This window comes from Lethenteron reissneri, chromosome 61 (assembly GCF_015708825.2).
Source record: "Lethenteron reissneri isolate LAM-NWPU_2019-01 chromosome 61, ASM1570882v1, whole genome shotgun sequence".
NCBI classification, from domain to species: Eukaryota; Metazoa; Chordata; class Hyperoartia; order Petromyzontiformes; family Petromyzontidae; genus Lethenteron; species Lethenteron reissneri.
The window spans coordinates 1,772,622-1,900,434 of NC_083839.1; the positions used below are offsets into that span (position 1 = coordinate 1,772,622).

Sequence of the window (127,813 nt, forward strand, 5' to 3'; positions counted from 1 at the left end):
TAAACTACCGTATTACAACTCAAATCACTGCTACTCCTACTTGTTAAACTACCGTATTACAACTCAAATCACTACTACTCCTACTTGTTAAACTACCGTATTACTAATCAAATCCCTACTACTCCTACTTATTAATCTACCGTATTACAACTCAAATCACTACTACTCCTACTTGTTAAACTACCGTATTACAACTCAAATCACTACTACTATTACTTGTTAAACTACCGTATTACAACTCAAATCCCTACTACTCCTACTTATTAAACTACCGTATTACAACTCAAATCACTACTACTCCTACTTGTTAAACTACCGTATTACAACTCAAATCCCTACTACTCCTACTTGTTAATCTATCGTGTTACAACTCAATAAATTCTACAACACCACCCGCCCCTCCCCCCCAGCTGTGGTTTGTGACGTCACCGCGGTTGTGTGGTGGCACGTGGAGGGGAGCAGCGAACGATGAGTGGAGGCAGCAGCTTCTGAATTGGTGAATTCGCCCAAACTTTAAACCACTGCCACGCTGCTGCTGCTGCTACTGCTGCTGCCGAAGGCTTACGGAGGCTACTATCCCGACGAGAAGAGGCTCGTGGCGACCTCGTGCACGGGCAGAAGCTCCAAGATCCGTCGCTCGCTCGACTCGGCGAGGTGCATTGTACGCGATCGGCTCCAAGTTTGTATCTCTCACCGATTATATTGGAAGCTGATTGTGAATATCGCGTAATGTTACTCCGCGTTCCTGTGCGTGACACTGGGTGCATGCGTTTGATGTTGTGGGGAGCGGTCGTGTCGTGGTTAGCGCGCTGTACTACGAACTCAGCAAACCGGGTTTCGATTCCCGCTCACGGCCAACATCGGTGACGAATATCTGAACCGGTCCTGAGCCTCCCCTAGGTCGACTCAGCCTCAAATGAGTAGCTGGTGCGGTGTGTAAACATCGCCACTGGGGAGACAAAGGCGGCCGGGCGTGGTGCTGGCCACCCACTCCCTCGTGTACCGTGCCTGCCTTCATAGGTTGCTCGCTAACAGCACTCTGTTAAGGCTATCCGGGGGATCTTTGTCTTTGTGTCTGACCGCCCTAACGAGGTGCCCGCTAACAACGCGGCCGTGTGCGCGCGTGTTGTTGTTGTTGTTGCAGGCGTGGTGGTGGTGGTGCTGAACGAGGACGACCGGGTCCCCCGCTATGGTGAGTGACGCCAAAATCGTGCACATCGCGCTGAGTGAACGCCGAGGGTGGGCGAGGGGGGTGGGGGGGGGGTCAAAGGCGCAGGCCTGCAACTTCTCACTCACGCCACTGGCGGTGGAAGAAGCCTCCTCCACTCCTGGGGGGCTCGCTCAACCCCAGAGCCCCCCTCTCACGAGAGGCAACTTTGGCCTACTCTTCCACGCTGGCCTCCTCTAGGGGGCCAGCGTGGCTTGGAGGAGGTGAGAGTTACCCACGTTTTACCCCACCACGCACACGATCGAACGGTAACGACGTTTTGCTATTGGTGATTAAATGAATGATTTAAAAAAAAACACAATAAATTGGCAGCAATTGTTTCAAACTGCCGCGTCAAGGAGATCGAACCGAACGGGCAATGGTGATGGTGCATTCACCATCACTATTAAGATCACCATTACCATCACCATTACCATCACTATTAACATCACTATTAAGATCACCATTACCATCACCATTACCATCACTATTAACATCACTATTAACATCACCATTACCATCACCATTACCATCACCATCACAACCATCCACGGAATTTCTATCGCTGCATCGAGACTGCGTCCTTTGTTTCACCACCACGCGCGTGACGACAGCCGATTGCCCGCACCTCCGATTGGCGCGGTCGGCTACGTACGGTGCGAAAGAAGTTCAACGCGCGTGCGTGCGTCGCGTTATCCGCGGTGTTTATGCTACCCCCAAAACCACGCAGGAAAGCACGTACATACAAAGACAAAGATCCCCTGTATAGCCTGAACAGGCTGTTGGGGTAAGTGCTGTTAGCGAGCACCTATGAAGACCGGCACGGCACACGAGGGGGTGGGTGGCCAATACCAGGCCCGGCCGCCTTTGTCTCCTCGATTGGCGGTGTTTACACACCGCACCGGGTACTCATTTGAGGCTGAGTCGACCTCTATGAACGCGCGTACACAATAACACTGGTTTTAGACTAATTTCAGGGTGCTGATTCCAAATCTGATCTCAGATTTGCTCTATCACATCTTATTTTTATGCTATCGGCATACCCCATTTTCATTGATTTTACCAGAAATTAACTCTGTCACTTATAATTGCAAGTTGTTGCGAGTCAGTGACTGCTTTAGGGTTGAAATATGGTGCTGTATTTTTAGGATAGTGTGTTTATAATATCATTTTATGTAGATATCCACATTTATTTAATATTTTTCTTCTGCAGTTTTTATTGAAAATGCAATATTCGATATCTCAAAAACCTGATGTGATAGACAAAAACTGATGCCAGATTTGGAATCAGCACCCCAAAATTACCTTAAACCCGTTGGAATACCTTATGCCAGAAAAAGTGTGGTGACCAGTGTAATTTAGCGGTGATTGTGGATACACTTAAGTGAGAGAGCTCACACGTAACCTGATCTATTGACGCCTCCTTCACAAATGTGTCGCTCCAAAATACCGAAATAAAATACAGAACCCGATTATGTAATTATGCTGAAGGAATCCGATGAGCTATAAAGTTCCCAATGTCCCGTGGGTGCAGATGTGAAATACACATCCCATCGGCCACACGAAACTCTCTCTGTCTCTCTCTCTCTGTGAGTGCTTCTCTGATTGATTCGTTCTAGAAGTGCGTCTGAGCTCACTGAAGGCGCCTTTGCTACCAGTACAACACAAGCATCACTTAACGATGAAATCGGCTTTGACATTCGGTCTCTCATCAGCGGCGTCGCGTGAACCGATGTCGTGGAAGGAACTAAGCCCAGAATTTTGACCGCCAAAAAAAACTGCATAACACACACACACCATAAAACTCTTAGCTCTTCGTCGCGTTCACGTCGTTATAATCGTGATTCATTTGCGATGATAATGAATTTACAATTGTAAGTGATGGTCATTGATTATATTGTGTTGCTTGTATTTGCCAGCAGGGCTCTTAGTGATCGTTTTTCGTCGTGTGCGAATAACGAGTGGCATTGGATGATTAGAGAAGGCGACTGCAAATTTGAATATTTTATTTGGAGGGAACAGAGTTCATGGATGTGAGCATTTTCACGTTGTTGGTAGAATTATATTTGTATCATCATTTATTTAAGTTGTATTACGAGATTTGTCCATTAATTAAAATTCATTTATATTATTATTATTATGAGATCAAACGACTACGTAGTTGTATATTTTATACGGAAGAACAGAGCTAATGGCTGTGAGCATTTACATGTTCTTGGTTTGAATTATATATAATTTATTACCACTTATAGAAGCATTATTTAGGGATTAGTCCATTAATTAAAATGCATTTTATTATTATGTTGTCTATTTTATATAGAGGGACAGAGTTAACGGATGCGAGCATTTAATATCCTTTGTAGAATTATTTTTATTCGCAATTATTGAAGCTTTATTGCGGGATAAGTCCATTCATTAAAATGCATTTGTATTATTAAAGGTTAAGCAAAGCAGCCCACCCTTGATATTTCACATAAAAAAAATGTGGTGCACGAACTACAACAACCAACCCACACACACGTGCCGTGTCGGCGCGCAGCCTTTACAATACAAACAAGATCGATGCAGCGGGCAACGTTTCAGGCAACGGTCCTTTCTCAGTAACGATGACAAAGAACACGTCCCGATGTATAACGCGCGCAGGACACAAACCGTAGCGGGCCACAAAGTGATCACAACCAACGTGTTCATAATGCCAACAACAACAACACGAATTTAACTATTGTCCGTTGACAACTTTGACGGTCGATTTAAAGCTTTCGTGACTGCAGACTCTGTCTTCTCGACAGACCTGTTGTTCACCCGAGAACGGCTGCTTGCGTTGTGGCCGAAACGTCGTGATAATTATTTTATTATGTTTTATTTTTATTATTTTATTATTTCCATTCTACGTGCTGTTTATTGCTCACCACTCGGCGTTTTGGGGTAATTTGCTACCACTACCATTTGATATTTGACCAGGTACGGTCCCACTGAGCTGCTATGTAGCTCTTATTCAGAAGCGACCCTGGCCACCACAAATGATAGCTCAACGAGGTGGGCTCATCGTCATCATAATAATAATAGTACAATTTGTAACGCGCGCAAATTTGCAGACGTAGTGGCCGCAACTCATCATCGTCATCATCGTCATCATCATCGTCGTCATAATCGTTATCATCATCGTCATTATCATCGTCATCATCGTCCAGGCGAGGTAGTTAACATCCCCTAGCCACCGTGATGATGACGAGAGAGAGAGAGACTGCAAACTCCAAATATACAGCAGGCGTCAGGGTCGGGATCGAACCCACGACCTCCTGCATACCAGGCGAGGTTGTTAACATCTCCTAGCCACCGTGATGATGATGATGAGAGAGAGATGCCAACTCCAAATATACAGCAGGCGTCAGAATCGGAATCGGACCGATGACCTCCTGTAAACCAGGCGAGGTAGTTAACATCTCCTAGCCACCGTGATGATGATGATGGGAGAGAGAGACGCAAACTCCAAATATACAGCTGGTGTCAGGGTCAGGATCGGACCCACGACCTCTTGTATACCAGGCGAGGTAGTTAACATCTCCTAGCCACCGTGATGATGATGATGAGAGAGAGAGACGGCAACTCCAAATATACAGCAGCAGGCGTCATAATCAGAATCGAACCCACGACCTCCTGTAAACCAGGCGAGGTAGTTAACGCTCGCCCGCTCTAGACGGCGCAGAGCCTCGTCAGTGACTCTGAGCGCGACATCCGTGCAGGAGAGGAGGGCGCTGAGAGAGATATCACGTGTGCGGCTTTCACCACCAATGTTATGGTTCATAATTGATGGGGTGGTAGTGGGGGGGGGTGAGTGAAGGGGCTGATCGGGAGACGCTAAGTGCCCCCCCCCCTCCTCCTCTGCCGTGGCTCTACACAGAACGTAGTCGGGGCCACAACTGCACAACATCGGCCACGCGAATTAGAGAAATTTATTTGCGAAATTCACGACGAAATAAACGCGGTGGTTCTTCTTATTCTTCTTCACCTGGGGCTGCACGCTGCACCCCCAGGGGGTGCGAGATGTCCCTTTCTGGGGGCTGGCGAGACGTGGCCAGATTTTGTTTTTTAGGTCAATCATCGCAAATACTAATTGAGCGCGGCGCATGTAAGTTGCAAATTCACTTTGTTTCATCAAACCCCTACGTAGTTTCAATTTAAAGCTTTCGTGACTGCAGAGATTTATATTCTTGGTTCTTTCGGTAAAGTCACGTAGAAGGGAAATAATAAAATAATAATAAAATTACTTTTTTTAATTATTTCCCTTCTACGTGACTTTACCGAAAGAACCAAGAATATGAATCTCTACGTAGTTCATCTTCTTGGTTCTTTCGGTAAAGTCACGTAGAAGGGAATAATAAAATAATAAAAATACAACATTATAAAATAATATATAATGTTTTATTATATTATTTTATTATTTCCCTTCTACGTGACTTTACCGAAAGAACCAAGAAGATGAATCCCTGCAGTCACGAAGCTTTAAATGGAAATTTACCCTACGTAGTTATGAATATCGTAAAATGTTGTACCGACTGAGAACGAAAGACTGCGGTGAAGGTTAAGAAGCACTGATGTAGATTGTTGTTGTTGTTGCCTCTGTTAATGTTTTGTGGGGTGGGTGTTGTGGGGTGGATGGGCGAGTGGGGGGCGGCAGATGGGTGGAAACGTTTTGTTGATTTGTTTTAGCTGCGCGTGTGTTTGCTCCGACAAAAACAACAACAAAAATGTAAAACCGCGTGAAAACAAAGCAAAGTAAACACGACGCAACCAAAATAGATTTTAAAAAATTTCCAGCGGAAATAAAAACAATCTTACCAGAGATTTTTTTTCCCCTGAACTAAATTCCACGTAAATCTGGATGTAATATTCAAAGTTTCGCTTTAATCATTACAGCCAATTCTGCGGCCGTCTGGAACGCTCTGCCTTTGGATATCAGGAAGCCCACTGGGAGCGATACACTTGTTAAACATCTATATTGACATGATAATTGTTTTTTTACCCTTCTATCAGGGAACAAAACTGACACCTTTTTTTACAAGGAGTCATGTTTACATAGATCACAATACCTGCAGTCATAATGCAAACAAAAAACATAACTCTGATAATGTGCACTGTCCTTGAAGTTGATTGGTCCACACCCGAGACAGCTTTCCTTAGAGCCTAGTCTCACATGGGTTAGACCAGATGACTGCAGGTATTGTGGTCTATGTAAACATGACTCCTTGTAAAAAGGTGTCAGTTTTGTTGCCAGATAGAAGGGTAAAAAAAACAATTATCATATTTTTACTGGAAAATGAGGTTCCAATGATCTATATTGACAAACACATTTTTTTAGAACTGCTTTTGGTGCGTTTATTTTGTTGTACTTGCGCCACGCACCTCCGATTCAGCACGGTTGGCTGCGTACGGTGCGAAAGAGGTTCAACGCGCACACACTACACTATACACTACAATTCAGCACCCTAGGCTTTCGTGACCAACGTTATGATTAAAAAAAAATGTTCTAGGTCAGATCGCGTCAATGAAATGTCTGTCGTTAAAAACCCTCCTTCGCCCGACACTGCCAATTAATAAAGCTGTCACGTGGTGAACAAACGTGCTAATTTATTAATGTGCTGTATCGGGTGGTGGAGGGTGAAACGACACACAAGGTGTGATCTTACCCCCCCCTCTCCCCGCCCAAAAATAATTTTACTTCTAAATCGTAAACAAATATTCATGATTCGTAATTAGATTTGGAATGGGATTTCATTTTAAAATCTCGCTCGCTTTTCAACTGTAACCGGTTCTGGCGAAAAAACCCGAGCTAGTGGGCCTTACTTGGTAAACTAAAACATAGTTTAGTTTAGACTTGACAAGCTTGACGAACTTTAAACCGACTGGACTGGATGAGACGAAGCGGCCAGTCTCGAGAAGTCGAAAGGCAATCAGACACATTCGAGCTTTGAAGCTTTCGTGACTGCAAGGAATCATACTCTTGGGTGTTTTCGGTAAAGTCACGTAGGAAAAAAATAAAAAAAAATCCTCTCTCTTTACTTGATACAGCAATCGTGCTGTGACGGTTCCACCTGAAGACGGAAGCTTGTGTTTCCTCCGAAACGTCGTGATTTTTATTTTACTTTATTTATTTTTTTTTTACCTACGTGACTTTACCGAAAAAACCTAAGAGTATGAATCAGACACATTTCAGAAAAATCTGTAGAGAAAGGCAAAACATCCACACTCACCACCAGACCTGGCTCCCAGTTCCTTCCACGTGTCTCGCAGTTCCAGCACGTGTCACAGCAGCAGAACGTGTCTCGCCGTGTCTCTCAGCAGCTCAGAGACTAGCTCGCTCACTCGCTCGCTGGAGACACAGCGACAAAAGCTTCAGAGCGTCGAGTGGAGGTGTCCCAATGAGGCGATGATGGCGATTCTGATGCTGACGATGACGATGATCACGGTGCTGACGATGATGCTGATGAATTGAAATCTGATTACGGTGACGACGTCGATGATGATAACGGCAACGATTCCAGCCTCGCCGCTGTATCGTGACGACGATCCCCGCAAGAAAGGTGGCGACGATGACGACGACGATGATGACGACGACGATGGTGACGACGACGACGATGACAGAGAACCGAGTGCCTTGGAGTCCGTGGCGGAGGGACAGAACTCAGACTCAGCGGCTCCCTCTCCCCTTCTCTATCTTTTTTTAAAAACACATTTTTAAAAATAATGCTAATATTTAAAATAAAGATATTTTTATCACTCTCTCTACCAATCTCTTTCTCCCTCTCTATCTTTTTTGTTTTTTTTACACATTTTTTTTCAATAATGGTAATACTATTTAAAACAAATAGATTTTGTATCACTCTCTCCCCCCCTCTCTCTTCCTCCCTCTCCCCCTCTCTCTCTATCTCTCTAGTTTTTTAAAACATTTTTTTAAAAATAATAGTAATAATATTTGAAACAAATAGATTTTGTATCACTCTCTCCCCCCTCTCTCTTCCTCTCTCTCCCCCTCTCTCTCTAGTTTTTTTAAAACAATTTTTTAAAAATAATAGTAATAATATTTGAAACAAATAGATTTTGTATCACTCTCTCCCCCCTCTCTCTTCCTCTCTCTCTCCCGACGACTGAAACGGCCGCTGCTTAATGGCAAAGGGGCCTTCCGAACCAAAGGAGGTCGTTCCCACGACCCACAGCGACTCACGGCGCCGGGTTAATTACGTTTTATTCCCACGGCTGGTGACTCCGTCGTTCCAACGAAAGCGGGCCGAGTGATACGGGGAATCCGGGACGCGCCGCGGTCAGATTTCGCCGATTTCACAGAACTCGGTTCAACGACACAAAACTGGTTTCGACCATTACGCGGCGCACACCTACTTACCTGCCTTTCCCACACACACACACACACCCACCGTGTTCACACGAGCACACATATTTACATGAACAGGGGCTACTGGCGTAAATTTCCGACGATTTCAAATCGATTAATCGCAATTTTAAACAATGCGATTAGCAAATCTCAAAGATGTTTTTGCGATTTGAAAAGTCCATTTACTTTCTTATTGGGATTGCTTTATTTTTTATTCTTATTATAACTTTATGTATTTAACTTAACAACTGTTCTATGTTTGATTATTCAATTTCAATTAAACATTTAATAAATACATGTTGGAAGCAATTCATATATGTTAATTTCTCACCCTTGCATTAGAATCAGACGTCGCAATCGGATACCCGATACCCGTACCCTACCCGATACCCGGCTACCCGTACCCGTCTGGGTACGGGTACCCGTTTGCGACCCTGGTGCGGCCGGGTACGGGTAGGCCGTGAGTCACTGGTGAGTAACCGTTTGTCACTCATTTCCCAACGTCTTGTCTCTTCTCACAATTCAAGTTCCTGGAATCAACCCACCCGCGCCTGCAACATGGCTTCATCCCAGAGGTCGCAATCAGGTACCCGATACCCGTGCCCTACCCAGCTGGGTACGGGTAGGGCACGGGTATCGGGTACCTGATTGCGACCCTGGTGCGGCCGGGTACGGGTACGGGTAAGGAATCAAAACCCGTTTACGACCTCTGATGAGAATGTCTAGAGCAGTTCGTATCTTGATGGTATAACGTGGTAATGCTCCATCACGTGTTTTAAATCTAATACACAGCGAATCAAATCTCAGTAAGTGTCAAGAAAAATCGCAATTTAGATAATGTACCCCAAATTGTTTGATTGTTCTATTTCAATTAAAACATTTTAATAAATCCACGTTGGAAGCAATTCATATATTTTAAGTTAGCACCCTTGCATTAGAATATATAGAGCGGTTCATACGTTGATGGTGTCACGTGGTAATGCTCCATCGCGTGTTTGAAATCTATGATACAGCGAATATTGAACTGAAACACCGCAAATGAAATCGCAAAAAGTGTCAAGAAAAATCTCAACTAGATCATATCCCCAACTAGATCATGTCCCCAAAATCGTTCATCCCTAACCCCACCCCACCCCCACCCCCTATCTCTGAATCAAGGCGGACGACGACGAATTCGACCCCAACTACTCATACGACGACGACGACAACTCCACAGAGTTACCGAACAACCTCCTGGCCGCAATCATCGACGTCCCGGCGTGCACGGGCTGGCTTCAAGACTCGGCCATGAGCCTCGTTCCCATCGTGTACGCGGCCGTGGCGCTCGCCGGGATCGCGGGCCACCTCCCGCTGCTGCTGGTGCTCGCACGAGGACCACGCACCAGCACGCGTCTGCACCTGCTGCACCTCGCCGCTTGCGATGTCCTCTTCCTCGCCATGCTGCCCGTGCAGGCGGCGATGCGCGGCGCGGAGCGGTGGAGCCACGGGGAGGTTTGCTGCAGGTGAGGAAGGGTCGGTCGGTCGGTTGGCACGGTCGGATACATACGGTGCGAAAGAAGTTCGGCGCACGTGCGTTGCGTGATGCGCGGGTGTTTCTGCCGGCCTTCATAGGTGCCGCTCGCTAACAGCACTTGCCCCAACAGGCTATGCGGGCGATCTGTGTCTTTGTACCCTCCTTGGCTCGCGTGATGCAGCGGAGGGGGGGGGTACGTTGAACTTCTTCCGCACCGTACGTAGCCAAATTGGGTGTGGACCGCTAACCTGGCCGTAGTCACCCTGAGTCAACCCTCCTCCTCCCTCCCCCCTCCCTCCTCCCTCCCTCCTCCACCCTCCTACCCGCTCCCTCCTCCTCCCTCCTCCTTTCCTCCTCCTCCACCCTCCCTCCCTCTTCCATCCCTTCCCCCTCCCTCCCTCCCTCTACGCCCCCTCCTCCCTCTACCTCCCCCCTCCCTCCATCCCTCCCCCCTCCCTCCATCCCCCCTCCTCCCTCCCCCCTCCCTCTACCTCCCTCCCCCCTCCCTCTACCTCCCCCCCTCCCTCCCCCCTCCCTACCCCCTCCCTCCATCCCTCCTCCCTCCCCCCTCCCTCTACCTCCCCCTCCCTCCCACCCCCTCCCTCCACCCCCTCCTCCCTCCTACCCCCTCCTCCCTCCCCCCTCCCCCTCCTCCTCCCCCGCCCCCCCCCGCCCCTCCCCCCGGTGCAGTCTCCTGGGCGGCCTCTTCAGCACCAACCTGTGCGGCGCCTCCCTCATGCTCGCCGCGCTCGGGGTCGACCGCTACCTGGCCGTGGTGCGCGCGCGCGGCTGGGCGCGCGCGCCGCGAGCCGCCGCGCGGCGCGTGCACGCCACGTGCGCGTGCGCGTGGCTCGCCGCGCTGCTGATGAGCGCGCCCAGCTTCGCCAACTACCGCGTGCTCGCGGCCGAGTGCGTGTACGGCAACGGGAGTGGCAAGGCGACTGTGCGGCTGTTGCAGGTGAGCTGTGTGTGTGTGTGTTTGTGTGTGTGTGTTTGTGTGTGACTGTGTGTGTGACTGTGTGTGTGTTTGTGTGTGTGTGTCTGTGTGTGTGTGTGTGTCTGTGTGTGTGTGTTTGTGTGTTTGTGTGTGTGTGTCTGTGTGTGTGTGTCTGTGTGTGTTTGTTTGTTTGTGTCTGTGTGTGTGTTTGTGTGTGTTTGTGTGTGTGTCTGTGTGTGTTTGTGTGTGTGTCTGTGTGTGTGTCTGTGTGTGTCTGTGTGTGTGTGTTTGTGTGTGTGTGACTGTGTGTGTGTGACTGTGTGTGTGTGTCTGTGTGTTTTTGTGTGTCTGTGTGTGTGTGTTTGTCTGTGTGTGTCTGTGTGTGTTTGTGTGTGTGTGTTTGTGTGTCTGTGTGTGTTTGTGTGTGTGTGTTTGTGTGTGTTTGTGTGTGTGTTTGTGTATGTGTGTGACTGTGTGTGTGTGTGACTGTGTGTGTGTTTGTGTGTCTGTGTGTTTGTGTGTGTCTGTGTGTGTTTGTATGTGTGTTTGTGTGTGTGTCTGTGTCTGTGTGTGTCTGTGTGTGTGTGTCTGTGTGTGTGTTTGTGTGTGTGTGTTTGTGTGTGTGTGACTGTGTGTGTGTGTGACTGTGTGTGTGTCTGTGTGTTTTTGTGTGTCTGTGTGTGTGTTTGTCTGTGTGTGTCTGTGTGTGTTTGTGTGTGTGTGTCTGTGTGTGTGTGACTGTGTGTGTGTCTTTGTGTGTGTTTGTGTGTTTGTGTGTGTTTGTCTGTGTGTGTCTGTGTGTGTGTGTTTGTGTGTGTGTCTGTGTGTGTGTTTGTTTGTGTGTGTGTCTGTTCGTGTGTGTCTGTGTGTGTGTTTGTTTGTGTGTTTGTGTGTGTGTCTGTCTGTGTCTGCGTGTGTCTGTCTCGCTAACAGCACTTGCCCCAACAGTCTTAAGGCTACACGGGTGATCTTTGTCTATCGTTGTCCATTCTACCCCTCCCCCCACCCTCTCTGCTCTCCCACTCCCCCCCACCCCCACCCTCTCTGTTGTTCCCCCACTCCCCCCACCCCCACCCTCTCTGTTGTCCCACTCCCCCCACCCCCACCCTCTCTGCTGTCCCACTCCCCCCACCCCCACCCTCTCTGCTGTCCCCCCCCACCCTCTCTGTTGTCCCACTCCCCCCACCCCCACCCTCTCTGTTGTCCCACTCCCCCCACCCCCACCCTCTCTGCTGTTCCACTCCCCCCACCCCCACCCTCTCTGTTGTCCCACTCCCCCCCACCCCCACCCTCTCTGCTGTTCCACTCCCCCCACCCTCTCTGTTGTCCCACTCCCCCCCACCCCCACCCTCTCTGTTGTCCCACTCCCCCCCCACCCCCACCCTCTCTGCTGTCCCACTCCCCCCCACCCCCACCCTCTCTGCTGTTCCACTCCCCCCACCCCCACCCTCTCTGCTCTCCCCCCACCCCCACCCTCTCTGTTGTCCAACTCACCCCCCACCCTCACCCTCTCTGCTGTCCCACTCCCCCCCTCACCCCCCCTCACTCCCCCCCCTCTCCCCCCACCCTCTGCACTCCCCCCCCACCCGCCCCGCTCTGCAGGTGCTGGGCTCGTGCGTGCTCCCTGGAGCCATCATGAGCTTCTGCTACGGCAGCATCGCGTGGCGGCTGCTGCGGCTGAGAGACGCGAGGCGTCAACGCGCCCTGCGCATCGTCTACGCCGCGGTGGTCGCCTTCGTGAGCTGCACGCTGCCCTACAACGCCGTGGCCCTGGTGGACGTCTACGCCTGGTCCTCCATCCCGCCCGGCAACTGCCAAGAGCAGACGCTCAGGCGAGCTACTTGGACGTGTCTGTGTGTGTCTGTGTGTGTGTCTGTGTGTGGGTGTGTGTGTGTCTGTGTGTGTGTGTCTGTGTGTACCGGGGGAATTTCCATTTGGTACAGATATAATGGGAGGCTGATCGACGCCCGGGTGCGATCAAGGGATGGCTCCCTATTGGTCAACCACGTTATGTATGCCGATGATTTGGTAATAGCTGCTCATTCAGAAGAGGAGTTGGAGACGCTGCTGCTGAGACTGGAGCGTGCCACTAAGAGGTGGGGCCTTACCATCAGCCCCACCAAAACTAAGCACCTGCCTGGGTATTTTGTACCATCGGACACTCCACCCCCACAACTCCCAATTGGTGATGGGGCAGTTGTGGAGAGAGTGGAGAGTTTCCCATACCTGGGCAGTGTGCTTATGACCGGTTCCAGTTTATCAGCAGAGGTCTCACTCCGAATCAGTCGAGCGGCAATATCTTTTCATCGGTTGCGTAACGCTGTGTGGAAGCTACCTGGTCTGTCGCTCCGCACGAAGCTTCAGGTCTTCTCGGCCACGGTCATTCCCTCCCTTCTCTACGCTTGCGAGACGTGGACCCCCCTGGTGGAGCATCTTCGCCGGTTGGAAACATTTAGGCTGGCCTGCCTACGATCCATCCTGGGTTTAACCAGGCTGGATTGTGTGAGGAGCTCACAAATCCTTGAAAGATCTGGGCAAAGTCCCATCAGTGAGCTCCTCCTGAAGGCAAGGCTGCGTTGGCTGGGTCATGTAGCCCGCATGCCCAGCCACCGCATGCCTAAACAGCTTTTGTTCGGCCGGATCGAGGGGGCTAGACGGGCGCGGCACGGGCTGGAGAAGAGATGGAGTGATGTGGTACAGGAGGACGTGGAGCTGAGTGGACTTGCCGATGACTGGTACCAGCGGTGTCAAGATCGGCCTCAGTGGAGGAGGCTCGTGAAGGACGCTACTGGGCAGTTGGAGGCAGTCGCCCTCCAACAACAACGGAGGGCGGAGGAGCGACGCTCACAACAACGAGCGGAGCGCCGGGTGGCTAAAGCACAGCAAGTTGGTACAGTAGGGGGCACAGGTGGTGCATCAGCCAGTCATCTCGGTCATCTCGGTTAGTCGACCCGTGGCACCTGCTGGGTCTGCCCCGTGACCTCCTGTCAGCGGGCGTTCGACACTTCACGTGGCCTCAAGGTGCACTTGGCCTGGCACAAGCGTCGTGGTGACGTTACCGCCACTTAGTGACTTCCATGGTAAACTGGATTCCCATGGTGAACTGAATTCCAACGGTAAATTGGACTTCCGTGGTAAACTGGACTTCCGTGGTAAACTGGACTTCCGTGGTAAACTGAATTCCCATGGTAAATTGGACTTCCGTGGTAAACTGGACTTCCGTGGTAAACTGGACTTCCGTGGTAAACTGAATTCCCATGGTAAATTGGACTTCCGTGGTAAACTGGACTTCCGTGGTAAATTGGACTTCCGTGGTAAACTGGACTTCCGTGGTAAACTGAATTCCCATGGTAAATTGGACTTCCGTGGTAAACTGGATTCCCATGATGAATTGGACTTCCATGGTAAACTGGACTCCCATACTAAACTGCATTTCCATGGTAAATTGGACTCCCATAGTAAACTGGACTCCCATCAACATTCAAAGAACCTCAATGCAGTCCTTAAAGAGCCGCGTGCGGTTTCCAGAGCCGCATTCTCTGCCGACCCCTCATCATGACGACGACGATGATGATTTCGATTTAAAGCTTTCGTGACTGCAGGGATTCATCTTCTTGGTTCTTTCGGTAATGTCACGTAGAAGGGAAGTAATAAAATAATAAAAATAAAACATATAATATAATAATATATACAATAATAAAAATAAAGAATATAAAAAATAATATAATAATATATATATTTTTTATATATTATTTTTATTATTTTATTACTTCTCTTCTACGTGACTTTACCGAAAGAACCAAGAAGATGACGACGATGATGTTCATTGTAGTGAGACACTCAGATGACGTTGATGATGATGATTACACTGGTCAACAAAAAAAACATTTTTTTCTGGCCTGGACTTTTGCAGCTGTTTTAGACTAATTTCAGGGTGCTGATTCCAAATCTGATCTCAGATTTGCTCTATCACATCTCATTTTTATGCTATCTGCATACCCCATTTTCATTGATTTTACCAGAAATTAACTCTGTCACTTGTGATTGCAAGTTGTTGCGAGTCAGTGACTACTTTAGTGTTAAAATATGGTGCTGTATTTTTAGGATAGTGTGTTTATAATATCATCTTATGTAGATATCCACATTTATTTAATACTTTTCTTCCGCAGTTTTTATTGAAAATGCAATATTTGATATCTCAAAAAAACCTGACGTGATAGACAAAAATGATGCCAGATTTGGAATCAGCACCCCAAAATTACCTTACACCCGTTGGAATACCTTGTGCCAGAAAAAGTGTGTTGACCAGTGTTATCAAGCAACACATTTCGCTCAAGGACGCAGACACGTGACAGTAACCGGCCACCGGTTAGGATCGACCAGTGTTATCATCACCACAGATCATCGTCGGGCAAGACAGACCTGTCATCACCACCGCCGCCACCACAACAACTCGTCCGCTTGTATCTGACCCCGCAGATTCACGGCCAATCTGGTCACGGAGGTGCTCGCGTACAGCCACTGCGCCATCCACCCCGTGCTGCACGCGTGCCTGAGCCGCGCCTTCCGCCAGCAGCTGCTGGCCATGCTGCTGCGGCCACCGGCGACGTGGGGACGACGGCCACGGGGCCACAGGGCCACGGCCGCCGGGCCCGCGTCCGAGGGGGGGTCGTCGGGCAAGACGGAGCTGTCCCTGTCTGCTCGGGACACCGTGCTGGTGCACACTGTGATCTGAGTGTGTGTGTGTCTCTCTCACTGCTGTGATCTGGGTTTGTGTGTGTGTGTGTCTCTCTCTCGCTGCTGTGATCTGAGTGTGTGTGTGTGTCTCTCTCTCGCTGCTGTGATCTGAGTGTGTGTGTGTGTCTCTCTCGCTGCTGTGATCTGGGTGTCAATGTCACAGTGATCTGAGTGTGTGTGTCTCTCTCTCGCTGCTGTGATCTGGGTGTCAATGTCACAGTGATCTGAGTGTGTGTGTGTCTCTCTCTCGCTGCTGTGATCTGGGTGTGTGTGTGTGTCTCTCTCACTGCTGTGATCTGGGTGTCAATGTCACAGTGATCTGTGTGTGTGTGTCTCTCTCTCGCTGCTGTGATCTGGGTGTGAGTGTGTGTGTCTCTCTCACTGCTGTGATCTGGGTGTCAATGTCACAGTGATCTGTGTGTGTGTGTCTCTCACTGTTGTGATCTGAGTATGTGTGTGTGTCTCTCTCGCTGCTGTGATCTGAGTGCGTGTGTGTGTGTCTCTCTCACTGCTGTGATCTGGGTGTCAATGTCACTGTGATCTGAGTGTGTGTGTGTGTGTCTCTCTCTCTCACTGCTGTGATCTGAGTGTGTGTGTGTGTCTCTCACTGCTGTGATCTGGGTGTCAATGTCAATGTGATCTGAGTGTGTGTGTGTCTCTCTCTCTCTCACTGCTGTGATCTGAGTGTGTGTGTGTCTCTCACTGCTGTGATCTGAGTGTGTGTGTGTCTCTCACTGCTGTGATCTGAGTGTGTGCGTGTGTCTCTCACTGCTGTGATCTGAGTGTGTGTGTGTCTCTCACTGCTGTGATCTGAGTGTGTGTGTGTCTCTCACTGCTGTGATCTGAGTGTGTGCGTGTGTCTCTCACTGCTGTGATCTGAGTGTGTGTGTGTCTCTCACTGCTGTGATCTGAGTGTGTGTGTGTCTCTCACTGCTGTGATCTGAGTGTGTGTGTGTCTCTCACTGCTGTGATCTGAGTGTGTGTGTGTCTCTCACTGCTGTGATCTGAGTGTGTGTGTGTCTCTCACTGCTGTGATCTGAGTGTGTGTGTGTCTCTCACTGCTGTGATCTGGGTGTGTGTGTGTTTCTCTCTCTCTCACTCACTGCTGTGATCTGTGTGTGTCTCTCTCTCTCACTGTTGTGATCTGAGTGTGCGTGTGTCTCTCTCTCTCTGTGATCTGGGTGTCAATGTCACTGTAATCTGAGTGTGTGTGTGTCTCTCTCTCTCTGTGATCTGGGTGTCAATGTCACTGTAATCTGAGTGTGTGTGTGTCTCTCTCTCTCTGTGATCTGGGTGTCAATGTCACTGTAATCTGAGTGTGTGTGTGTGTCTCTCTCTGTGATCTGGGTGTCAATGTCACTGTAATCTGAGTGTGTGTGTGTCTCTCTCTCTCTCTGTGATCTGGGTGTCAATGTCACTGTAATCTGAGTTTGTGTGTGTCTCTCTCTCTCTGTGATCTGGGTGTCAATGTTCCTGTAATCTGAGTGTGTGTGTCTCTCTCTCTCTGTGATCTGGGTGTCAATGTCACTGTAATCTGAGTTTGTGTGTGTCTCTCTCTGCTGTGATCTGGGTGTCAATGTCACTGTAATCTGAGTGTGTGTGTGTCTCTCTCTCTCTGTGATCTGGGTGTCAATGTTCCTGTAATCTGAGTGTGTGTGTGTCTCTCTCTGCTGTGATCAGGGAGTCAATGTTCCTGTAATCTGAGTGTGTGTGTGTCTTTTACAAGGAATCATGTCTGCCTAGTCTCAACACTGAAAGCTGTCTCTGGTGTGGACCAATCAGTTTCAAAGACAATGCAGATATTATCAGAGTATGTTTTTGTTTGCATTCTGACCACAAGTATTGTGGTTAACGCAGACATGATACCTTGTAAAAGTTTTCAGTTTAGTGTTTTAACATCTTAACACAACTGTTTTGTTGCCATAAAAAAGGGGAAAACCTATTCTCATATTTTGTTACTGGCAAAGGGGAGGTCCGGTGTTCCAGATATGAGAATTAAAATGTAGATTTGCGTCTGTCTTGCGACAATCTCATGGCATGTGGGCACAGTGGTAATTCGCGTGCGTCACACCTCACAACAACAAGGGGCCTGGGTTTGATTCCTGACTTGGGTAACGTTCTGTGGTGTGGAGTTTGCATGCACTCCCCCCCCCCCCTGTTTTGCACGGATGTTCCCCGGGCTCTCTGGTTTCCTCGCATAGCTAAACAAAAACAACACCCTCCTCCCGAACATAAAGTGAATCTGATATTAGCCAAAAAACATCTCAAGTGCTGACAAAAAAAACAACCTCCAAATTACGTTAAACTTCTTTCGCGCCGTACGTAGCCGCCCATGCTAATCGGAGGTGCTAATCATAATAAAGGTTTTTGGGTTCGATCGCGTAAGTAGAAATGTGTCCTGACCCTGCACCACCTATGATCACTGTTTCATTGGTTTAATGGCTTTACTTTGGTGATTTAAAAAAGTGTATTGGTTTAGCCATGTTTGTTTGTTGTAGTACAGAGTTAGACTGGTGGCCTTAATCTAAGTTGTCTTGTGGTTGTTGTTGGTTGTTTGACTTGCATCCCACTGGGATTTTTGCACACAGCGTTGGTGTACGGTGTTTTTTTTCTGCAATATTTTGCTGTATATTCATGGATTTTCTGTTTGCACTCAGTCACATATTCACTTTAAGATGTTTTTTTGTTCATGTTTTTGTTTTTTGTTTGTTGCGGTTGCACCCGATTCAAGAGCCGAATGGCTCACAGGGCTACACCTAATCAATGAACTTGAACCACCCGACACAGCCAATAAGGTTTTGTCACGCAAACTAAATGCGTCAATTCGTTACTACTTTAGCCCACCGGTGTGTCGGAGAGTAAATACACAACATTTACCATGTGAGTACGACGTTTCGCTGGTAATTACATCCAGCATCGGGCGCTGTAAAATGATTAAATGAATCCGACGACAGAATGAGTGATAAATTATGTTGTTAATATATTATGTTTTTTATGCAAAATGTGTCCAATCTGTGTCAAGGGACGGTCTCATTTGGGGTTTTCCGATCCACAAATCGTCTCTTTAGATCCAGAAATCACGTGACAGGAATAACTTTATTCTAAATATCACAGCTCCGTGTTCGAGCATGGATCAAGCATGGATCAACCTTTGTATCCTTAAACATCGCCGATTCCTATTCCAGGATCCCTTATATGGGCAAAGTCACACCCGATTATTCCATGTATGGGCCTAAAACGTCAACAAAATGTATCATTCATTCTGTCGCGGATTCATTGAATCAGTTTCAGTTTTTCAGTTTAATTTATTCGGTATAGCCCAGTGAGCCATGAGGCTCTTGACTCGGGTGCAACCGCAACAAACAAAAACATGAACACAGAACATCTTAAAGTGACGACGCACAACAGAGACATCCAGGAAAAGCCAGTAAACATCTTTCAGAAAAAGGCACCGCACATCAACGCTGCGTGCAAATAATCCCAATGGGATGCAAGTCTAACAATAACAACCATAAGACAATTGAGATAAAGTTCCGATTTAAAGCTTTCGTGACTGCAGGGATTCATCTTCTTGGTTCTTTCGGTAAAGTCACGTAGAATGGAAATAATAAAATAATAAAAGATATTATATTATTTTATTATGTTTTATTATTTTTATTTTATTATTTCCATTCTACGTGACTTTACCGAAAGAACCAAGAAGATGAATTGTTTAATTTTATTATGTTTTATTTTTATTAGTTTATTAATTTTATCATGTTTTCTTTTTGTAATTTAATTATGTTTTATTTTTATTGTTTTATTATTTCCCTTCTATGTGACTTCACCGAAAGAACCAAGAAGTTAGATAAAGTGATCAGGCCAACTGTTATGGCAGCGCCACTGCTCTCAGAAGATTTCCGAAATGACTTTGTCATCGCACGGCATGGCAGCACGGTTAGAATTGGCGAACATTTGTAAAGTATGACCTGAACTATTTTGTTGTTGTTGTTGTGAACAGATGGCTAATTGTCATTTATATGTGCAGAATTTAACTTTGTATGTTGCCCATCCTTATGAAAACGAATGTACGCCGAATACTGTGCTATTTTGAAAAGCTGACTGCTCTACCATTACTGTAATAATATCAGTTTATAGATTTCGAAAGTCTTACGTTGATGGTTAGCAATTCCCTGTGTGACTGATCATTATGAGTACGCATTAACACTGGACTCTGGCGTGTCTGTATGTGAACATTTAATACCGCATTGTTTAAAAAAACGCATTAAATACTCTAATCAAGTTGGCTTCATACTTAAAACAAGAACGCGTGTGTGAGTTGTCTTGGCCGTGGCTAGAATGTGTGTCCCTCCACGTAAAAAAAAATAAGAGATGTATTCTGTACTATTTGGATATTTCGGCAAAGTCACGTCGGTAGAATCAAAAAATATATCACGACGTTTCGATCACAACACAAGCGGTCGTCCTCAGGTGGAAACAAAAATAATCCAGCAGTGGAACTCCTGAACCAACGCGCTTTTGTTGCGATCGAAACGTCGTGATATAGTATTTATTTTATTACCTACGTGACTTTACCGAAAGAACCAAAGAGTATGGATTCCTGCAGTCACGAAAGCTTCAAATCAAGATTGTATCATGTACCGTGTTTGAAAGTGTTTTCTACACATCCCATTAGCCGCACTGCCTCCTGCATATTTGCGGGAGCGTTTGTTTAATACGTAAAATAATCCTCCTGCTTCAAATTCGTCATTCATTGTCTTGTCGGCAATGTCAGCTTTGAATATTGTGAGTGCTCTCCATGAGTTCATTTCCCCTGGCTCTGAACGGGTAAGCTGCATTATCATCATAGTCATCACCATCATGCAACACCATCACCTCTATCACCACCACACACTCATCACCACCAATTATTCACCACCACCACCACGATCATGATTTTCCAACACCGTCATTATATCACCAACACCGTCATGCCACGATCATTAATTACATCATTATCACTTCACCATCAACAACCATTATGCATTGATATTATTTAGATTATACTGGTAGGAACCTCCTGGTTATACCAGCCCACAGGGGATTATTGTGTCCGTCGTGCAGGGACGGACACAATAGGGAGGGGCTGGGTGGGGAGGGGAGGGTGGGGAGGGGCTGGGTGGGGAGGGTGGGGCTGGGTGGGGAGGGTGGGGAGGGGCTGGGTGGGGAGGGTGGGGAGGGGCTGGGTGGGGAGGGGTGGGGCTGGGTGGGGAGGGAGGGGCTGGTCACCCCGTGGTGCCCTTATAAAACTCAACGTTTAACCTACTCACGCCGGCTTGTGCCCGCCCTCACAGTCAGGCATACTTGCGGAATACACCACGCCGCCGTTGACCCTGGCCATTGACCGAGCAACCCGACGTTCCTACCAGCTCCCTCCGCAGGACAATGTGTTTTTGGTGCTACACATGTCCAAACCACGGGCCACTTTGCTAAGTTGGTGGCCAGGTCGATTCTGAAAAGTAAGTTAAGACCTCAGTGGGCTTCGCCTGGTAGGATGGGGATGGTTTAGCGTTGTTTTTGTTTGCGTTTGGGCGATTTGTTTACCTTTCTTACCAAGTTGGCACAGTAGGGGGGGGCACAGGCGGTGCATCGGCCGGTCATCTCAGTCAGTCGACCCGTGGCACCTGCTGGGTCTGTCCCGTGACCTCCTTCCTGCCGGCGGGCGTTCGACACTTTCACGTGTCCATTAAAGTGCACCTAGCCTGGCACGGGCGCCTTTGTGGCGACACTGCCACTTTAGTGGCGAATGGCGGCAGTTGTTGTTGGTGTTGTTTAGCTTTATTGTACTGACGGCTCCTATCATTGTTTTTGCATCGTTTGTTGTTGCGACGTTCTTACCCCTGTCGGACATCTGTGAAGAAAAGAGCTTTATAGATTAATCGGATTTCTACTCCAGAAGTATGAATAGAGATTCCGATTGTGACCATCAATCACCATCACCACCGTCAACCACTACCACCATCATCACCACCATCAACCACCATCACCACCATAAACCACCATCATCACCATCACCACCATCACCATCATCACCACCATCAACCACCATAAACTACCACCATCATCACCATCACCACCATCATCACCATCATCACAACCATCAACCACCATAAACTACCACCATCATCACCATCACCACCATCACCACCATCATCACCATCACCATCATCACCATCACCACCATCAACCACCATCACCACCATCAACCACCATCACCACCATCAACCACCATCACCACCATCACCACCATCAACCACCATCATCACCACCATCATCACCACCATCAACCACCATCACCACCATAAACCACCATCATCACCACCATCAACCACCATAAACTACCACCATCACCACCATCATCACCATAACCACCATCATCACCATCACCACCATCATCACCATCACCACCATAACCACAATCACCATCATCACCACCATCATCACCATCACCACCATCATCAACCACCATCATCAACCACCATCACCACCATCAACCACCATCACCACCATCAACCACCATCACCACCATCACCACCATCATCAACCACCATCATCAACCACCATCACCACCATCAACCACCATCACCACCATCAACCACCATCATCATCATCATCAACCACCATCACCACCATCGACCACCATCACCACCATCAACCACCATCAACCACCATCAACCACCATCATCATCATCAACCACCATCATCAACCACCATCACCATCATCAACCACCACCATCAACCACCATCATCATCATCAACCACCATCATCAACCACCATCACCATCATCAACCACCATGAATCACCACCATCACCACCATCATCATCGTCACTCACCCATCACTGACAGTTGCCAGGGGCAACGCCTCGTGACGTCGCGCCGCTCTCGTCCAATCGCGTGGCTCCACGCTGCCCCCACCACTCGGCCCCCCTAGAAGCCCGGCCGAGGCCTCCACTCGACACAGCCCAACTCACGCCGCCGCCTTCAAAGCTCGCCAGCCTCCTCCTCCTCCCTCCTCATCGACCTCCTCATCACCCTCACGCGTCTCTCGCGTCTCCTCTCGTCCGTCACAAGGCAACGCACGACCCCCCCCCCCAAGCTCACGCCCTCGCTTTGACGGCCACTGTTGACCGCTGCGGCCTGTAGTTTTACCGGTCTCGGATAGAATCCTCAGCCGGGGTTACCCCACCCTCGGCCCGCCTTCGCGCTCCGCCGCGGCCGGGGCCGCATGAGCGCTTCGGGGTCTCCGCACGTGGCGTTCGAGGTTCCCGTGGAGGTGGCGGCCGCTGCGGCCACGTCGGCGGCGGGGATGCTGCGTAACGAGAGGCTGCGGCTCGGGGTGTGCTTCGTGGGAGTGTTCGTCTGCTACTTCTACTACGGCATCCTGCAGGAGAGCATGTGAGTGGGTGGGCACGGTGGGTGCGTGGGGAGATGTGGGGAGATGTGTGTGTACGTGGGGAGATGTGTGTGTACGTGGGGAGATGTGGGGGTACGTGGGGAGATGTGTGTGTACGTGGGGAGATGTGTGTGTACGTGGGGAGATGTGGGGGTGCGTGGGGAGATGTGTGTGTACGTGGGGAGATGTGTGTGTACGTGGGGAGATGTGAGTGGGTGGGCACGGTGGGGTGCGTAGGGAGATGTGGGGGTACGTAGGGAGATGTGGGTGGGCACGGTGGGGTGCGTGGGGAGATGTGTGTGTGTACGTGGGGAGAAGTGAGGGGCACGAGGGGAGATGTGAGTGGGTGGGCACGGTGGGGAGATGTGGGGGTACGTGGGGAGATGGGGGGTACGTGGGGAGAAGTGTGTGTACGTGGTGAGATGTGAGTGGGTGGGCACGGTGGGGTGCGTAGGGAGATGTGGGTACGTGGGAAGATGTGTGTGTGTACGTGGGGAGAAGTGTGTGTGTACGTTGGGGAGATGTGGGTACGTGGGGAGATGTGTGTGTGTACATGGGGAGATGTGTGTGTACGTGGGGAGATGTGGGGGTACGTGGGGAGATGGGGGGGGGCACGGTGGGGTGCGTAGGGAGATGTGGGTACGTGGGAAGATGTGTGTGTGTGTACGTGGGGAGATGTGTGTGTGTGTGTACGTGGGGAGATGTGTGTGTGTGTGTACGTGGGGAGATGTGTGTGTGTGTGTACGTGGGGAGATGTGTGTGTGGGTACGTGGGGAGATGTGTACGTGGGGAGATGTGTGTGGGGTACGTGGGGAGATGCATGGGGAGACGAGGGGGTAAATAGCAGCCACAGTAGCTAGGAGATGTTTACTACCTCGCCAGGTCTACAGGAGGTCGTTGGTTCGAACCCGACCCGGTCACCTGCTGCTGTATATTTGGAGTTTGCGTGTCTCTCTCTCTCCGTGGTCGCGTGGATTTTCCTCCCTGGTCCTCAAGGTTTTTCCCCTCCACATTTAAAATCAACATCACGCGTTTCGAGTATTTGGCTGCTATGAATGTGATCGTTTTAGTTTACATGAGTAGACATTGGGGTGGGGGGGGGTGCATGGCGAGATGAGAGTGTACATGGGTTTAGGGGTGGTACGTGGAGGATAAATGGTGAATGAATGGGGTGAAAGAGGGGGACGGGTAAACCAAGGATCGGCTCTGATGCCACTCGCCACTGATGTTAGCCGTGGCCAGGGGAATCGGCATCCGGCAGAGGTCGCAAACGGGTTTTGATTCTATTTCAATTTAAAGCTTTCGTGACTGCAGGGATTCATCTTCTTGGTTCTTTCGGTAAAGTCACGTAGAAGGGAAGTAATAATAATATTTTATTTTATTATATTATTTTATTATGTTTTATTTTTATTGTTTTATTACTTCCCTTCTACGTGACTTTACCGAAAGAACCAAGAAGAGGGTTTTGATTCCTTACCCGTACCCGTATCCGGCCGCACCAGGGTCGCAAACGGCTACCCGTACCCGGCCGGGTACGGGTAGCCGGGTATCGGGTAGGGTACGGGTATCGGGTACCCGGTTGCGACCTCTGGCATCCGGTCACCGGGTTCAGAGAGTGCAGTGCTAACCAACGTGCCGTTACTCTCTCTCTATGGGGGTATAATGGGGACGCAAGGGGGTATGTGGGAGGGGGGGGCACGCATGAAGGATAATGTGGTGAACCGGTGGATACACATGGGAAACGAGAGAATGGTGGATACGGAAACGCGGCAGACAGCGGGATGTATGGGAGACACGGTGGGGGGTGGTGGTGGGAGGGGGGGACAACTGGAGGACACGTGGACAATAAGAGACGTGGGCGATAATGACACGGGGAAATGTGAGACGTGGTGGTGCTTTGTAGTAGGGCTGAACGATTAATCGATTTCAAATCGAAATCGTAATTTGAAACAATGCAATTTTTTGCGATTTGAAAAGTCCTATTACTTTCTTATTGGAATTGTTTTATTTGTTATTATTATAACTTTATTTAACTTAACTATTGTTCTATGTTTCATTGTTCTATTGCATTTTTTAAAATAAATACATGTTGGAAGCAATTCATATCTTTTAAGTGCTCATCCTTGCATTAGAATACATAGCTCAGTTAATATTTTGATGGTATCATGTGGTAATGCTCCATCACATGTTTTAAATCTATTACACAGTGAATATTGAACTGAAGCTTGACTTTAAAAAAATGTAATTGCAAATCAAATCGCAATGAGATATTTTCAATCTTGATTCGAAGCTTTAGTGACTGCAGGAATCCATACTCTTTGATATTTTCCCCAAATCGTTCAGCCCTATTTTCTTGGAGCGTCCTTCTTGCTACTTGGAACTGCTGAACCGCTTTAGGACGGCGCGAGACGAGGCGACGGAGACATCGGAGAGAATTTCACCGGGGCCGTCCCAATCCAGACAAATATGTTATGACATCTTAATTTGACCACATTTGTGTTTGGTTTGTTGTCCTTAGCCCGCACCTCCGATTCGCACGGTCGGCTACGTACGGTGCGAACGAAGGTGAACAAACATTTCCACATCATATACTTTGCATCGATTTTACCTTGTAAATCGTAAATGCATTGGCCTCACGAAAGTTTTGGCAGCTTAGTCCTGCGTATCCAGTTGGCAGTGTGGGCAATGGCTTAGTTCCAAGTACAGTAGTTCTGACGTGGCATGGTTTACCTCGTGCTGTTGTGTATTTGACAGTGGTTAGACGCACTGAACCCGGGCCACCGGGGTTCGATTCCCAGCCAAGGCCAACACCGTTTGGAGAGTGGTATCTGAACCGGTCCTGGTACCCAACAACCTTTGCTTCCCCAATCCAGCTCCGTCCCTCCGCCTTGCCTTCTACCATCCCACAAGGCCAGCCTGGTGAAGTATGGTCAAACAACAGCCGTGACCGATATGGCGTGTGGGAGACCTTCATGCAGTCGTAGACTCAACCGAGATGTGAATGTCACCTTGGTTATGAATGAATGAATAACTATTTAGCTTTTTAAATTTTTTTTTTATTTTACCAGGTAAGGCCCACTGAGCTATATCGCTATTTTTCAGAAGCGACCTGGCCACAAATGGTAGCGCAAAGAAGTGGCTTATCATGTGGACATTTATAGCAGCCAAAGAAACTAAACGCACGTTGATTGTAAATGTGGAGGGAAAAACCGGAGGACCCGGAGAAAAATTCAACACGAGACCACGGGGAGAGAGTGAGACACGCAAACTCCAAATATACAGCAGGCATCAGGGTCGCTATTGAACCCATGACTTATTTCATACCAGGCGAGGTAGTTAACATCTAGCCACCGCGATGATGATGAGAGAGAGAGAGAGACACGCAAACTCCAAATATACAGCAGCAGGCGTCAGGGTCGGGATCGAACCCAAGACCTCCTGCATACCAGGCGAGGTAGTGAACATCTCGACGCTGCGGCAATCTAATAAGTTGGTTGCCTCATCCACATTGGTGGTGCCCAGCTAGTGGTGTCAATTCCACGGTTATATGGTGGGCGACGGTGTATCCTTAGTTAACTCTGAAGCAAGCACACGACGGTAATTGCCACGTTTCGGTGGTGAGAATGATTGTTCTTCAGCGGACCAGCGTGAGCGGAAGCAATCGTAACGGGCGCGGTTATTTTGTACTCTACACGTGAGAATTTTTCTTGGGCTTAATGATAGATTAGCACAGTTGGACAGACGTTCAACACACGTACATACACCGCACTTCCGATTAGCACGGTTGGCTACGTACAGTGTGAAAGAAGTTCAACATACGTACGTACGGATCGTTTACGAGGCCTAATCTAATTATCAATGATGAATCGGCAAGCACTGATGTTGTCTGTCGTGGTGACTAAGTGGTACCGCTTTATCGACCTCGGACGGAAGGATTGATGTTTGAGGGTGACGCAGGGGAAGGATGTACTGTGTATGTAATGTTGGGAGCCGATGATGTTATGTTGTCTCTGAGTGTGACACGTTTTATTTGGGTTTTGCGTGTTGTTTGTCTGTGTGTGTCATGCCTTTCTGTTTCCCCAAAATGTACTCTGCCTTAAATGAGTACCTGGTGAGGTGTGTAAAAATGGGCTACGGGGAGACAAAGGCGGCCGGGCATGGCGCTGGCCACCCACCCCCTCGTGTTCTGTGCTGGCCTTCATAGGTGCTCGCTAACAAAAGTCTGTACATGGGGTATATCTATCACGTGTATGTTGCCTGGGTTCGTCGTGTTGCATGTGTGTTGTGTTGATGCGCATCTCGTGTGTGACGGTCTATGTGCGGCGTGTTCCGTGTACGTCTGGCGTGTCTGTCTGTACATGCGACACGTATGGGCGCGCGTTTAAGTGCTTCCACGTGCGCACACGCACGTCATACCTGAAAGTGCGGCTTGCCCGTTTACACGCGCGTGTCGTATCGTCACGCTTGTGTGGTTGAGTGTGCTAACAGCGCTTGGGGGGATCTTTGTGCGCGTGTGTTTGTGCGAGCGAGCAGCACGCGAGGACAGTACGGCTCGGGAGATGTGGAGGAGCGCTTCCGGTTCGCCATGTCGCTCGTCTTCGTGCAGTGCGTGATCAGCGCGCTCTTCGCCAAGCTCGGTACGGCGAGCACCGACCGCCCTGAGCAACGGCAGTGAAGCCAATTGCCTCCCTGAACACCAGTCGCTCGCAGCCGGTGCGGTGGCTATGCGCGTGAACACGGAGGCATTGAGGTTTTGGTGGATCGCCGCACCAAATGTTGTGAAACTCCCTATTCCCGCGGGTGTCGAGGAGGTAATCCGCGGTGTTCCTGTGCTCTGTCCTCCGTCACCGTGATCATTGTTGCGATTATCGTCGTCGTCATCTGGCTGGTGCGGTGCGTGCGCGCAGTGATGAAGTACGTGACGAAGCCGGCGCCCGACCGCACGGCGGGCTGGCTGTCCGCGGCCTGCGCCGTCTCCTACCTCGGCGCCATGGTCTCCAGCAACTCGGCGCTGCAGTACGTCAACTACCCCACGCAGGTGCGTGCCGTCACACCCCCACGTCACACCCCACGTCGACCACGCGTCACACCCCCCACGTCACACCCCCACGTCACACCCCCACGTCACACCCCACGTCGACCACGTGTCACACCCCCCACGTCACACCCCCACGTCACACCCCACGTCGACCACGTGTCACACCCCCCACGTCACACCCCCCATGTCGCACCCCCCTCGTCGCGCCCCCCTCGTCGCCCCCCGCGTCACACCCCCGCGTCACACCCCCGCGTCGCACCCCCGCGTCGCACCCCCGCGTCGCACCCCCGCGTCGCACCCCCGCGTCGCACCCCCGCGTCGCACCCCGCGTCGCACCCCCGCGTCGCACCCCCGCGTCGCACCCCCGCGTCGCACCCCGCGTCGCACCCCCGCGTCGCACCCCGCGTCGCACCCCCGCGTCGCACCCCCGCGTCGCACCCCCGCGTCGCACCCCCGCGTCGCACCCCCGCGTCGCACCCCCGCACCCCGCGTCGCACCCCCGCGTCGCACCCCCGCGTCGCAACCCCCGCGTCGCACCCCCGCGTCGTACCCAACCCCGCTGCACTGCGATGTTGCCCTGAAGTGGGAGTACAGCAAGTGGGTCCGCGAATAGTTCTCTCAAGAGCTCTTTGGTTTCTGCCTTTTTTTTATTTACAAAAGGAAATTCGCCAAACTTCCCAAATGCAGCAACGTTCATGAAAACGATTGAGAGACTCGGCGAGTCTTTCTGGGGTAAATAAATGTTCTAGATTTGAAGCTTTCGTGACTGCAAGGATTCATACTGTTAGGTTTTTTTCGGTAGTCATGTAGGTAAAAAATAACAATATTATTTATTATTTTACTTCTATTATTTATTATTTTACTTTTATTATTTATTTTTTACCTACGTGACTTTACCGAAAAAACCTAAGAGTACAAACAAATGTTGTTGTTGTTATTATTATTATTGCACGTGGTTTGTAACTTGCCTTCACCGTTTCAGGTGCTGGGCAAGTCCTGCAAGCCTATCCCAGGTGAGACACGGCGCTGTCAAACGTATCTATGTTGAACTTCTTTCGCACCGTACGTAGCCAACCGTGCTCATCGACACGTTTTACATTACACGTTGGCAGTGACTTTAATGCCGGTGTTCATGCCGGAGCTGTCGAAAGTTGCACGACTTAATTATGGCCTGCAACTGCTTTGTCTGCATCCGTAGAGAGAGAGTAGTTGCTCAACCAGGGCATGTTTCTTGACATATGGCCACCCACTTCCCTCCCACCCACGTGACGTGGCATGGCAGAGCGTGCATGTTGCACGTCGAGGTGTAGTGTAGCGGGCGGCATGGTCCGCCGTTCCTCGTGAATGACGGACCCTCTGGAGGTGCAAGCATTTGGATCGGGGGGGGGGGATCGTTTACAATCCAAGACGACCACATTGGCTGTTACAGGGCGTGCAAGGACGATGACGCGTCACATAGTAGGTTTTTACCCTATTAAACTGGTACAAAACTTACACCTTTATACATGCATCATGTTTGCAATAACCGCAACACAAGCAGTCAAAATGCAAACAAAAAGAAACAACTCTGATAATGGTAATGATATGCACTGTCCTTGAAGTTGATTGGTCCACACCCGAGACAGCTTTCCTGAGAGCCTAGTCTCCATTGGTGTTGGACCAGATGACGCCAAAAGGCCTTGTATAAAGGTGTCAGTTTTGTACCAGTTTAAAGGGTAAAACCTACTACTATATTTTGCCACTGGTAAAGGTCTCGTAGTGATGACGCGTCCATTAACCGTTTTTAAAATAGATTGCGCTCGTGTCTGCGCGCAGCGAACATTGCACGAAGGCGATGAGCCTGGCTTTTAAGTGCCGGCTTCAAGTGTTGCTTGCAGCTGCTGGCACCGTCAGATGCCGGGAGAGCTCTAGGGATGTGACCTCTTAATTTCAAGCGCTCTCGATGAAATGTCCGGGTGGTTCAGCGGTTAATACGCGCGTTTGCGCACCGATGTATATGGAACGTGTTGCCCGCCGCGCTCATCGTGGGTCTGCGAGTTCAAATCCTGGCTGTGGCTTGGCACGTCCATCCCCTCGGGGTGGATAACAATGCCGAGCTCCGTGATGGAGAGAGAAAGAAAACTGAGTGATGCGATCCGGATTCGATTGGTTTTCACTTGCTTGTGACTTTAGCAATGTATCTAGTTTAGATTTAAAGCTTTCGTGACTGCAGGGATTCATATTCTGGGTTCTTTCGGTAAAATCACGTAGAAGGGAAATAACATTTTGTTTAATTTTTATTATTTTGTTATTTCCCTTCTACGTGACTTTATCGAAAGAACCAAGAATATAATATATCTAGTGTCCGGAGACTTTGGCCCCAGTGGCAGTGGCGATGGCTACGCACGTGTCCTGTAATCCAGCACTGGGGCGCGCCAAGTGAGGTCTGGGTGGGGGAGGGAGGCAGGCAGTTTTACAGGTAGGAACAACAGTTCCACACTGCCTACCAGGGATTCTGTCTGTCGTGCATAGCCACGCCCTCGATTTGTATTTCATAGAGCGCTTCGGGCGGGCTCGGCACCACGTGACGCGCCGCCCCACGCAGCTTGCGCCGCGTGACACGGATCGCACGAATGCGCCGTCCAACCAAGTTCCTACCGGCCCACTCCGAAGGAACGTGTTGTGGATGCAGTTTCTAGAAATCCTCTCCGCCTCTGTCCACCCAGCGGTATAAACGGGGACGCCGCAGGAGATCGGCGGGTAGCGTGTGGTGTTGCTTCAAGACGTCCCGCCCAGCGTGGAAGAGAAGGCCAAAGGCCGTCTGGAGAGGGCACTCGAGCTCTGTCGAGTGGAGGCGCTTGCAGCAGCAGCAGTGGAGCGAGCAAGAAATTGCAGGGCTGCACCTTTGCCCGCCTCGATTGAAGTGTCATTTCGATTAATTCCAAAAGAGGACCAGGGAAAGGGAAGCTCTTACGCACGCACTGCCCCCCCTTAGACCGCGTCATGCCACACACGACACACGGATGCGTAACCGTCGGACCACAACGAACCACGTTCAGGGAGGCGCCACGCAGCACACCCAAGTTGCTCACCCTGCCGCCCCCCCCCCCCTCCCCGCCCTGCCACCCCCCCCCCCTCCTCCTCGCCCTGCAGTGATGATCCTGGGGGTGCTGCTGGCGCGCAAGCGGTACCCGCTCATCAAGTACCTGTGCGTGCTGCTCATCGTCGTCGGCGTCGCCATGTTCCTCTACAAGGGGAAGGGCGGCGCCAAGGGTGGCGGCGGGGGCGGCCCTGAGCAGGGCTACCTGGGCTACGGCGAAATTCTGCTGGTGAGGACTGCACAGCACGAAGACCCCCCCCCCCTCCCTCCCCGCTGGGGCGATCCCCCCCCAGCATTGGTGTCGTCGTTGTCGCCGTGGTCATTCACGGTTTATTATTCACTAATACTGGTAGGAACCTCCTGGTTACACCGGCCCACAGGGGATTATTGTGGCCGTCCATCCGTCGTGCATCCAAAAATGGGAGGGGTGGGGCTGGGTGGAGAGGGGAGGGGCTTGGTGTGAGGGGCTTGGTGTGGAGGGGCTTGGTGTGGAGGGGCTTGGTGTGGAGGGGCTTGGTGTGGAGGGGCTGGGTGGGGAGGGGTGGGGAGGGGCTGGGTGGGGAGGGGAGGGGCTTGGTGATGGGCTGGGTGGAGAGGGGAGGGGCTGTTGAGTGGGGAGGGGCTGGGTGGGGCGAGGGGCTGGGTGGGGGGTGGGAGGGGTGGGGAGGGGCTGGTCACCCCGTGGTGCCCTTATAAAACTCAACGTTTAACCTACTCACGCCGGCTTGTGCTCGCCCTCACAGTCAGCCATATTTGCGGAATACACCACGCCGCCGTTGACCCTACAGGCCATTGACCGAGCAACCCAACGTTCCTACCAGCTCCCTCCGCAGGACAATGTGTTTTAACGATGCGCGCGGTTTGTACAACCTCGGCCTGTAAGCCGAGGGAGAGGCTTTGTTGCTGCACCTCGCCCCTGGTGCCTCACTGCTTGCGTCTCGGTGGGCGGCGGGGGTCCAGTTGGTGTCCCTGACGCTGGACGGGCTGACGGGCGTCACCCAGGACAAGATGAAGTCTCGCCACCAGACGGGGTCGCACCACATGATGCTCAACGTGAACCTGTGGTCGTCGCTGCTGCTGGGAGTGGGTACGTGCCCGTGTGTGTGTGTGTGGCGTGGTAGTCCAGTGGCTACGTGCATTGTGCTGCGTACCCGGCGACCCGAGGTCAACATCGGCGACGATTATCCGAACCGGTCCCGAGCCGCCTACTCTAGGTTGAGCGTGTACGTTGAACTTCTTTCGCACCGTACGTAGCCAACCGTGCGAGTCGGAGGTGCGAATACCTGGTGCGGTGGCTAAACGTCAGCACTGGGAAGACAAAGGTGGCCGGGAGTGGGTGCTCGCCCATCCACTCCATCTCGTGGCGGCCTTCATTAGATGCTTCCTCGCTGCATTGGTCCCAACAGCCTGTTTAAGGCGATACGGGAGATCTTTGTGCGCACGGGAGTCCTGGAATGGTCCGGTGTAAGACTCGCAGCAGGGCGACCCGTGTCCTCGTGTGTTGTGTCGACGTCCTCCTCCGCGTTGTTACGCGAAAAGCCACGGCCACGTTCTGCTCGTCACCAGGTCGCGCCGTTGAGGGGTCGAGGGGTCACGGTGTGACGAGGTCGCGGCCTTACCAGGGTCGCGGCGTCACGAGGTCGCGTCCTTGAGGTTACGAGGGGTCACGGTGTGACGAGGTCGCGGCCTTACCAGAGTCGCGGCGTAACGAGATCGCGTCACGAGGTATCGTCGTCGAGTGGTTTCATCCTTAGGAGGTCGCGTCATTAAGAGGCCGCGCGCGGCGCGTTGCGTTGTCCCCGTTGTCCCCGTTGTCGTGCTCGCAGGCGTGCTGGCGACGGGGGAGATCTTCGAGTTTGTGAGCTTCACTGAGCGATACCCGGCCATCCTCTACAAAATCCTGCTCTTCAGCATCACCAGCGCCCTCGGACAGGCACGTCCAACAGACTCGCTTGCAAAGACACACGCACGCACACAGACACGCGCACAAACTACCGCTTGCTCGCGCCACTGCTGGCGCGAGGGCCCTCACTAATGGGAGCTCAAGATAACCCCTCCGGAGAGGGTATTTGGCCGGTTCTTCCAGACTAACCCGACGACAACTGCCGGGTGGTTGTTGTTGTTGTCGTCTCCGCCGTAGAATTTCATCTTCATGACGGTGGTGTCGTTCGGGCCGCTCACGTGCTCCATCATCACGACGACGCGAAAGTTCTTCACCATCCTCGCCTCCGTGCTGCTCTTCTCCAACCCCATGTCCAGCTTCCAGTGGGCGGGAACCGTCCTCGTATTCATGGGTGCGTGGGGCGCACGGGGACACGCGGGTGGGGGAGTGGTGTGGCGTGGAGACAGGGCGACGCAACATCGACAGGAACACGGAGGGGTTGGTTTGAAGCTTTCGTGACTGCAAGGATTCATATTCTTATGTTTCTTCGGTAAAGTCACGTAGGTAAAAAAATTAAAAATTAATTAAAGTAAAATAAAAATAAAATAATCACGACGTTTCGGAGGCAACACAAGCTTCCGTCTTCAGGTGGAACCGTCACAACACGACTGCTGCATCAAGTAAGAGAAATTCCAAGAAAACAGTCCTTGTATATATACTGGGTGAGGGTGGGAGGAGCCATTGTGAGGTTCGGTGCGGCTGAAGCACGCTGCAAGGAATGAGCCTCTGTTGTGTAGACTGGTTGAAATGGGAGGTTCCAAGAGTTGTTAAGGTGCGGCTGATGTAAAGGTGCGGTTGCTGTAAATGGGACTGAGCCTTTGTTATGTCGAGGTGGTGCGGCTGAAACCTCTGTTAGGAATGATGGGTTGGTGGGGACACACGAGGAATGGTGACATGAGGGAGGGAGGGTTTGATGGGGACACGAGAGAGAGGGGCGGATACTGAGGGACAGACGAGAGAACCCCGGGACTTGGGGCTAACGAACGCAGGGACGTTAAATGGCGTCTGCGACAAAGGGCTTCGTAGCGCATCGGATTCCTCCAGTTTAAATAAAGATTATGAAAGGTATGGTGAGAAAAGGGGGGGGGGGTATGGTGACATGGGAGACACCAGGACAAGGTGGTGGGGGGGGGAGACAAGAGACAGGGCATGAAACGCAGGGATGAGAGGCATGGAACAACAACGGCACGCTGCGCAAGCAAGCGACGCTGGCTCTGACGTACCAGCGGAAGAAACGAGTGAGGACCGCGTGGGGAGCGGTAGTGCAGCGCTTGGCGCTACAAACCTGGCGACTCGAGTTCGATTACCGCTCACGGCTAACACCCGTGGTGAATACCTGGGTTGACACGGCCTCAAATGAGTACTTGGTTTTGTGTGTAAACGTCGCCACCGGGGAGACAAAGACGGCCGGGCGTGGTGTCGGCCACCCACCCCCTCGCGTGCCGTGCCGGCCTTCGCAGCCGCTCGCGAACAGCACTTGCCCCAACAGTCTGTTCAGGCTATACAGGCGGGGGATGGATCTTTGTGTGTTTCCGCAGGCCTCGGCATGGACTCGTTATACGGAAAGGTCCCCAAGAAAGTTTGAGGCCACCGACAGCGCAAGCCATCGAGCACGGCTCTCTGCTGGGACCAAGTCTCACCCCTGCTCCTGCTGATCTGCACGCCCCCCCCTCAACCCCTCAACCTGCGCCTCTTATCTCTCCTTTGCACTCCTCCGTCAACTGCGCCCCGCTCTCTAATTACATGCCTTGTTTTATCCCAGCAAAGCCTCGGCACTCATATTTTATTTATTTTTTTGCGTACGAGAAGGGACCCTCTTGCCATACTGGGATGTTTGGACAATTCCGTTTGGCTTCGTGCGGTCAGAACGAAACCGGTGGACAACCCCGGAGAAAACCTCGCACCCGTCCCAAGAGGGGTGGGTCAAGGGTGACACTTGGCGTCACGTGCAGATAAAACTGAAGGATCCGTTGGTGCCATCTCGTGGTCGCTGCCTCGCAGCCCGAGTCTACACCACGTGGTATCCCCAGGCAGTTTCCCATCCACACACTCGCCAGGCTCAAGTCTGCTTAGCTTCTAAGTTGCCCTCCTTGACACTTAGTGCCTATACCGGTCGACCGCTTACTCCTCTGCTGGCTCGTCTCCACTGACCACCGTCAATGCCGCTCTCTCCCGATCCCCGCTCCATCCACCTTACCCTTCCACCCGTTACTTACCCCCACACAACAACCCTTCAAAGTTTCTCTTTCCCAACCAGTTTATTTCACTATTTATTTGTTTCCCTATTTCACATCAACCCTGTCGTCCTCGCTGGGCGTTCCTGCGCGAGGTGGAAACGGCGACTTGGTGAAGCCGGTGGGGGACGTTGGCGCCCCCCTCTCTCCCCGGCGTCCCTCCGACCAAGCGGCGGTGCGGCACGCACGTAAGGAGGCACGCGGAGAGAACCACCGCGCAAGTCTCTCTCTCTCTCGCGCGCGTGCCGTCCAACGGACTCCACCAACGGAGCACTTTCGTCTGGGGTGGGGGGAGGCTGGGGGGAAAAGGAATCACTTTCTCCATCGGACTGACTTTATTTAAAAATACCGTCAAGTAATTTTAATATTGCCGCGTGGCGGGTGTCTTGAGTTTTTGTTTTTAATTGTCGTTGCGTGCGTGTAAAATGATCGTACGGGCGTCGCTACTCCGGAGACTTTTGCGCGCGCTTTGATAATCATGAAGATGATCGTTTCCCATCACTTGGTTCCCTTTATGCTAGGAGCACCGAACATCTCATCTCGATGCACTTGAAAAGGGATTTCATCTGCAGGAAAGGGGTAGTACAAAACAATTATGGATTCTTGCCAGCGAGGCCCCAGGCAGATCTTCACCGTTCACCAGCAGATGACCTGTCGTCTCGTGGTTAATACGCCTGCAGGATTAACCAGGGCGGCCACACCACTTGAACTGTGAACCTCCTAACTAGCAGCAGCTACTGCTGGCCTGTGTGTGGCAGCTGAGACCGGCACAGCTTTGCATCTCGTGCCCCCCTCCAAGCCACCTGTGGGCCAGTTGGATTGAAACATTTGATGTGGAACTTCCCCCTTTGTTCGTGGTGCGATTCCAAGCGATCAAAGGAAAAGCCTCACGGGAAGCACTGCCAGCCCTCTGCAGCTGCCCAATCACTGTTAGGCCCTGGTCAAGAGGTGGGAGAAAATTATAGCTGAGAGCCAGAGACTGTGAACGAGTGCTTTTGTTGTCCATTGTGAAATAAACCCCCCCCCCTCCTCCCATTATCACTTTCTCCCTGCTGGTGGCGCGTGTACATTTCTGCGCGCGGCGCTTTCGCGTTCATGGTGGAGTGGGTGATTTTACTGGTAGGAACGAAGTGAACCAGCCTACAATAGATTATATCGTCCGTCCGATGTCCGATTAGATGTAGCAACATCGCCCCCTACTGCAAACACTTGGCAGGACCCTACAAAAAACCTTTAGACTTAGTGAGGCTGTCCTGGCTAAACAAGTGTAACATTCCCTTATAATTCCCTCAGATAGGTTTTAATTAAATGTTCGTATCGTCCGATTAGGTGTAGCAACATCGCCCCCTACTGCAAACACTTGGTAGGACCCTACAAAAACCTTTCGACTCTGAGGCTTTCCTGGCTAAATAAGTGTAATAATACATTATTTATATTCTTTGGTTATTCGTTCCTACCAGCCCACCCCGCAGGGACCTGTTTGCAAGTGCGCCACCTGCTGGTGCAGTTTGACACGTGGTAGGCTTTTGAGACGAATATTCATAATGAAGGTTGTTGGGTTACAGTGTGTAAGTATAAATGTTCGTCTGCCACCAACCAAAACAGCCAACCAGTAAGGTTTGTCATGCAAACAAAACGTGCCAATTAGTTTATGGTTTAGACGACCGCTGTATTGGAGAGTAAATCCACAACATTAAGCGTTTCGTTATGACGTTTCGCTGGTAATTGCATCCAGCATCATGGGTCAATGTACTTACCAGCGAAACGTCACAGGTACTCAATTGTAAATGTGGATTTTACTCTCCCACACACCAGTGAGCTGAACTAGTAACTAATTGGCTGTGTCGGGTGGTGGTGGGTGACCTAACCCTAAAAAAACCCTTTATGAATCACAAGTGTTTAGCTTTACATTCAAATTGCTATGGTGGCTTCCTGGAATTTCTCCTGCCTGGTTTGAGAAGGCAGCATCTTTAGGCAAGAGGGGAGGGGTGGGGGGCCTCTTTGCTGGGTGTGTTAAGAGGATACTCGAGAAATCCACTCTGTCACTGCGTGCAACTCCCTCTGCACCACAGAGGCGACAGTTTAACACAATTTCGTAATTTTAATGAAACTTTTGCGCAACATTTTTCCGATACAAAGTTACATGCAATGAAGACGCACACGTTCAACTTCAGATTTAGTTCATAGTCTTGGTACAAAGGGAAAACATCACTCGACAGTTTTTTTTTTTAAATCCCCAAAACGGCCCAAAAGTTCACCTCCAGTGCGCTCACCTCCGTAAGAAAGAACCCACCACCCCTCTGGTTCTATCCAACAAATGAACACTCGGACACAATATTTTCCACTCCCGATTTGGGAAAGAATAAAAAGCCAGCGATTCCCTGCTCCCAATGAGTAACGTTAGAGGGCATTGGTGCAAAAAAAAAGATCTGCTTCACAGCTCTGCAGAAGCCAGTGGTGGACATTCCACCTGACTATGACGGGGCCGGATTGACAGGCGGCCACAGAGGGAGGGAGAGAAGAGCCTGTGACAACTGGAGTTTGAAAAGCAACGACTTAAGAAAATATCATTCGCAATTCCCAGCCCTGGTGGGCCATAAATTCATAGTTGAGACGCCCCCCACCCACCCACCAGTTGAAAAAGGGATTCATTCATTCATTCCGTCGCATTGTAAACTTGTACGTGTATTTTCCAGGAACGCCAACGAATGCACATTTGTGGGGAGCGTACGCACGCTCACGCACGCTCACACAAGCAACCAACGTGCATGGGTGCCGAAACAGAATTATTCGCGAGCACCCGTTGATGTTAACCATGGCGGAGGAAGTAACACCTTTTCTTCAGAAGTTCCAACAAGGGGTCGCGCACCAAAGACGTCAACATTGAACGATTAGATGCATGCTATGTTCTTAATTAAAATCAAGAATCATAACCCAAGATGTCTAAAACTAAAAGGAAAGTAAAGAGTTGGGCCTTGTGGAATTGTAAGACCGTTGAGGTTATTGTAGTGGGTTAAGGTAATATCGTTGAGGCGTAACAATGCAACTCTTCTCGGCTCACAATGAATTCCCACCATCCGTCGAATCGATTTACTTCGTGGTGGCGAATGCAAGCGTTCTTGTAGCAGCTGGTGCAACATGACCCCACAGCCACACAACATGACCCCACAGACACACAACATGACCCCACAACAGACACACATGACCCCACAGACACACAACATGACCCCACAACAGACACAGACACACAACATGACCCCACAGACACACATGACCCCACAACAGACACACAACATGATCCCACAACAGACACACATGACCCCGTGACAACATACATTCCACTCAAACCTTCCACTCAAGGCCTTCCCTTCCCTCAAGTCACATCGGTCGTTGAAAAGGGCCAGGATCAGTTCGGATACTCGTCACGGAGTTTGCCGCGGCCGGGAATCTAACCCCAGGGGTCGGCAGATTCACAGCGCGGGCGAGCTAAGCCACCGGCGGAGTCACCGCTCCACCCCATGTACAACAGACGAATCGAGAAACATGGAGAGCTATATAAAGACGCACGCGATTCGTGCATCACAAGGCAGCGAACGTGAGACCCCCCCTAATCAGACTGCAGCACTCTCCCACCACCCACCTCGTCACACGAGGGCTTGTGGCAAGCTTTTGCATCAACTCCCAACTCGAGCGGGAACCAAAGCTCCCCCGTATAGCCTCTAACAGACTTGGGGCAAGTCCTGTTCGCGAGCACCTATGAAGGCCGGCACGGCACAAGAGGGGGGGTGGGTGGTCGGCACCACGCCCGGCCGCCTGTCTCCCCAGTGGCAGTGTTTACACACCGCACCAGGTACTCATTCGATGCCGAGTCTACCTATGGGAGGAGGCCCAGGACATGGTTTAGACAATCGTCACTGGTGTCAAACCTGGCTCGCTGGGGTTCGTAGCACTGTGCTAACCGCTGCGCCACCGCTCACACACACACACTGGCCTCTTGTTCGTCATGAAGGCGGTTGGGGGCGGTGGGGGCACGGCACACACAGTTACCTCCATTAACAGAAATGACCTAAAGGCAAGCGGGGGGGGGGGGGGGGGTTGGCAACCAAAATAAACAACTCAACGTCTCAAAAAGGAGTTGCAATGCACGCGCTAGTACGTCCGTACATTACTTCACAAAGCAGTTCCTTTTTGTTAAAGCTCCACACGCGGCTCCGGAAAGCCACCGCGGGTGGGGGGGGGGAGTTGCCAACGCCCCTGAGAGCTCGGGTAAGAAGTCTCAAAAAGAGTGGTGGTCAGGACGCAGCAGCGGTCCCCGGTTTGGCCGCATGTTGCGGCAGAGAGCAGAGGGGGTGAATGAAGATCAAGGCCTGGGCCCGTAGCTCGAACACGGATTTAAAAAAAACTACTTCAGTGGAGCTAGAATCAGGGGTATAAGAATGGTTATAAGGCTGAAACTTTAGGCCCGTCTTGGTTTGTTCCTTGTGTTGGGGGAGTCAAGGCTACAAAGCCACAGGTCCTACTCTCCTTGTAAATGCCCTCTGTGGCACAATGAAGCGCTGTAGAAAACAAAAGGCCAAACTCAACGCCCGACTGCGCGCAGAGGAGGAATGCTGTAAACGTGAATTCAAGACGAGTCGCTACAGTCGCGGGTCCGGTCTCTTGCTTCAAGGGCCAGGGGCGTGCAAACCAGAGCCATCCGGTATGCGAATCAAACAGTTGTCGAAGTCACGCAACAGAAAAAAAAGAAAAACGGCCTCATTATTACGCGTTGAAGTCTCCGGTTGCAGAGACGTCCGTGCAACCAAAAGGCGAAGTTGCATGCAACACAGTTGCGCGCAAATCGATCGTCCGGCAGCGCAAGCCGACTTTAGGCGTGGGTTCACACTGGGTCGTTCGACTTCACAGGGTTGGTGGTGGTGGCGGTGGTGGCTCTTCCTCTGGCAATGGGGACCGTCAAGACACACACAGCCGCCTCGCTCGGTGGACAAGCAGCCTGGCTGCGTTTCCACCCCTCACCCTCGAAACGGCTGCCGGTTCACCCAACTTTTACCCGTGCCTTCTGAAGTTCAACCGAGCGAACGGATCGCATTTCGCGGCACATCAGGTGTACAACCAACGCGCTACATCGCTTGAGCGACGCTTCGGCGACTCGTGAAGTTGAACCGGGTGTTGCGAGTGAACCCACGAGAAGGTCGACAGGAGCGACCGTCAGAAGTGGCACGGGGCCCCCCTCACCTCAACACGCTCGCCCTCCCTCAACCCACACCCAAACGATACCTCTCATCCACATTGCACCTGCAGGTTATTCAGCAGCACAACGCCGAGCAAAACCTTAAAAAGCAAACTCCCCGGGTGTCGCTTCTGCCGTCAAAAGGGGATGGGGGGGGGAGCCGGGAAGAAGGGCAGGCGTGCGAGCCGCCCGCTTCGTAGGACGCAGGGCAGCGAGCGTTTGACCTGTTGCCATTCGCGAGCCGCGACGGTCGCCGCTGTTGTCCTCAATTCGCGTGTGGCCACCCAGCCGACCCCCCCACAAGCGGGAAAAACTTCTTCGCTCGTAGGCGAGCCCGAGACAAACAAACGAAAAACAAACGAAAATAAAAAACAACAGCGTCCGGCTTCTCGCTGTTGCCCAACACGGCTTCTCGCTGCTGCCCAGCACCTGCCGATTAGCGCGCTCGGCTACGCACGGCGCGAGAGAATGCTCAACGGGATCACGCGCGCAACATTCGGCGCGAGTCCGGTTTGCATTTTCCACGGCAGGTCGGTCTCGTCGACAGACTGCGGGAAGAATCGGCCAAGGCTTGGGGCGTGCGGATTTCGTGCAGCCATTCGCCACAATCAGGTCAAGCAAGTCAGCTAAATATTTGTCTACGCGAAGTCATTCAGCACACGGTTTGATCTTCCTCCGTACCGCTGCAGTCTCTAACAACGTTAACTAAATTATCTTCGCCTCCCGTCTTCATTGAACGTCGTTATAACTTGCGTCTCGTCAGGTCAAGCTTTGGTCTCTTGTTTTTTTTGTGTTTGCCGTCCACAATCGCCGACGAAAATAAACGCTCCCGACGAACGGTTTTCGCCGCCGATCCCGGTTGACGCACGTCACCGCCGGCGTCATCGCACCGTGCAACCGCAGAGCATCAACTCCCCGAGCTGGCGCTTATAACTCGTTCGCAAGCCCCCCCCCCCTCCACCACCCCACCATCATTGGGACACTCCAGAAAACACTTTTCATAATCCACGACCGCGGGGTAGTGCGCGGCAAACTTGGCAACGACTGCGATGATCGCGTCAGGCTCTCCCGACGCGATCATCGCTTTCGTCGTGTCGTCGTCATGCTCGGGGCTGCGGCTTTCGTTTTGGTCACGGCGTCGGGGACTCGCGTTTCGGCAGATGGACGGTGCCGAGTGGCGGCGCGGGCGGACGGGCGGGCGACACCGAACCCCTGGGAGGTTCCGATTCTCCACGACCCTCGGGCGGCCCCAGCGAAGGGCGACGGGAAACGCGTGGGGCCGGGGAGCGGTCTCACTGCGCCAACCAACAGGGTCCGACCCCCCGACCCCCCCCCTACCCCCAACGTACAAGGTGGCACGGAGCGACAGGCAGATGTCACGGGGTGATCATTGAACTAAAAGGCGAGGAAGTTGAGAAGGGTCGGGGGGACGGAGCACACCAGGACAATTAGCGACGAGGACTCCCCCCCCCCCCCCCCAATGCGTCCACTAAACGAGCGAACCCGACCAACGACACGAGCCACGACCCTCAACTCCGACCACATCACCGGACGAGAGCCTCCTCCCAAACCCAAACGAACCAGCCAATCAGATCCCAGCGATCTCACGAACCGCAAACCAAACTTGTCACGGCCTAACCAGCCACCATCCCCGCTCCTAGTCCTAACGAACCAAAACGGCGAGCAGTAGCACTGTGGCGAGCTCGCCTCACCCCCGCCGCCCATCTCGACGCTTACCGCTGCCGGCCACTTTGCGCGTTCCAGCTCGCTTCCTACTGGAGGTGTTCACACCGCTCGTGAAACGGCACGTCGGCTTGCGCGTTGTTGTTGTTTTTGGGTCGACAGGCAACGGCAGCAGAAATTAGAACGCAATTTCACTCGGCAACTCCCCCCTCCGTCCGGGAGGGGAGGTCCCCAACTTTATTGTGAGCTCGGCGCGCAGTCGCCGACAGTAACCAGGGTCGCTCTCCAACCGTGACGGTGACTCCGCCAGTTGGCACGAAACGCAACAACAACCACCACCATCACTACCACCACCACTACCACCATCACTGGCACTAACCAGTGTAAACGGGGGGGGGGGGGGGGGGGTGCAGAAATTTAATTTGGTCGACCCAAAATACAACATCCACCCTTCATTTTATCGAATTTCGACGCGTATCGTCGGCTACTTTAATGCACGAGCATCAAGTCCATGAGGAACGATAATCACGAGCTCATCCACGGTCCTCGCGCTGAATAACAGTCCCCCCCTCCCTCCCCTCACTCCCTCTCCCCTCACTCCTCTCTCCCCTCACTCCCCTCTCCCCTCACTCCCTCTCCCCTCACTCCCTCTCCCCTCACTCCCTCTCCCCTCACTCCCTCTCCCCTCACTCCCTCTCCCCTCCTCCCTCTCCCCTCACTCCCTCTCCCCTCACTCCCTCTCCCCTCACTCCCTCTCCCCTCACCTCCTCTCCCCTCACTCCCTCTCCCCTCACTCCCTCTCCCCTCACTCCCTCATCCCCTCACTCCCTCTCCCCTCACTCCCTCTCCCCTCACTCCCTCTCCCCTCACTCCCTCTCCCCTCACTCCCTCTCCCCTCACTCCCTCTCCCCTCACTCCCTCTCTCCCTCACTCCCTCTCCCCTCACTCCCCTCTCCCCTCACTCCCTCTCCCTCACTCCCTCTCCCCTCACTCCCTCTCCCCTCACTCCCTCTCCCCACTCCCTCTCCCCTCACTCCCTCTCCCCTCACTCCCTCTCCCCTCACTCCCCTCTCCCCTCACTCCCTCTCCCCTCACTCCCTCTCCCCTCACTCCCTCTCCCCTCACTCCCTCTCCCCTCACTCCCTCTCCTCACTCCCCTCCCTCCCCTCACTCCCTCTCCCCTCACTCCCTCTCTCCTCACTCCCTCTCCCCTCACTCCCTCTCCCCTCACTCCCTCTCCTCACTCCCTCTCCCCTCACTCCTCTCTCCTCCTCCCTCTCCCCTCACTCCCTCTCCCCTCACTCCCTCTCTCCTCACTCCCTCTCCCCTCACTCCCTCTCTCCTCACTCCCTCTCCCCTCACTCCCTCTCCCTCACTCTCCCTCTCCCCTCACTCCTCTCCCCTCTCCCTCTTCCCCTCACTCCCTCTCCCCTCACTTCCCTCTCCCCTCACTCCCTCTCCCTCCACTCCCTCCTCCCCTCACTCCCTCTCCCCTCACTCCCCCTCTCCCCTCACTCCCTCTCCCCCACTCCTCTCCCCTCCTCCTCTCTCCCTCACTCCTCTGCCTCATCACTCCCCCTCACTCCCTCTCCCATCAACTCCCTCTCCCCTCACTCCCTCTCACTCACTCCCATCTCCCCTCACTCTCCCTCTCCCCTCACTCCCTCTCCCCCTCACTCCCTTATCCATCACCCCTCTCCCCCTCACGCCCTCTCCCCCTCACTCACTCTCCCCTCACTTCCTTCCCCGCACTCCTCTCCCCTCACTCCCTCACCTCACTCCCCTCTCCCCCCTCACTCCCTCTCCCCACTAACCTCTCCCACTAACCTCTCCCCCTTCACCTCTCCTCACTCTCCGTCTCGTCCATCCCTTGCTCCGAGCTCACGTTCCTTTCATCCTCATCCCCAGAGTTCCAAGATCCTCGTCCCCCGGTGTCTGTCTCCCCATAATCTCCTTGTGTCTCCCAGCCACCCACCTCGTCTCTGCATCACCCTGTCCTAATACACCCCCCCCTCCACCCGTTCCGATCTCTCGGTCTTCCGCCAACGCCACCCCGTCTGCCCCCCCCGACCGCGACGCGAGTCGCCGTCGCCGTCCTCACGTCCCCGGGTTCCCCTCCGTCCCGAACGCCGAATAAACCGAACGCCTCCCCCCCCTCCCCACTGCCGTGTCCCTTGAATCCCGGCGGCGGGCCTCAGACCGCCGGCCGCATGCCGCGCAGCCTCTTGCGCAGGTTTTCGGCGAAGTCGAGCATGACGCCCGCCAGACTCTGCTGCACCAGGTAGCCGGGCAGCTTGCCCTGCGGAGAGCGCAGCACACACAGCGCGCACGCCGCAACGTCACGAGCCGTCGCAGCCGCTCGCGCGCCCGACTGACGGCGGGGGTTCGGTTACGCAGAGGTGTCGCGGTGGTTAGGAGATGTTAACTACCTCGCCTGGTCTACAGGAGGTCGTGGGTTTGATCCCGACCCTGACGCCTGCTGCTGTATATTTGGAGTTTGCGTGTCTCTCTCTCATCATCATCACGATGGATAGATGTTAACTACCTCGCCTGGTCTACAGGAGGTCGTGGGTTTGATCCTGACCCTGACGCCTGCTGTATATCTGCGTGTTCTTCCTGTGGTAGCGTGGATTTTTCTCTGGGTCCTTCCGGTTTTTACCTCCACATTTGGAATCAACGTGCGTTTTAGAGTATTTGGCTGCGATAAATGTCCACGTGATCATAAGCCACTTTTGGCTGGTAGCCAGGTAGCTTCTGAAAAAAAAAGAGCTATATAGCTCAATGGGCCTTACCTGGTAAAATCATCGTTTAGCTCGCAAACTCTTCTTCGTTTATAACCGCAAAACCCAAGAGCGCGGCCGTTGCAGGACCACGCCGCCAGACGGCCCAGCGGGAGGAGGGAGAACAACTCGCGAGCGCGAGAGAACTGCTCTTGGGCTGTCCGGCAACACAGACTGGAAGCTCGCGGAGCGGCTGATTCGTGTGCTGCTGCTGCTGCCGCCCCGTAGAGGGCGAGGAGGAGGAGGTGGTGGTGGTGGCGGTGGCTTACCTTGAGGTCGGTGTTGAGGATCCAGTGCAGGACGCTCTGCTCGTGGTTGTGCCGATTGCGATCGACGACAAAACCGCCGACCCCGTTCTCTCCACTGCGGGAGACAAAGACACAGATCCCCCCGTGTAGCCTTAGACTGTTGGGGCAAGTGCTGTTAGCGAGCACCTATGAAGGCCGGCATGGCACACGAAGCGGTGGGTGGCCAACAGCACACCCAGCCGCCTTTGTCTCTCCAGTGGCGATCTTGACACGCCACACCAGGTACTCATTTTGTTTAGTCGATCTAGGGGAGGTCCACGACCGGCTCAGATAACCGCGCACACACACGCACGTAAATGTATGTCGTGAAGAATATATGAAGCAGTGTGTATACATCGCAGGAGGCTCGTGAAGGACGCTACCTGGTCAGTATGAGGCAGTCGCCCTCTAACAAATGGGAGGGCAGAGGAGCGACGCTCACAACAACGAGCGGAGCAATGGGCAGCTAAAATGCAGCAAGTTGGCACAGTAGGGGGCACAGGTGGTGCTTCTGCCAGTCATCTCAGTCGGTCAACCCATGGGCACCTGTTGGATCTGTCCCGTGACCTCCTGCGAGCGAGCCTTCGACACTTCACCTGGCCTCAAAGTGCTCCTGGCCTGGCACAGGCGCCGTGGTGATGTCACCGCCATTTAGGTCACGAAATGCGGGTGTTGTTGTTGCCAGTGGGTTGTTGTGACCTGCGGTATGGTGAGTGAGTGGGAGAGCGAGTGGGTGAGTGAGTGGGTTAGCGAGCACATGGGTTATTGTAATCTGCAGTGTGGTGCGTGAACACGGTATGGATGAGACGAAACAGTCAATGTCGGGTAGACCGAGCGAGTGCTCAACTTGGGGGGAGGAATTATCGAAGTCCACGGGAACAGTGATCAGACGGCAGTAGCAATAGCAGTGAAACGCATGCGACTGACCGCCGGTGACTAAACGAGCAGGTGAGCGCGACAGGAGTGAATCTGCGAGTTCTGGATCATCAACCGCCCTATGGTTGGACGCCATCATCAAGTGCACCGAGGTAGGCAAGCAATGTGCTCAATCTCGCTTGCCTACCCTATCTCAGATACAACGACAGCGGTGAAACTTCGGCCGAAGACTGGTTGTGCGCGAACCCCGTGTGCGGGTTTGTGGCGCAGTGGTTATCGTGCCGCGCTACCAACCCTGCAACCCGAGTTGCGATACCCGCTCACGGCCAACACTAAACTGGCGACGATCATCTCAAACGGTCCCGGGCCTCCCCTAGGTCGACCTCGGCCTCCGGCCCGAAAGATTGCAGCCACGATCACGGCGAGTGCAGCGATCGTCACCGATGCCGTCGACCGCGGCGCGTAGCGTACCGTACGATGCCGTCGTGGACCGGCCGGGCGTCGTGAGTCGTCGACATCCCCGAGGATATGAAGCGATCCGGCCGCCTCTCCACTCTCCGCACGGTCACAAAATCCCTGCAGTGGCGGCGACGCACGGTTCAGCACAAACACAATCATACGCAACACTGCATCGGCTACGACAGCCTACACGTTTTAAGTTATCGGAGTTGGTCTTTAAGGGCAAGTGGGGGGAGGATGAAGAGGAGTACGAGGAGGAGGATGAGGAGGCCGACCTGGGAGAGATGAGGCCCCGCGCGGCGCTGGCAGCCACCTCGTAAGTGACGAAGGTGTGATCCTCAACCCGCTGCAGCACCTGCACACAAAGACAGAGACCCCCCCCCACGGAAAACCTTAACAGACTGCTGGGGGCAAGTGGCACTACACCCGGCCGCCTTTGTCTCCCCAGGGCTGATGTTTGTTACACGGCGGGACGGGTACCTGTCCGTTCAAGGGGGACCCGGACCTACGGGGGAGAGCCCTCCCCCTTCCTCCCAGGACTGGTTCAGATGGTAGTCGCCCCATGTTGGTCGTGAGCGAGAAACGAACTCGCGTTCCCGGAAATGCACAAACGCTAATGCTCCCCCCCCACTACACTACCGCTGCCCGCAACCTCCACACACGCAGAGGACTGCGTTACCCGCCGACCGGCTGACCGACAAGAATGTACGAATGGCTTCAGTGAACGGCTCGATTTCCTGTCTGGCCGAATAATTGACTGTAACGAGGGAATGGATGACCGAATGAACACGTGAACGACTGGTACGGCGGGACTTCACGACTACTGGATGAGCAAACGACCGAGCGAACACGCAGAACGACGACTGAGATCATCGAGCGGATGACCGAAATAGCGACTCGCTTGAGCAAAATACCGACCGGCGGAAATAACGGGAAAGACGCCCGAGTCCGTGGACTCGGGACGACCGTGCGGACGAAACGAACTGCTCGCCCCTGCCGTCCCCCCCCTATCCACCACCCCATGTGCGCACGCACGCACGTGTAGTGACATAAGAGGGGAGGGGCTGCTGGGGGCTCTGGGACCCTAGGCAACCCAGACGCTTAAGCCCCTTGGCGCTAGGCGCTGGGATCCCAGACAACCCAGCCAGTTAAGCCCCTTGGCACCACCAACGGGGGGGGGGGGCTGTATGTGCTCTGTGGGATATCTGGGGGCGCACACAACCCCACCCCTCGTTGGGGACGAGGCATAAAAGGGCAGCTCCCTGGCCGATCAGGGCCAGTTGTAGCTCAAGACCCAAGACCAGCCATCTCAGGACCCTGGGACGCTATGAGGGCCAGTGGTGGGACTGGAACTCCCGGCTCTACGTCCTTGTGAGGGTGAGTTCCAGAGCATAGCCAGAGTAGTGTATCTAGGCTGCGTGTCTAGGCTGTAACAGAGTATCAGGACTGTTGGAGTATTGGATTGTAATAAAGAAGTTACCTCTCCAAGTGTCTCCGGAACCCATTACACACGCACACGCGCACGCGCGCACCTGGCTCTCCGTGATGGCCTTGTTCCACTGCGGCATCGCCTCGATGTTCACGACCACTTCGTCAAACACCGCCTCAGGGGTGGCATCCAGCACGGCCTGCGAGCACCCGTCCCAAGTAACCGCGTCACGCGCACAATCCACCAACCCTCACACGAGGGGCATCGTCACCTCGCCCCGTGTCGACTGGCAACCGCAGTTTGGTGATAAACCGGCGCTGAAATACATGCTCACGTGATGGTAATGATGGTCGTAACGACGCCTTTTTTATTTAAACCGCGAAAGTCTCGCCGAGTCTCCGGGTAAATTTATTTCAGGAGGATCCTGCGCACTGGAATGTTTACCCAAATCCATTTGTGAAAACTGTGCACGTGGGATAGACATTGGAGCACCCGGAGTAAACGCACGTAAAGATGGATTCGAAATTCCACTGATTTTGCTGCCATCTTCATCGCCACGTCCCCAGCCTACGCTGCCTGGTATTACTAGACCGTCTTCCATTAATTCTAGTTCGAACCAGGGTCACAGCCCTGCTTAGCCTCCAAGATCTGAACAGCCCTGGTGGCGGCAGATTTTTTTTTTTGCTCCACATGCGACTTGCCGATCGACGAAAGGGCGCACGCCACACTTTCAGCTCTCTGCCGAGTTGGTGGTCTAGACAAGGCTGAGAGCTGTACATGCAATGGTGGTGATCACACATGGCGTGCACGCAAGGCACTCGTACAGCAGTCGTGCCGTCCTGCCTTCCTGCTCTGCGAGCAGTGCACCCTTTTTGCGCGACGACATTTCTAATTGTTACCAGCCCGCACGCGTTTCCTCACGTTGCGATGGGCTCTCTCAATTACCGACGCAAAAGTGTTGGATGGGAGTGAGGGTCCGTGACGGTGCGGTGCAGTGGGTGCAATCGACCTTGAGGACGTAGGTTCGCCCGTAGCCAGTGACGTCCGTGATGTAAATCACGTCTCCATACTCCTGCATCGGCAAACAAAACGACAAAGATCCCACGAAGAGCCTTCGACAGACTTCGGGAGCAAGTGCTGCGAGCGAGTCACACGTGTCGGCCGAGTGGCCAGCGCCAGGCCCACCGGCGTGGAAGGGCCCTTCACTGTAAAGCAGCTCCTCCAGAGCAGAGCAGTGGTTCTTAACATTTACCGCAGCCTTGGTTCTCAATCGTAACACAAAATTACGTTACTAAATACATCGGGTTTGACGAAACAAAGTTGTAACTTGCGTGCCCGTGCTTCGTTTGTGTTGCGATGATTTACCTAAAAAAAAAACCTGGCCATGTCCCGCAAGCCCAGAAAGGGCATCTCCCGCCCCCAGCGGGTGTGTGCATCCCAGATGAAGAACCACTGCTCTAAAGGCCATCTCTGGCCCCACTCTTCCACGCAGGCCACAAGTCTTGCCAGAGGTGGGAGTAACCCACAATTTACCTCACCGCACGCGATCGACTCCGCGCTGTACTCATCTACACTCCTGGGCGGGATAGAGCTGGTGAGGGTGGGGGCGGGGCATTTTTAAATCCTTTATATTAAGTTCGCTTGCTTGCTTGCGTGCTTGCTTACGACCGTGCAAATCTTTCGGTCGTTTTTTAACCCACTTCCCGTGATCCAATCGAGCTGACATTTCCCACACAGACTCGTTATGCGTGACAATTAATGTTCGTGAAATTTTTTTTCCAAAATTTTACACTTTTTAGGACAAAAAAATTATATCTAATTACCAATTGCTTAATGCTGCCATGCAATCATCTGACCCATAGGTGGCAGCCATCTCAAGCCAGAGGACGAGAGGACTCTAGCTGCCACGCATATAATGGATTTATAGTGAAAAACTTTGTTTTTACGGGTTATACTTGTTAAGAATCAGATGATTTATTTATACTGGAGGAATCCAATGAGCTATGAAGCTCTTTTCATACATGTCCATGGATCGTCTGTGACACATTAAGAAACATCTCTCACTGTTTCAACTGCCGTGCCGGGAGAGCGAGTCGAACCGGTGACCTCTGGCTTGCCAGCCTGGTGTGCTGACGATCACACCACAGGCAGCACCACATGGCAGAGGTCGCAACCGGGTACCCGATACCCGCACCCTACCCGATACCCGGCTACCCGTACCCAGCTGGGTACGGGTACCCGTTTGCGACCCTGGTGCGGCCGGGTACGGGTAGCCGGGTATCGGGTAGGGTACGGGTAGGCCGTAAGTCACTGGTGAGTAACCGTTTGTCACTCATTTCCCAACGTCTTGTCTCTTCTCACAATTCAAGTTCCTAGAATCAATCCACCTGCGCCTGCAACATGGCTTCATCCTAGAGGTCGCAACCGGGTACCCGATACCCGTACCCTACCCGATACCCAGCTACCCGTATCCGGCATCGGGTAGGGTACGGGTAGCCGTTTGCGACCCTGGTGCGGCCGGGTACGGGTAAGGAATCAAAACCCGTTTGCGACCTCTGCCACATGGATTGTGAAATATATTATTGACTAGCTTTAACTACCCGGCTTTGCCCGAGACTTGTATTCTCGTCTTGATTAATACACGGCCTACGCGGAGGGTGGGGGGGGGGTGACGTCAGCAGGCACACTGCGTGACGTCAGCAGGCACACTGCGTGACGTCAGCAGGCACACTGCGTGACGTCAGCAGGCACACTGCGTGACGTCAGCAGGCACACTGCGTGACGTCAGCAGGCACACTGCGTGACGTCAGCAGGCACACAGCGTGACGTCAGCAGGCACACAGCGTGACGTCAGCAGGCACACAGCGTGACGTCACAGGCACACAGCGTGACGTCACAGGCACACAGCGTGACGTCACAGGCACACTGCGTGACGTCACAGGCACACTGCGTGACGTCACAGGCACACTGTGTGACGTCACAGGCACACTGCGTGACGCTGCTGCATGTGGGTGACACAGATGTGACGTCACCGCTCACTTGCCGTGCAAAATGTATCCATTATTGCCCCCCCCCCCCTAATATAAAAGTCTATTTTTATACTTTCTGCATTGTGTACAGTCTGGAAACTACCCACATGCCAAATTTCAAGTGTGTTGCATGCTGGGAAGTACGCTAAACATTTCCAACAGACACACATATTCAAACATTTCCCCTTTATATTTATTAATACGTATACTGTATATTAAAAAAAGACCGGCGGCTCAGACATCAACGTTAACAACGATGTTTTTGTACAAATGCTAAAAAGTGCGCAAAGAAGTGTGAAGCGAGAAAGAGGAACACACGGGTGGCAAACTCAAGTAAAAAAAAAAGTTTGCTTGGGCAGGACAAGTCACCAGAAGGGAATGAGGCCAGAAGACAAGACCAACTACAGAGTGGGAGCCAGAGGAGGAGGAAACACGCCCGAGAGATCGGACGTCCCAAGGGTTTCCGTGTGAATCCGTCGCGGGAGGACGTACGCTCTTCTTGTCGAACGACCAGAGGTCCTGCCGGGACAGCGTCTGCTTCATCACCTCCATCGATATCTTGCCCTGCCGCACATAGTCCTTCTCCTGCAGCCGTCGCCACCGCATGGGAGATTGATTAGTACCAAGGTCGACATCGTCCAACCGGCGACGGCCTCGTCAACGATTCAACAACCCGCGCCCCTCTACCATCCCCCCCCCCCCCAGCGATCAAGATCGAGACATAATCGGGGACAGAGCTGTTTTCATTCCCCCCCCACCCCCACTTATCGTCATCAACGCACGTGACCTGCGACCGGTTCCCGCAGCTGCTGCACAGCAGAAACACCCAGCGATCTCCAAGATATGTTGGTGTCCTTCTCCCGCACCTCAAATTAGCACGGTTGGCTACGTACGGCGCGAAAGAAGTTCAACATGCATACAAACACATCTGCCGTGACCGTATCCCATCATTTGAGCTTAGAAACCCACAGAGACACCCGCAGACTAAGAGACTCGGGGAGAGCCATAGATCTGCCCGAACAGTATCTCACCATCTGCTCTTAGAAACCCACAGAGACACCTGCTGACTAAGAAACTCAGGGAGAGCCATAGATCTGCCCGAACAGTATCTCACCATCTGCTCTTAGAAACCCACAGAGACACCTGCAGACTAAGAAACTCAGGGAGAGCCATAGATCTGCCCTAACAGTATCTCACCATCTGCTCTTAGAAACCCACAGAGACACCTGCAGACTAAGAAACTCAGGGAGAGCCATAGATCTGCCCGAACAGTATCTCACCATCTGCTTTTAGAAACCCACAGAGACACCTGCAGACTAAGAAACTCAGGGAGAGCCATAGATCTGCCCGAACAGTATCTCACCATCTGCTCTTAGAAACCCACAGAGACACCTGCAGACTAAGAAACTCAGGGAGAGCCATAGATCTGCCCGAACAGTATCTCACCATCTGCTCTTAGAAACCCACAGAGACACCTGCAGACTAAGAAACTCAGGGAGAGCCATAGATCTGCCCTAACAGTATCTCACCATCTGCTCTTAGAAACCCACAGAGACACCTGCAGACTAAGAAACTCAGGGAGAGCCATAGATCTGCCCGAACAGTATCTCACCATCTGCTCTTAGAAACCCACAGAGACACCTGCAGACTAAGAAACTCAGGGAGAGCCATAGATCTGCCCTAACAGTATCTCACCATCTGCTCTTAGAAACCCACAGAGACACCTGCAGACTAAGAAACTCAGGGAGAGCCATAGATCTGCCCTAACAGTATCTCACCATCTGCTCTTAGAAACCCACAGAGACACCTGCAGACTAAGAAACTCAGGGAGAGCCATAGATCTGCCCTAACAGTATCTCACCATCTGCTCTTAGAAACCCACAGAGACACCTGCAGACTAAGAAACTCAGGGAGAGCCATAGATCTGCCCGAACAGTATCTCACCATCTGCTCTTAGAAACCCACAGAGACACCTGCAGACTAAGAAACTCAGGGAGAGCCATAGATCTGCCCTAACAGTATCTCACCATCTGCTCTTAGAAACCCACAGAGACACTTGCAGACTAAGAAACTCGGGGAGAGCCATAGATCTGCCACCACCTCATCCGATAGCTTCCCCCTTTGGTTGCCAGACTCGTGGAGACCACTCCATTGCCCGGCTGGGGTACGCGTCGGTTTCGTCCGGCTACTCCGGTTTCCTCCTCCTAATTAATTAATGGAAATGGCCAAATATCCCAATCAAGGACCAAAAGAGATTGGGCAAATGTTGGTGCTGGTTGCAACTGCCTTTTCTCAAGCATAATTCATCATCACGCGTACTCTCGTCATCTTCACAGCAGCAGCAGCGGCGGCGGCTTTTGGCTGGCCATCGAACAAAGACGGTGGTTCTGCGGCCGTCTGGAATGCTCTTTCTACCAATATTAGGAATCCACTGGGAGCTATGCACTTCTAAATTATCTAGATTGAAAGCGAATTCCTTTATTACTGCCGTTTGTGTTCTAGTTTGTTGTTCTTTCCCCGCACCTCCGATTAGCACGGTTGGCTACGTACAGTGCGAAAGAAGTTCAACGTGCATGCAAACATTATCCGTGGCTTACCACGGCTCCGACTCATTCTCCATATCTTGACGGCAAATGAAAACTGCGTGCGCTACGAACTCGGAATCATCATAAATTACGTTCGAGGTGATTTTATCACAGACATCGCATGTAAATGCGCACAGTGGGTAAACATCATCTAGGCTAGTAAGAGCGTGCAAACGGGAGGCGCGGACGGGGGATCTCACCCGCCAGGTGAGGTTCTTCTTCGTTTCGTCTTCGTCAGAGTCGTCGTCCGAACCTGCGTCACGACGAAAAACAGAAATTGCACACAGAACACGTTTGGCAAGCTGCGAGTTTCAATTTGACTGCGTTTGACCGGCTGGAGAACTCAATCTAGGCCGGGATACACACTCATTCGCAAGAGTGATCCCGGGCTCGTCAAAATGACAAAGGCGAGAACGTAAAACAAAATAAAGCAATGACGCGAACAGAAAATCGGAGAAAACTTAAAAAACAACCAAATATGTAAGCGTGTATATTGAACTTCTTTCACACCGTACGTTAGCCAACCGTGCTAAATCGGAGGTGCGGGGGGGGGGGCAGGGCATGGACAACAAAATTAACAAAAATAAATTCTAAATTAACGAGTTCTCAATATAGAAAACATCGCAGACAGCCACAATAAACGTGGTGCATTGTGGGAGCCGGCACAACCGGCTACGTGGTGGGTTACGAGAATGAGAGTTGGGAGTACCTTGCATGCCAGGTCCTGCGGGTAGTGGTGGTGGTTTGGGGGGGGGGTCATTTGGAGTATTCGGGGGGGGGGGGCAGCTCACCAGCCAAGGAGGAAGGAGGAGAGTAGAAGTGAGGATCTGAGAGAGGGCGGGGGTAGATCAGGGGTGCTTGGCCTGAACCACTCAGTTGGGATTGTAGTTGCCCTGCAAACAGCACACACAGTACACACGTGGTGCACACACACAGTACACATGCAATACACAAGGTCCTGCGCATGCACAGCACACACAGTACACATGCAATACACAAGGTCCCGCACGCACAGCACACACCATACACATGATGCACGCACACGGTACACATGCAAAAACACATGGTCTGCACGCACAGCACTAATGCAATACACATGGTTCACACACACGGTACACATGCAATACACAAGGTCCTGCGCACACACACACACGCAGTTACACATGGTGCATGCACACAGTACACAGGTCGCCATCTCCTGGCTTGCCAGGGTACTGTGGTACAGCAAAGTGGATTAACTTGAATCTGTACGGAGATCGAGCGTCTACCCCCCCACGCCCCCCTTGCACACTGCGAGGTTTTATCCGGTTTTCCTCCCACACGTCCAAACACTCGTTAAGGGAGTTAGCCAAACATCCCAAAAACATAGGATCACGGAGCTTGGGCAATTTATTTGTAGCACCGCTTTCTGGCTATCTTGCCGCTCATTACTTCCCCGCCGCACGAAAAGAACAGCGCCCGTCGCAGATTCTACGGCGCTTTTAAATTCGCTTCGCGCAAAAGTCGCCGTACATAAACAATTAAACATTATTAAAAATCCAAACTTTGTGCGCTACGCGGCGTAACGATATCTCACGGGCGCAAGCGTCCGGGGGATTAGGTTCTCGGAGGGAGGAGGCGGCGGCGGCTGTCACTTTGTGGACACGTTGCCGTCCCGTCTTGACGCGCAAACTCCGGCGACAAACTGCGGACCCTCTAAACAATGGCGCCACCAACCCCGCCCCCCGCGGTCACCCATCGCGAAACGTGGAGCAAAGGAAATCAGTCGAGACGCCGGTGTATGGCAGCGAGAGCAGTCTATCCATAATCGAGGTTTTTTTTTGGGTTAGATCGCGTAAATATACAAATGTGTCGTTAAACCCGCCACCACCCGACACAGCCAACGAGTAAGGGTTGTCACGTAAACAGAACGTGGCCAATTCGTCACTGGTACAGCACCACCGGTGTGTTGGAGAGCAAAGCCGCAATATATACACAAATCCGAGTACGACGTTTCGCCAGTAATTACTACTAGCTTCATCAGGAGAGAGCCAGATTTGTGGAGAAATCCTCCTATGTAGAGAAATCCTCCTGTTTATATACGTGGAGAAATCCTCCCGTTTATATATTTACACGATCTAACAAAAAAAACCTGTATTACGGATATTGATCGCTAAAGTCAACGTGTTAAAGAGCAGTTCATGCGAACGCTGCCGCAGCAAGACAGACATGGCACGGTCAGCCACAGTCCGCGAGCGATGAACGAACGAAAACGTCCCGGTGGGGATCGCCGGCGCGACTCACTGTTCTCCTCCTTGATCTCCTGCGGCAGAACCTTGAAGTCCACGAACCAGGTCTCGACCCACACGAGGATGAACGACACAATGGGAATCACGTAGCCCAGGGCGCCCTGCTTCAGCAGCTGCACACTCGATCCGGCGTCGCAACTCGTGTTACCGTCGCCGTCGCCGCCGCCGCGTACGTTTTTCGCATTTGCACCACGCGGTTCTCCCCGATCGCGGTTTTTCGGGCTGTTGGCGGCAGCCCGACGTTTCGATCCGCGCGAGGAATTACATACACACTGGTTTCATGCTTTAAGTTTTACCCACCCAGCAACATAGCAAGGGGCTGTTTCTTCCTGACCTCCTTTTCTGCTTCTACCATCTACATAACAAAGGCTCAGTCCCATTAGCAGCAGCCGCACCTTAACAACTCTGGCACCTCCCAGCTCAACCAGTCTACACAACAAAGGCAGCAGCCTCAGCCGCACCAACCTTACCATAATAATAAAAAAACTCCGATCCAGGGGCCTACCCTGGCTCCTCCCCCCTCAACGAGTATATATACAAAGTCGGGTCTCTTAGAATTTCTCTTAACTTGATACAGCAAGCGTGCTGTGACGGTTCCACCTGAAGATGGAAACTTGTGTTGCCTCCGAAACGTCGCGATTTTTTATTTTACTTTAATTAATTTAAATTTTATTTTTTATCTACGTGACTTTACCGAAAAAACCTAAGAGTATGAATCCTTGCAGTCACGAAAACTTAAATTCTAGAATCAAATGACATTCGTCAATAATGATGTGGGCCTTAAAAAGGGAAAAAAATATCAGATGCGACGTTTTGGGTAATGGCTCAACACGTGTGCTATGAAGAACGCAAAACTCAACATCTCATCAGTGCCCGACCTTATTACAGACCAATTCAGACATTAATAATGGTCACCCCAACGCCTTAGAAATCTCAACGTTCATCCTACAAAGCGAGAAACACAAATAGACAACAACATTGTTTTGCCCGTATCGAAACGGCTGTACGCTGTATGGGATGTGAAAATTGTATTTCCCATGTACAAGAACACGGCTAAAACCGTATGGGTTGACAGGTATGAGAAGAATTCGGCCAAGAAAGGTCCGAGAGCTCTGGGGGCGCGTCAAGCGAATCGTCGGTACACACCGTGCCCAGCAACACGGAGAGAGCCACGTCCCACAGCCATATAACGTCAAAGTAGATTCTGTTTAACCGGGCGAAACTTCAAGGAGGCTTTGGCACGGGTCGGCAACCAAAATAACAACGGGAGACTTTCTTCCCCCCGAATTCGGCCGCAATACGGTGGTCCTCAATAAACACGGTCACGAAGCAGTCCTGAAAAGAGCCGCAGGTTGCAGACCCCTGGGCTAGCGAATAGCGTCGTTTGCAAGAGTGAACTGGGGAATTACATACAGCATGTACATTGATAATGGGTTTTTTACCTTTTTACCTGGCAACAAAACTGCCACCTTTTTTTTTACAAGGAGTCATGTTTGCATTGACCACAATACCTGCGGTCAGAATGCAAACAAAAAAAACACGACTCCGATTATGTATGTACTGTCCTTGAAATTGATTGGTCCACACCCGAGACAGCTTTTCTTAGAGCCTAGTCTCACATGGTGTTGGACCAGATGACGCCAAAAGGCGCACAACTCAAAGACAATGCACCATCAGAGTATGAGAGCTCGGGGTAAGCATTTACACCATTGGAACCTCCTTTGCCAGTAGCAAAATATGACAATTGGTTTTTTACCCTTTTATCTGGCAACAAAACTGACACTTTTTTTTCAATTTCAAGGACAGTGCACACATTATCAGAGCCGTGTTTATTTTTGTTTGCATTCCGACCACAGGTATTGTGGTCAATGCAAACACGACTTCTTGTAAAAAAAGGTGTCAGTTTTGTTGCCAGATAAAAGGGTAAAAAAACAATTATCATATTTTGCTACTGGCAAGGAGGTTCCAATGAAGCATGTACATTATGATGAAGAACTCCAACGATGGCGGCGACGATGAGGACAGCGTGGAGAGGCAGATGAAAAACGGGTCACACCTTTGCCAAATGCACAGCTTCCCAAAATCCAGTCCCAGCTATTCCCCCCCCCCACCTCGCCCGTGTAGGTGCAGTGGAGCTCACCTGTGAGATGATGACCTTGACGATCAGAAACGCCGACGACACGAACGTCGTTAACTGAAATGAAAGAAAACAAAACACGAGCGCGGGCGTCGATTTACGAGCGATTACAACGAGACTCGAGCTGCGCTTTGCCAGCGTTTGCCCGCTTGCAGAGGTCGCAAACGGGTTTTGATTCCTTACCCGTACCCAGCCGCACCAGGGTCGCAAATGGGTACCCGTACCCGGCCGTACCCGTACCCTACACCCGTACCCAGCCGGGTACGGGTGTAGGGTACCTGATTGCGACCTCTGGGATGAAGCCATGTTGCAGGCGTGGGTGGGTTGATTCTAGGAACTTGAATTGTGAGAAGAGACAAGACGTTGGGAAATGAGTGACAAACGGCGACTCACCAGTGACTCATGGCCTACCCATACCCGGCCGCACCAGGGTTGCAAACGAAGACCCGTACCCGGCCGGGTACCCGGGTATCGGGTAGGGTACGGGTATCGGGTAGGGTACGGGTATCGGGTAGGGTACGGGTATCGGGTACCCGGTTGCGACCTCTGCCCGCTTGTAACCGTGGGCCATCGGCAGCGCAGTGGAGTTGATGGGATGGATGCGTGGGCCACACGAGAGACCGCATCTCAGCTTGTAACGCACCGCTCTAGTGCGGTGGGACTGGAGTCGACAGCGCAACTGGATCCGGAGTGACGCGGATCAAAAGGACGGAGCAACTCACCGCCACCATCCACCAGTGCTTGAGGCGGAAGAGCGCGTAGGCCAGAAGCAGCATGGTGCATCGAACAGCCCCCAGGCACTGCTCACGGCACGGCACAAAGGCAATGTGGTGATGGCAACGCGAGGCACAACGGCAAGGCAGCGCGATGGAAATGCACGACACAACGAGTAAATTTATTCTTACATCCCCCAGGACAGACATTTGAAAATATCATAATTTTAACTTGTAATGTGCACAACAGCATTGTCTCACTCTCGTGCAGATAACTCCAGAGGCCTGAGGAACCACAGACAAGCTGGAAGGCAGCCACGCGATGAGCCGGTGCCAACAATTACCCAAGCTTTGCAGTCCTATATATATATATTCAGGCGTTATCACCCACTTAACGAGTACCCGAAGAAAACACACAAACCCGCGAGTGGGGAAACACTCCCCCGTACGGACGGAACAGGTGCGCGTCCACATTTTGCTGTGCCGCCTTATCCTGGCGAGCCAGAGTACGGATCTGCGATACCCAATGAAAGGGAGCAATTCACAAACCCTCGCTGCCTCCACACAATGCTGGATTACAGGACAAGTGCACAGCCACCACTGCCCAGATAGAGTAATAAAAACACAAAACTACTGAACACTCACAAAGATGTCAAAGAGGGAAGTCTGGTAGCTGTAGTTCACAACTTCGTTTATTAACTTGTCCTTGAGCTCCCCGTCAACCTGCGGGGGAGGTGAGAGAAACAAAAATAACGTACAGTGAAACCTTGGATTGCGAGCATAATTAGTTCCGGAAATGTGTTTGTAATCCAAAGCACTCGTATATCAGTTGTGATCACGTGACGCTCGGCAGACAAAGCGTATACACGTGCTACTCGTATTGCAAGACCTCGCTCGTTTATCAAATTAATATTTATTTAAAATTTTTGCTCGTCTTGCCAAACACTCGCAGACCAAGTTACTCACAATCCAAGGCTTTACTGTATTTAGAACTTATTTTGCACTCTACGTAGCCAAACATGCTCATTGGAGGTGCGGGGGGGGGGAAGGACGACAAATTAAACTCAAAAAGCAAACATCACCCACGCTCGTCCCAAATGATCCAACACCCCCACCGGACGCGATTACGAACCGCTGAGCGCAGCGATGGTTTTATTGTGGCCATCTCCATTAAACTGTCCCCCCCCCGTAACGTCTCATTGCGTATCGTTCGTCTTGTCTGTAACGCCTTATCTTATTTTGTGACACGCTTTCTTTCAACTCACTGTCTGTTGTTGTTGTATCCTCAAATCTTGTAAGTCAATTTTAACCCACTTCCCAATGTGGTATCGACTGCAAACTTGGTATACTTATGTCATACTGATGACAATACTATATTTTATCATAAACAAATATATATTTTTAAACATTCTTTTTCACATGTTATGTTTCGGCTTGGGTCTAATTGTCCACGGTCAACGGACGTTGGCTGTAAATTGGCCACGGCCCCTTTCTTTATGGTAAGCTTCGGGGCCACTTCCTGGAGTCGTGGAGTTCTTCCATTGCTAGTACGGTACATTTCATAAAAGCGTGTTCTGTCTAAACTCAACAATACGATTTTTATTTTACTATCCAAGGCCCACTGAGTTAGATGGCCCTTTTCAGAAGTGACCTGGCTATCACAAATTACAGCTCAACATCACGTGGAAATTTATAGCAGCCAAATACTCTAAACGAGCGATGTTGATTTTCCTCTACACGTCTACACGTCCCGTCTGTACCGTCTCCTCCACACAGTCCCGTCTGTACCGTCTCCTTTTCACAGTCCCCCTACACCATCCCATCTCGTTCTGCCTCGTGTCAGCAGGCAACCGAGAATCCTTACGTTGAGCTCCGTGAGCCACAGGAGCCCGACGAAGAGGAAGTCAAAGGTCACGAAGAGGCAGAACGTCCGCCGGACATCCGAGATCTTCTTGTTCTCGGGCCGCGGCGTCGAATCGGCCGAGCCAACGAGGTAGGAAGAGTTGAGGCTGGACTCCGTCCAGTCCATGGTGGGGACACGGTGGGGGTGGACTTTGGACGAAGATGGCTGGGGTGCAACGGACGCCGCTCGGTGCCGGACCGGCGAGAGGTGGGCCCAGTCGCAGACTCGCACAGACTCGCACAGACTCGCACAGACTCGCACAGACTCGCACAGACTCGCACAGACTCGCACGGACTCGCACGGACTCGCACGGACTCGCACGGACTCGCACAGACTCGCACGGACTCGCACGGACTGGCACGGACTCGCACCGACGCACACCACGCACGTTTCTTGGCCCCCTTGCTCCCGTCACATTCTGGAACCTGTAACGAGCAGAGCCGAGAGATGCTGGGTCAGGACGAGACGGTACAAACGAGACAGAACAAATGAGAAAGGCCGCGGACAGGAGACGAACAGGGCAGTACAAATTTGACAGAAAGAAAAAAAACAACATTCAATGAGCCAGTACAAACGTGCCAGTAGAAAGCAGACAGACAAAAACAAGACGGAATGAGGTAGGCAAAACCAAACGAGAAACTAGACATAAACGAGACCGCACATAACGAGGCAGCACACGCAAACATTTAAATCGTGACGATTCAGCACCTCAAATGGGGCGGGAGGGGTAAAACAGAAGGGTGCCACTAAATATACATGTCCAAGAATGTAAGTTCTGTATGCAGGTGTATTACGGGGAGCTGTGGTGCAGTGGTGAGTGCACTGCGCCACAAACGCGGCGGCCCAAGTTCGATTCTAGCTCATGGCCAATATTGGTGAATATCCGATCCGGTCCTGGCTCTCCCCTAGGTTGACTCCGGGTTAAACGAGTACCTGATGCGATGTGTAAACGTCAGCAATGGGGAGGCAAATGCGAAAGGGCGTGGCGTGGGCCACCCAACTCCTCGTGTGCCGTGTTGGCCTTCATAGGTGCTCGCTAACAACACTTGCCCCAACAATCTGTTAAGGCTATGGGAGGGGGGGGGGGTCTTTGTCTTAGGCTGCCACTCAATACGGGACATAGAAAACTGAAACTTCACTTTTCTGGGATCACATCCTCCTCTCAATTTGTTAACTTTCGGTGTAATAGTCAACAGCTCATTTTACTCTGTTCATATTTACAGGATGCTCCGGTTACACTCCTCCTATCCTCTGCATCTATGCCTCTTTACCACGACTCTACGTATTGACTGGAATGCATTTCTCAACTCCGTCAACTAACCGGCAAATACTGAGGGATTGTCTTTTAAATTCGAAGCGTCTTCAGTTTAACAGGAAAATGAATACAACCGACGAGGCACGACCTTGAAAATAACAAACCTTCATTTTGCGCGGCACCACAGCGAATAGTTACGCGTTACATTGGTACTAAACGGCGAATGGGTACTGCCAGTAGGATGAACGATGACTGAAGATGCATAATCGCAGAGCAATTTTTTTATCCCAAAGATTTGACTGTATACACGTGGCTAAGAAAAATCCAGCCTTCAGCCGATTTACCAGAATGACCCACTAAGGACCTTAGTTTAAACCCAAAAAAAACAGGCAACAGCAGAGAATAAATCATAACATTGCAGACACCAAGTGGCCAACACATTTGGCAAAAACTCGCATTCAAGTCATGCACAGCTCAAGACACACTGGCAGGTGACACAGAAACATAAACTAGCGCAGACTTCATCCTCTTGGTTCTTTCGGTAAAGTCACGTAGAAGGGAAATAATAAAATAATAAAAATAAAACATAATAAAATACAATTCTCACGACGTTTCGGCCACAACGCAAGCAGCCGTCCTCTGACAGACCTGTTCTTCACCTGAGGACGGCTGCTTGCGTTGTGGCCGAAACGTCGTGAGAATTGTATTTTATAATGTTTTATTTATTTATTTGTATATTTTTTTTATTTCCCTTCTACGTGACTTTACTGAAAGAACCAAGAAGATGAATCCCTGCAGTCACGAAAGCTTCATATCGAAATTTAGCGCAGACTTCGTTAACCACCTGTGCAAGAAAAGGGATTACGTTTTTTTTAAAGGCCACGGAGGGGTGGCGAGATGTTAACCGCCTCGCCTGATATACAGGAGGGCGTGGGTTCAATCCCAAGCTTGACACCTGTAAAGCACGTGGAGTTTGCGTGTTCTCCCCGTGATCGCGTGGATTTTTCTCTGGGTTCCCCCGGTGTTTCCCTCCACATTTAGAATAGTGCGTTTAGAGTATTTCAGTTTAACACGTAGGCTTTCGCGACCAATGTTGTTCATAATCAACGATTTTTGGGTTTAGATCGCGTTTATTTATAAATGTGTCGTAACCCTCCACCACCCGACACGGCCAATCAGTAAAAATGTGTCACGTTGACAAAGACAAATAGTTCACTGCTTTAGCCCACCGGTGTGTTGAAGCAACAACATTTAGAGTATTTCGCTGCTATAAACCCGAACGAACCGGTTCATTTGTGGCCAAATCGCTTCTGAAAAAGAGATGTATGGCTCAGTGGGCCGTACCTGGTAAAATAAGTAATATTTAAAAAATATTTTTAAAAAACACGCTTTAATTAAATGTGCCGTACGAGTGATGTAAGAACTCCACGACTCCAAGAAGTGGCCCCGAAGCTTGCCATAACGTAAGGAACCGTGGTGATTTACAACCAACGTCAGTTGAGCGTGGACAATTAGACCCAAGCCGGAAGGTAACATATAAAAAATGTTTTCAAATATGTTTTTTATTTTTTATGATAGAATATAGTATTGTCATCAGTATGACATAAGTATACCAAGTTTGCAGTCGATACCACATTGGGAAGTGGGTTAAATTTGAGTTACAAGATTTGAGGATACAACAACAACAGACAAGAGTGAGTTAAATAAAAGCGTGTAATAAAAAAACAGTAATCTTGATTTGAAGCGTTCGTGACTGTAGTTGTAAGGCAACGTTTCAGGCAATGACCCTTCATCACAAACATAAGAGGTCACAACGCTTCTCGTTCTGCTCCTTTCCTGGCATTGTTCCACTTGGGAGTTTCCCTCCACTCTGTCCCAAGTCCTGACAACATGGCTCAATTCAAGAAACCTTTAATCCTGATCCATCGCAACTTTGACGGTGCCATTTGTTACCGGCCGCCTGGCGTTGCGCGCATTTTGGGTCTGTGCTCGGCAACAGTTGACGATTGACGAATGTGCGGAGCTTTCTTCTTTACAAATTAAAAAAAAGCGGTTTCTAATGGTCTTATTCTTGGTTCTTTCGGCAAAGTCACGTAGAACAAAAAAAATTCTTATTTTATTATTTCCCTTCTACGTGACTTTACGGAAAGAACCAAGAATATGAATAGTAGTAGGGTTTTACCCTTTAAACTGGTACAAAAACTGACACCTTTATACAACAAGGCATCATGTTTTTAGGTGTCAGTTTTTGTACCAGTTTAAATGGTAAAAACTTACTACTATATTTTGCCACTGGTAAAAGAATATGAATCCCTGCAGTCACGAAAGCTTTAAATTCAAATCTAATGGTCTTGTTTAGGGTACGAGTCTGCATTCCCGAGGTCGCATTCCGGTTCACTCTCACAGTTAAAAATACCTGGAGCTCGGACGAGATTGTTGTGCGAAAAATCTTCTCGCAGACGCAGTACGTGTGGAATTCCTGAGTGAAGGTTTGAAACCTTTCCAACAGATGCTCCACGGGTTATTTGGCAGGAGCGCACGGGAGCCACGTACTGCGATGAAAACGGCAGTGTCTGCGTCAAAAAATTGGGACGGAAATTTCCGTAACAAAAAACGCTCGCGAAATCGGGCTCCGAAGCGAATTCTAAAGGAAGACTCTAACCGGATTTTAATTATTTGGTATTGCGGCTGCCACTGGTAGTGATGTACAAGTGTAAATGACAAAGACACGTCACACATTCATCAATAACAGTGTGTGGGCCTTTAAAGGGAAATAATAGATGACGTTTCAGGCAAAAGCCATTATTTAAAGCACAAATGACCAGATAATAGCTCTGATCCAATCTTACCAAACACTAGTCCCACCCCTAATGTTAACAAGCTTGCAAACTTGTCTGAGCCTAACCAGCAGTCCAACCCATAACCGTAGAAGCCACGTAACCGTAAACCTACACTCACCCTAACCAAATAGCAAACCAAACAGTCGGTTCTAGCATGGACCAAAATAAAGCTACCCCTAACACCGACAAACTAGCCAAACACAAGCACTAACCGTAACAAAAATAACCATCAAAACCTTCATACGAACCCAACCCTTAACAAACTTGCTAGCCAGACTAGCCATAACCCTAACAAACGAACAAGCCAGCTGATATCATGAGCCCAGCAGTGTAGAACCCATGGGTCATATCCTCCTAACCCTTTGGGGGGGGGGAGGGGCATGCTGTAGCATATATATACAGTGAGGGAAAAAGTAATTGATCCCCTGCTGATTTTGTACGTTTGCCCACTGACAAAGAAATGATCAGTCTATCATTTTAATAGTAGGTTTATTTGAACAATGAGAGACAGACTAACGACAACAACATCCAGAAAAACGCATGTCAAAAATGTTATAAATTGATTTGCATTTTAAATGAGGGAAATAAGTAGGGGATCAAATACTTTTTTCCCTCACTATACCTTGCAGGACACATTTTGAACGTGCATGGGGAACGTTAGCGCTGAAACAAATGCCATACCAACTTGCACAAAACACATCAATGCACAACGTGAAACAACATCGTGTTGACTGGAGGCGTGGTGGACATGTGATCTCTATGTACTGTGGAACTTGGGGGGGTGGGGGGGCGCGAGGGGAATAGTGGTCTTACGTCGGGGGTCGCCATGTGTCACTGCACTATCCATACGCCATATCTTATCAAATCGGACCGTAGCCCGACTAACCTCTAACCCGAGCCAACCGGTCAACATGACTGTCTATTAATTCTAGATTTGAAGCTTTCGTGACTGCAAGGATTCATATTCTTAGGTTTTTTCGGTAAAGTCACGTAGGTAAAAAATTAAAATAAATAAAAGTAAAATAAAAAATTAAATTAAAATCACGACGTTTCGGAGGCAACACAAGCTTCCGTCTTCAGGTGGAACCGTCACAGCACGACGTTCCACCTCTCACTTGATACAGCAGTCGTGCTGTGACGGTTGCACCTGAAGACGGAAGCTTGTGTTGCCTCCGAAACGTCGTGATTTTTATTTTATTTTTTATTTTACTTTTATTAATTTAAATGTTTTACCTACGTGACTTTACCGAAAAAACCTAAGAATATGACTGTCTATACCCGACCACCTCGCCCCCCTCCAGACCCCAAAACCCCCCTGCCCGTTTCCATTGCTGTGCTTCCCTTTTTGTTTTCGGTTTGCATTTTGGATTTGCCCCAGCCACCCTTTGAGTGTGGGTGTGAAATCGCCGAGTGGCTGTCTCTGCAGGGTCGGGGGAGATCTTGTGACCACGCTCATCACAACAGCGGCGGCTTCGGGCTCTGGGGCAACAAGGGGCATTGCGGTTTGGGGCAAACGCACGCAGGGGGTGGTGGGGGGGTCAAACAAGAGGGAGAGCCAGCTGGAACAAACACCTAAATAAACAAACATTATACTGGTAGGAACCATATTCTTAGGTTTTTTCGGTAAAGTCACGTAGGTTAAAAATAAAAATTAATAAAAGTAAAATAAAAATCACGACGTTTCGGAGGCAACACAAGCTTCCGTCGTCAGGTGGAACCGTCACAGCCACGATAGCTGTATCAAGTGGAGGAACCACCTGGTTCCACCAGCCCACAGGGGATTATTGTGTCTGTCCGTCGTGCATCCAAAAATGGGAGGGGTGGGGCTGGGTGGAAAAGAGAGGGTGGGTAGGGGCTGGGTGGGGAGGGAGGGGTGGGGCTGGGTGGGAAGGGCTGGTCACCCCGTGGTGCCCTTATAAAACTCAACGTTTAACCAACTCACGCCGGCTTGTGCCCGCCCTCACAGTCGGGCATATTTGCGGAATACACCACGCCGCCGTTGACCCTGGCCATTGACCGAGCAACCCGACGTTCCTACCAGCTCCCTCCGCAGGAATGTGTTTTGGAAATGATGATGAGCTGGCATTGGTGCACGAGATGAAAAACAATAAAGAACTCCCAATGGTTACCTTGCACAGCTTTGATCGAAAATGTATATAATAAACGACGTTTTGGGCAATGGCCCTTCTTTATTTGGACAAAGAGGCCAGAGAAAGGATATACTGCTTGAAAAGTCACTTCATTTATCCTTTGAAAGCCACAGTGTTGACTTCACAAAAATACAGGATCGTGTAATGAAAATGTTGATCAGGTTACAGACTCAATTAGCGTTGCTGCCATCACTCGTCGCCCACCCTTGCCCAACCGTACGTATTTATCACCTTTAATCCCATTTATAGATCATCGACGACGGCATCTTAAGAGTTTTGAGACTCACGTTCAGGAGGGTGCCCACACATTGGGATGTTTGATCAAGTTTGTCTTTGAAAAATCGGCAACGAGAGAAATGCGCAGCGCATTTGCAAATAACCGATTGCTTGCACTCACAATTCGAATAATAATACACAATTTATAACACATGCAATATTTTTGCGAATCGGACACACTGCTAGATTGAGAACTGGGAGGCACAGAGGATACATGACAAACCTAAGAATCGATTTTAATAAGAGACTCCTTCCAGAGCGGGAAGTTCTGTACAAAGGAGGCATGTCATCAAATCGCGCACAATTCATTGTTTTACAGAAATTCATGGTTTTCATTCAACCAAGCGCTCTTATCAATAAAAAAAGAAAGTAGACAGCCCTTTGCCAATCCGTTGATGGATGAAAGTCGTCTTCGCCATTCTTTGGCGGTCACGAGGGGTTGTTGTTTAACCAATTAGAATTTCGGCAGACATATGCCGTCGAAATTCTATCTCCTGCAGAGGACTTCTCGGCACTTCACACCTCGCCCGTTGTCCTCACTGATGCCCCCCCCCCCACCCCCGCAATGCGTGCAGATACTACTGGGTTGTACCTCAAAGTTCATTAGATATTTTTATTTCACCCTCCATCCATGTCCGCAACTATCAACACTCCAAATAAATGCTCAATAAATGGAAAATTACGTATTTCTGGATAATGGATGGAACATTTTTTATGAAAAAATTATTTGATTTATCATACTGGTTCAGAAGGTTCTTATAATTTAGTTGACGGACAAACGGAACGCCGGGTTTTTTTTATAATAAAGATACTCAATTAAACACGTAGGCTTTCGTGACCAATATTATTCATAATATAGGTTTTTGGGTCAGATCGCGTTATTTCTAAATGTGTCGTAACCCTCCACCATCCGACACGGCCAAACAGTAAAAGATGTCACGTTTTCAAAGGACAAAATAATTCACTTCTTTAGCCCACCGGTGTGCTGAAGAGAGAATCAACAGCATTTTAAAATTTGAGCACGACGTTCCGCTGATAATTACAATCAGCTTCACCATTCTTGCCCGATAAAGCGGATTGTAATTATCAGCGAAACGTCGTACTCAAATTTTTAAATGCGGTTGATTCTCTCTTCAGCACACCGGTGGGCTAAAGAGGCGAGTTATTCTGTCCTTTGAAAACGTGACGTTTTTTACGGATTGGCCGTGTCGGGTGGTGGAGGGTTACGACACATTTATAAATAACGCGATCTGACCCAAAAACCTTTATTATGGTCAGTGTGAGTTGGTGATGGAGGGGCCAGTCCAGAACCAGTTCAGTTATTGCTTGCCACAGTGTTCAATTAATTCCGTACGACGGCTTTTACTGGCCTGTTGGATCCTGTCACCACACACACAAAGATACGTGACCACACAAAAAAATAGCGGATTCACATGCGCACAATTTTATGAGAATATTATGCCGGATAAAATTCTAATCAATGGACCGATTCCAGTGGGTGCGTCGTTAAATGCCTGGTGTGCAACATAATGTCACTGCGTGGCCAACGGTGTTTGGTAAACAAACACTCTTCGGGTTTTCGGTAAAGTCACGTAGGTAAAATTTTTTTTAATAAAAGATAAATAATGAAAATTATAGAAGAAATAATAGAAATAAAATAATAAATCACGACGTTTTGGAGGCAACACAAGCTTCCGTCTTCAGTTGGAACCGTCACAGCACGATTACTGTATCAAGTAAAGAGAAATCCCAAGAGACCCGACCTTGTATATATGTAGAGGTGTTACGGGAGGGCGAACAAACACACCAGGGGTGGTTATGCCCGCACGCGGAAGGATGCTTACATCCACGTCCGCATCGTTTAGCCTGGGGGGCTGAAACGGCGCTGTGATCCCCCACGGCCCCACCTCTCGGGGGGGGGGGGGGGGGGGGAGTTGCTATATAAGGCGGTGAGCCGGTGGGCTCGGGGTTCAGTGTTTTAGCTTAAGCCAGTGAAGAAGGAAGACCGGCAAGATAGGCCCTGGGACTCCCCTGGATCGCTGTCCTTCTAAGGACCGACCAGGGCAAGCCAGTGGCGTGGCCCCGAGAGCCCAGAGCCGATGTTCTTATAAGAGCCGGTCTGGTGACTAAGGGTGCCGTGATCCCAGCTTGGCCAGAGCTGGATCAGCTAGCCCCCCCTAGCTCTGTAGTAGAGGACCTGGGAGTAGGCTAGCCATGACAGAGATTGTGGGATCCCCCTGTTAGACGGGTGAAGGGGCCGATACCCCTTCGAGTGTTGTATACCTTGGCCTGTATTGAGGGAAACGTTTAATAAATAAGTGTGCCTCCGACTACATCGTCCAAGTCTCATTGAACCTACTACATATATACTGGTTGAGGGGGGGGGGGAGCCGGGGTAGGCCTCTGGAAGGAGTTTTTATGATAAAGTTGGTACGGCTGCTGCTGGGACTGAGCCTTTGTTACGTAGACTGGTTGAGCGGGAGAGAAAAACCTAAGAGTATGAATCCTTGCAGTCACGAAAGCTTCAAATCTAGAATTAAACAAACACTGCAGAATGCAATAAAAAAAGACTCGTAAGTAAATACTGTGATATTCTTAGGTGTTTTCGGTAAAGTCACGTAGGTAAAACATCAAAATTAATAAAAATAAAATAAAGATCACGACGTTTCGGAGGCAACACAAGTCTCCGTCATCAGGTGGGACAGTCACAGCCAGATCAGCTGCATCAAGTGGCTGTGACTGTCCCACCTGATGACGGAGACTTGTGTTGCCTCCGAAACGTCGTGATCTTTATTTTTATTTTATTATTTTTATTAATTTTGATGTTTTACCTACGTGACTTTACCGAAAACATCTAAGAATATGATTCCTTGCAGTCACGAAAGCTTCAAGTCTAGAAATAAATACTGTGATAAAAATATATAACAGGCGACAGTGTTATTGACGTGTAGAGTTTGTTAATCTGTGTTTGTGCACCACTGCCAAAGCAGCAACAGCAAGACCAAATAATGTCTAACGCAATGCATGATCATTCCAGCAAAAAACAAGTTGAATATTAACTCGCGGCTACTGGATTCACGGCAGGTAAGCGTGCACAGCCCTATTGGCTCTGCCATTGCTGGATGAATGATATTCGGCCAACTCCCGTGATTGACCGTTCACAAAACATTGCAAGGTCCTCACTCGCACACAAAGTGCTTGCCACAAATGAACCCCAATACCTTGCCGATGTCGTCAAGGAGCAGAAACCATCACGTCAACTCCGGTCATCCTCACAGTGGCTTTTCACTAACCATCGAACAAAGACGGACACTGCAACGCGAGCTTTCAGATGCGCTTCTGCGGCCATCTGGAATGCACTCTTCCTTCCAATATTAGGAAGCCACTGGAACTATGCACTTGTAAATACAGATTGGAAACTCATATCTTTAGCACTGCGTTTTGCGTTTCGTTTATTGTCTTTCCTCTGCACCTCCAATGAGCACGGATGGCTACTACGTACGGTGCGAAAGAAGTTCACACATAAACACATTTGTAGAAAATTAACTGCACACAAAGGGTAATATAACACACGACTGTTTAATCGCACTGACGAGGCACCAATCTGGAAGCGTGCATGTTAGCAACACGCTTGCACAACACATGTCAAAAACCATTTCCAGTTTACGCATACACAAACCGATTTTGACACGCTTATATTTAACTCACTGTCTGTTATATCCTCAAATCTTGTAACTCAATTTTTACCCACTTCCCAATGTGGTATCGACTGCAAACTTGGCATATGTATGTCATACTGATGACAATACTATATTCTATCAAAAAAAATATATTTTAAAATATTATTTTTGATACCTTATATTTCGGCTCGAGTCTAATTGTCCACGCTCAACTCACGTTGGCTGTAAATCACCACGGCCCCTTACGTGATGGCAAGCTCCTGGAGTCGTGGAGTTCTTCCATTATTAAGAGTACGGTACATTTCATTAAAGCGTGTTTTTTTAAAGTTGTTTTTTTTACTGCGCCGAGTCAATCCGTCGCTGCGCCCAGATCTTATTCTCACGCCGTGTCGGTCATGGGAACAATTGAACTCGACTTCACCATGCTGGGTCAAGTGTAGAGGTTGTGAACCCAGGCCCGGTTTAGATATCGCTCCCCCCCCCCCCACACTGATTTTAGTTACGCCATGGCTGGAAATCAAAACTCGGGTGGCCGGGATCGCACAGAAACCGCCGTGCCGACAGACGGGAATTGAACAGGCTACGTCTGGATTTAAATTCTGGTGGCCTAACCAATACCACGTGGCAGTGGCCCCTTCACACGCAATGTGTACGAGCTGCCTACTACGAGAACAATCTTTTATGCAAAAAAACAACGATTAAATCCATTGAACAACATTTAGTCAGGGAGTAGTGTTAAATTGTCAAACAAGAAAGGGGCCGTCCATAAATGACGTCACGCGATTTTGGACGATTTTTGACCCCCCCCCCTCGTCACAAAAAGTCAGACCCCCCCCTCAAATATGACGTCACAAAGCTCTGCACCCCCCCCCCCCAAAAAACATGCTTCAAATCGCTTTAAACTATTGTCATTGTAGTGCGTATTTAATGTGGCGCTGCACTCTGATGTTGTAGGAGAAAACATTAAAAAGTCTATTTAATTAAGTAGAACGTGTTGTCCATATTTATTTAAATTGCGCATTTTGATGTGACGTCACATTTCTCAAACCCCTTCCCCTCGTCACACATCGTCACAAACGTCTGACCCCCCCCCCCCCCCCCCTAGGTGCGTGACGTCATTTATGGACGGCCCCAAAACTCATGAATGAACAAAATCAATGCTGAGAAGTTCCTCTTTTCCGCGAGATAAAAATTCAACTCCTTCCGCCCGGTTTAACTCAAGTTTGCATATGCGCTAAATACAGCACACAGAGGCAGTTACGCGGTTGGCAAGGTGATTTTAACACATTCCTGCGGAGGGAGCTGGTAGGAACGTTGAGTTGCTCGGTCAATGGCCTGCAGGGTCAACGGCGGCGTGGTGTATTCCGCAAATATGCCCGACTGTGAGGGCGGGCACAAGCCGGCGTGAGTAGGTTAAACGTTGCGTTTTATAAGGGCACCACGGGGTGACCAGCCCCTCTCCACCCAGCCCCTCCCCACCCAGCCCCCACCCACCCTCCCCTCTCCACCCAGCCCCACCCCTCCAATTTTTGGATGCACGACGGACGGACGGACACAATAATCCCCTGTGGGCTGGTGTAACCAGGAGGTTACTACCAGTAAGATATACCACCGAATGATTACTCTGACTTTTTTTTTATGTTGCACAATATCCAGAGTTTTTAAAAAAAAACGTCTGAAACTTAAACGTTTTTGTTTGAGCTCGGAGATATGCCTTACGAAAGCTTTAACCTTTACAGAGTAATTCGCTGCAAGGCACGAAGGCATAACCTTAACCCGCGCCCTCCCCTCTCTCCTGAACATTCCAACCCATGGGGCTCGCTCGAACCCGGACGGGGAGGGCTAGGCAAGAACATGCCACCTACACGGCCTACAAAACTAATGATTTATTTCACGGAGCTTGTTTAAATAAATGCAGGTGTGTGTGTGTGTGATTTGCCCGGTTTAAAGAGAGATTAACCGAGTTATCTTACTAAACGCGTCCAGTCATAATAAAAGACAAAGATCCCCCGTGTAGCCTGTAACAGGCTTGGGGCAAGCGCTGTTAGCGAGTAGCGCCTATGAACGCCAGCACGGCACACGAGGGGGGCTCGCACCACGCCCGGCCGCCTTTGTCTCCCCAGTGGCGATGTTTTACACGCCACTGCACCAGGTGCCAATATGAGGCCGAGTCGACCTAGGGGAGGGCCCAGAACTGGTTAAGATAATCGTCACCGGTGTCTCGTCAGGTTCGTAGCGCAGCGCGCTAACCGCTACCCCACCGCTCTCTGTCATAATACCAACACTAAGTGACGGTGACATCACTACGGCGCCTGTGCCAGGCTAGGTGCACTTTGAGGCTACCACGTGAAGTGTCGAAGGCTCGCTGACAGGTGGTCTCGAGGCAGATCCTGCAGGTGCCATGGGTTGGCTGACCGAGAGGACCGGTAGATACACCACCAGTTGTACCCCCCTACTGTGCCAAGCTAGGTGCAGGAGTTCTCGAGACAGACCCAGAAAGTACCATGGGTTGGCTGACCGAGATGACCGGTAGATGCACCACCAGCTGTACCCCCTATTGTGCCAGGCTAGGTGCATGAGGAGGTCTCGAGACAGGCCCAGCAAGTGCCATGGGTTGGCTGACCGAGATGACAGGTAGATACACCACCAGCTGTACCCCCTATTGTGCCAGGCTAGGTGTAGGTCTCGAGACAGACCCAGCAAGTGCCATGGGTTGGCTGACTGAGATGACCGGTAGATGTACCCCTACTGTGTCAACTTGTTGCGTTTTAGCCACCCGGCGCTCCGCCAGTTGTTGTGAGCGTCGTTCTTCTGCCCTCCGTTGTTGCTGGAGGGCGACTGCCTCAACTGCCCAGTAGCAGCGTCCCTCACGAGCCTCCTCCATCGCCCGTGTTATAACACAAACATACAATATATTTTGACTGTTGCCCCTGGGTTGCCATGATGACCCCATGTGACTTAATTCAGCCGAACATAACACGGCGAGGCGCAACAAAGGCACTTCTGATTGTCACTTGATGTTACAAAGTTGCACTGTTCAACATCAACTTTAGCGAAACGGTTGCTTCAAACGAAAAGAAATAAATACGTGACCATGTTCGCCAGTGGCAGTACAAAGTACAAATAATAAGAAAAAAAACTCGGCAACTTGCCACCATTAACACGATCCTGGCACACACAAAAACGAATATATTGTGCTATTAGCAAACGCTTCATTTCCATTAAACGAATTATTTGGTGGTGATACTGCTGCGTTGGCAGTGGTGCACACGCTCAAATGACATTCGTCAATAATGATGTGGGCCTTAAAAAATAAATTAATATCAGATGCGACGTTTTGGGTAATGGCTCAACACGTGTGCTATGAAGAACGCAAAACTCTCAATGTCTCATCAGTGCCCGACCTTATTACAGACCAATTCAGACCTTAATAATGGTCACCCCGTGCCCTTATAAATATCAACGTTCACCCTACAAAGCGAGAAACACAAATAGACAACATTGTTTTGCCCGTATCGAAACGGCTGTACGCTGTATGGGATGTGAAAATTAAATTTCCCATGTACAAGAACACGGCTAAAACTGTATGGGTTGACAGGTATGAGAATGGTTATTGCCCAAAACGTCGCACGCCGTATTATATTTCTACTTTTAAGGCCAGTGTTTTTCACGAATGTGTCGAGTGCTTCGATTTTATTTTTAAATCCTTTATATTAAGTTCGCTTGCTTGCTTGCGACCGTGCAAATCTTTCGGTCGTTGTTTAACCCACTTCTCGTGATCCAATCGAGCTGACATTTTCCACACAGACTCGTTGTGCGAGACAATTAATGTTCGTGAAAAATGTTTTCCAAAATTTTACACTGTTTAGGGAAAACAAATTAAATATTTAATTACCAATTGCTTAATACTGGCAGACAATCATCTGACCCATAGGTGGCAGCCATCTCAAGCCAGAGGACGAGAAGACTCTAGCCGCCACGCATATAAAGGATTTATAGTGAAAAACTTTTTTTTACGGGTTATACTTGTTTGTTATTAATAAACCGTTTTAGTTTCGGGAAGAACATCTATGTGCACGGGTATATTAGCATAGGAGTGAACATTCTGCTCAGATTCATTAGGTCCAATGCCAAATAGTTTAGCCTTATTTTGCAGCCACTCATGACAAACGTGGTAAAAGGTAAATGTGTTGTTTACAGCTGCGGATGAATTTCAGGTGTGTCCTAGAGGTATTTGTTAGGCTTACGGCTCTAATTAGGGTGAGGGGTTAGGGTCAAACCTGTTATTGGGCCGAGCTATTGGTAGGCTTAAAACTATGGTCACGATTTAGGGCAAAGGTTACTGTGAGAACTATGGAAAAGGGTTAGAATGCTCTTTGAGTTCGGACTAAGGTTTTGGGTTACAGATGCTTAACCATATCCATAAGCCTGATCCTTACAGCAGCATTCACCATAATCGTAGCCCTAAGCCTAGCTGTAGCCCTAACTGTACCCCTACGTCTAGCCCAAACAATAGCCAAAAGCAAAGCAGCCTTAAACCTAATCATATTACTACTCAGCCTAACAGCAGCCTTTAACCCCGAATCCTAACCATAGCAATACGTCTCTCAGCAATCTTAACTCTAACCATATCCCCCAAACCCTAATAGATGTAGCCCTAACCATATCTCTAGTATGTCGCTTCTGCTGCTATTAGAATAATGGCCATGCCCGCAAGGCTTAGGGGCTATGGTTACATATTCTGTGGGTCTTTCGGTTAAGTCACGTAGATGGTTCAAAAAAAATAACAAAAAACTACGACGTTTCGATCACAACACAAGCGATCGTCATCATGTGTTGTGATCAAAACGTCGTAGTTTTTTGTTATTTTCTTTGAAACATCTACGTGACTTTACCGATAGACCCAAATAATGTGAATTTCTGCAGTCACGAAAGCTTTAAGTCAAGCTATGGTTAGTGTTTTGGCTACTGTTAGGTTATGATTAATTGGGGTTTACGGTTGTTAATCTTAGGACTGAGGTTAATGTTTGTTGTTTCGTAATGAAAGTGTGTCAAGCCCAGTGTATAATTAATAAGCCACAATATGCTACAACCAACGCAATGTATATATGGGTGGTCACTGCGAAATACGTGCACCGCACTACGCTAGAACAATGGCGTTGAATGATTTCGTGTCGTCTACAATAAATTGGTGTGAAACATTGCAATGTTGCGTGTAATTATCGAGGGTAATTTTCGGCCTACTCTCGCAAGAAAGAGTGTACCCACAGTTTACCCTACCCCCCATCGATCTCTGCTGAGAGATGGATATTTTCGGACAAGAGGCAATTGCATCGTAAGAAAGCTGTCGTTTTAATTGCCACTGCGGGAGACAAACACCACAATCAGTGCTAGACATCTGTGCAAGTGCAACACACGACTTGGATCACACGATACGACAGCTACCAACGTGTTGTATTTGTGCCATTTTAGTACGAACAGTTTATTAAAACACGTAGGCTATATCATCCATATCATCGTTTTTTTGGGTTAAATCGCGTAAATATGTGTCGTTAAACCCAACACCACCCGACACTGCATGCCAATTCGTTACTAGTAGAGCAACACCGGTGTTTTAGGGAGTAAATCGACAACATTGAGCATTAACACCGAATGCCCAAGATGTTAAAGAACGCACAATCCTGTGGTATATACGTGCTACGAATCCGGGCCATACAACAATAGTTCGCTTTCCCGGCACAAGGCTTATAACATCCGTGGCGAGTAATTGAAAGCAACTCCTCTGGCTCTTAGTTTTTTCGGGAAAAAAAAGTCACGTAGTTAAACATAAATAATAGAAATAATAATAGAAATAAAATAATAAACCACTCTTTTTACCTACGTGACTTTACCGAAACAACCTAAGCGTACGATTCGTTGCAGTCACGAAAGCTTCAAATCTAGAATCAACTCCTCCTGGGCCTCCCCCTTGCAACGCCAATCCGCACTGACCAGCGTGGTGAAGTATGGTCAAAACCACCACACAGACCCCCCCCCCCCATGTGTCAACACGGCATGGGGGTGAGGGAGGTCTCCATCCAGCAGTGAAGAGGATTTGTGACTATGGGGACCTCATTTGCCAGTAAAAATATGATAATTGGTTCTTTACCCTTCTATCTGGCAACAAAACTGACACCTTTTTGCAAGGAGTCATGTTTGCATAGACCGCAATACCTGCAGTCATAATACAAACAAAAGAACATAACTCTGATAAGGACAGTGCACATTATCAGAGTTATGTCCTTTTGTTTGTATTATGACTGCAGGTATTGCGGTCTATGCAAACATGACTCCTTGCAAAAAGGTGTCAGTTTTGTTGCCAGATAGAAGGGTAAAGAACCAATTATCAGGATTTGTGACCTCAAGTCCCAAACAACAGCGTGTGATAGTAGTGAACTACAGTCTAACACACACAGCACACATATTCTTGGTTCTTTCGGTAAAGTCACGTAGAAGGGAAGTAATAAAATAATAATAAAACATAATAAAATAATTCTCACGACGTTTCGGCTACAACGCAAGCAGCCGTCTTCAGGTGAAGAATGAGACACTGCCAAGCTAAGAGCTTATATATAAGCTGAGTTGGAGGTGGAAGAAGAAGAGCGCCTTGACAAAATAATATGCATATCAAGAGGAGTTTAGCATATATGGGAAATGCGTAGGAGGTGGGTGGGGGGGGGGTTTCATAGTCATATTATGCCCATGCATTATGCAGGATCAACAGCACCGAGGGGGGGTGCAGTAGCATTAACAAAGGAAAATAATGTTAATTGTATGTAGCTGCAGTTACTAAACAGTACACAATAGTAGTGTACGTGGAACAGAGCCCTTTGTTAGCCTACCGAAGGCTTCCACCCCCCAACACACCGTATCGGCCTGTGCGAGTGTATAACGATACACAGTACACTATAGTAAGCATAGTGAAATCATAGTAAAACCACTGTGTAGCGTAGTAACAATGTACTTTCGTGTGAACTGTATCATCAATTTGCCTAGCGCAAGGCCTCGGATAGAAAACACCACGACGGTCAGCAACAAAAGGCACCAATTGAAGTTTGAAGAGACACGAGTTGACACCGTTTGAGGTTCTCTTTGTCTCGATGTTTGTGTGTTTATCCTAAAGCCGTCGCAATTACGGGCAAACAAACGCGGCATTGTTGTCGATGTGTTGTTAACAGGCGCGTCAAGTTGGCGTTCACTTACCAGCGCTATTCTCTCTCGCTCTCTCTCTGTGTGTGTGTGATCTTCAGCGAGGACAACAGAGAGACACCGGGGGAAGAGGCAGAGCTGAAATGTCTGAGTGAAGATGCCGGGGAAGGGAGGGAGCGAGCGAGCGATGAGTGGGGAGCGTTGTGTCCTTACCCCGGAGTCCAACTGAGATCCACGCAGGCCTCGTACGACTTAAGGAAAACAAATTGAAATCTCGCGAGACTTGGGGAAACGTGGTCAGGGTGGTTGGGGGAGGGGCTTTAAATATCGCGAGACTTGGGGAAACGTGGTCAGGGTGGTTGGGGGAGGGGCTTTAAATATCGCGAGACTTGAGGAAACGTGGTCAGGGTGGTTGGGGGAGGGGCTTTAAATATCGCGAGAACCCCGCCCCCACACGCGGTTGCTCAATGATGTCACCGCTCTGAGTTTCGAAGTCTCGCGATATTTCCTTGGCGAACGTTAAAGGAGGGTTGAATTATTCAGATATCGCGAGATCTCGCCGAAGCCCTCCCCCACCCACCCTCAACTCCTGTGGGCCAGATTTGAAGCTTTCGTGACTGCAAGGATTCATACTCTTAGTTCTTTCGGTAAAGTCACGTAGGTGAAAAATGAAATTAAAATTAATAAAATTAATAAATGAAATAAAAATTAATAAAATTAATAAAAAACATTTTTTATTAATTTTAATTTCAATTTTTACCTACGTGAAAAATGAAATTAAGATTAATAAAATTAATAAAAAAAAATTTTTTAATTAAAATTAATAAAAAATATTTTTTATTAATTTGAATATCATTTTTTACCTACGTGACTTTACCGAAAAAACTAAGAGTATGAATCCTGTGGGCCAGCCCGGTTGTCGATGATGTCACCGCATTGATTTGTAAGTCTCGCGATAATTCGGTTCAAGATATCGCGATATTTCGTATTGCACGCCTGTCAACCCGTGCGGTTTAACCCCGTATTCTTTGTACAGGGGCCGTCCATAAATGACGTCACGCACCTAGGAGGGGGGGGGGGGGGGTCAGACATTTGTGACGATGTGTGACGAGGGGGGGGGGTTGAAAAATGTGACGTCACATCAAAATGCGCAACTTTAAATAAATATAGACAACACGTTCTACTTAATAAAAAATACTTTTAAATAAATGTTTTCTCCTACAACATCAGAGTGCAGCGCCACATTAAATACGCACTACAATGACAATAGTTTAAAGCCATTTGAAGCATAATTTAATGTGGGGGGGGGGGGGCAGAGCTTTGTGACGTCATATTTGAGGGGGGTCTGACTTTTTGTGACGCAGTGTGACGGGGGGGGGGGGGTCAAAAATCGTCCAAAATCGCGTGACGTCATTTGTCATTTATGGACGGCCACTAAGTGTACTAGTGGTGAGTGCAGTGGTGAGTGTACAAGTGGTGAGTGTCTATTTGTGTTTCTCCCTTGTGATGGGACTTTGTATGATGAACGTTGAGATTTATAAGGGCACAGGGTGACCACTGCGGCTTTAATTGTTCTGTAAACACATTCCTGCGGAGGGAGCTGGTAGGAACGTTGGGTTGCTCGGTCAATGCCAGGGTTAACGGCGGCGTGGTGTATTCCGCAAATATGCCCGACTGTGAGGGCGGGCACAAGCCGGCGTGAGTAGGTTAAACGTTGAGTTTTATAAGGGCACCCCGGGGTGACCAGCCCCTCCCCACCCAGCCCCCACCCAACCCCACCCTCCACACCCAGCCCCTCCCCACCCTCCCCACCCAGCCCCTCCCCACCCTCCCCTCTCCACTCCCAAGTCTCGCGATACTCAGCCTCGATCGGCTCCTCTCGTTCTCGCGAGACTTGGACGCCACCACCCCCTCCACACACACAGGGGGTGCTCGTTATCCCACAAGACACCGCGCCACCCCCTCCTTTTCCGGCGGCTCGAGGTAATGGCGGCTACGTTGCGTTGCTCTCCTCCGACTCAATCCGATGTAATCCGCCGTCATTAAGGCCGCGCTTGCTCTCCATTTCGCGATGCTTGTGCGCGGGAGTAAGTTAGCTTTTTAGGGCGATGGCGTACGACGCGGCGTTTCGTGATTACGCTTCTTCGCGACGTTATTCTGTACGTGTGTGTGTGTTTTTGGGTTTCGTACAATCATACTCCGGCTTTGTGGCGATGTGAATTATATCGCTTAACACTTTATTAAACCTGTGTTGGTTAGTGCGCGGCGTCTCGGGCGACTTTCACGGAGGCGATAAACAAAAACACATTTTAAGTGCCGCTGTGGACATTGCGAGATGTGGAAATTATCGTGCCGAGCAGTTTCGGGGCCTATGGGTCGCTATGCCGGATAAGCCTGCGCGACCGGCTGGAACGTTCGGCATGGGTTGTTGGCCACAGCGGCGAGCAAGGGTCGCCAACCAGAGTATTAAGAAAGAGCCTCAATGCGAGATGTTAAGGAGAGTGGGTCTCCTTAACAATATCACGGAGCAGTTTCCCTAAAAGAGGCGTATGTTGGTCTAGGCAGTGGTTGAGATGGTAATGCATGGCAGAGACCCTTGGTGTAGCACAAGCACGAATATTAGGTTGTTGTAGGTTACTATGCGTGATCATCTCGGTGGTTGTGAAAATGTACGCGATGTTAATCCCAGATCAACCCATTCAAAGTGGGCTTTCCGGTTGAGAGGATGCCTAACGTGGGTACAGCAAGCGTTTGTAAATCCACTGCTGGATGAATGCCAACCAGCGTCGCTGCGTGGTTCCTGTTTAGCTATTTGGCCGCAATCCACTTAAAGGGATGGAGATGTTTGTATGACTCCTGCACGCCGTTGTGCGCTGTGTACGTGTTTCTGCCGTGTTATTTGCGTGTTTTGTAATTGTGGTTACCCTTGCGAATGAGGCCGTTTTTGACATCGGCGAGTTGGCTATCGCAAGGTTGAAACCGATCAACTTAAAAGCTCGAGTGGCGTCGAGATCACATTTGCACGAAGCCAGCAAGCCGATTGATTGATGTAGGACGGCTTTAAAGTCAAAACCGTAAGCGAATAGGAGGCATTTTCACTTGCCACGAGGCGTGACCCATGAATATCGGTGGGATCTTCTTGTCGCTTGGATCCGTACCAGGGCACACTCCCAAGGTGTAGTGTGTGTTAGGCAACTGGTCACACAGGTGTGGTGGGTCACCAGTGACGATAATTTGAACGGGTCCTGGGCCTCGCCTAGATCGACTCAACCTCAAATGAGTAACCGGTGGTGGCGTGTAAATATCGCCAGTTCGGGAGACAAAGGCGGCCGTGCGTGGTGTTGGCCACCCTTTTCCAGTGTTGTTCTGGTATCTCATAGTTGCTCGCAAACAGCACAGTCTGCTGCTGGCTATACGGGGGGGTTGGGGGGCTCTTTGGTGGATCAAGAGGACCTTTTATGTGGTTAAGAGGTGTTCCCCTATTGTATTTTCTGCCCGATGTTGACCCACGGTTTTGTTTAAATGTTGTGCCCAAAACAGACCCTGAGTCAGGAAGATGGGGCGCTACTCCTTGGACCCCGAGAATCCCACCAAATGTAAGTCTCGCCGCGGGGTGGGACCGCACCAACTCGTTCACCTTCATGCTCTTTAGTTCTTTCGGTAAAGTCACGTAGGTAAGAAAGAAATAAAAATTTATATAAAATAAAAAATTACGACGTTTCGGAGGCAACGCAAGTCTCCGTCATCAGGTGGGACCGTCACAGCTAAATTTGCTGCATCAAGTGAGGCAAATCTGGCTGTGAGGGTCCCACCTGATGACGGAGACTTGTGTTGCCTCTGAAACGTCGTGATTTTTATTATTTTATTAATTTTCATTTCATTTTTTACCTACGTGACTTTACCGAAAGAACTAAGAGTATGAATCCTTGCAGTCACGAAAGCTTCAAATCGTTCACCTTCCTCTGCAGACCTCATTTCGTTCCGTCTCCAGCTCATTCACCATTCGATTCTACCTCCTGTCACTTCATTCCCTACACTCTTCTTCTTGGTTCTTTCGGTAAAGTCACGTAGAAGGGAAATAATAAAATAATCAAAATAAAACATAATAAAATAATTCTCACGACGTTTCGGCCACAAGGTCCTCAGGTGAAGAACAGGTCTGTCGGAAAGACAGCTCATTCAGACGCTGTCTTTCCGACAGACCTGTTCTTCACCTGAGGAACGTCTGCTTGCGTTGTGGCCGAAACGTCGTGAGAATTATTTTATAATGTTTTATTATTATTTTATTATTATTATTATTTTATTATTTCCCTTCTACGTGACTTTACCGAAAGAACCAAGAAGATGAATCCCTGCAGTCACGAAAGCTTCAAATTGATCCCTACACTCGGTGTCATCGTCCAAGACACTGCCATCCTCCATCAAACTTTTCTCTCCGCTTCGTTCTCCGCAACACTGTAGTGTTGGATGGTGCAGGGAGTGGGCTCGTCCCAGCAGCATGGGTTGCAATGATGACCAACTTAGGACACCTTTGGATTGACCGTGAAAATAACAACTGCGTTACCATTCCTCTGAGCAGCCCCTCTGTTTGCGTGCCCTGAACCCGCTATGGGTGGCTGAAAAGTGGCCAGTACTGCACCTCTTCTGATCTCTAATCTTGTTGTGTCTGCGTGTGTGCACGTGGTTTTTGCGTGTGTTCCATCCTGTGTGGTCTACCCATGTGTGCCTGTGTTCGCTTGTATGTCCGTGTTTGTGCGTGTCTACACCTGTGTGTACGCGTGTTACCCCCCCACCCCCTACTTGTGTTTTCACGCCACAGCCTGCAAGGCCAGGGGATCAAATCTCCGCGTCCATTTCAAGGTAAGAATTTGCTAGAGCCACATTTTTTTGCGTTTGGTAGTTGCCGATACCAACATCATTATCATCGTCACTGCTGGAATGAAGGCACCTCCATGCTGTTGCCATCCCCTATAACGTCCTGCGATGCTGCAGTCCATCCCGTTTGCCACAACACGGTGTTAATATTGGAATGTGCTACTTTGAAAGCCTCGCTGAATCTTAAGACTCAGTTTTTGGAAAATTAAATGAATTTTTTTTGTTCTTTAACAGAAATCAAGTCCAAGTTGTTTTTTTATAACTTAGCGAGAACTCGAGAAAGACCGTGATTAGTTTAATTATAGTGACCTGGGACACCAGTGGCAAATAAAATTAAAACACAGCAATGAAGCAAACTGAAATATGCACAAGAAGACCCATGTCTCATGCAAATGAAATACATGATGTAAGGTATTCGCATACTACTAGCCATTGTCATTTAAAAGATGTTTCCAATAAGACTTATTTGTTAATAACAAAAACATTTGCCTGGATAATCCCTTGAGTTGTTATTTAGCAATTGAAACTAGACTTCTGTGCATTTCCAAGGTTGTTGAATTATGTTTGAGAGAAAACGTGCATAGTTTTGTCTTTCACCACGTGCACGCACGCGTCTCTTCGAGTGGCCATGATGACCAGCTTAGGACACCTTTGGATTCACCGTGAAAACAACCTCAGCGTTACCAAATGGCTGAGCCACTCGAAGGCAGGCGGTTTGTGTTGCGATGGTAGATCGTGTTTGGGGTGCATGCTTATGTGAGCAATTAGCGTGGTTAAAGCAACAATTGTACATGGTTGAACAACAGTCAATGGAATCGCCAGCCAAACAGGACACTGATGCTTGTCCGCTTTATTAGAGTATTTTGCTGCTATGCATTTCCACGTGATCGGCCACTTAGTTGAGCTCTCATTTGTGGCCAGATCGCTCTCTGAAAAAGCTATGTAGCTCGGTGACACTTTAACTTGTAAAATAAAAAAAAAAATTATTGTGAAGTTCCTTAATCAGATTGTTGTTGATTGAATGCTTTTGTTTTGACCAGAACACCCGTGAGACCGCACACACCATCAAGGGCATGCACATCCGCAAGGCAACCAAGTACCTGAAGGATGTGGTCCTCATGAAGCAGTGCGTCCCTTTCCGTCGCTACAACGGTGGCGTGGGCCGCTGTGCCCAGGTGAGACACCGGTTTCTTTAGCTTTTTACTGACGTCGGGCGCGTTACCCGTACGTGCGTGGGCCTGAGTCGTTTAAGAGACTTGAGAGAAGGCGGGCTGTGCACTTGCATTGCAGGCGTTCGACGGTTTGATTCCGTCTTGCTGTCGTAGCAGTGGAAACATTGGGGAAAGTTTCTTACATATGCCTGCCTGTGCCCATCAATGGGGGCGCCATAGTCGAAGGGTAAGGGTGGTGAGGTAAAGTGTGGGTACTCTACCCCCCTCCCTTCATGCAAGAGTAGATCCAATATACCTGATGACGGAGACTTGTGTTGCCTCCGAAACGGCGTGATTTTTATTTTATTTTACTTTTATTAATTTTAATTTTTTACCTACGTGACTTTACCGAAAAGAACCTACCTAAGAGTATGAATCTTTGCAGTCACGAAAGCTTCAAATCTAGAATCCAATATACCCTCTAAGGGCATTTTTGCACCGTACCTTATCGTGGAGGCCCTTCTGCCAGCAGTGGCAGTGAGCAAGAACTTGCAGGGATGCACCTTTGTTAGACACTGCTTAATGACGGAGTTGCGGAGGAATGTTTTACACCTACATCTACTAGGTTATGATGAAAAGAAAACCCACGTGAGAATAATTCCTTCATTTTAAGAGAAGTGCGAGGGGGAGATGGACCTGGCATATTGTGTTCCGCCACGCACCGACGCGCGTTGCTTCGAGTGGCCATGATGACCAACTTAGGACACCTTTGGATTCACCGTGAAAACAACCTCAGCGTTACCAAACGGCTGAGCCACTCGAAAGCAACAGGGCCGCGTTTGCGTTGGGTGGCACTTGTCGCACCGATTTTTTGTGCTGATCGTGTGCGTGTGCTCGTGCGTGTGATCGTCCTTCAGGCCAAAGCATGGGACTGGACACAGGGCCGTTGGCCCAAGAAGAGCGCCGAGTTCCTCCTGCAGCTGCTCAAGAACGCCGAGAGCAACGCTGAGTTCAAGGTGAGGCGCAAGTAGGTCGTGGTGGGGGGGATTCGGGGGACACGGTCGGAGCCGCGAGTGGGGCGCGAGGGGAGGGTTGGGTCGGGGTTGCGGCCGTCGCTTCGAGTGGCCATGATGACCAGCTTAGGACACCTTTGGATTCACCGTGAAAACAACCTCAGCGTTACCAAATGGCTGAGCCACTCGAGTGCAGACGTTGGCCGTGGTGGGGTGGGCGGTGGTTGTGCTGGTTGCGGTCTGGTCACGTTCGCCACTGTCGTTCCCCCCCACCGTCTGACCCTCGATTGGATGAGTCGTGTGGTGGTCGAACAACCTTCGCTACTCCGCGAGTTGTCGCCATTCAAGGTTCTCGGCACGCATCACGAATCTATACTCTCTTCTACTTGCCTTGTTTGTATCACCGCGATCTTGTTTCCTATTTACTGCCTCGTTAGTTCCTTGAGCCTCAACCTAACAGCATTGTGATGGAGGTTATACTTGTGGCCGGTGTGTTTGGTGGTTGTTTAACCGGTGATTGGGTTCCAAGATTATGTACATGATTGCTGTCTTCAAATGTTTCTTACAACCCACTGACGTTATATTATTGTACAGTATTATAGTACTTTTGGATTTGTAGCTGGTATTAGTGGTTGTTATATTGGTGGCTGGGTGGTTGTTGGTGATTGAGGTGCTAGTTTTTACAAGTGGATGCTTGTTGGTGCTGTTGATTGTTAAACATTACGCTGAAAGTACCAGTTGGTGAGTTGTGGTGGTTTGGTAGTGCTGATGGTTGCTACACCTATCGAAAGTTCTTTATTGCTGCCGCACCTTCTCACTCACCCCCCCTCTCACTTCCCCACTCACACATGACCCACACCGCTCCTCGCCCACACTACTACTCTCACTTGCCCACTCACACTTCCTTTCCCCAACACTCCTCTTACACCACTCCTCACCTGCTCCTCACACACTCGCACCTCTCCTCCAAACCGTGCTAATCCTCGCCCCTGATTAGCACGGTTGGCTACTCACGGCGCAAAAGATGTCCAACACACGTGACGTATGAGCCGCTCGTCTCGCATCCTCTCGCTCACACTGGCCTTGCGTGTGCCCACCCGCCGCAGGGCCTGGACGTGGACTCCCTGGTGATCGAGCACATCCAGGTGAACAAGGCCCCCCACATGAGGCGCCGCACGTACCGCGCGCACGGACGCATCAACCCCTACATGAGCTCGCCGTGCCACATCGAGCTGATCCTCACCGAGAAGGAGCACGTCGTGCCCAAGCCAGAGGAGGAGGCGGCCGCCAAGAAGAAGGTGAGCACAGCCGTCGCGCGGCGTGGGCCCCCTCGCCATAACCCTCGTCGCTCTCGCCGAAGCCCTTGTCCTCACCGTAGTCGTCGTCCTAACCACCTAGCCCTCGACCTCACCGTAGTCCTCGCCACCTAGCCCTTGACCTCACTGTAGTCCTCACCACCTAGCCCTCGACCTCACTAGTCGTCCTCACCACCTAGCCCTCGACCTCACCGTTCAACTCGTCCTCACCATCGCCATCAATCTTAATTTGGAGCTTTCGTGACTGCAGGAATTACTCGTTGGTTCTTTCGGTAAAGTCACGTATGTGTGCCGATGTGTGCTCTCTCTATGTATCTTTGTGATATCTGCCTGCTTATGTGTCTGTCTATAGTTTTCTGGTTAGATTTTTGTTGCTATTTCTTTTATACCTGATGATGATGATGATGATTGCTTGTGTTGCAATCGAAACGTCGTAGTATGCTATTATTAAATTTATTATTTTATCTTCATACGTGACTTTACCGTAGCCATCGGCGGGGGGGCGGGGGGGGGAGGCTGCCATCCTCACCACAGCGCTTGTACTCACCCTCAGTGGGGGGGTGATATCCCGAGTGCTGCCCCCCCCCCCACCTGTCTGGCGCGTGCGTCGCTTCGAGTGGCCATGATGACCAACTTAGGACACCTTTGGATTCACCGTGAAAACAACCTCAGCGTTACCAAACGGCTGAGCCACTCGAGACGCACGTGTCCACATGGGGACCCGCCACCCCCCCTCCCTCCCTCAACCCTTGGGGCTTGAGCTTCAGAGTTTCCAAAGAGGCTTTAGCAAATCCACAAGCTGTGCATTGGAAGCGTCGTGGAAGGAGGCTGGGAGAGTATTTTATGAGCGTTCACGAACGTCAACACATTCTAAATGTTGCATAAGGGGGTCAACAGGCTGGAACCAGTGGTGTAAATCCCACGTGTCCCTGTTGTAGGGAACACGTTGCTCAATACAAACACTAAGTGTGCAACATGGGACCTCCTTTGCCAGTTGGAAATATGAGAATAGTTTTTCCCCTTTTTTCTGGCAACGGGTTCAGATGTTAAAACGCCAAACTGAAACCTTTTACGAGGAATCATGTCTGCGTTAAGCACAATACTTGTGGTCAGAATGCAAACACTCCCACTTGAGCGAAAAAAAATTCTTGCTGTGGTGTTTTCCCACCTGATGATGATTGCTTGTGTTGCAATCAAAGCGTCGTGATTTGTTTTTATTATATTTCTACCTACGTGACTTTACTGAAAGAACAAAAGAGAATGGATTCCTGCAGTCACGGAAGCTTCAAATCAAGATAAAAAAACATACTATGATAAATATATGCATCGTCTTTGAAACTGATTGGTCCACACCAGAGACAGCGTTCTTTCAAGCCTCGTCTCTGTTCGAACAAGAAAGCTGTCTTTGGTGTGGACCAATCGGTTCCAAAGACAATGCATATATTATCAGTGTTTTGTTTGCATTCTGACCACAAGTATTGTGGTTAACACAGACATAATTCCTTCTAAAAGGTTTCTGTTTGGTGTTTTAACATCTTAACACCTGTTTTGTTGCCAGAAAAAAGGGGAAAACCTATTCTCAAACACAAAGTGGTTCGTGATAGGTTTTTACCCTTTAAACTGGTACAAAAACAGACACCTTTATACAAGGCATCATGTTTGCAATAACCACAACACAAGCAGTCAAAATGCAAACAAAAAGAAACAACTCTGATAAAGATATGCACTGTCCTTGAAGTTGATTGGTCCACACCCGAGACAACTTCTCTTAGTTTTTGTACCAGTTTAAAGGGTAAAAACCTATTACTATATTTTGCCACTGGTAAAGGTCTCATAGTATACAAAGTGGTTACTTTCATTGACCCCCCCCCCCCCAAGGAGGGGAGGGGATTAGGGGGTGAAGATAACCACATAGGGTATTTGAATCTGTAACTTCCCAATTACGAGACTTCCTCGAACTATAACTCGAGACCAAACTGGAATATCTTGAGACGGGGGCTTAAACCTGAAATCGCCTGTGCGCTTGACTAACTGTGTTTGGGGAGTCTCCTTCGGGGGGTAGAGGGGAAGGAGGAAGAAGATTGTGATATTTAATTTTGCCTACGTGAAAAAAACTGCACACCCTGCTTGTCTCGCTCTGCGTGTGTTATTTGCAGTTCTGACTTTATCCGTTTTTGCCACCACAGGTTTCTCAGAAGAAGCTGAAGAAACAGAAGCTCATGGCCCGGGAATAGACATCTCCCACCAGTCCTTGTCGATTTAATAAACACCTTAACTGAAAATAAACATTAAGTGGTCACGTATACATATGTGCATCTGTTTTGTTTCCCTTGAGACGGATCGGTATATAATCATCTGCAGTGACTTGGACATGCATCTGGAGTGAAGACACGGGAGTCGCGATGTGGATGCCTGGGATGGTTCTCAACATTATTTGGACTTTCCAAATGTACACCAATGCTCTTTGGGTATTTGGTGTGGTAACTTAAGGGTTGATGCCCGTACTTCCAATTTTATAGATCTTCACGGCTTTTACACTGAGACCTCCTTTACCAGTGGCAAAATATAGTAATGGGTTTTTACCCTTTCAACTGGTGCAAAACTGACACCTCTTTATACAAGGCATGTTTGCAATAACCACAACACAAGCGGTCAAATGCAAACAAGAAACAACTCTGATGATAATGATATGCACTGTCTTTGAGGTTGATTGGTCCACACCCGAGACAGCTTTTCTTAGAGCCTAGTCTCCATTGGTGTTGGACCAGATGACACCAAAAGGTGTACAACTCAAAGACAGCGCACTATCAGAGTATTGAGAGCTCGGGTAAGCATTTTCACTGAGACGACCTTTACCAGTGGCAAAATATAGTAATAGGTTTTTACCCTTTCAACTGGTACAAAAACTGACACTTTTATACAAGGCATCAGAGTTTCTTTGCATTTTGACTGCTTGTGTTGTGGTTATTGCAAACATGATGCCTTGTATAAAGGTGTCAGTTTTTGTACCAGTTGAAAGGGTAAAACCTATTACTACTTCACGGCTGTGTCATGGACAGCCACCCATCCCAAAGCAAAGGTCTCTGGGACCACCGAGATGCTGGATTTTGAATCCGTGGGAGCAGCCGACTGATAAAACCTGATTCTCATTTTTTTGGGGAGCTTCATCGGGTCAGAATTTGATGAATACAGTCGTTGGCAGCTACGACTGGGGCTGTTTTGCTGTGTGCCCCCCTTCTATTGCGGTTGGTTACGTACGGTGTGACATGGACGTTCCAACAGAAGATGACGATGCAGGTCGCTTGTCACGTGTACAGCGCGCTCTTGAGTTTAGGTCTTCACCTCCACTTAATGTTCCTGTAGTCCATCCTGCATGTGTCTAAAATAGTGCCAGCTTCTCATCGCTGCCTGCATCGGCTCGTCTTTGTTCAACCTTTTTCTACGTTGGTCAGCGACGTTCAGCTGAGATGCAGTAATCTGTCTAGCAGCAATACATTTCGAGTTGCCAATATCTTATCTCTCTACGTCTTTTCAACGTCCCAAGTCTCGTAGGCATACGACGCTGTACTGAACACGCATGTTCATAACATGTACAGTTTGGTCTTAGCTGATTTTTCTTGTTGCATGTTGCTGATATCCTAAGCGATGGGGGATCCAGTTTACCCGTCGGGGCCGTGAGCTCAAGCCCGCACACATTCTCACTCGCGTAACCCAAGTGTGGCAGTATCCACCACGGCCAACAGAGGGACAAACCCCATCCCTGGCCCCTTGTTTCTCATTCTCCCTTTTCCCCCAATAATATTCCAAGGTATCGATGACACGAGACCGAAGAAGAAGCGTGCCTTTGTGTGACTGCAGCGAGAAGTGTCACCGGTCAGCTTGTGTCTGGGCCCCTGCAAAGCGAAGAGAAGGCCACCTTTGTTAACATCTCGGGCCGGAACACCCTCGTGAGGTTTAATTATCAGGAGCTGGAATGTAGCCGAACGAATGTCAGTACATTCTGGCAACTGTGCTGCGACCGTGGCGGCGTGCAGGGTGCCACGTAGGGCGCCGCTCTTCATGGATCTTCGGCTGCACGGAACATTAACATCGCGAGTCTTGGCCAACAGGACTGGCCGATCCAGCCCAGTGGTTCGCAGCCATCGGGGGGGGGGGGGGGGGGGGGGGTTGTATTTCTAGATTTGAAGCTTTCGTGACTGCAAGGATTCATACTCTTAGTTCTTTCGGTAAAGTCACGTAGGTAAAAAATGAAATTAAAATTAATAAAAACAAAATATTTGTATTAAAATTAATAAAAATTAAATATTTTTATTAATTTTAATTTCATTATTTACCTACGTGACTTTACCGAAAGAACTAAGAGTAGGAGGTTGTGAGTTCAATTCCTGGCTGCGGTGGTGGGGAGTTTGTGGGGGAGGTTGACTCGGCCGACTGACCATCTGTAGTCGGAATTAGAGACGCTGCCCTTGTCATGGCAACGTGGAATTTCCACAACGGACTCGGGGCTGTAAACATATGGAACGCTGCTCATGAGCAGGACAATCAGTAGTTGTTTTTTATACAGCACAAAAGTTATCTGGAAGGGCGCGTGCTTTGTAAACCAACACGGAACATTTCCATCGCGAGTCTCGACCAGCAGGACTGGCCGTCCGGCCCGGCGGCTCGCAGCCATGTGGGGGTGGAGGAGGTTGTGAGTTCAATTCCTGGGGGTGGTGGTGGAGGTGGTGGTGGTGGGGGTGGTGGTGGGGGGGGTGGTGGTGGGGGGGGGGTGGTGGGTGGTGGTGTGGGGGTGGTGGTGTGGGGGTGGTGGTGGTGGGGGGGGGTGGTGGTGGGGGGGGGGGTGGTGGTGGGGGGGGGGTGGTGGTGGTGGTGGGGGGGGGTGGTGGTGTGGGGGTGGTGGTGGGGGGGGTGGTGGTGGGGGGGGGGTGGTGGTGGGGGGGGGGGGGTGGTGGTGGGGGGGGGTGGTGGTGGAGCGGTGGGGGGGTGATGTCATGGCAACGTGGAATTTCCACCACTGACTCTGGGCTGTAAACACATGAGCACTGCCTCCGTGCTGACATAAGCAGGAAAGTAGTTGGGTTTAAAAAAAATGTGAATATACAGGATAAAGCTATCGCGAAGGGCACATGCCTAGTAAATTATACGGAACATTTCCGTGCTACGGGTCTGGCAGAGGTGATTGATGGTGACGAATTCCAGTTTTTTTTGTCACAAAGCGAAACATTTAAGAGACCCCCCCCCCCACCCCCGTAATGTAATTGTGCAGTCATCTGACGGTTTGCCCGGTCGTCCTCCGTTATTTGGACGTGAACCTCAACGCCACTTTTAGCGGTGGAGATAAAAACACAAAACCACCTTTTGCGCGTTTAATATTTGATAATAACCTACAATGTCCCAAGACGTCGCCTAATTTAGACGAGCTGTTTAATATTTGATGGCGTGCAAGCTGCTAAGACATCGCTTGATAATTCCAAGAGGCGGGGGTCGTGGGGCAGTAAACAAGGGCTATCCCTCGGGTACGGCGAATCAAGGCGACTGCCTTGGGCCCCGCGCTTTGGGGGGGGGGGGGGTCACAGCGCTTTGCCGTCACGCTGCTATGAAGTGACATCGTTGAGCGTTTTGGCTGATGGGTGTTCGGTGGTTCGTCGTGGGCGAGACATCGTGTGAACTCCCATGCAGTCTCTTCTGCCTACGGGGAAGCTGGAAATCCCATCAGAATATGAACGTTTATTTAGATTGCAGGAGGCATCCGATGGGCTATAAAGTTATTTTTTTTACTATGTCCAGTAAGGGGGCACTGGGGTCAGAAAGTTACAACAACAATGAAAAAAAAACACGGTAGGAGTATAAAGTATAGGAAAGGTAAGAAAAGAAAATAAAACGTGTATTTCACGAAAAGTTAAATAAATAAAAATTAATTAGATTTTTAAAATTAAAATAAGTTTATTTCACTAAAAGTAAAATACGTTTATTTTAGTACAATGTATAGGAAAGGTAAGCAAATAAAAAGCAAATAAAATAAAATGTTTATTTCACTAAAAGTAAAGTCAACTTTTAATTTTAAAATGAAATGTTTTTATATTTAAAATAGAATAAACTTTCTTTTTATTTTTAGTGAAATAAACGTTTAATTTTATCAGGTAAAGCCCGCAGCTATTTATCTTCTATTTCAGAAGCGACCTGGTTATCACAATGTGATAGTTCAACACAAGTGACCTATCATGCTGGACATTTACAGCAGACAAATACTCTAAAGAATGTTTCTATTTAAAGCTTTCGTGACTGCAGGGATTCATATTCTTGGTTCTTTCGGTAAAGCCACGGAGAAGGGAAATAATAAAAGAAAGAAAAAAATTATTATATGATTTTATTATGTTTTATTTTTATTATTTTATTATTTCCCTTCTACGTGACTTTACCGAAAGAACCAAGAAGACGAATGATAATTGTTTTTTTACCCTTTTATCTGGCAACAAAATTGACACCTTTTTTTTACGAGGAGTCATGTTTGCATAGACCACAATACCTGCAGTCATAATGCAAAAAAACATAACTCTGATAATATATGCACTGTCCTTGAAGTTGATTGGTCCACACCCGAGACAGCTTTCCTTAGAGCCTCGTCTCACATGGGTTGGACCAGATGACGCCAAAAGGCGCACAACTCAAAGACAATGCACCATCAGAGTATGAGAGCTCGGGGTAAGCATTTACACCATTGGTACCTCATTTGCCAGTAAAAAATATGATAATTGTTTTTTTACCCTTTTATCTGGCAACAAAATTGACACGTTTTTTACGAGTAGTCATGTTTGCATAGACCACAATACCTGCAGTCATAATGCAAACAAAACAGAAGATTGTTAATTGTTCACGCGACAACGGGGCGAGAGGCAGAGACGCAAACTCCAAACACGCCGGCAGAGGGCAGTCACACAGCGCGCCTTTATCTAGTATTTTTAACAGCGGCTGGAATGTACTCCCAAATACTCCCAACATGTTTACAACAAGCAAAAGAAAAACACGACAGGGGGATGGGGGGGGAGGTTGCCTCCACTCCCACCTCGTTTGCCTGACAGAATACAGAACGGGGAGTGGGGTGGGTGGGGTGGAGTGTGGCTTGTGACATTAAACGAGAGCTGGTACGTGAACAAAAGTCAAACAAACTCCCGAACGAACAGCAAACCTAGGCAACAACAAAACCACACGCGCATGAATTCCCTATACAGAAGCAATACTTAAATTGTTATGATTAAACCCTTAACCCGCCCGGTCACGAAACGCCACCACCGCCAGTACAGGATCATAGGAATCTGTGTTAATACTGGAGGCGATCCAGTACGAAGCAGACATCACAGCGATACACCTCCACTTGCTCCGGATACCCGTTGTCTGGCTCTTGACCAACCGAAATGTGACATCGTAAGTCGTCGCTCTGCGTCCACGTCAGCCGTGCGAGATGAGAAGAAGAAGAAGCAGATCTCAAACAGTGGGATTCATCTTCTTGGTTCTTTCGGTAAAGTCACGTAGAATGGAAATAATAAAATATTAAAAATAAAACATAAGAAAGTTTTATTTTTTATATAAAATACTTTATTATGTTTTATTTTTTTTATAAAATATAATAAAGTCATAAAAATAAAATGTAATAAAGTAAAATTTTTATATAAAAATACTTTAGTATGTTTAATTTTTATTATTTTATTATTTCCATTCTACGTGACTTTACCGAAAGAACCAAGAAGATGAATCCCTGCAGTCACGAAAGCTTTAAATCGAAATTTAATTAATTTAATATGTTTTATTTTTATTATTTTATTACTTCCCTTCCATGTGACTTTACCGAAAGAACCAAGAAGATGAATCCCTGAAGTCACGAAAGCTTCAAATCGAGACAGTGCGACTTGTTTTAGGCACAACTTGGGCTAAGGGGTCATTTGCAGCACCCTGTATACCCCCCCCCCACCCCCCCAGGGTCATTATAATCATCGGCAGTAGAAGCCGCAGCAACAGAAGCATTACCATCCACCACCATCATCATCATCATCACACCCACCATCATTGCCACTTACATCATTACCACCACCACCACCACGATCGTCAACACCATCAGCAGCAGCAACAGAGGCAACAACAGCCTCATCATCACCAGCGCCATCATTACTAGCGCCACCATGGTGACTGACACCACCACCACCAGCAGTCGCAACAGCAGCAATGGCAGCAGTTGTCACCATCACCACCGCGAGCAGCAGCAAGCAACAGCAGCTGCGTTACCACCACCATCGTCACCAGCACGACCATTAAGACAACCATCACCGCCACCACCACCACACAATATTGCCCGAGGAAATAATCCATCATCGCCATCGTCATCATCATCGCTGCATCGTCACGCGAATGTACAACTCCTGGCGAGACTGCTCCGCTGGACAGGAGATCATCATTTCGCACTTGTGCTGCTGCTGCTGCTGTTGCTCTCCGGTGCGTTTTGGGGTTCGACGTTTCGCCCCACGTCACCGGCAGTTCTCCCCCCAGAAGCCCCTCTGAAGTGGAACCTCCTCCGGCGCGTGCAGCGAAGTTGCCGCGACGTCGTGCCGAAGAGCACGCGGTGGGCACAACTCCCAAATGAAAGCACACACAGCGGACAGCGGACATCAAGCGTCGTGTTTTTATTATTTATTTGGGAAGGACTGGTGCACCGTCTTGGCTAATGTGGAATTGAACGCCGCCGGTTCGGGGACCAATCGCGCCACCGCGACACGGGGGCATTTCTTCGATGGACAAGGTGACCCTCACCGCATTCACGGTCAGGTGTGTGAACGCGATGTATTAATTTTCTTTGTATTCTTTGGTCCTTTCGGCAAGGTCACGTAGATAGAAAATAAGAATACAAATTTAAATAAATAAAAAATGAAATGTTTAATATTTTTAATAAAAATACATTTAAAATGACATTTTTAATATTTTAAATAAAAATACATTTAAAATGAAATTAAAAATATTTGTAATTTTATCTATCGACTTGTCTTTACCGAAAGAACCAAAGAATACAAAGAAAATCAATCAAATAGAAAAAATATTTTTCAATATTTTTATTTAATAAAAAATATTTTTCAACATTTTTTCTTTTATTTTCTATCTACGTGACTGTACCGAAAGAACCAAAGAATATGAATTCCTGCAGTCACGAACGTTTTAAGTCAAAATATATTGATCATTACGTGCACGTTCCAAAGCTCTAATTGTTACTTGCAACGAATTATCTCTTGGGGGAGGAGGAGTGGGGAGGGGGGGGCGATTGTGCCCCCCACCCCACCCCCCACTCCGCCGAACCGGCCCCATCGAGGGGCCGCGGGTTCCGAGGGGTCGGTGTCTCCGCTTGAATTCAATTTTCCGAGATGTTAGGGAAAGGTTACGGGAACTCACAAAAGAGAAAATTCAAGTGCCTCCCCCCGCCCCATCCCCCCCCCCCCACCACCCACCTCACTGCCTTTGCCATGACAGCCACTTGGGAGTAATGAGGACATTTAAAAAAACCTCCGTTAACAATTAAAGACTGTCTTCTCGACAGACCTGTTCTCCACCTGAGGACGGCTGCTTGCGTTGTGGCCGAAACGTCGTGAGAATTATTTAATTGTTTTATTTTTATTATTTTATTATTTCCATTCTACGTGACTTTACCGAAAGAACCAAGAAGATGAATCCCTGCAGTCACGAAAGCTTTAAATCGAAAATTAAAGAGTCACGTAGAAGGGAAATAATAAAATAATAAACATAAAACATAATAAAATAATATAATAAAATAAAATAACAAAATTATTATAAATCGAAAATTAAAGAGTTGTTTTGAAAAGCGCTCGTCAAAGCGGCGGTTAGTTACGACGAGTGGGCCGCAAACATCGAGGAAGGCAGAACGCGGAGGAGGCCCAATACGACGCCAACGTTGGGTCAACGTTGGGTCAACGTTGGGCCAACGTTGGGCCATGTTTAGTGAGTAAGGGCTACGCCCTTGTCTGCTAGCTCGTGCGTGTCCTCTCTTGACACGTGTGTGTCGCAGTCACGATGACAAGGGTAGGTTTATTTATATATCTTCTTTTTCATTAACTTGCACGGTTCAATTTGTATGCTTTGGCCACCAACGTGGCTGAATTGGCCAAACATTTGGGTCCAATTTAACTAAGTTACGTAGATAGAAAAATAAAAAAAGTGAAAAAAGTATATTTGACATTTTTATAAAATAAAAATTTAATTTGTATTTTATTGTATTATTGTTATTTTTATTCACTTTATTATTATTTTTCTATCTACGTGACTTTACCGAAAGAACCAAGAATATGAATTCCTGCAGTCACGAAAGTTTTAAGTCAACATTGACTCTTTTTTATTTGACCAGGTAAGGCTCACTGAATTTAGCAGCACCCTTCCTGAACAGTGACGATTCTTGAGACCCATGATTTCTTGGGTAAATAAAGAGCATTCTGATGATAATCATTGTTGTTGTTACTACTCCTCTAGTTACCGTGACATGAGAGATGGTTTGTGAAAGCTACGGTGATGGTTACAATGATGGTGATGTTGGTGGTGAAGGTAGTGACGGTGGTGGTAGTGATTATTATGATGAGGATGATGATGGTTGTGGTGAAGGCAGTGATGGTGGTGGTGGTAATGGTAGTGGTGGTGGTTAGTAGCAGACAGCACTGGGTCTGCTTTGCGTGCCTTGTGTCACGTGGCTATGGCAACAGAGATTAAATATGCGGAGGCATTCGGCGCGAGACTGTCGCTCTGTCGTGTCCGATTAGAATACAACGAGTCTCGCCCGAGCCCTAACGAGTCTACCCCAAACACTGCCCCTAACGAGTCTACCCCTTAATGAGACTACCCAAAACCCTGCCCCTAACGAGTCTATCCCTAATGAGTCTACCCCCTAACCCTGCCCCTAACGAGTCTACCCCGAACACTGCCCCTAACGAGTCTATCCCTAATGAGTCTACCCCCTAACCCTGCCCCTAACGAGTCTACCCCGAACACTGCCCCTAACGAGTCTATCCCTAATGAGTCTACCCTCTAACCCTGCCCCTAACGAGTCTACCCCGAACACTGCCCCTAACGAGTCTACCCCTAATGAGACTACCCTCTAATCCTGTCCCTAACGAGTCTACCCCGAACACTGCCCCTAACGAGTCTACCCCTAATGAGTCTACCCTCTAACCCTGCCCCTAACGAGTCTACCCCGAACACTGCCCCTAACGAGTCTACCCCTAATGAGACTACCCTCTAATCCTGTCCCTAACGAGTCTACCCCGAACACTGCCCCTAACGAGTCTATCCCTAATGAGTATACCCCCTAATTCTGCTCCTAACGAGTCTAACCCGAACCCCATCCCTAACGAGTCTATCCCTAATGAGTCGACCCTCTAACCCTGCCCCTAACGAGTCTACCCCTAACTCTACCCCTATCCGCCGTCCCCTGGCGGTCTCGCGAACGCAGCGATCCATTCTCGCACTTCTTGCGTCTGATCCGATCCGACCGAAACCCAAACCCAACGTCGGGGTGACGGACGGGACCGTATTGACCAGCGGTGCGCAAAGAAAGAGCGGGGGGCGACGGGATGGGGGGGGGGGGGCGCGCAAATCACAAGCGTTTCCTGCGAAGCATAAAAACCAAAAACTAAAAAATTGGTCGTTCGCGCTGTCCCCTTGTTCGGCCCAGAACGGACCGGACGTTCGCAGTTCGAATCCCGGCGGCCGCCCCGGTTAATTCCGTGGCGAAGCGTGGGGGTGGGTCTAATCGAGCACGCAAACTCGCGCCTGTCTGCCGCGATGGTCGTGAATGCCGAAGGAGCCGTCATGCCGATGTCAGCACGCCACGGGAACCAGGGGTAGGCCATTGTGTGCCGGCGTCACGGCCTACAGCAAGAAAAAAAATCGCCAAATGCGAGAAGGCGTCGAGCGCAAATGGATCGGTGGGGTAAAAGCCGCTCAGCGACATCGCCCGTGCTTACTGGGCAGACTAACACCAAACGTACCGGACCATGATGATCATTAATTTTCATTGTGTCATGGGGATCACGAGACACCTGCGGAAGCAAAGGGGCCGCTGAAATTACCACCGAATGCTTACAGAGAAGAGAGAGATGAAAATGTAACTAAAAATCAAACCACATTTTCTTTTTAAATGGAGACATTTTCATCGCAAACGCCCGACGCTGGCAACGGGAAAACGGTGGGGGGGGGGGGGGAGGTCATGAGCGGGGAGCTAAAACGTTCCACCTCAAACGGAATCGTTCCATCTCCCGCAACGCATCACAGGCACCTGGAACCCCCTCCCCCCGCCGCCACCTCCTACCCCGTGGGGTCTTCACCCTCCCGTCACACCCAACAGAGGTCAAACTCATCCGCACGATCGAGCAATCGGATTCCCAAGACGACGGCAGCTAAACCATTGCCCCTCTGGCAGCACCACGGCGCTGTACGAGCTTCACAGATCCGTTTCACCCCAACCCAGAACCTCCCCCCCCCCCCCCCCCCGAGCATTCAGTTCACAGTCGGCCCAGTGCCAACCTCCGTGACTACGTGAGCATCTACGTGAGCGCCCGACTGTGCGCCTGGCTCAGTCGCCGACTCTGCGTCTGGCTTAGCGGCTGACCGGACGTCGAATTGGATGCCTGCCTCGGCAGCTGACCCGACGAACTGGACGTGCGCCTTGATGCGCGGCTGGCCGTCGGGCCCGCCGGCTGACCGCTCGTCTGCGTCGGTGCCCGCCAGCGCCCCGGCCTCTCCGTCTTGACCTGCGCCGGGCTCGGAGTCCGAGCGGGAGCAGCCCTCCACTGCCCGCTGAGCGTCGGCGTGGGTCACGTGGGTCACGTGGCTCACGTGGCTCTCGTCTTGCCGGGGACCCGGAGCGACGCTCGGGGGTTTGGCTCCAGCGTCCGGCTCCGTCGTCGTCGCCGCCGCCTCCGGCACGCCGATCGTGTCGCCTACAGGCGCCAGCGGCAGACAGGGGAAGCACAGGCACCCTAGGGCAGCTTGAGCACCTGCAAGGCTGCAGTCGTTTTGTTGTTAAACATGCAAAAATATGTATTTATATTTTACTCGCTCGTACAAAATCTACGGTGATCGGTGATTGCTTCTATCGGAAAATTTTGTGCGCGGCTGGGGGGGGGGGGTGCTCTGTGCATGGAATTGCAAATTCGCCGGTTCGTATGTTCGTACGTACTTTCGTATGTAGGCGCATACGTATGTACGGACGTTCGTATGTAGGCGCATACGTATGTACGTACGTACGTATGTAGGCGCATACGTATGTACGTACATATGCACGTACGCACGGTCTCATTCGCAAAAGAGTGACCCCGGGCTCGCCAAAATAACAAAAGGGAAAATGTAAAATAAACTAAAACAATGCCGCGAATAGAAATCAGAGAGAGAGAGAGAAAACAACCAAATATAACGCGATAGATGACACGAGCCAACTATGTAAGTGTGCATGTTTTACTTCTTTGGCACCGTACGTTCGCCAACCGTGCTAAGCAGAGGTACGGGGAGAGGGTGGCAATGACAACAACACTCAACTGCACAAGAGAAGCGCTTCTCAAGAAATGAGTTATCAATCTCTAGACCAGTGGTTCTGAAGCTGCAGTCTTGCACCCATTTTGGTTTCTCAATCGATGAATTTGTGTCTTCGATGATTTACCTTCGACACAAAAATATCTGGCCGCGTCTCGCACCCAGCCCCCCCCCCCCAGCAGAGGCGTAGCTAGGGGGGGGGGGGGCAGGGGGGTACATATGTCCCCGGGCGCCAAGGTAAAGGGGCGTCAAAATGAGGCTTACAACGTCACATTAGAACTTATTGCGGCGGGCGCGGCAGCCTGAAACTACTGCACAAATCTACACCTCAACCTAAAAGTTTATATATCCCGCCACACACAGCCTACATGTCATGTAATTACATTTTGGTTTGTGATTAAACGGGGGGGGGGGGGGGGGCGCCAATTTTATAGTTCGTCCCCGGGCGCAAAATATCCTAGCTACGCCACTGCCCCCCAGAAAGGGCATTTCGCGCCCCCTGGGGGTGCAACGTGCACTCCCAGGTGAAGAAGAAGGAGAAAAACCACTGCTCTCGATGGCGGTGGTACGACCCCCAACTCCCGGCATTGCAGCTGCAGCAGTGGCTCGAAGTTGCTCAGAGCGAAGTCACCGCTACTCAGTGGCGAATGGCGGTTGTTGTTATTGTGTGCGTCTATGGGGAGCGGTGGTGTAGCGGTTAGCGCGTTGCGCTACGAACCCGGCCACCCGAGTTCGATTCCCGCTGACGATAATCTAAACCGGTCCCGGGCCTCCCCTAGGTCGACTCAGCCTCAAATGAGTACCTGGTGCAATGTCTAAAAACATTGCCACGAGCGAGACAAAGGCGGCCGTGCCTGGCGCTTGCCACCCACCCCCAGTGTGCCGTGCCGGCCTTCGTAGGTGCACACTCGCTAACGGCACTTGCCCCAACAGTCTGTTAGAGGCTACAAGGGGGATCTTTGTCTTTGCGCGTGCGTTGTTGCGTTTGTTTATCGTGCAGAGCCAAGGTTATGGAAACACAGCGTCGCATTACTCGGGCAATGCCGTCATTGACATGACTCCGCCCCCCCTCCCCTCCTCCCCCAGCCCCGCCCGCACCCTCTTCTCGTTACCCAATCAGGCAGCACGGGGGGGGGGGGGGTCCCATTGTGACGATTATATAAATAAATAACCCACACCACGTGCCGTCCGTCGTCGTCCGAATGCCCACCTTGGGAGAAAAAAAAAGTAGTAACGGAGTAAAAAAGTCAGTTTTTGTAAACATACAGGGTGCTTGATTTTAAGCTTTCGTGACTGCAGGGATTCATACTCTTTGGTTCTTTCGGTAAAGTCACGTGAGTTTACCGAAAAATCAAGGAGTTTCCAGGGTGCTTACATTTTTTTTTAAACACTCATATGGGACTGTCGTTGTTAATGGAAGAAGAAACGGATAAATACACTGGTCAACAAAAAAAACCATTATTTTCTGGCCTGGACTTTTGCAGCTGTTTTAGATTAATTTCAGGGTGCTGATTCCAAATCTGATCTCAGATTTGCTCTATCACATCTCATTTTTATGCTATCGGCATACCCCATTTTCATTGATTTTACCCGAAATTAACTCACTTATGATTGCAAGTTGTTGCGAGTCAGTGACTGCTTTAGTGTTAAAATATGGCGCTGTATTTTTAGGATAGTGTCTTTATAACTATCATTTTATGTAGATATCCACATTTATGTAATATCTTTCTTCTGCAGTTTTTATTGAAAATGCAATATCGATATCTCAAAAACCTGATGTGATAGACGAAAACTGATGCCAGATTTGGAATCAGCACCCCAAAATGACATTACAACCGTTGGAATACCTTATGCCAGAAAAAGTGTGTTGACCAGTGTAATATATTGTGATAACGAATGTAATGGTAATCACTTCGAAAAGTCAAAGAGTATCCCACTTGTTCGCCAGCGTTGTCAACGCGTGGCCTGGAATCTTCTCCGAGCGGTTTACAGCGCCTGGAGGCGCATTTCTTGTGGCGTCGTTGCAAATTCTCAGAAGTGTTGACATTTTAGTTTGAAGCGCCCTGTGTGTGTGTGTATGTATGTAGCGCCATTCAGGCGAGGCCGCGCAGAGCTTTTACGATAGATTCCCAGTTTAAAGAAAGCAACAACAACAACAACAAACCTCTCATGCTTAGGTTTTTTCGGTAAAGTCACGTAGGTAAAAAATTAAAATTAAAATTTATAAAAGTATAGTAAAAATAAAATAAAAATCACGACGTTTCGGAGGCAACACAAGCTTCCGTCTTCAGGTGGAACCGTCACAGCACGATAGCTGTATCAAGTGAGAGAAATTCCAAGAAAACAGTCCTTGTATATATACTGGTTGAGGGTGGGAGGAGCCAAGGTGGGCCCTGGATATTATTGTTGTGAGGTTCGGTGCGGCTGAAGCACGCTGTTAACATTCAAAACTCAAAGGCAAACGACCCTGACACGGACGGATACGCAAGAGAAGGTCAATGTGGTTTTCAGACGAGCGCGAGAAAAAAAAAACCTCGACTGACGGAGCGTGTCTCGTGGTCTGGGACAAGGCACCGCACCTCTGATTAGCGCGGTTGGCTGCGTACGGTGCGAAAGAAGTTCGATACATAGAGAGAGGCACATACAGTAACATACAGAGATACATACACAGAGACACACAGAGATACATAGATACACACACACACATACAGAGATAGACACACAGATACATAGAGAGAGACATACACAGATACATACAGAGATGCACACACAGAGACACACAGAGATACATACACACAGATACATACAGAGACACACACAGATACATAGATACACACAGATACATACAGAGATGCACACACAGATACATGCAGAGATATACACATACAGATACATACTGAGATATACACACACAGATACATACAGAGATACACACATACAGAGACACACACAGATACATAGATACACACAGATACATACAGAGATATACACGTACACAGATACACAGATACACACAGATACATACAGAGATACACACGCACACAGATACATAGATACACACAGATACATAGAGAGACACAGATACATAAATAGACACACAGATACATGCAGAGATACACACACAGATACATAGAGAGACACAGATACATAAATAGACACACAGATACATACAGAGAAACACGCACACAGATACGTGCAGATGTACACGCACGGATACATACAGAGACACACAACGTTGCGTGTGTACACGCTACTCGACAAGCAGCTGTCTCACACACACAGAGCTATGTTAATGCTTTAGCGCTTTGCATTGCCCTTGTGCTGCCTGCCTTTCGTCATTCTTAGCTCTCGAGCACCGGATGAGACAAAGCCACGCAAGAGGCTGTGACTGATGTAGCCCCAATCGGTTTCGAGAACATCATTGAAGGGCACTTGTCTGACACGCTTTACCACGAAGTACGGGCCGTTCACGTGGACCCGGTGCCTTCTAATCGGTGTCGATTTGGCCTTTGAACACCGTCACGCCTCCTGCGTTATTGCCAGAAAGGTTAAAGCCATTAATACCCCTCCCCCCCGCCCTCCTTCGCGCGTGAAGGGCTCACAAGTGGCGTCATCACACCTATGCCTCCACAAATCTGGTTGCCGTCCGCCTGAGGATGCCGCTTGTAATTACTGGCGAAACGTCGGACTCGGATTGTGAAATGTCGTGACTTTGCTCTCCAACACACAAACCGGTGGTGCTGTACTAGTATACTACACTATACACTACACTCTACACTACACTATACACTACACTACTATACACTACACTATACACTACACTATACACTACACTATACACTACACTACTATACACTACACTATACACTACACTTACACTACACTATACACTACACTACTATACACTACACTATACACTACACTACTATACACTACACTATACACTACACTACTATACACTACACTATTATACACTACACTATACACTTCACTATACATTACACTACTATACACTGCACACTACACTATACACTACTATACACTACACTATACACTACACTACTATACACTACACTACTATACACTACACTATACACTACACTATACATTACACTACTATACACTACACACTACACTATACACTACTATACACTACACTATACACTACACTATGCACTACACTACTATACACTACACTATACACTACACTCTACACTACACTATACACTACACTATACACTACACTACACACTAGTGCTGAACTAGTAACGAATTGGCCACGTTATGTTATCTCGACACCCCCTTACTGACTGGCTGTGTCGGATGGTGGCCGGTTGAACGACACATTTAGGTTTACGCCATCTAACCCAACAAGAAACCCTCTAAAGATATTGGTCGTGAAAGCTTAATACTACATGTTAAACAGATTGTAAATGTTGTGGATTTGACACACCGGTTAGTGCTGAACTCGTAACCAATTTCCACGTTCTGTTCACGTGACAAACCCTTTACTGACTGGCTGTGTCGGGTGGTGAAGGCGGCTTTAACGACACATTTATATATTTACACGATCAATCGCCCCAGAAAAAAACCTTCTTTTACGGATGATATTGTTCGCGAAAGCCCGCTGCTACTACTACTACAACTATGCGTTAAACCGAAGGTTAAAGGTCGGTCCTCTGCCCGTCAATGCGCTCACGACCCACCCCTGAACCCCCCCCGGTCAAAATCCACGCGCACTCAGACAAAGATGCCCCGCATAGCCTGCAAGGGGCCGTTGGGGCAAGTGCTGTTAGCAAGCAGCGACCGTGCGTCACTGGTGTTACCCATCAGCCGGAATTGAACTCTGCGCGCTCACCGCTACACCCCTGGCCACCCGGGTTCGATTCCCGCTCACGGCCACCAACACTTATCCGAACCGGCCACGGGCCTCCCCTAGGTCGACTCGGCCTCAAATGAGTACACGGTGCGGTGTAAACATCGCTGGTCCCCCCCCCCCACCTACCCACCCGGCCGGCCTTGTGAGCCACAGTGCCGGTCGCCTTCACAAGCGCTCGCTGATGCATCATCTCTCCATCGGCCTCCTGCAGAAGTCTCGCTCAAGGCTACACGGGGCGGCGATCTTTGTCTGCGCGTGGAAGTGTTGGCCCCGCGAGCAAGCGGCACGGGCTGTGAAGGTCGCGGCTGCACGTGGAGGGTGAGGGCGGGTAGCAACAAACGACCGCCCGGCCGGCCGGCCGACAGCCCGCCCGACAGCGTGGCAGCAGTAGCAGAGATAGACAAACATATACATAGAGAGACACACGCAGATATACATACAGAGATACACACACAGAGACACACAGATACATACAGAGATACACACACAGAGACACACAGATACATACACACAGTACATACAGAGACAAACATATACATAGAGAGAGACACACACAGATATACATACATAGATACACACACACACAGAGACACACACAGATATACATACAGAGATACACACACAGAGACACACAGATACATACAGAGACACACACACATACAGAGACACACACAGATACATAGATACACACACACATACAGAGACACACACAGATACATACAGAGACACACACATACAGAGACACACACAGATACATAGATACACACAGATGCATACAGAGACACACAGATACATAGATACACACACACATACAGAGACACACACAGATATACATACAGAGATACACACACAGAGACACACAGATACATACACACAGATACATACAGAGACACACACACATACAGAGACACACACAGATGCATAGAGAGACACACACAGATACATAGATACAAACACACATACAGAGACACACACAGATACATGCAGAGATACACACATACAGAGACACACACAGATACATAGATACACACAGATACATACAGAGATACACACGCACACAGATACATAGATACACACATACATACAGAGATACACATACAGAGACACACACACAGATACATAGATACACAGAGATACATGCAGAGATACACACACACACAGATACACACAGATACATACAGAGATACACACGCACACAGATACATAGACACACACACATACATACACATACATACAGAGATAGACACACACACACAGTGGCTCCCAGCGGCTCGACGCACAACACGAGGCCACGTGGCACATGTAACCCGGCGTCAGACGAAATTATCCCAAACATTGCGACCGACGTGGACAAAGATTCCTCCCACCGGCTTACCCACGAAAGGTGGCCAGCACCACGCCCGACCGCCTTTGTCTCCCCCCCAAAAAAAATTGGCGATGTTTTACGAAGCCATGCTAACACACTCGTTTGAGGCTGAGTCGACCTAGGGGACCGGCCCAGGAAAATCGTCCCTGAGCGAGAATCGGGAATCGAACCCGGGTCGCCAGGTTCGTAGACGCAGGGCGCTAACCACTACACCACCGCTCCCCCCACAATCCACATTGCAATGAACACCACCACCACCACCTAGATTTGAAGCTTTCGTGACTGCAAGGATTCATATTCTTAGGTTTTTTTCGGTAAAGTCACGTAGGTAAAAATTTTAAGTTAATAAAAGTAAAATAAAATAAAAATCACGACGTTTCGGAGGCAACACAAGCTTCCGTCTTCAGGTGGAACTGTCACAGCACGATAGCTGTATCAAGTAAAGTGGTATCTCCTGTAATCTCTCATTTACTTGATACAGCAGTCGTGCTGTGACGGTTCCACCTGAAGACGGAAGCTTGTGTTGCCTCCGAAACGTCGTGATTTTTATTTTACTTTTATTAATTTTAATTTTTTTACCTACGTGACTTCACCGAAAAAACCTAAGAATATAACCACCACCACCACCATCTCCTGAATCCGTATCGAACTCGCGTTTACTGCCGAGAGAGATCAACTTCACTGCTAACCTCGACTCCTCCTCACTCCCTTATCAACCACGCGCGTACACAAGGCAAAGATCCCCCGTGTAGCCTGTAACAGACTGTAGGGGCAAGTGCTGTTAGCGAGCAGGATCTATGAAGGCCGGCACGGCGCACGAGGTGGGGGTGGCCAGAACCACGTCCGACCGCCTTTGTCTCCCCAGTGACGATGTTTACACACCGCACCAGGTGCTCACTTGAGGCTAAGTCGACCTAGGGGAGGCCCAGAACCGGATCGGATAATCGTCTTAGATGTTTGTGGCCGTGAGCGGGAATCGAACTCGGGTGGCTCTGGGTTCTTAGCGCAGCGCGCGAACTACTGCACTACCGCTCCCCCACACATTATCTCACGTACAAAGACAAAGATCCCCCGTGTAGCCTGTAAGAGACTGTAGGGTCAAGTACCGTTAGCGAGTAGCAGCACCTATGAAGGCCGGCACGGTAACACGAGGGGGTGGGTGCCCAACACCACGCCCGGCCGCCTTTCTCTCCCCAGCGACGATGTTTACACACCGCAGCAGCTATACTCATTTAAGGCCGAGTCGACCTAGGGGGAGGCCCAGGTGTGGATCAGACAGAATCGTCAGCGGTGTCGGTGGCCGTGAGCGGGGTACGTAGCGCAGCGCGAACGGCTCATCTCCTACCGCTGACACAGCAGCAGCAGCAGCCTGCGCCGGTTTAATCCGACGCAGTCACACTGGCGCGATTGAGTATGGGGCGATGATGATGATGATGTTGTTCATGGTGTCGATGGTGAATGATGCAGACGGGTGTGGGTTGGTTGATGGTGGTGGTGCAGCTTTCCGCCCTCCCGCCCGCCCGCACCACTCACACACTGCGCGATTCATCCGCTTTCCTGCAATATTCCGTTACACGCGACCCACGGCCAAATTAAAATCAATTAGCGACGGCGTGACCTCCTCCCTCCCTCCTCCCTCCATCCCTCCCTCACCCACCACGAGCATTCCCCTGAATTAACGAACACCCTCAGCACTGAGTTGGGGGGGGGCGCAATGAATGGGTCGCTCTCACAAACCCCGAGTCGCTACCCCCGTCGGGATTGCAGCAGAACGAACACGTTGCACAAACCCTGACACTCGACACGGCTACGCGATTTTGATGTTGTTTGTTGTTGACGCCGCCGCTGCTGCTGCTGCGTCTCGCTTTTTTTTTTTAAGCGAGCAAGTTACAGCCGCGCCACGATGGTTCGTACGCGGCAAACGCGCCGACTATTTAAACAAAAAAAGTAATATTTAAAAATATTGTAAAAAAAAAAAACACGCTTTAATGAAATGTACCGTACAAGTAATGGCAGAAGTCCACGACTCCAGGAAGTGGCCCCGAAGCTTGCCATAACGAAAGGGGACCGTGGCCAATTACAGACAACGTCAGTTGAGCGTGGACAATTACATAACATATAAAAAAAGATTGTTTAAAATTGATTTTTTTTATGATAAAATATAGTATTGTCACCAGTATAACATAAGTATACCAAGTTTGCAGTCGATACGACATTGTGAAGTGGGTAAAAATGTAGTTACAATATTTTATGAGGCTATGGTGTTTCATTCAGACGCTGTCTTTCCGACAGACCTGTTCTTCACCTGAGGACGACTGCTTGCGTTGTGGCCGAAACGTCGTGAGAATTGTATTTTGTGATGTTTCATTTTTTATTATTTTATAATTTCCCTTCTACGTGACTTTACCGAAAGAACCAAGAAGATACGACAACAGACAGAGTGAGTTAAATAAAAGCGTGTTATAAAAATAACCGAAACGAGCCTACCTCTAAAATGAATTTCTCAACAAAAAACACAGTGTTTATTTTAACTGGTAAGGCGCACACTCAGCTGCCGTGTAGCTTGCTGTCAGAAGGGACCTGGCCATCACAAATGATAGCTCAGCCAAGTGGGATCATCGTAACGTGGAAATGTATAGCAGCCAAAGACTCTAAACGCGTAATGTTGATTCTAAGTGTGGAGAGAAAAACCCACGAGACCACGGGGAGAGAGAGAGACACGCAAACTCCAGGCGTCAGGGTCGACATCGAGCCCACGACCTCCTGCATACCAGGCGAGGTAGCTAACATCTCACCACGGAGAGAGAGAGACACGCAAACTCCAAATATACAGCAGCAGGCGTTAGGATCGTGATCGAACCCACGACCTCCTGTAGACCAGGCGAGGTAGTTAACATCTCACCACGAAGAGACAGACACGCAAACTACAAACATACAGCAGGCGTCAAGGTCGGGATCGAACCCACGACTTCCTGTATACCAGGTGAGATAGCTAACATCTCACCACGGAGAGACAGACACGCAAACTACAAACATACAGCAGGCGTCAAGGTCGGGATCGAACCCACGACTTCCTGTATACCAGGTGAGATAGCTAACATCTCACCACGGAGAGACAGACACGCAAACTACAAACATACAGCAGGCGTCAAGGTCGGGATCGAACCCACGACTTCCTGTATACCAGGTGAGATAGCTAACATCTCACCACGGAGAGACAGACACGCAAACTACAAACATACAGCAGGCGTCAAGGTCGGGATCAAACCCACGACTTCCTGTATACCAGGTGAGATAGCTAACATCTCACCACGGAGAGACAGACACGCAAACTACAAACATACAGCAGGCGTCAAGGTCGGGATCGAACCCACGACTTCCTGTATACCAGGCGAGGTAGTTAACATCTCACCACGGAGAGAGACACGCAAACTCCAAATATACAGCAGGCGTCAGGGTCGTTATCAAACCCACGACCTCCTGTAGACCAGGCGAGGTAGTTCACATCTAGCCAGCGTGCACTTGTGCACCACTGCCTACGCAGAATCTGTATTTGTCCTGGAGGAATCCGAAGAGCTGTGAAGCTCTTTTCACAGATGTCACGTAGGGGGCGGTCTCAGCAAGTGCCACCAACAAACAACGTCATCTCCATCGATATAAAAGGCTAAGTTCTTCTTGGTTCTTTCGGTAAAGTCACGTAGAATGGAAATAATTAAATAAAATAAAAATAAATGATAATTATTTAATGTTTTATTTTTATTATTTTATTACTTCCCTTCTACGTGACTTTACCGAAAGAACCAAGAAGATGAATCCCTGCAGTCACGAAAGCTTTACATCGAAATTTAAAGGCAAAGTTGTGACTATGTGTGTCTGTTCAAAATGTTTAGCGTACTTCCCGACATGCAACAAAGTGGAAATTTGCCATGTGGGTACTTTCCAGACTGTACACCATACAAACATTATAAAAATACACTTGTTTTTTTTTGGGGTGGGGATTTCAATAATACATATATTTTTTGCACGGCAAGTGAGCTGTGACGTCACATCTGTCACGTGACCCGCGCACGTGGAAGCGTCACACGTTGTAGTGTAGCAGGTAGCGGCGCTGCGCTACGAACCCGGCGACCCGAGTTCGATTCCAGCTCACGGCCACCACCGCTGACGATGATTTGAACCGGTCCTGGGCCTCCCCTAGGTCCACTAAGCCTCAAACAATTAACTGGTGTGGTGTGTGAACATCGCCACTGGGGAGACAAAGGCGGTCGGGCGTGGTGAATTATGTCCCGGGGGAAGCCGGGTAGTAAAGCTCGTCTCTGATAAAGGTGCTTTTTAAAGTTTGTTTTGGGGTTCGGGGTGGTGGTGGGCGAACGACACGTTCACATTCACGCGACGTAACCCAACAAACAAAAAAACCCTTTTATTTTGGATAATGTTGTTCGCGTAAGCTTCCTACGTGCTAAACCCAATGGTGTAATAAGGCAAAGGGGAAATCAACAACAACCGTAGCAGTGCAAAATCGGTAAAAGGTAAAGCACAGTCAGGAGAAACAGAAAAGTGCATGAAGTACATGAGCACACGTGGAGTGCAGGCAGCAGCAGCAGCATCATCCATTGAGGAGGGGAGTTGATGTCACTATCGCTTGATGCAGCGAGCGCCGTGGTAATAAGTCGACCGTAGTGCTCGTGTTGTAGTAGTAGGAGGTGGTGGTGCTGGTGGTGGTGCTGGTGGTGGTGCTGATGGTGGTGGTGCTGGTGGTGGTGCTGATGGTGGTGGTGATGGTGGTGGTGATGGTGCTGGTGGTGGTGGTGGTGATGGTGGTGGTGATAGTGCTGATGGTGGTGGTGCTGGTGGTGGTGATAGTGGTGGTGATGGTGGTGACGGTGCTGGTGGTGATGCTGGTGGTCATGTTACTGGGGGTGGTGGTGGTGACGATGCTGGTGGTGGTGCTGCTGGTGGTGGTGATGGTGGTCATGTCACTGGTGGTGGTGGCGGTGGTGACGGTGCTGGTGACGGTGCTGCTGGTGGTGATGGTGTTCATGTTACTGGTGGTGGTGGTGGTGACGGTGCTGGTAATGATGCTGATGGTCATGTTACTGGTGGTGGTGCGGGTAATGGTGCTGGTGGCCGTGCAGGTGTTTACCTGTGGGGATCGGGGGGGAGGCCAGGTGAGGGGGGCCCCCAGCGGCCTCGCCCGGCCCGTGGGCCCACGTGACCCTTCTCCTGGGTTCAAAGGTCACGTTCGCGACCTCCTCCGCAATCCCCGGCTCCTTCCCTTCCCCGAAGCCGCCCCCGCTGGCGCCTACGGAATCTTCACACGAGGGGGTGGGGACAGATCGAAATAAATCAATGGAATCGTAACGACACCTTAGTGATAATTGTTTTTTTACCCTTCTATCTGGCAACAAAACTGACATTTTTCTTTTTTTACAAGGAGTCATGTTTGCATAGACCACAATACCTGCAGTCATAATGCAAACAAAAAACATAACTCTGATAATGTATGCACTGTCCTTGAAGTTGATTGGTCCACACCCGAGACAGCTTTCCTTAGAGCCTAGTCTCACATGGGTTGGACCAGATGACGCCAAAAGGCGCACAACTCAAAGACAATGCACCGTCAGAGTGTGAGAGCTCGGGGTGAGCATTTACACCATTGGAACCTCATTTGCCAGTAAAAAATATGAAAATTGTTTTTTTACCCTTCTATCTGGCAACAAAACTGACACCTTTTTTTTTTACGAGGAGACATGTTTGCATTGACCACAATACCTGCAGTCATAATGCAAACAAAAACATAACTCTGATAATGTGCACTTATCAAAAAACATAACTCTGATAATGTGCACTTATCAGAGTTATGTTTTTTGTTTGCATTATGACTGCAGGTATTGTGGTCTATACAAACATGACTCCTTGTAAATGAAGGTGTCAGTTTTGTTGCCAGATAGAAGGGTAAAAAACCAATTATCATATTTTTACTGGCAAATGAGGTTCCAATGGTGGCACCTTGGTGCTTGACGTTTCAAACTACTCGTGTGAGCGTCGGCAGGTGTGGGGAGCACCCGCAAGGCGAAGCCCACCTTGTTTATATTTCTACTTAGTCGCTTACCGTCCGCGACGGGCAGACGGTGAAATAAAATGACGCGAAAAGAGTTGCAAATGTCGAAAACGTGGAGAAGCGCGAAAAAAACTCGCGTCCGTTACCTCCCTGGGCCCCGCCGCTTGGGGGGCTCCCGGCCTCCGGCTCGGCTGTCGTCCCGGGCGTGGGCTCCCCTGCGTCGCCTTGGAGTCCCCCCCGGGCACCCCCCTTTTCTCCGTGGGGGGCGAGCGGACCTGAGGGCACGTGGAGGACGAGGCTGCCGGGATGGCCATCGCCGCCGCTGGCGCCGTTGTCGTCTTCGCCGCCGGCGCTCCGGTCGTCATCGTCGTCCTCGAGGTCCTCCTCGTCCTCCTCCTCCGTGGCGTGGAGGTGGAGCTCCACCAGGGTCTGCATCTCTGGGATGGGGAGAGAGGTGGGGGCAATGTGAGACAGGAGATGAGATGGCGTGGATTGGATGAGATGGATGACATGAGATGAGATGCTCTGGATGGGATGAGATGAATGGGATGAGATGGATGGGATGAGATGTATGGGATAAGATGAGATGGATGGCAGGAGAAGGATGAGATGAGATTGGATGGGATGAGATGGATGACATGAGATGAAATGCTGTCGATGGGATGAGATTAATGATATGAGATGGTGTGAGTAGGATGACATTGATGAGATGGTGTCCACGGAAAGGGATGACAGGAGATGAGATGGCCTGGATGGGTTTGAGATGGATGGGATAAGATGATGTGGTAGGGATGGGATTGGATGAGAAATGATGGGATAGAGTGTTGGCGGTCGTGGCAAGCGACTTGCGCTCCGAAACCAGTCACCCAAGTTGGATTCTCGCTCATGATCAACATCTGCGACGATTATCTGAGCTCACCCGGGGCATTCCCAACATCGACTCAGCTGGTGGCGATGCTTAAACATCAGCATTGGGGAGACAAAGGCGGCCGGGGTGGGGGTCCGCCACACCACCCGTTTGTGTGCTGAGCTGGCCTTAATAGGCGCTCGCAAGCAGCCCCTATCACATGGGGGTCATTGTTTTCGTGCGTGTGATTTGCGGGGAGCGGTGGGTGTAGCGGTTAGCGCGCTGCGCTACGAACCCGGCGACCCGAGTTCGATTCCCGCTCACGGCACAACCACGGAGACGATTACCTGAACCGGGCTTGGGCATCCCCTAGGTCGACTCAGCCTCAAATGAGTACCCGGTGCGGTGTGTAAACATCGCCACTAGGGATACAAAGGCGGCCGGGCGTGGTGTTGGCCACCCACCCCCTCGTGTGCCGTGCCGGCCTCCATGAACGGCACTTGCCCCCAAAAGTCTGTTAAAGGCTACACGGGGGATCTTTGCCTTTGCTTCGTGATTGGACGCTGGGGGGGGTCTCACGGCTCATGGTGGGGGGCGTGTAGGAGCTGTGGTGGCCCCCCTTTCGGGGAGAATGTCCAAGTCGGCCCTCGGCTCCCTGAAACATCAACGACGTTGAACACACGCTGGGTCAACAACAACAACAACAACAACCACGACAACAGCAAACAAAAACGTCGCGACTATCCAAACCCGACAACTAGATTTTCCCGCACCTCCGATTTGCACGGCTGGTGAGGTACGGTGCAAAAAGAAGTTCAGCATACATGTATGCATAGCTCACACTCGTTTTCTTTTTTTCCACTGGCACATGCGAGCCGTGCCAGGTATATGTGGGGGCCGTCCCGCACACACCTGGCACGGCTATTTTCCATTACGGGCCGAAACTAAACCGTGATACGCGCGGCTGACCCACGCCGTGCCGGCCTTCAAGGAGCAGTGGGCGATGGAGGAGGCCATGTGCTCGGTGGCAGATGACGGGGAGCTCTGCATGCAGTTATGAGCTACCCGTCGGAGGCCGTTGGACTGCGAGAAGGGTTGCGTGCAGAACGAGAGAGAGCGAGGGAGTGAGCGAGAGAGTGACCGAGAGAGTGAGCGAGAGAGTGAGCGAGCGAGAGAGTGACCGAGAGAGTGAGCGAGAGAGTGACCGAGAGAGTGACCGAGAGAGAGAGCGAGAGAGTGACCGAGAGAGAGAGCGAGAGAGTGAGCGAGAGAGTGAGCGAGAGAGGTGAGCGAGAGAGTGAGCGAGAGAGTGACCGAGAGAGTGAGCGAGAGAGTGACCGAGAGAGTGACCGAGAGAGTGACCGAGAGAGTGAGCGAGAGAGTGAGCGAGAGAGGGAGCGAGAGAGTGATCGAGAGAGTGAGTGAGAGAGAGAGCGAGAGAGTGAGCGAGAGAGTGAGCGAGAGAGTGACCGAGAGAGTGACCGAGAGAGTGAGCGAGAGAGTGAGCGAGAGAGGGAGCGAGAGAGTGATCGAGAGCGGGAGTGAGAGAGTGAGCGAGAGAGTGAGCGAGAGAGTGAGCGAGAGAGTGAGCGAGAGAGTGAGCGAGAGGTGGGGGTTTACATAAATCAAAGTTTAAATTTAAAGAACCGTGATACGGGGTCATCGCGCGAAACGTCGGAATCTGTTTCGGGGGGAGGGCCAAGCAGGGCCCAGGGGTGGGGCCAAATGACGCGGCCACCGCGTGTGACGTCGCTCGGCGACGTTGGTGGCACGGCACGGCACGGTGTTTCAGCACTGGTGGAAAAAAAACGAACTGCAGCCGCGCTGGGCTGGCTCGGTTGTGCCAGCGGGAGAGAGAGGCGAGTGAGGCCTGGGTAGTGGGGGGGGGGGTCGTGGTTGGGGGAGGAGGAGGGGGGGTGGTGGTTGGTGGGGGGGGGTTGGTGGTGGTGGTTGGTGGGTGGGGGGAGTGGGGGGTGGGTGGGGTGGTGAGTCGTGGTTGGTTAGTGGGGGGGGGGGGGGGTTGGTGGTGGTGGGTGGTTGGTGGGTGGGTGTGGTGGTGGTGGTGGGTGGTTGGTGGGTGGGTGTGGTGGTGAGTCGTGGTTGGTGGGTGGGTGGGGGGTTGGTGGTGGTGGGTGGGTGGGTGTGGTGGTGAGTCGTGGTTGGTGGGTGGGTGGGGGGGTGGTGGTGGGTGGGTGGGTGTGGTGGTGAGTCGTGGTTGGTGGGTGGGTGGGGGGTTGGTGGTGGTGGGTGGGTGGGTGTGGTGGTGAGTCGTGGTTGGTGGGTGGGTGGGGGGTTGGTGGTGGTGGGTGGGTGGGTGTGGTGGTGAGTCGTGGTGGGTGGGTGGGTGGGGGGTTGGTGGTGGTGGGTGGGTGGGTGTGGTGGTGAGTCGTGGTTGGTGGGTAGGTGGGGGGTTGGTGGTGGTGGGTGGGTGGGTGTGGTGGTGAGTCGTGGTTGGTGGGTGGGTGGGGGGTTGGTGGTGGTGGGTGGGTGGGTGTGGTGGTGAGTCGTGGTTGGTGGGTGGGTGGGGGGTTGGTGGTGGTGGGTGGGTGGGTGTGGTGGTGAGTCGTGGTTGGTGGGTGGGTGGGGGGTTGGTGGTGGTGGGTGGGTGGGTGTGGTGGTGAGTCGTGGTTGGTGGGTGGGTGGGTGGGGGGTGAGTCTCACCTCTCCGTGCTCCCCATCTCTGTCATCATCTGTGGGGGAGAGTGGCACCAGGAGGACACCCGCTGTGAGTTTGACACGGAACCATTTCCCCCACCCCTCACCCCCCACCAATCCACACAGGTAAACGCCTGCACCTCCACGGCCACCAAAACAAAAACAAAGATCCCCCGGGTAGCCTAAACATGCCGTCGGGGCAAGTGCAGTTAGCGAGTAGCAGCACCTGTGAGGGTGCGGGTGGCCGGCACTACGCCCGACCGCCTTTGTCTCCCCGAGGGCGATGTTTTTTTTACACACCACTGCATGCACCGGGTACTCATTTGAGGCTGAGTCGACTTAGGGGGGGACCCAGGACCGGTTCGGTGTTGGTGGCCGGGTGGGTTGACTCTCCAGCACACCGGCGAGCGCTGTGCGACTGACTATTTGGCGTGTCTTGTTGTTTACGCGACAAACCGTGACCAGTGCCGGATGAAGCAAAGTGTGGGGCCTGTATAGCAAATTATGTTATAAAGGAGCCCCAAATATAAAAAATACATAAATATTAAACACACACATGTTTTACTCGCACAGTAAAGTAATTGCATTTTTTCATTTGCTATACGGCCAGACAGTACGACAAATCGCTCACATTAAACACCCAGTCGTTCATAAAAGTCGAAGGCGGTATAGTACTATAGTAGTAGAGCAAGTGCAGAATCACTGCACCGGAGATAATAGCTTGAAAGCATCGTCGTCATCATCCTCGTCATCGTCGTCGTCATCATCATCGTCGTCGTCATCACACGACCATGGGTGGAGATAATGGCTTGAAATCATTTAGCGCGGAGCCCTTGAAAGTGCGGGGCCCGTAGCTACTACACATGTAGTAGTAGCTACTACACGTGTAGTAGTAGCTACTACTACACGTGTAGTAGTAGCTACTACACGTGTAGTAGTAGCTACTACACGTGTAGTAGCTGCTACTACATATGTAGTAGCTACTACACATGTAGTAGCTACTACTACACATGTAGTAGCTACAACAAATGTATATGATTTAGCTACTTTTGCTCCTACGATCATCCGGCACCGAACCTTACTGAATTCGCGTGGTTCCTGCGTTGGCTGTCGGGCTCAACGACGCATTTATATTGACGCGATCTTACCCCACAATAAGCTTGGTCGCGAAAGCCTCCACCACCACCACCTCCCACCACCACCACGACTAAGTGTTCAACCGAATTATCATAATTGCGCTCTTCGCCGCCTGCTTCACAGAGGACGTTTAAACAGGTCTGACGTCAATCGGCAAGAGTGGGGCCGTTGTGTGTGGCAGCAGCGTGCGTCGACAATTCCACATGTGCCAAACGCGTAAATTGCGGTCGCAAATTTTACTCTAATGAGGGTAGTGGTGGGGGTGATGGTGGTGGGGGTGGTGGTGGTGGTAGTGGTGGGGGTGATGGTGATGGGGGTGGTGGTGGTGGTAGTGGTGGGGGTGGTGGTGGGGGTGGTGGTGGTAGTGGTGGGGGTGGTAGTGGTAGTGGTGGGGGTAGTGGTGGGGGTGGTGGTGGTAGTGGTGGGGGTGATGGTGGTGGGGGTGATGGTGGTGGGGGTGATGGTGGTGGTAGTGGTGGGGGTGATGGTGGCGGGGGTGATGGTGGTGGGGGTGATGGTGGTGGGGGTGATGGTGGTGGTGGGGGTGGTGGGGGTGATGGTGGTGGTGGTGGTTGAGCGATACAGACGAAGCAATCATCGTCTCCCACCGGCTGACGTAGCGGGGTGGAGGTGTCCTTACAAAACGTGACCCGTCCTCGTCGCGTCTGAGTTCCCAAGCCCTCTGCTCGGGCTGCAATCGACGTGAAACTCGCCAGCGCAACAGTGCTTTGTCTTAACCAGGGTGGCACGCACACCACATCCACCGCCCCCCCCATTCTGCAGCGCCGGATTAGTGCGGGGCCTGTAGAATATGATGTTATAAAGGGGTCCTAAATAAATAAAAAACGTGAATATTAAAACACGTTTTTTTTAACTTGCATAGTAAAATAATTGTCTTTTTTTCATTTGCTATACAGCCAGACGATACGGCAAATCGCTAACCATATACACCTAGACGTTCATAAAAGTCGAAGGCGGTATAGTACTATAGTAATAGAGCGAGTGCAGAATCACTGAACCGGAATTGATAGCTTGAAAGCGTTTAGCGCGGGGCCCTTGAAAGCGCGGGCCTTGAAAGTGTGGGGCCCGTAGCATCTGTAGCTACTTGTGCTACTCGAATCATCATAATTCTTGCACGACCCCTCTCTCTCTTGTCTCTGGGGGTGCGAGATGCCCTTTCTGGGGTGTGTGAGACATGGGCAGAATTCATATTCTTTGTTAAAGTCACGCAGATAGAACATTAAAATAAGTTCACTTTATTTGGATGATTTTATTATTTTATCTACGTGACTTTACCGAAAGACCAAAGAATATGAATTCCTGCAGTCACGAAAGCTTTAAGTCGAGATTCATGGCCGGAACTTTATTTTTTTTTAGAAGGTAAATCATCGAAAAGACAAGTTAAGCACGGGGCACCTTTCAGAGTACAACTTTGTTTCATCAAACCTTTTTGTTGTTGATGTTAACATGATAAAAAAAAACTAATATTTCGATTGAGACCCAGATGGTGATGCAAGGCTGCTCTGAAGCTATCCCTCCGTCCCATCTTGTGAATAATAAACTTTCAAAAATGTTTTTTTCAGATTTAGTGCAAGTTCTTCTCTCACATTCTTGGCCACCCTTTCATTTGGTGGTGGTGGTGGTGGTGGCTGGGTCTGTTGGGGGCGGGGGTGTCTTTTATTTTCTTTACGGCGATTTTATGACGGCAGCGAGGGAGAACGAGAGCCGGTCCAGTGCCCCTGCAGCTGGCAATGATTCATTTATACTGAGCGCCCCCCACCCCGCCACTCAGTTGTGACGCACATCGTCATCATCGTCGTCGTCGTCGTCATCGTCATCGTCGTCATCATCGTCGTCGTCGTCATCGTCGTCGTCGTCGTCGTCATCATCGTCATCATCGTCGTCATCATCGTCGTCATCGTCGTCGTCATCGTCGTCATCGTCGTCATCATCGTCGTCGTCATCATCGTCGTCATCATCGTCGTCATCGTCATCATCGTCGTCATCATCGTCATCATCATCGTCGTCGTCGTCATCATCGTCGTCATCATCGTCGTCATCATCATCGTCATCATCGTCATCATCGTCGTCGTAGTCATAATCATCGTCGTCGTCATCACGTCGTCATCATCGTCATCATCATCGTCATCATCGTCGTCATCATCGTCGTCGTCGTCATCATCGTCATCGTCGTCATCGTCGTCATCGTCGTCATCACACGACCATGGGTGGAGATAATAAAGTTTTTTTAGTTAGATCGCGTGAATATATAACTGTGTCGTTAAACCCGCCACCACCCGACACAGCCAACTAGTAAGGTTTGTCACGTAGCCAGAACGTGGCCAATTCGTCACTAGTACAGCACTAGTGTGTAGTATATAGTGTAGTATACTAGTACAGCACTAGTGTGTAGTATATAGTGTAGTATACTAGTACAGCACCACCGGTTGTGTGTTGGAGAGCCAAGCCACAACATTTCCAATCCGAGTACGACGTTTCGCCAGTAATTACAACCAGCTTCATCAGGCGACAGACAGATTTGTGGAAAAGTCCACCTCCTTCGTTCCTTATATAGATATAAACAGCAGCAGGCGTCAGGGTTTCTGATTCTGACTGATCCGGTTGGAGAGCAGGCCAGCCATCAGCTAGCCAGGAAACTCGTGGCATGGATTATTGTAAAAGTTCTAGATTTGAAGCTTTCGTGACTGCAAGGATTCATATTCTTAGGTTTTTTCCGGTAAAGTCACGAAGGTGAAAAATTAAAATAAATAAAAGTAAAGTAAAAATAAAATAAAAATCACGACGTTTCGGAGGCAACACAAGCTTCCGTCTTCAGGTGGAACCGTCACAGCACGACTGCTGTAAAAGTCCTGCATTACCCAGGGCAGCCTCACTCACTGCCATGACAAATCAATGTTTTATTGTACCAGGCAAGGCCCACGCTGAGCTGCAATGTAACTCTTATTCAGAAGCCACCTGGCTCACGCAAATTATAGCTCGCAAAAATTGGCTTATCATTTCGACATTCATCGCAAGCCAAATACTCTAAACGCACGTTGATTCTAAATGTGGAGGAAAAATCCACGCGACCACGAGGGAGAGAGAAACTCCAAATATAAAGCCGTCGCGGTCCAACTCACGACCTCCTGTATGCCAGGCGAGGGAGTTAACATTTCCAAGCCACCAATGATCCACACACACAGAGAGAGCCATAGACTCGCATAGACTGAGTTGTGATTAAACCACATTCCTCCTTGCACTGGGAGAGAGAGAGAGAAGCTTGTGTTGCCTCTGAAACGTCGGGATTTAATTGAGTTGTTTTTTCACTTATTGATTTTTTACCTACGTGACTTTACCGAAAAAAAAACAAAGAGTATGAATCCTTGCAGTCACAAAACTTCCAATCTAGACCTATACATCACTTGAGAAGCATCCCAGCTGGCTCATGGAGTCGAGTCGACTCGAATCAACCTCTGGTGGGGGGTGGGGGGATGTGTGATGTGTGGGATCGATTCTCACCTGGGGATGTCTGGTCGTTGAGAAGGAAGAGGGTGGCTGGGGTTGGTCGACGCTTCCTCAGCTGCAGCACGCAAACAAAAACAACAACAACACGCGCGGTGTGTGAACACGTGGGCCCGTGCTCTGTCCACTGCTGGATGGAGGAGTCGTGGTGATGATGTGTTGTCTATCTGCTACTGGATGAAGGCTCTGCCCATCATCATCATAAACTAACACACACATCACCCTACCAGCCATCACTACCATCACCCAAACAACCATCACTACCATCACCCTACCAACCATCACCACCATCACCCTACCAACCATCACCACCATCACCCTATCAACCATCACCACCATCACCCTACCATCCACCACTACCATCCCCCTACCATCCATCACTACCATCACCCTACCAACCACCACTACCATCACCCTACTATCCATCACCACCATCACCCTACCATCCATCACCACCATCACCCTACCATCCACCACCACCATCACCCTACCAACCATCACCACCATCACCCTACCATCCACCACCACCATCACCCTACCAACCATCACCACCATCACCCTACCATCCACCACCACCATCACCCTACCAACCATCACCACCATCACCCTACCATCCACCACCACCATCACCCTACCAACCATCACTATCATCACCCTACCATCCACCACCACCATCACCCTACCATCCACCACCACCATCACCCTACCATCCATCACTACCATCACCCTACCAACCATCACTATCATCACCCTACCATTCACCACCACCATCACCCTACCATCCACCACCACCATCACCCTACTATCCATCACTACCATCACCCAACCATCCATCAACACGTGACCATCCACCAACACGTGACATTTCTAGGGATGAGATTTTTCTTGGGGGGGGGAACTTTTACAAATTCTTATTTCAGATATTGAAGGGGCATCCTCGGATGCCCTCCGCTGCGACTACTTGCAAGACGACGATGCATTCGCAGGGCAAGAGACGATCGCGATGACCGCAGCGTGGAGAGAGGAGAGATGTAGGGGGGCTGTGAGAGAGCAAGCAGAGAGAGAGATTGAGAGAGCGCAGAGGGTGAGAGAGAGAACGAGGGCTGGCGAGTGAGATAGGTATGAGAGAGATAGAGAGAGAGAGGGTGGGGGGGGCCTGGTTTTCAGAGAGTGACAGAGTTTATGGAGATAAAGAGAGATGACACGGGGTTTTAGAGAGAGAGAGATGGGGGGGGGGGGAATGGAGGGTTTATGAGTGAGAGGGGAGCGACATGATAGGGAAAGGGGGTTAATGAGGGGGGAGAGATAATGTAAAAAAAACATAATATTACAAATATTACATAGAAAACACCGGGGGAACATAGACATGTAGTAGGGGGAGAGGGGGTAGAGAGAGGGGGTAGAGAGAGAGAGGGGGGTTAGAGAGAGGGGGGGGTAGAGAGAGAGAGGGTAGAGAGAGAGAGAGGGGGTAGAGAGAGAGAGAGGGGGTAGAGAGAGAGAGGGGGGGTAGAGAGAGAGGGGGTAGAGAGAGGGGGTAGAGAGAGAGAGGGGGTAGAGAGAGAGAGGGGGGTAGAGAGAGAGGGGGGGGTAGAGAGAGAGGGGGGTAGAGAGAGGGGGTAGAGAGAGAGAGAGGGGGTAGAGAGAGAGAGGGGGGGTAGAGAGAGAGGGGGGTAGAGAGAGGGGGTAGAGAGAGAGAGAGGGGGGGTTAGAGAGAGGGGGTAGAGAGAGAGAGGGGGTTAGAGAGAGAGGGGGGGGGTAGAGAGATGGGGTAGAGAGAGAGAGAGGGGGTAGAGAGAGAGAGGGGGGGTAGAGAGAGGGGGTAGAGAGAGAGAGGCAACGGGTAAGAGGAGCAAAGAGTGAAATCTATTGTGAAATATTTCATTTAAAAAGGGGGGTGGGGGGGGGGGTTACATAAAGCAAAGCATTAATAAAAAACGAAATGATGAACGAAGCAAAGTGCCGACTACACCGAGCATCTTCTTGTTTCCTCTGATCGTAAAAAAGAAAGAAAAAAAAGAGGTGGGGGATAGAGGGTTTATGAGTGAGTGAGACGGGAGCGTCAGGGTCGGCACAAGAGGAGGAGGGGGGGGGGGTTGTGAGGGGGTGGTGGTGGTGGGGTGAGCGACCGAGGCAGTACAGAGAGAGAGAGAGATGAGATGGAGTGGAGAGTTAGAAAGTTTACAGCACACGGGAGGAGGGGGGGAGGCGTTGCCTAACTGCGCGCCGAACAGCAACTATCGACCCTCCTGGCTTGGGCGGCCAAACAAAGACAAAGGTCCCCCGTGTAGCAACAACAGACTGTTGGGGCAAGTGCTGTTGGCGAGCTGCACCCTATGAAGACCGGCACGGCTCACTCGGGGTTGGGCGGCCAGCACCACGCCCGGCCGCCTTTGTCTTCCCAGTGGCTTTGTTTGCGACACACCAGGTACTAATTTGAGGCTGAGTCGACCTAGGGGAGGCCCAGGAACGGTTCGGACGATCGTCACTGGCGGTGGTGGTGGCCGTGAGCGAGAATCGAACTCGGGTGGGCGGGATTCGGCTGACCCCAAACAAACATGACCACACAGACAGCTCCTCAGCGTTCGCCAACAACAACAACATCAGACAAACACGAAAACTAACCGCTCCAGCAATATAACAAGCGACCATTGCACTCAAGGGATACGAGACTACCACGGCCGGCCCGCTAAAATTAGAAACGGGATTTTGTTTTACCGGATTTAAATTGTTTTTATTTAATTCCCCCCCACCACCACACCTCCCCTCTAATACCCGATTAGTGCGGTCGTGGTGAAAGCGACGGTTCAGCTGTCGCTTTCACGGCCGACGCTTCAGAAGGGGGGTTGGCTAGAGAGGTCACGGGCGTCATCGAAAGAGGCCGCTGGGCCGTATCGAGAAGGACTGAAGCAGAGGTCGCAACCGGGTACCCGATACCCGTACCCTACCCGATACCCGGCTACCCGTACCCGGCCAGGTACGGGTACCCGTTTGCGACCCTGGTGCGGCCGGGTACGGGTACAGGTAAGGAATCAAAACCCGTTCGCGACCTCTGGTTGGTGGGTGAGTGCGTGGGTGCGTGGGTGAGTGGGTGAGTGCGTGGATGAGTGAATGGGTGAGTGAGTTCGTGAGTGGGTGAGTGGGTGAGTGAGTGGGTGAGTGGGGAGTGAGTGGGTGAGTGGGTGAGTGAGTGGGTGAATTAGTGGGTGGGTGAGTGAGTGGGAGAGTTTGCGACCCTGGTGCATCCGGGTACGGGTACGGGTAGGCCGTGAGTCACTGGTGAGTAACCGTTTGTCACTCATTTCCCAACGTCTTGTCTCTTCTCACAATTCAAGTTCCTAGAATCAACCCACCCGCGCCTGCAACATGGCTTCATCCCAGAGGTCGCAATCAGGTACCCGATACCCGTACCCTACCCGTACCCGGTCGGGTACGGGTAGGGTACGGGTACGGCTGGGTACGGGTACCCGTTTGCGACCCTGGTGCGGCCAGGTACGGGTACGGGTAAGGAATCAAAACCCGTTTGCGACCTCTGGACTGAAGCCGTATCGAGAGAGGCCACGGGAAAAAAAGTCGCGGGCTCTAGTTGGTTCGCGGGCTTCACGATGTTTATTATCGGGATCGAACCCATGACCTCCTGGAGACCAGGCGAGGTAGTTAACATCTCCTAGCCACCGTGATGATGAGAGAGACACCGCAAACTACAAATATACAGCAGCAGGCGTCAGGGTAGGGATCGAACCCACCACCTCCTGTAGACCAGGCGAGGTAGTTAACATCTCCTAGCCACCGTGGTGATGAGAGAGACACCGCAAACTACAAATATACAGCAGCAGGCGTCAGGGTAGGGATCGAACCCACCACCTCCTGTAGACCAGGCGAGGTAGTTAACATCTCCTAGCCACAGTGATGATGAGAGAGACACCGCAAACTACAAATATACAGCAGCAGGCGTCAGGGTAGGGATCGAACCCACCACCTCCTGTACACCAGGCGAGGTAGTTAACATCTCCTAGCCACCGTGATGATGATGATTAGAGAGAGACACGCAAACTCCAAATACACAGCAGGCGTCAGGGTCGGGATCGAACCCACGCCCTCCTGTACACCAGGCGAGGCAGTTAACATCTCTCGTGACCCAGACATCGTTCCCTCCTCCTGACCTTCCTCGCTATCGCGAGCAAATTGTCCAAAATGCGCACTCGTCATTAAAAGCACAGAGGCGGAGACGAGACAAAGAGAGAGAGAGAAGAAAAACAATGAATCAATTGAGACTCGATAATGGAAATTCCTAAGAGATAATGATTGTCTTATTTGAGTTTGCCGTGTCTGCTGGCACCCGTCGCTTGCTAGGGCGTAACGGAGGCCTACAGAGTAAAAATGTACGAATGTCAGTGCTGGATTATCGTAGTAGCTATTAAACATGTGTAGTAGCTACTACTGCGTGTGCAGTAGTAGCTACTACATGTACAGTAGCTACTACACTACTACATGTGCAGTAGCTACTACATGTGTCGTATCTGGATCGAATCCATGACTACACGTGTAGTAGCTACATCATACGTAGTAGCTACATCATATGTAGTAGCTACTACACGTGTAGTAGTTACATCATACGTAGTAGCTACTACACGTGTAGTAACTACATCATACGTAGTAGCTACATCATATGTAGTAGCTACTACACGTGTAGTAGCTACATCATACGTAGTAGCTACATCATATGTAGTAGCTACTACACGTGTAGTAGCTACATCATACGTAGTAGCTACTACACGTGTAGTAGCTACATCATACGTAGTAGCTACTACACATGTAGTAGTAGCTACTACACGTGTAGTAGCTACATCATACGTAGTAGCTACTACACATGTAGTAGTAGCTACTACATATGTAGCAGCTACGGGCCCCGCACTTTCAAGGGCCCCGCGATAAATGCTTTCAAGCTACCAATTCCGGTTCAGTGATTCTGCACTTGCTCTATCACTATAGCACTATACCGCCTTCAACTTTTATGAACGACTGGGTGTTTAAGGTTATCGATTTGTCTATTATCTGGCTGTATAGCAAATGAAAAAATACAATTACTTTACAATGCGACTAAAAAAAATCTGTGTTTTAATATTTACGTGTTTTTTTTTTAAATGTAGTGCCCCTTGATTACATAATATTCTACAGGCCCCGCATTTCACTTAATCCGGCACTGACGCATGTTGAATTCCTTTCGCAACCGTATGTCGCCAAACAGCGCTCATCGGTTGGCTAAAATAACAACAATAACAACAACAACGACGAGAAGACGTGACCGTGAAGAACGATTTGTTCTCTCCACACCGATCAAGTGCCAATGCGATAATTTTGTTGTCATGAGTTTGATAATTGTGTCGAGGATAAATGGCCGCCTGCCCAAATGGTAAACAGCGTGTCCTTGCCGATACACACGCCAGCCAGGATTAGGTAAAGCGAGCATCACTGCTGATGAGACACTGAATATCAAAACCAGTGCTGGCGTTGGCTTCAAGCGAGCCGGACTGCTGATGATGCCCTGAATATCAAAACCAGTGCTGGCTTATAAACACGTGGTAGTTCCGATTTAAAGCTTTCGTGACTGCAGGGATTCATCTTCTTGGTTCTTTCGGCAAAGTCACGTAGAAGGGAAATAATAAAATAATAAAATTTATAAATAAAATAATTATTTCTTTATGTTTTATTTTTTCTTATTTTATTATTTTCCTTCTACGTGACTTTACCGAAATAACCAAGAACACGTGGGAGTTCGTCAGCATTGGCTTCAAGCGAGCCGGACTGCTGATGAGACACGTGATGTGGGATCTGGTCCAGAGCTGACGGGATGTGTGAAAAAGATACCCGTGCTAAAATATCTTACGTCAAGGGACGTGTGCGTATGAAGGAGGGATATGTAGTCTGTGGGGAGCGGTGGTGCAGCGGTTAGCGCCGCGCTGCGCTATGAACCCGGCGACCCGGGTTCGATTCCCGCTCACGGCAAACACCCAGCGACGCTCATCTGAACCGGACGTCTGGCCAGGCATGGAAGAGTAGGCCAAGTATGCGCCCTATCCAGAGGACACCGCTGTAGGGATCCCCTCGAGAGGAGGCAGTGACACGAGCGAGCTGATTGCAGGGGCTGCGCCTTTAGCTTCACCATCAAGCCCTCGACGGAGCACCGCGTGCAAGGCAGCGATGTGCCCGATCACGCGCGTTGACAGAACACGCGACTCAGCCGCAACGCTCACCGCCGCCTTGCGCAATGGCTCGGCCCCTATTCCAACGACGCTCACTTTCTCCGTGTCCCTTTGCATTGAGACAGCGGGTGGGTGGGTGGGTGATCGATGCAGTAGGCCAGGCCGCGGCACAGTTACCGTGCAGGAAGAAGAATAAAAGTTCAAGTCGAAAGTGCCGCGACAAAATACAGTGAAGTTACGTAGAATGGAAATAATAAAATAATAAAAATCAAACATAATAATATAATACAATATTTATTTCCATTCTACGTGACTTTACCGAAAGAACCAAGAAGATGAATCCCTGCAGTCACGAAAGCTTTAAATCGAAATTTAAAACACAGTAAGACAAAGACAAAGATCCCCCGTATAGCCTTTGAAAGACTGTCGGGGCAAGTGCTGTTAGCGAGTGGCACGTATGAAGGCCGGTGTGGGTAGCCAGTACCACGTCTGGCCGCCTTTGTCTCCCCAGTAGCGGTGTTTACATATCGCACTAGGTGCTCATTTGAGGCTGAGTCGACCTAGGGGAGGCCCGGGACCGGTTCAAATAATCGTCACCGGTGGTGGTGTTGGTCTTGAGCGGGAATAAAACCCGGGTCGCCGGGTTCCTAGCGCAGCGCGCTAACCACTGCACCACCGCTCCCCACAACAACAATATACAATAATAATAAGACACAGCAAGCACAGTTAACACAAGTCACATGCACACACACGCACACACAATGATCTCACCAAACAGCGTTCGCACAGGGCGAACGCTGTTTCTTAGCCAGTGCTGTGTACTTCACACAGCACGCTGCCACCGCTCCCCAATAGATATAGATACAAAGATCCCCCGTGTAGCCTTAACAGACTGTAGGGGCAAGTGCTGTTAGCGAGCAGCACCT

The 127,813-nt window shown here is 50.0% G+C and overlaps 5 protein-coding genes and 5 non-coding genes across 15 annotated transcripts; 8 read left to right on the forward strand and 2 right to left on the reverse strand.

Moving 5' to 3' along the window:
• Positions 1–3,398: 3,398 nt before the first annotated feature.
• LOC133358239 (C-X-C chemokine receptor type 3-like) lies at positions 3,399–15,779 on the forward strand. The gene is made up of 5 exons (XM_061576482.1): positions 3,399–3,404; positions 9,753–10,096; positions 10,798–11,065; positions 12,647–12,876; positions 15,524–15,779. The coding sequence occupies exons 1-5, from the start codon at positions 3,399–3,401 to the stop codon at positions 15,777–15,779; spliced, it is 1,104 nt and encodes a 367-aa protein (XP_061432466.1).
• A 6,959-nt stretch (positions 15,780–22,738) lies between these two features.
• LOC133358181 (solute carrier family 35 member B1-like) lies at positions 22,739–38,692 on the forward strand. The gene is made up of 9 exons (XM_061576388.1): positions 22,739–23,217; positions 27,749–27,852; positions 28,123–28,253; positions 29,236–29,266; positions 31,386–31,561; positions 32,293–32,419; positions 33,159–33,265; positions 33,473–33,626; positions 34,813–38,692. The coding sequence occupies exons 1-9, from the start codon at positions 23,048–23,050 to the stop codon at positions 34,857–34,859; spliced, it is 1,047 nt and encodes a 348-aa protein (XP_061432372.1). The 5' UTR covers positions 22,739–23,047; the 3' UTR covers positions 34,860–38,692.
• A 5,615-nt stretch (positions 38,693–44,307) lies between these two features.
• LOC133358201 (stAR-related lipid transfer protein 3-like) lies at positions 44,308–78,626 on the reverse strand. Of its 5 annotated transcripts, none has more exons than XM_061576435.1 (16): positions 78,510–78,531; positions 64,579–64,714; positions 60,869–61,332; positions 59,650–59,727; positions 59,014–59,091; positions 58,295–58,348; positions 56,150–56,267; positions 54,658–54,759; positions 54,067–54,119; positions 51,774–51,866; positions 49,262–49,324; positions 48,356–48,451; positions 47,099–47,178; positions 46,836–46,940; positions 45,471–45,564; positions 44,308–44,720 (listed from the first exon to the last, which is right to left on the reverse strand). In XM_061576435.1, exons 3-16 carry the CDS (start codon positions 61,031–61,033, stop codon positions 44,616–44,618), a joined length of 1,284 nt encoding a protein of 427 aa, XP_061432419.1. In that variant the 5' UTR covers positions 61,034–61,332; positions 64,579–64,714; positions 78,510–78,531; the 3' UTR covers positions 44,308–44,615. The 5 variants fall into 5 exon arrangements, with proteins under 5 accessions (XP_061432419.1, XP_061432417.1, XP_061432422.1 ...); XM_061576433.1 differs by having other exon boundaries at positions 78,351–78,510; XM_061576438.1 differs by lacking the exon at positions 64,579–64,714 and having other exon boundaries at positions 78,510–78,626.
• Positions 78,627–80,229: 1,603 nt separating this feature from the next.
• Positions 80,230–88,954, forward strand: LOC133358202 (large ribosomal subunit protein uL22). Its single transcript, XM_061576439.1, has 7 exons — positions 80,230–80,279; positions 81,837–81,892; positions 83,116–83,156; positions 84,212–84,346; positions 85,240–85,338; positions 86,442–86,633; positions 88,838–88,954. The coding sequence occupies exons 2-7, from the start codon at positions 81,853–81,855 to the stop codon at positions 88,883–88,885; spliced, it is 555 nt and encodes a 184-aa protein (XP_061432423.1). The 5' UTR covers positions 80,230–80,279; positions 81,837–81,852; the 3' UTR covers positions 88,886–88,954.
• LOC133358422 (small nucleolar RNA SNORD58) lies at positions 82,800–82,876 on the forward strand. Its single transcript, XR_009757065.1, has one exon. It is a non-coding gene; the product is annotated as a small nucleolar RNA SNORD58 (small nucleolar RNA).
• On the forward strand, positions 83,795–83,871 carry LOC133358431 (small nucleolar RNA SNORD58). The gene has a single exon (XR_009757073.1). It is a non-coding gene; the product is annotated as a small nucleolar RNA SNORD58 (small nucleolar RNA).
• On the forward strand, positions 85,064–85,140 carry LOC133358426 (small nucleolar RNA SNORD58). Its single transcript, XR_009757068.1, has one exon. It is a non-coding gene; the product is annotated as a small nucleolar RNA SNORD58 (small nucleolar RNA).
• LOC133358432 (small nucleolar RNA SNORD58) lies at positions 85,445–85,521 on the forward strand. Its single transcript, XR_009757074.1, has one exon. It is a non-coding gene; the product is annotated as a small nucleolar RNA SNORD58 (small nucleolar RNA).
• On the forward strand, positions 87,269–87,345 carry LOC133358427 (small nucleolar RNA SNORD58). The gene has a single exon (XR_009757069.1). It is a non-coding gene; the product is annotated as a small nucleolar RNA SNORD58 (small nucleolar RNA).
• Positions 88,955–93,577: 4,623 nt separating the features above from the next.
• On the reverse strand, positions 93,578–121,536 carry LOC133358190 (collagen alpha-1(I) chain-like). Of its 2 annotated transcripts, none has more exons than XM_061576408.1 (7): positions 121,515–121,536; positions 120,685–120,745; positions 116,035–116,063; positions 113,953–114,028; positions 112,673–112,963; positions 111,609–111,776; positions 93,578–99,631 (listed from the first exon to the last, which is right to left on the reverse strand). In XM_061576408.1, exons 1-7 carry the CDS (start codon positions 121,515–121,517, stop codon positions 99,189–99,191), a joined length of 1,071 nt encoding a protein of 356 aa, XP_061432392.1. In that variant the 5' UTR covers positions 121,518–121,536; the 3' UTR covers positions 93,578–99,188. The 2 variants fall into 2 exon arrangements, with proteins under 2 accessions (XP_061432392.1, XP_061432391.1); XM_061576407.1 differs by having other exon boundaries at positions 93,578–99,670.
• Between the last annotated feature and the right edge of the window lie 6,277 nt (positions 121,537–127,813).

Bases quoted from the DNA above. Each gene is read 5' to 3' on its own strand.
- LOC133358239 (XM_061576482.1), top strand. The intron at 10,097-10,797 runs GTGAGGAAGGGT...CCCCCGGTGCAG, and splicing joins CACGGGGAGGTTTGCTGCAG to TCTCCTGGGCGGCCTCTTCA. The intron at 11,066-12,646 runs GTGAGCTGTGTG...CCCGCTCTGCAG, and splicing joins CGACTGTGCGGCTGTTGCAG to GTGCTGGGCTCGTGCGTGCT.
- LOC133358181 (XM_061576388.1), top strand. From the start codon at position 23,048: ATGAGCGCTTCGGGGTCTCCGCACGTGGCGTTCGAGGTTCCCGTGGAG. The intron at 27,853-28,122 runs GTACGGCGAGCA...GCGTGCGCGCAG, and splicing joins CGCGCTCTTCGCCAAGCTCG to TGATGAAGTACGTGACGAAG. The intron at 33,627-34,812 runs GTGCGTGGGGCG...GTGTTTCCGCAG, and splicing joins AACCGTCCTCGTATTCATGG to GCCTCGGCATGGACTCGTTA.
- LOC133358201 (XM_061576438.1), bottom strand. From the start codon at position 61,033: ATGGACTGGACGGAGTCCAGCCTCAACTCTTCCTACCTCGTTGGCTCG. The intron at 59,092-59,649 runs GTGAGTGTTCAG...TGCCGTGAGCAG, and splicing joins CTTCCCTCTTTGACATCTTT to TGCCTGGGGGCTGTTCGATG. The intron at 51,867-54,066 runs GTGAGATCCCCC...CGACGGCTGCAG, and splicing joins AGAAGAACCTCACCTGGCGG to GAGAAGGACTATGTGCGGCA.
- LOC133358202 (XM_061576439.1), top strand. From the start codon at position 81,853: ATGGGGCGCTACTCCTTGGACCCCGAGAATCCCACCAAAT. The intron at 81,893-83,115 runs GTAAGTCTCGCC...TTCACGCCACAG, and splicing joins CCCCGAGAATCCCACCAAAT to CCTGCAAGGCCAGGGGATCA. The intron at 85,339-86,441 runs GTGAGGCGCAAG...CACCCGCCGCAG, and splicing joins AGAGCAACGCTGAGTTCAAG to GGCCTGGACGTGGACTCCCT.
- LOC133358190 (XM_061576407.1), bottom strand. The intron at 114,029-116,034 runs GTGAGACTCACC...TTGATGTTTCAG, and splicing joins GAGATGGGGAGCACGGAGAG to GGAGCCGAGGGCCGACTTGG. The intron at 111,777-112,672 runs GTAACGGACGCG...CCTCGTGTGAAG, and splicing joins AAGCGGCGGGGCCCAGGGAG to ATTCCGTAGGCGCCAGCGGG.